This window comes from Lipophrys pholis (genome assembly GCF_963383615.2).
Source record: "Lipophrys pholis genome assembly, chromosome: 10".
In the NCBI taxonomy this organism is placed as follows: Eukaryota; Metazoa; Chordata; class Actinopteri; order Blenniiformes; family Blenniidae; genus Lipophrys; species Lipophrys pholis.
In genome coordinates this window covers 9,724,208-9,827,855 of record NC_137640.1, presented here as the reverse complement: position 1 = coordinate 9,827,855, position 103,648 = coordinate 9,724,208, and the positions used below count along the sequence as shown (strand labels likewise).

Below are 103,648 nucleotides of genomic sequence, written 5' to 3'. Positions count from 1 at the left end.
GATTTGTGGGTTTTACTGTACATGCAAATCAATAGGGAATCTTCCAACTGTTCAGCTGTGTTGTGTATGTGTTTTCAAATCGCTGTGTGCCCTCATCCAATAGGGAGAGTCCCTTACAGAGACATAGCATGATTTCAAAATATGCATATCGAAAAAAATGTGTATTTATGTATATCTGTGTACATTCATCTATTTATACGTGAAGATAAATAGATGGCTATGTGTGCGTGTGTTTGGACTCAAATCAGAATGAATACAAAATAAAGCGGTTCTATGAATTGTTGTCCATGGGGATGAAGTTTTGTATTTATTTTTTATTTTTTTTAATTTGTTGTGGAGTCAACAAAACCAGCACTGTAATAAGTATCTCAACTGAAAGGAAAATGAGACGTTTGTCATTGTGCTCAAAATCTTTCATGCGGTGGAGGCCTGAGGCTTCTTCGCCTGCTCTGGTGTCAAAAGTAGATTTCAAAATGTCAAAGAAAACTAAAATGAGACACTTAAAAAGAATCTTGAGTAGAGCTGGAAAATCCAATTAATTAGAATGTATGACATTATATAACAAAATCCAAGTGAGACATGTAGATGCAGTCATTTCTGATTTCATTCTTTCCTCTCCAGTTTCCCACTTTAGTTTTTTACAAAAATGAATTTTCAACTTTGTGCTGAAATAGAACCACCTATAAAGACTTTGTGGCTACAAGCAGAACAATCTCAACCATTGTGGAGGATTTGTCATGAAAATGACCTTATCTGGGGGCTTCATGGAAAAAAAAATAATAATGTCAAGTTTATCAAGAATATTTGCACATTTAGATAAAGATGTCAAATTCAGGGTTTTCTGAACCTGTACAACCTCTTAAAATTTAAACCGGAGACAGTAATTTGCATATTTGAGACAAAAAAAACAACATACACTTGTCAGAGGCAATTAATCCACTTCTAAACCTCATGAAGTAAATTTACTTACCCTCAAACATAACAAGTGTTGTTTCTCAAATCCAGCTCGTCGTGACGATTGTGTTGTCGGTTGCGCTGTGGTGCAGTGGGAACCACTGTCGCTTCACAGTCAGTATTCAACCTCAAACATGTTTTTGAACCGTGGGAAGAGACTGGATTAAACTCAGCAGTGGTTCTTATACTCATCACTGTGTAGTCATAGAAGCTGAAAAGGTCTTTTTCAGATATTTACGATCTGATTCTTTGGTACATGTCTATCTATCTAAAAAAAAAAAAAACATTTTGGGAGTCGCTCCTTCTTTTTTATGCATTCACTTGGATTGCAAACTTCCAAACTGCAGACAGTATTCTGCCTTTTGGTTATTCCCAAGGTCAGAACTTAACTTGAAAAGTTGAAGCGACAAATTCACAGAATAATTTAGTCATTTCAGGTTTAAAAAACTGTCATTTCTTCTCCTCAACTCTAGTCCCCCCACTGGTGGTATCTCAGGTTAAGTATTAAACCTGAATCGGATTTTTATGCTTGTTATGGCAAAAAGGGCATCTTGCATAAAAGCGAGCAGTCAACCATGGAAGTTGCAATGACCTGCTGTGGTGACCCCTGAAAAAAAAGGAGCAGATGAATGGACTATCGTCATCAAAAGACTTGTGACATCTCTGGTGTCCCATTCATCCACATGTAAGTGTTTATCTTTTGTCTCTATGGGAATGTTTTATGTAATAAAGTCTGAATGTTTGAGCCTTTTGTTTGACATTAAATGTCTGTCTGTTACTTGTGTGATCATTGTACTGTGCTTTTGCTTCTGTCATGGTTTGTGCCTCCTTTAAGATATCTGTGATGGTAATGGGATTTACCTGGGCTGCAAAGTGCAGTAATAGTAATAGTCAGCTCTCTCTCGCTTGCCTCATAGTGGGAATGTCCTCAGTTCACCAGTTTCGTCCCACACTACAAAAACAGTATTTAAATTGTAAAATCAAAAGAACACACCCAGGAATAACATGACAACTCCATAAGCCTTTTTTCACTCTGAGGTGGGATTGTTTATCACTACAACACCCGTGAAGGGCAACATGAATCATATTGAAGCTCAGTTAAATTATTTCTTAAAATACTGTGTCGTTTAATGGCATGGGTGGATGCACATGCTTTCCACTTGACAATGCAACTGCTTCTCGAGTATGAAGAAAGGTGGGGGGGAAAAACAGTATGGAGTTTCTTCCCTTCACTAAGTCATTGTGCAACAGTGCATATTTGAAAATATAACTCACTGGCATGTTACTCAATATATAAGCAGAGGAATCCACGTAGGGAGAACAAAGGGTGTAATAGCGCGTCGTGCTGTCTCTTCTGCGCGGCGATTGGTCAATATTTTCACCAAACGTTTCTGATTGGCTGATGTATCTGTCAATCATTCAGATTAGCGTCCCCATTGGACCAACCGGACGTTCCTTCACTCACATGCTTGTGGCCTGGTTGGGAGGAAGGCGGTGTCTGGAGAGCTGCCGGCGGTGGACGGGCTGCTTGTTTTCGTTTTTTCGGGGAAGCTACAAAAGTGTGAAAACTCTCGGCGACGATGGGGAATCGAGACGACGAATACGACTACTTGTTCAAAGGTACGCTCTCTCTCATCCGCGGGCGGTTGAACAACAGCGGCTCGGCTCTCTGTCACGGCTCGACGGCGGCAGGAGGAACCGATAAAGGAAGTCCCATGAAAGTGGGACGTTGGAGCTAAAGTTGGCTCAACTCACAGCAAAAGTGGCGAACCGGGTAACCGGAGAGCTGCTTTGGAACGAGCTGCCGGTCGTTGTTTATCCACTGTCCACTGCTTGTGTCGGCGTGTCCTCGGCTGTGGACACTTTATCCAGAGGTTGGCGGTAGAGCGTCGAGCGAGTCGCGTCGCTGCACAAGTAGCTGCATAAGTAGCTAGCTCGCTAATGGCTTAGCTTCTGTTTAGAGATAAACCCCAGAGACCACCTGACCCGTTTCTATACAAACTCGTAACTCACAGCTGGCCCTCTATCGATTCGTAATCGGGGTGACATATTCAAACGAAAAGTCAACCAGCAGCTGCGCTCGAGGAAACCAAATCCTGACGAGTTACCTGGAGTTAGCGTTAGCTGGCTAGGTAGCTTCATGACTCCAGAGCTTTGCTTTTTTAAAAAACATTTTACACCAAAAAATCAGGCGTGGAGCAAATATAGTCACTCTGTAGTGAAGTGTTGCTGGATTTCTCTCTCTGACTTATCAGTAAACAGCATGTGGCGTCTAAACGCTGTTTAGTCGTGCAATACGATTCCTCGTTGAATTAATATTGGATATAAATGTAAACACTGAGGTGGCATTAAAGAAGTATTAACTGTGTGTGAATGGAAATGTTGAAGATTGGCATAAATGTCATATGTTGCAACCTTATTCTTTCACATCACTCATCGTTTTTAAAGAAGACATGTTTTGTCAGCCACTGTATCAACAAACAAACAAAAAATCAACTTTCCTGCAGCACAGCTTACATCTAACACAACTGTAAATCTTTGCATTGATTTTTGGAAGCATGGTGCACCTTGTAACTGCAGGACTTTGGATGAAAACAGCATTGAGGTGCTTCATTGCTGTTATCACTATGCATTAATTTCTCTAAGCTGGTCATGTTGCACATGCAAAGAGAAACACACAAAGATTTTGTCACCTACGATTTGTAATTTCCTCCCGATTTTTGTGCCACTGGCAGCTTGAAAGAGGTTTACAAACACAATGATGTAGTTTGTAGGGAAATCCATAAAGGAAACTCTGCTCAAGTTTTTCTGAGTGAGAACATTTAGCTGGAGGGGCCAGGTACAGCTGATTCAGACATGAGATGGAGGATATGATGGACAAAAAACATTGAGGATGGAGCTGCAAGCCAGGAAGAGAAGAGGAAGATCCAGTGGTGGAGCTTATTTGGAAAAGACTGAGCATGGTGGCATGTGCTGACCAATGAAGAAAGCAGCCAAAAGACATAGAAGATGTATATGTAGTTTACAATAATGTTTATTGTCCTCAAATCTCACAGTCACTGAAAAATAGTGACAATAGCTTCAGCCTCAAACATCACTGCTTATTAATTTCAGCAGTGTGATCGAGTTTCTCCTTGTGTTTTTGTTTTTTCCCTGTAACTTCTAGTTGTTCTCATCGGAGACTCCGGAGTGGGGAAGAGTAACCTGCTGTCCCGCTTCACCAGAAATGAGTTCAACCTGGAGAGCAAGAGCACCATCGGCGTGGAGTTCGCCACCCGCAGCATCCAGGTGGACGGCAAGACGATAAAAGCTCAGATCTGGGACACGGCCGGACAGGAGCGCTACAGAGCAATCACCTCCGCGTGAGTCTGACGTGTTATGTGCAGTGTCTACTGTCATTATTATTATTATTATTATTATTATTATTATAGGGTTTACATTACAAGGTTTATCTGTGGCGGGCTGACCACCAGCTGTTTGGCATGCAAGTCTGAGACTCTCCGGCACACAAATTCTATCTTGAATGTAACTTTTTGGGTGAATACAATACAAACAAAAAGTGTACGTGGAAAGTATATTCTTTTGTTTGTAGTAGATGTTCAAGACCTGTCTGATGTTGTTGGCATTGCCACAATATTCATTGCGTCATTGTTAAAAACATTTTCATTGGTTTGTTGCGCTCAGGTATTACCGCGGCGCGGTCGGGGCTCTCCTAGTTTACGACATCGCCAAGCACCTGACGTACGAGAACGTGGAGCGCTGGCTGAAGGAGCTGAGGGACCACGCCGACAACAACATCGTCATCATGCTGGTGGGAAACAAGAGCGACCTCCGCCACCTCCGAGCCGTGCCCACCGACGAGGCCCGAGCGTTCGCAGGTGATTAGGAAAGAATGGCATGTTTAATGTCGTCATAAATATTCAGATTGAAGTTATTATTTGATTCATCTGTAGTCGATACTTTATTCATTCTAATCCTCCCGACTCTTAAACAATAAGGAAAAACAATGCTTTAATGACATAAAATGCTTTTATAGGTTGAAACACTGCAGGACAGGACTTAGAGGAGCTAAATTAAAATGTTTTAATTTATAAAACATGTTTGTGTCTCTCTTTTCTTTTTTCTTTTTTTTAAATACAACCTCAGAAAAAAACACTCTTTCGTTTATTGAAACTTCGGCCTTGGACTCCACGAATGTAGAAGAAGCATTCAAGAATATTCTCACAGGTAAGAAAAACAAAATGCAACTGCATAAAGCTCACTGGAAACGAGCCATGAGATCGGAATAAATTGTCATTTTCTCTATCTTAGAAATCTACCGCATCGTATCCCAGAAACAAATATCGGACCGATCCGGGCACGATGATTCTCCAGGCAACAACGTGGTGGACATCAGCGTCCCTCCCACCATGGACGGGCAGAAGGGCAACAAACTTCCATGCTGCCAAAGCCTGTGAAGCTGATGTGTTACTTTTCCCTGTGTGACTTCTTGTCGGTCTTCCTTCTTCTTACTCTACTTTACTCCTACTGTCAGCACGCTCCTTGTGGGTTCAGAAGTCCTTGACAACAAGACTCTTATATGTGACATTCCTCTCCGCTGCTTTTCCTCCTCTGATTTCAGACAAACTTGTCTAAGATACATTACAGCCTCGTGGCAGCTCGGGGACAAGAGTGAAGCCGGTCTTAAAACTGTAGTGAACTGCAATCTCTCTCATCCACTAGATGATCCCATTGACCCATTCCTTTTGAAGCAATGGTGAGGGATCAGTCAGCCTGCTTTTCGTCACTCCCAAGTTTTCTCTGCTCGGCTCTTCTTTTTTTTTTCCCCACAGCCTGTGTGGAGACTAATGATCCGCCACATTGGAGTCTCAGTTTCATGTGTAGTTGACCTGATTCTGCCTGTCTCTCGCAGTACGGGCGTCGAAAAGGAGATGAGTGGAAGCTACATTTGGAGTACGGATGTGTGGACTGTCTGGAGTTTCTGGCTCCTGCTTTCATTTTAATTATTTTTTTTTTTCTCTCTCTTTGAGCCCTGTGCCTACTGTGGCATGAAATTGGCATGAGCCAGGCACCACACTGGTTGTGATTGACTGATTCAATACGGGCAAATGTGAAACTAAATGATGCATTTTTATTTGTGTGTGTGAATCATGGTGCACAGACATACCAAAGGAAACAAATGCAATCAAAATCTTCTGTTTGAGGATTTCTGCTTAAGATTGCAGGCGATTGCTCTCAATGGCAAACCAGGCCAGGCTGTTAGCGGGAAGTGTGTAGTGCTCTATTGGAGAGATGTTCTTTGAAATTGTTTTGTGCGTTTAATTCTTGTGAAATCAGCCTCTTGTTTCTCTCTCGATGTGTCTCAGGTCACGACTCAAGCCGTTTCACAAGGACCACGTTTGCACTAATGTCCAGTGATTTCAATAAAATGTATCGCTTTCAAATTTAAAAGCAATACATCCTTTCCATGCGACACTTTGCTGTTTGTTGTGAAGGAAACGGTGTTGATAAAAACAAAAAAAAGCTGTTTTTCTTGTTCTGGACTGATGCACCTCCTGCTGGTGTTGGAAGGCGTTTCTTTATCTGAGAACATTTTGAATTCACTCCAGAAACCTTTAAGGTTGTTCACTGAAAAAAATGTATAGTAAAAAAAAATTTTAATGGATGAAATGCCTTCTCTCACCCGTCTGGTAGAAACGCTTTCATGAATGATTTATTCCGCTATATTACCTCTCTTGTGATATTTCAAATTACTCTGAATTGTTTGTGTTAATTCGGCAATTCCAAACTTGTTTTGCTACTTTTGCTTTACAGAATATATGTCAAAGCATAAATAAACTTGATCCACATGGTGGTAACAGCAGACTGAGTGATCCTTGGATGCCTCTTTATTCTGTTTATCCTGGCAAGAGTATTACTGCCACCTACTGGCCAAACTCTGAAACGCTTACTGTGTGTAAGAATGACTACTTTATAAACTATTCCAAAGATTAACGTTGATGTGCAGCATCTTTATTTGTAAAGCAAGTGTAACAAATGTGGAATAGTATCTATTCCTCTAATGTCTCAAGGTTTTAAACTTGTTCCAGCTTTGTAGTGATTTGCGTTTCAGAGGTTCCCTAAAACATGTCAGTGTTTAGGGATTTCTGTTTAGATGCGCTTGAAATTAAAGTAAAATTGAAAGTAATGCCTGCAAAGAGTATGTGTGAAACTCTCTGAACATGTTGTTTGAAGATAACTTTCCCTGGAGGCAAAAGGAAAATCCTTTGACTATTGACTTCCTGCTCCACCACTGGGAGGCGATGACTGTCACTGCTGAAGAACTTACTGCGACTACACTCAACCACATCAACCTATCACATGTAGGCCATATATATTTTATTTTAATAGTTATAAACTTTATGGAGCACTTTCCACGAACAGTTACTAAATGCTTTACGCTGTATAAACAAAAACAGCAGAAAATAATTCTCACGTTTGAAAATAAATGATTGGTTTTTTTTTTACATTTACCTTTTAGCATTCTTAGCACAACAAAGGTTTGTGGACAAATACTGAATTAAGATTTTAAAGAGTACCTAAAAATGCACTGTCAGATTTAATATTTAATAATTGAGTAATATCTGTTTTTGTACCTTCACTGCTCTCTATGATTAAAAGTAAAATAGATTGCATGATGTGTCATTTACTTAACTTCCTGTAAAATCACTAAAATACTCAGAGTATGCATAAAAGTGCACGTATCCCTAAATACTACTTAGAGAACTGTATTTATGTTTTTTGACTTCTAATCCTATGATTGAAAGTGACAAACGTACACGGTGTAAAATTTGCTGGAACCGCTTATTGAGAAAAACCTCAAATTAAATTGGTCAAAACTGGCGACAGTAACGTGAGTATTTGTAAATATTCGTTACAAATACAATCATTTATGAATTACTTCTCCCTGTGTCGATTGAGAGCAAAAACTACATGGTGTGAAAATAACTTTGAGTTTTAATAATTACATAATGGAAAACATATTTAATGTTTTAGTGCTTCATGAGGCTAATGTGAGTATCCGTTACCTCCTCTGCTATGTGACCGTTACAGTAATTAGTATCAGTTACAGCAACATGAGTATTTGTTACATCCTCTGATGTGACAGTTACAATAATGAGTATTCGTTACAGTAACGTCAGTCACCTGCTCTGGCGTGTGTAGCGAGTTAGCGTAAACAGTTTGAGTGCGCGCGCGCGCGTGCGGATATTTGTGGGTGCTCGCTCCTCCTCCTCCTCCTCCTCCTCTCGGTTCTCTTTTGTTTTTCCCAGTCACAGTCTAAACTGCCCCGGCTTGTGTTTTGCTTCCGTCCGGCCGCCCCGTCTCCCTCACAGCGGCGGCAGACGGCCGAGGATGAGCCTGCGGGTTGTGTTTGGAGCCCGGGGAGAGAGTCCAGAGGCCGGACCGCTGTGTGCTTTCAGCCGGGAGAGCTGAGGCGGCGCTGGGCTGCTCGGCATTAGCATTAGCATTAGCTGACACAGCTGGACGGGAGCTCTTTATTCACACGGACGAGAGGAGGGGGGGGGGGAGACATGGAGGCAGGAGGACTCGTCTTCGGGGTTCTGAGCCCCGCTGCTGGACACTGAAGAGGAGCACGGGAGGTGAGTGAATACTCTTTATCGTTCTTTCCTTCCAGACCGACAGCGGGCGGCTCGCCGCAGCTACAGACAGCTAACAACACAGCAGCCCGCAGCGTCTGTAGGACAATGGAACCAGACAGGAAACCAAACGACTCTAATGTGTCTGTGTCTGTCTGCGGGTTCACGTCTTCAAAATGCCTCAAAGCAGAAACATCCTCCCCCCCAAAAAAGGGCTAATTTACACCGTCAGGTTCATTGTGTTGGTCTGACACAACTCCAGACAGTTGTCTGGCTGCAACATCTGTGTGCAGCTGTAAACCCAAGTTCACTGGGAAAGTACCTGAGCAAATGTTCATTTAGTGTCACGTGGTTATATTTACTTGTACAGTCTTTACAATGAATATATTATGCAACGGCATGTAAAAAATATTGTGAAGTTTATTATTATGTCAGTTATACACAATTAATACAATGTTAAACGATTAAATCATTCAGAAAACACATTTTACTATAGCAACTGGTTCAAAAATATGTAATTTAACAATTTGACTTATTATATTGATGATTTTCATGACTTGAAAATATAGAATATAGAGCCTGGAGAGTTCTGCTAATGTGTAATAAATATATAATACATGGCATGTCCTCCATTAAATGTACAGTTTCTACTGTATTTTCATTTTATTAAGGGGGGGGGGGCTGTATAATGCAATGTGACATTCACCTCTTTGTCTTCAAAATTCTGCTCATTTATGCCTCTACAGACCACATGTGCAACACCATCCCTTTGTTTACGTGCACTCTTTGTTGAGAACACAGTAATGAGTGGATTTAGCTGTTGTCTTATTTGGGGGGGGGGGGCACTCTTTGTTTATCTGGGTCAGGGATTGTGCTTCTTAATCGAAGCCTGATGCTGTATCAGTGTGCAGTCATAACAACACGGGAGTACTTTGCCTCTAAGCTGAATGGGATGAGATCTCCTCTCAACTGGGAAACAAAGTTTATTTTACAGGCCTGACGGGACTTCATCAGATAAAGGATTCACCAAATTGAGGTGTGTGCGGTAGAGGAACGAAGAAATTACAAACATTCGCATTGCTGTAATTGCTTTTTTGCTATTTCTATGACTGTTTTTAAAACTTCAAGTTTCTAATTTAACCCATACTTGAGTACGTTTTGCACCATGTCGTCTACTTTGCTGATTTTAAAATCACAACTTGTTCACTGAGTACGTGCACACATTGAATCAATATTCAAACAAATTCGTCCGCATGTTTGGAGCCATTAACTTTATTATTCTTGAACAGGATAAAATATCACTTTAATGTAGCAGAGCGTCATTTGTATACACGTCATTGTGTGAGAAATGCGCGTTGAATGTCGAAACTTTTACTGCATTCATGAGTGACTGTAAAATGGAAAACGTCCCACTTCCCAGGACTGAATGTTGTGTAAATATGAACTTCCCACAGTGAGTTTCTTAGTGCTTCCAGAGTTCACAATAATGTGCTTGTGCTTCATGTGTCTGAAGAATTCGGTTCTAACAAACTTTTTATAACAAGCGTCAATTGAATCAATTGTCTGCTGTTGAAAATACTAGATAGCTGTAGTAGTTTCCCAGAAAAGTACTTTATACTTGAGTAGGTTTGGAACAGCAGTATCTTTGTTTGTATTTGAATACAATTTAAACAATCCATTAATAGTTGTACACAAGTACAAATCTTTAGTTTCTTTACATTCGGGACAGAGTTATATCAACATGCCACATCACAGATATCTGTATTGTTGAAATGGGCTTCAAAACGGCGTCTTTTATTCTGAAAAGCCCCAAAACCAGCTCCACTGCCTGGAGGAAAAAAAAAATCACTTAATTTGCCCCCGAGGGCAATTTCAAAGACACACAAGGCTCAGACCATTAAGGTAGGTAAGGCACTAAAAAACAGTGGCAGACTTTTTTACACCCTGGAAAAGAAACCTTAAAGAGAAACTTTTAAATATATGTTTTCCTTCTATTTATTGTGACGTTCTGTGCTCAAGACTTCACCCCAAATATATATTATCATGGTAAAGTGACTTGAGCTTTTGATTGTGTAGTGAGGGCTGTTACTTCTAAGTGCGAGGCTTCGCTGTTAATTAGATGTTTTTGAGAAACATGCTCTGTGCTTTCTCTTGAGTGTTTTTAACTAGAACTACATCTTTAACTACATTCACTTTGTATTGATTATTTTATTAGTAATTAAACTGTTTTGGAGGATGTGTGATGAGGATGTGTTTACAATGTAATGTGACAGAAGTCAGTTAAAAATATCAAACAGCCTTTCTTGATACAGTCAGTCCAACTTTATCACTGTAGAAGCTTTCATGCAGGTGAATACGGTTCAGTTATGCACAAATAAAACCCAAGATAAAACAAAAAGAAGTTTTTAAGCATTAAACAAAGGGAAATGAAGGCGAGAGTATTGGGATTGAATATAAAAAAAACTTTATTAATAATCCCGTCTGGCAAGCTCTATATAGGAAATGGTGAAATTAGAACTAAACAATAAATGTTGATAACTACAGAAAATTTAATTTGAAAATTGTTTTTAAATAGTTGTTTTCCTGGAAGTGATTGTTGTTTTTGCTGATGCAAAGATTCTGAAAACAACACCATATATACTTAATGACCAGATGCTCATAATGCCTTTTAACCTCTATATATGTACATAGACTGAATTCTAAAGTGAAAATCCTTGTCCTCTGCATGTTGAATGGCCTGTTTATAAACCACAGTGGTGAGTAAATGAGCTTATTCTGGTTTGGCTGTACTTCTGTGGTTTAGCAGTGAACAGGCAGACTTCATCCTTCTAACTCATGAACTACCCGTGACCAATGCACAAGAATGAGTGGCTTGTTAATTTATTAAAAGGATAATAGTAGCATCGTTGTTTTGCAATAGAATTTCCTTTACGTGGGGTGGAATTAATCGTCTCGGAGACAGGATACTGAACTTTGTCTCTTCGTTCTTCTCTGGTCATGGATGTCTTATCCAATGAAATGGCTCCATTCTGCTCAGAAGGGTCCATTCGTAATCGATGGACAGCTGCACGACAGCACCAATTTACCGACAGCAGGACCAATGTGCTACAGGCTGCGGCACATTTAGCCGAATGTCTCTTATCGTTGGTTTGGGGGGGGGGGGGGGTTATCTGAGGGGAGGCAGCTGTTTATCAGCCCGCTGCACATCACACTCTCTCTGTCGATGGATTAACAGCCGCTCTCTGCAAACTGGCCCTCCAGAACCACGGCTTCCTTGCAAATGACTGAAAGGCTTTCTAGATCATTTCACTTCGTCTCAAACCGCACAAATGAAGTGGCACAGGAAACAGACGAAGTGACTCACAACACCAGAATTATGAGCAAATGAGAGGCAGGATCTATTTCTTTATAACATTCTTTTTAAGGAAGCTTGTGTGTTTTTCATTCTTTGGTGAAGCAAAAAAAAAAGAAAAGACATTTGTTTTTACTGAAAGAAACTTTTGTATTTTGCATGGGGCCGTAAACGTCATCATAACCTTTAAAAACATTTGATATAGCTGATGAAGCCTAGTTACACTTTCTACACTTGAGTTTCACAATGTTTATTTGTTAAAGTTTTAATTCTAGGATTACTGTAAGTACGGCAAATTACTGACAGCCGTGTCAGTGGAGTGAAAGAAGCTCAATATGCTTAATATCCCTGAAAGGGAATTACACGTTTGTCCCGGCACGTCATAATTCTACTTACATTCAAGCCTCGATATCATAATGTGTTGGAAACATAAAAACACAACCGAATACGTGAACTGATAACAATTTATGTTGAGTTTTGCACCAATGCTGCAGGCATGTTGTCTGATCTTGCGGTGGATCTCTGGAGGAAGTTCTGTATGCATGTCACACCACACCTGCTCCAGATTCATACAACAATCTTCAGATAAAATTGCAAAATTTTTGTTCCAATGCACAAACAGTTGAGACAGTTGGGAGCTGTCACAGGCATACAGGGTCTGTCCTCAGTTCGGCCGCCATCTTTTTCACCAGAGACCAAACCCACTGGAGTTCCGGACCAGGCTGAAGGGTCGTTACTTGCACTTCTTTAATTCGAGGAAACTAAGTTGAAAGAAGTTCAAATTAGTTTGAGACACCCACAAGAACTATGAAACTATTTTGTGAAAAGAAAAGTTGCAACATATTGTAAAGTCAAGTCAAAATCCTGCAGCTCACACGAGATAAGGGATGTATTGATTCTCATGAAGTACATTTTCTGTCTCCAATCGTCTGTTCCTCCACAGAAACCTCATCGGCCTGTTGAAGGCAGAGCGTGTCTGCGGTTCCCTCCTCCGGTTGTCCCTCGCTTCGATCTGAAAGGCGTCCGTAGTGTGTAACCATGACAACAGGCGGGTGTTGCCACCTGCCTGGCTCTCTGTGTGACTGTGCCAGCACCCCCGGTCTGTGGAAGAGCGTGGAGGAAGGCGGCGGCGGCGGTGGCGAGGGGTGCCAGGCGCTCTACGTCACCCAGGTCACGGCCATAGACGGACGGCTGCTGTCGTCGGTGCTCAAACCCATGAGCGCCCAGAGGTGAGGCAGTGAGACCATGGCCTGTTTTGACCGTCACACTTTTGATCTGGGCTGAAGTTAGTTTACCAAGTGTCACTCAGAAGCGTGTTTGTCAAACGGTGGGTCGCGACCACATATTCATACATTTTCCCCCATTTGTTTGGATTTTTCTTGTAAAAATAAATAGCAGTTTCGCCATATTTAAGAACATAAAGACATACTGTACTTGCAGGTAACTTTTATCTCACCTGTTGCGTTTCCGATGTCTTTCCTTCACATTGTTGTTATTTTATTTGAAGCACACGTATGAACTTCTGGTTACTTCTCATGAAAACAGACATAATGACACTCGTGCTTAATGACTCACCCCTGCGTTTTGCATAAAGCTGTACTCTGGCTTTGTTCCTAAAATCTTTGATTTCTTCTCAGCGATGGACCGATCTGTCGTATTTGTCACGAAGGGGGGAGCAGCGAGGGCCTCCTCTCGCCTTGCGACTGCACAGGCACACTGGGCACGGTGCACCAGAGCTGCTTGGAGAAGTGGCTGTCGTCTTCCAACACCAGCTACTGCGAGCTCTGCCACACCGAGTTCAGCATCGAGCGTCGACCGAGACCCCTCACAGAGGTAACAAAGGTCAATGCTCGTCGCCTCGTCTGCATCAGTCGCTCTTCTCGTCCTCCTTTTGTGTGTGTGTGTGTGTGTGTGTGTGTGTGTGTGTGTGTGTGTGTGTGTGTGTGTGTGTGTGTGTGTGTGTGTGTGTGTGTGTGTGTGTGTGTGTGTGTGTGTGTGTGTGTGTGTGTGTGTGTGTGTGTGTGTGTGTGTGTGTGTGTGTGTGTGTTTTCTCTTCCTGCTTGCTTGCTCTCTTGTGTGGCGTCGCAGTGTCGTCGTCCGGCTTCACCTCCGCCTCTTTCCCACAGTGGCTGCGGGACCCCGGCCCCCGTAACGAGAAGAGGACGATCTTCTGTGACATGGTGTGCTTCTTGTTCATCACACCTCTGGCAGCCATCTCCGGCTGGCTGTGCCTGAGGGGCGCTCAGGATCACCTCCACCTGGGGAGCTGGCTGCAGTCCGTGGGCCTCATCGCCCTCACCATCGCCCTCTTCACCATCTACGTCCTGTGGACCCTGGTAAACGTCCACGTCAAACCTGATTGTGACGCCGCCGCGGCTGTGGTGGAGAAGTGTGACTTAAACCTCTCTCGTCCCCCCCTCAGGTGTCATTTCGCTACCACTGTCAGCTCTACTCCGAGTGGAGGAGAACCAATCAAAAGGTCCGTCTGCTCATTCCGCAAGCCAAGGAGTCTAACTCTTCCCAGCATTCCTTGCTCTCGACCAAACTATCGAAGAAGTCGGCCAATGAGAGTATAGTATGAGAGCACGTGGAGATGCTTGCTGGTGATGGCGTTGATGCCCGCTGCAGAGACTGAAAAGAAGCACTCCTGGGCTTTTTTCTTTGCTTTCTTGCATATTCTTTCATTACGTCGTCATTACAATTTTTTTGTGCCACCGTACATTTTTTTTTTTATCGTCAGACCGTCTGTGGGTGCAGAAACCAACATATTTGACTGGAGTCTGCATCTCCTGATGCCTCGTTCTCATAGAGGAACAGCAGAATGGATCAGCAGGGGGACACGTGCGGAAACGTCCACAGAGAGACGAATACAGGCTCATCGTCCGGTGACCTTGAACCAACACTGAGGGCGAAATACCAGATGGTCAACTTCATCAAGGGTTGTGAAATGTCAGGAGTGTAGCGATAAGAACTGCAGCCATGTAGCATGCGGACATACATTCATCTACTTCGGCCTTCCAGTTTCTGCGGGAAGCCGCCCATCAAGGAGCTCTTTAACTATCGTGTGATCACATATAAATCTGGCAAATAGACATTTGGCCAACGTGTGATGAAACTTTAAAGGTAATCCTGAGTTTCTCTTTATCTCCATGAGTTTGGACATTCAAGAACAGGTGGCTGCATAACAGTAATAAAGCCAGAGATTGTGCATTAAGCCACTGTGGAGGTGGAGCTCTTCGCCAACGCGCACAGTCGAGTGTGCAGGCAGCAGCGTTTTCTGGGATTCTTTTTATTTAGTTTTTACTCTTTTTAAACCACTCAGAGTAAGTCAGTCTTTTACTATTGACAGCAGCAGCAGTTATCAGCACTTATGAGTTGCTCATTATTTTTATATAGATGGATTAAAAAAAGCTATGTTTTTGTGACTCTGGCACATTACTGACGTTGCCTGTTGAAAGACTTTTTTTTTTTTTTTTTTTTTTCACATTTATTTGCACATTTTGTGTGAATTTCTGTCCATTAATCAGTTTAAGACAAGTCCAAGTGTTGCTGTCTGATAAAAGTCAGCGTCTCAGTCGGGGACCTTTTAATGCCGCAAGCGTGGACATTTTGATGTTACTGACCGTCGGGGTGTTTTTCCATCCGCTTGGTGCATCTTCTGGAACAAATCCTTTGCGGTCGGCGCCGCAGCAGCACGCACAAGCTGCAGAGGGGGTTCGGTCTCCAGACTTCCAGCTCAGAGCACCGGGTTTATTTCGTCAATCCACGTCATTTAGACTCGGGGCGGACGGTTACTTGCTCCTCACACGCACTGCGGGCGAAGTTGAAGATGAAAACAAATAACGTGCAGCATTGAGGAAAACCTGCAGGCCCTTTAATCTTTGGGGCCTGATGAAGATCATCAGCTTCACCGCAGTGGCTGTAAACAGTGCAAACGTCAATTCTCTGTGACAATTATCTGTTTGATAGACTTTTAATTTATTGTTGCTCTATTTTAAAACCAAATAAGTTTGTTTTGTTTTAGTTTTTTTTTTTTGACAATCAGTTTGACCCTGCTTTAGTTTTATGAATTGATTTTCATCCATTCATTTTTCAGTTTCCTGAGGACGTATGTATACGTTGCAGATGCATCTTAAAAAAAACATCTAATCCCAAAAGGTCATTTTGTTTTTCTCAATTTAATCAAAACTGTGAAACTTAATACAACTATGCTAAAGATTTAAAGCTTTTTTTTTGTTCAGTTTTTTTTTTTTTTTTGCTGCAATTTACAATATTTCAAAATATTAAATATAATATATGTATTTTTTGGGAAGGGAACCAAAGTCCATAATTATCACAATTAAAATATGAATTAAATGCTTCAAATCATAAGATACGAGTGGAGAAATGATGATCTATTTTTTTTGAGATGCACCTGTGTTGTTTATAGAAGTGAAAACAATGCAAGCTTCTCTGTTTGGTTTTCATTTATTATGACACGATTTTTTATTTATTTTACAACAAACTGTTGTTGTTGGGTTTTTTTACCGTCTGCCTTTGGGCAACTTTGACCAAATGATCGCAGCCACACAGCGCAGCAACACGCAACCTCCTCGCACAGGACAGGTGTGCCTCAAAAAAGTGGTTTTTCACCCTCATAATTTCTTATACACAAAGAAACATCTATATATTCTGGAGTTGTTACACACAAACTGAAACATTTAATTCCACTTTGTGTTTTATTCTTTATCATTTTAGCTTCTAGGTCATAAAAATCACAAACAGTATATCCAAAAAAAAAGATCATATTTATTCCTGCTTTATTCAGCCAGACGCCTCAATTAACACACGTCCTGAGTTTTTATAGAAAGTAAAGACATTTCTTTAGATGCACCTGTAAAGAGGGAATTGAAAACCGTGGAAAGGAAAGGACAATTAACTGGCTGACTTGTTTATTCGCTGTGACTAAATTAAATCCCAAATCAGTTCTTTTTATTAAACGTTTTACAATCAGTTCTATACGTTGACCTCGTTTCATTGTTATGAAGTGATTTTCATCAGTTTTCTCTTTGTAAATACCGACAGTACGTCTCTCATGCTGTCAAGTGGCCAGAACCTTCTATCGTGACCATCGCATGTTTTACCGACGCCTTTCTTTTAAACCGCGTCTTTACTTTAGAACAATCGGACCTGGGCAGTGATGTACCGGTACCTCAACCAGATTTCGAGGTCTCGAGACGCGAGTGTGTTTTTAATGAGGCGACTCGCTCTTCTCAGGACAGTTTGAAGACGAGTTCTCAAGAGTTTCTTTTTTTGTGTCTCCGCTGCAACTGTTTCTCTCTCGTGTTGGAGCTGCAGGGAGAAACGCTGACTCAGGACATTTGCTGGAAGACTTTGACAGCAGCGGCCTTACCGGGACCCCGCGGCCCCCGGAAGCCGTCGTCTGTCTCCGGCCTCCTGTTTACACACTGTGGTTCCTTTGGCTCGGGTCGGGCTGCCCTACATACTGCCCCAGTTCAACATTTGCTTGTTTTTAACCGATCGCAGAACAAAGGATTATATCCTGCGACGCTGCCTTGCAGCTGACGGGCTCATCTGCTTTACGGGCTTATGAGTCATTTGATCATCTGCGTGTTTACTGTTTGTCATACGTCAGCCTTTAACTCCGGGAAGTACTGAGATGTCGGAAACAAGTTGGGAGATTAATATTGGTGTCTTGGGAGTGTGTGCTTGGACTTCACATTAGTGCTACGAAACGTCAAAAAAACACAAACAGTCTCCCCAAAGAACCTCTCATTGAATCTTTTTTTTTTTAAAACATCCACTGGCAGAGATTTTAAATAATTGTTTTCTAACATTTATCCGCCTCTTATATTGTCGTTTTAACATGTTTGTGATCTTTGAATTCTTAACGTCTGTCGTCACAGGCCACATCGTGTGTCGATCTGTGTCGTTTGTACTTTATGTTGCGTTTTCACGCGTTTGGATGCGACGGTGTTTATGGCGTGCCGTGGAAAACAAAAGAAAAGATGTCCTCATCAGAAGTCCTGGTGCCTGCAATCAGCCAAGTATTGTTTGCAAAGCAAATAAAAGAATATAATCATGAGTTGTGAGAGTTGCTTTGTCTGGGATTCCCCTCTAACATGGAGGGGGGGGGGGGGGGGGGGGGGGGGGGGACTATTTGGGGGCCTAAAGGATCAAAGGTTGGAAGCCTCTGCTCTACGACAGTGGAGGACACCCTCTGTGTGTTTGATATGGCTGCTTACAGATCATCCTCTTAGTCCAAATGTTATTACTTTGAGCATGTTTTTGTTCATGAACTCACTAATCCCAATGAAAAACAAACCTTTATTTATTTTTTTCTAAGGTTTCTCCTGGACAGACTATCCTCATCTGGTCCTCTGAATTCTGCATAAGCAGCTTAGTTAGTGAAAAACACACACACACACACACAAGTTCAATATATTCCATATGCTGTCTCTGCAAATATCTAGTCTCCCAAGAAAGAAAACAAATGTAAACATGTTTCATTTAGTAATTCAGGGTGATTTAAATCTAAGCTGCTCCATAATCTTCAAGAATGATTACGTTGGAGTCTTTCTACATAAACTCAAAAGGTAGGATTGTACATTCAGCCGAATCAATGACAATAATAAAACAAGAAGCAGCTCATGTTTTCCCTCAAGCCAATGTACGAGAGGCATTCTTACCGAAGCGTATTGTATTTACGTGAAAAAATTTAAATCGACTCTGTTTTTCCTGAATTAATTACATAATTATCTCATAATTCTAAGATAAATATGTCAGAATTATAAGGAAGAAATTTTTTTTTTTTAACTTTTTATTAAAAAAAGGGCAAATAAAACTGGCTAAACTTGAGCGATGCCTGTTTCCTACAATGCTTGGAATAACACCCCACTGTCCCATGTTTTAACATAGCCAATTTTTTTTCTTCAGAAAACATCTCATAAATTCAGAAAAAACAGAACCAATTTTTTTTAATAATTCCTTTTTTCTCATAATTCAGAAAAACAGATTTTTTTATTTTTTCAGAAAACCGTTATCTCATAAATTCAGAAAAACAGCCCAAAAATGTTTTATAATTAATTGGTTCTTGTGGTGCACTTGTAGCTCACGTCAGGGTCACCAATGTGGAAGCCGTGAAAGAGGAGACGGACAGAGTTGTCGAGTCGTTTTTCTTTAGTGCTTCACACCGCAGGACAGTAGACCTGTCGAACATTTCACCCGTGACATCACCGCACTTCCTCCTTTAACACCTACCGCATCACCAACACACACCCCACACGTCACCGACACACCCCTTCCACTCTGAATGAGAGAACCTCCCTCAAGGTGCACCTCATTCTCATAATTACGAGATAATTATGTCATTAATTCAGAAAAACAAAGTACATTTTATTTTTTTCATGTGAATGCAATGTATGCTTTACGCAATACGTACATTCCTTTTAAACTTGCTTTGGATTGATCTTCTGAATTTCCCGAAAACCTCCCAACTCGAACTGGGAGAGAATTTAGAATTTGCAGGGAAGTTTTCTCCTTTTATGGTGCAGTGGTTCGCACCGTCGCCTCACATTTGCATGCTCTCGCTGAGCGTGGCTTTCCACAGCCCAAAATCCATCCATTTCAGGGTCCAACAAAGGATTTGTGTTATTAAAGCCTCTCTTGATGATTGTGGTCTCGGGCAGGTGGCCAGTCCATCACAGCACAACCACAGAGAGACAGTCACACCTACAGGCAATTTATAGTCGTTAAACTAAAAGTTTTAGGAATGGAGTGTCGAGACAAACTCGACACGTAGAGTCTCCCAAAATCACCCTGGGCTCGAACCGAGGAAATTATTGGTATGAGCGAAGCGTACAAACCACTGCACCACTGTGCCGCCTCAGCACTGAATCCTAGTCCATAAGATATTCCTGAAAAACAACAGATAAGCGCCGCGATGGAAAGAACACTGGCGCTACTGTTACATCACTTTAACTGCACGCTAAGAAAAGTCCTGTCGGTAAAAACAAAAACACTGGAGAAACCTGAGAAAACCCAGGGAGAAGGTACAAACCACACACAAGGTTCTAGAGCACCAGACTCAAACAAGGGGTGCTTCTTTTTTTTTATTTTTAACTGTGTTAAACTCCACAACAAAATAAAGTTATTGACAATGAAAACTGATCAAAGAGTCTAAATATGACATTAAACTATCTTCATACTCAGGAGCAACTTTTTAAAAAAGACAAAGTCCCTCAAAGGAAGCTTACCAGAAATATTACTTAGTTTCTACGTGGTTAATCTATTACTTCCCCCCCCCTGGCCAGCAGTACCATTTAGACAAAGTGAAGCATCCGACAATGGAGGTATGAACAACCTCAACAGTACTTGAGTCGATGTTTAATAAAGAAAATTTATCAAATTGCAAACTTAAAAAAAAAAGAAGAAAAAGTTAAGAGACGTGAAAACAGTCAACAAACCAGTTCAGTCAAGAGTTTTATTGTAAATTACAGTTCTTCAACTGAGAGTAAAACGATGACAAACCTAAGCCAAATCTTCAATAAATACATAATGAGGATATTCTTGGCATGATGTCTTAGCTGATGTAAGAGGGGAGCAAGAACCACACTGGCAAACTCATAATACTGCTTCACCTGCTCGGAGTGTCTGTCTGTGGTTTAGTTACACAGCACCATCTAGTGGTGGCTGCTGAAATGTGTCTCACAAGTTTTTAGAACAACTCTAGTGGGCAGGGTCCTTCACACCGACTCCACTGATCGAGCGACATAAAGGCTTCTGAAGGTTTTTTTTCTTTCGTGGCAGCGAGAGCAGAGTGACTTCAAATGTACGATATAAAACAGAAAGGTAGAAAAAAAAAAAGAAAAAAAAGGGGTGGGGGGGGGGGGGTACAGTGACGAGGGAGTTGGCCGTGAGCAGAGCTACAGAGGGGAAAGTGCACAGCTGATGTGGTTGGCGAAGTGAAGGTGGAGGAGAGGACGAGCGCCGTCACAGACTCTGGCAGCACTGGAGTTTGTTGCCCTTCTGCCCGTCGGTGGTTGGAGGGACGCTGATGTCCACCACGTTGTTGCCCGGAGACTCGTCGTGTGCAGATCTGTCCGCTATCTGCTTCTGTGAGACAATGCGGTAGATTTCTGAGGACAAACAGGAGAAAGAAGGAAAAAAAAGAGTGAAGACCTTCATACATCTAACGAGCACAGACTTGTTAAAGGCTTTTTCAATACTTTTTTTTTTGTTGTTTTTTTTTAGTTTTGTGACATTTTAAAGTTAAGATAAATAAACAACGAGATCCATTTACTCATATGATTTTGGAAACTGTGAAATGGGTCAAAGTGACAAAATATTGAGCATTTTATGGTTAAAAAAAAAAAAAATCCTAAAACCCCTAAATGTAATATTTGTCTCACCGGCTGTCACCATCCCGTCACGTCCTATAAACTATATGATGGAAGAGTTATTAGAACCATGAACATTAGTTTTATACATTTACTCTCAGTAACGATCTATTCCTCTCAATAAAATAAATAAAAATAAGAATAGCACAAAGGGTAAGTCATTTAGTGTTTGGTAGATTATTTATTGGATATCGTTCCACTGTTGACAAGCCTCTGTAACTTTGGAAGTGACATGCGTTTGTTGGACGAGCAGCAGAACGGTGTGAGTTTTCCAAATCTTCTCCGCTTAAACCGAATCTTTTCTCTGCTCTTGGCGCGTTGGGCCGCGCTGCAGTGTCGTGAACTTTCCCTCACAATGACAACGTCCCCGTTTCCGATCCAGGATTAGGATCCTTCCTGTGGAGGAGGTTTGCATGTTCTTCCTGTGCCTGCAGGGCTTTCTCTGTAAAAGGGGTGTGAATGAGACCGTCTGTCCCTCTGGGTTTGTGTCTGTGACTTTGTTTAGAAGATCGAGGGATTTATCTTTATCCTGCCTTATATTCAAACCAGATCGCTGGAGGGACCTCAGGTATAGTTTGAAAATCAAGGAGCGAATAAATGAACAAAAATAGGACCAATGGCCATGTCGCTCACTGGACCTTCCAAACGGACGAATCTACGGAAATCTTTTTTTTGGGGGGGGACGGGACGATAGCAGTGACACATATTATGCCTTTGGCAAATTAGAAAAAAAAAAAAAGTTAGACCATTTTTGAGGCATCACAATCAAACACAACCAAACAGGTTGTAAACCTCCTGACGTTGGACGGACGGTGCATTTTCCCACCTGATAAAATGTTCTTGAACGCCTCCTCAACGTTCGTGGAGTCCAGCGCTGAAGTTTCGATGAACGACAGCGTGTTTTTCTCTGACGTTGGGGGGGTGGAGAGGGACGAAAAAAGGATTCGACAACGTGAGTCAGTGTTCGGACACGTCGCGCGACTCGACTACAACACCCGAGCGCGGTTCACCTGCGAACGCTCGGGCCTCGTCGGTGGGCACGGCTCGGAGGTGGCGGAGGTCGCTCTTGTTTCCCACCAGCATGATGACGATGTTGTTGTCGGCGTGGTCCCTCAGCTCCTTCAGCCAGCGCTCCACGTTCTCGTACGTCAGGTGCTTGGCGATGTCGTAGACTAGGAGAGCCCCGACCGCGCCGCGGTAATACCTTGAGGGCAGAGAACAGGAACGTGTGAGGAATTTAAAACGTGCCATTAGAAAACCCGACGGGTTCTACGTACATAAACATCCCAGACAGAAAAGATGTGTGTGTTTAAAGCGTTATTGTGCAGCCGTGGTTCCTTATATAAGTTACAGAGCTGATAAAGAAAGGGGAAACAGTGTTCATGTGAAAAAACACTTTGGAAGCATTTCACATGATCCGCCATGCTCATTGCTCCTCCATTCACTCACACACGTGTACAAGTACTGCAGTTTTACAGCAGTGGTGGCCAATGCGGTGTCCACAAGCAGCTCCAGGGATGTGGGGGGGGGAAACAGCCACCATAGATGAAACCTAATGGAACCGTATTGTTCCGAACTGAGACGAAGAGACTTTAAAGTTTTTCAACAACTTCATACAGAGGTCTCAGAGGTCCAACAACTTTATGTATTCAAAGTGTATTTCCCTAAATGCAGCGCCGGTCCTGAATCTCAGAGTCTAAAAGTCCCTCTGGGGAGCTCTACGGAGAACCGGCTCTGCAACACAATCTGACCCAGGAGAGGCTCTGAAAGAGGTTCAGAGTCTGCGGCTGCAGCAGGACGATTCAGAATGGTTATTTAGAAATACTGCGTTTTTGATTTATGTTACTTCGTTTGGTCGGATGTGTTGCTGCAGTTTCAACAATTCAGCTAACGCTAGCTCCTGCTAACTGTGAGGTCACTGCTACGGTTTTTTCATGTTAGATTGAATTTATTCAGTAAATCAGTAAGTCTTCATCTCCCGGTGGTGAGGGTGAACGTGAGCATCCTCTACCAGAGGGAGTGGTTATTTCCCCGCATGAGGTCATAAAGGGAAAAATCTCAAAAATGAGCACATATTTGTTAAAAAGTGGAGGAGACGACAGACCGTCTTCACTTCTGGGGTCTCATCCACAGACTGTGTGGACATATATTACTGGTAGAAAACCATTTTTAAGTCAATGTTGCATAACGTGGGACCTTTAATGACGTTTACATTCATTAGTTTCTCACCTTGGTCAATCACTGCTGATCAAGGCCAGAACCGCTTCACACAAAGAAGCAACTTCACTTGGTACGTTTGAGACAAGTCGCTCTTCATTCTACTCATCATCACGCTTGATTTGAGAAAGAAGAGCCTCTCACCCAATAATACCTAGGTAAAAACATTTCAGATATAGAAATGACACTTTTCTATCAAACAGTTTGCTGATAGAGTTTTGAATTTACTCATTGAGATAAACTTTTGAAGCTTTAAGTGAATTTGACAGATTGTTTATTGGGAGAAATGCTTTTTATGAAGTTCTGCGTGGGGTTTGGGGGAGTCCCCCATAAATGAAACTACTAGTTTCCATATTCATGCTTGCTTTGTTTTGTAATACTCCTCCCTTGTATGACTGAAAGACGTAACCTGAGACGTTTGGAGTTTAGAGGGTTTCCTTGTGGGAGAATTGAATTGGAACATTTACAAACGAGTGTTCGTGTGTAAATCTCCCTACGACACGTCAGACTCACGCGGAGGTGATTGCTCTGTAGCGCTCCTGTCCGGCCGTGTCCCAGATCTGAGCTTTTATCGTCTTGCCGTCCACCTGGATGCTGCGGGTGGCGAACTCCACGCCGATGGTGCTCTTGCTCTCCAGGTTGAACTCATTTCTGGTGAAGCGGGACAGCAGGTTACTCTTCCCCACTCCGGAGTCTCCGATGAGAACAACTAGGGACAAAGCAGGAAGGTGACACTCGGGACGTCTACAAGACTGGAAACACTAGCTCTCGCATTCCAGCGGTTACCGTGTGACCAGGAGGCGCGTCACGCTCGACTGCGGGTTGACGTAAAGCAACGGGATGACCGTGAGCCGCCCACGTCAACGCTGCAGTCGCACACACTGGAGTCCTGGCTGCGCTCAGCCAAAGTGAAAGTGCTGACAAGCCGTTTCCGATCTGCACAAGCGGAATCCTGATCAGAGTTTGCCCTGGTGGGACTCGGGCAGGAAGAAGCTGCCAATACGCTGCTTTCTGGGAATCTGACTCAACAGTTTCTCAAGGCCTCCCGTTCCTGTGACGCTGGTGCGAATCCTCACTATCTCAATCTCTGGCAGCCACACTGGACCAGACCATGTTTTCATACGAGATAAAAAAAAAAAGATGTTTACTTTACAGTGAGATCTTCCAAGTGGTGCAAAAACAAATCTTTAAGGACGTGCAAAAGGAAAAAAAAAATTTAATAATGTGACCAATCCGTCTGATTTTTAAATTCCATTTTAAAGAGAGTAGATTTAAAGTCTGGGAATCGAAGATTGCATAACTATATTCAAGTTTTAATTTGGTGGTTTGAAAAGCTGAGGACCCTGAACTCCTGTCATGTGACCAGAGACTCAGCGATCACTCTCAGGTCAGACTGTTTGATGAAGAAACTCCAAACTAAAAGTCCTTCCACAGAGAGTTTCCTCTTTTTTCGGTCACCTGCACACAGTTTCCCCCCTCAGGTTTACTCAGCTCCACCACAAAGGGAACTCGTCGTATCAATCACATTTATCTGATTTCATAATGAAAAAAAACAGCCCCGGAGTGGCTATCAATACTTTATAAGTGACCACTTCTAATATTTCCCACTTTAGTCAGAACTCCATCTGTTCGACGAGCTGCTCGCGCTGGTCCATCCCCACACACAACGCCCTACTTTCTCAAACATCTGTGAACAAGACTAAAACTAATCTTGGACACGAGTCCAGCCGCAGCGCCGTGGAATCGCAGGTAAAGTGGGGGTTTATCACACAAGTTGAGTGAAATGAGGCGAACGCGGCAGCAGCTCCACACCAGCCCCCCCTTCCCTCCCCCGATAGCCGCAGCTAACCGCCGCCGCCGCCAGCTGATGTTACGCCGCAGCTAGCAGGCTAACTCCGGCGGAGGTAGACACTCCGCCCCGCTGCGCTCCGCCGCGCCGCGCCGCTCCTCCGCTCACCTTTGAACAAGAAGTCATACTCGTCGTCTCTGTTCCCCATGGCCTCGCCTCACACGGTCACCTCCTGCCCGGAGATCGCAGTGACGAGAGGAAATCGGTCCCTGCCCTGCGGACCAGGGTGGTGGTGAGCCAAGATGACAGGAGACAATGCGCACATTGCGCAGGAGGAGCGCGCGACCACGTGACTTTGTGCGTGCGCGTGCGCGCGTGCGTGTGCGTCCAAGACCACTTTGTCCTTTGGATTTCGCAACACATGTACTGATATATTACTGATTTTAACAAGTTTAACATTAATAGTGTCTTCAAATTTCAGTCAGTCTTGGGTATTATTTACTGCGGCCTTTTGTACACATTGGCAACATGTTGCCGCAAGTTGTTTCTAACCTGTACACACTGATCAATATCCATCCATCCATCCATCATCCGTCCATCCATCCATCCATCCATCCATCATCCATCCATCCATCCATCCATTCAGCCATCCAGTCATCCATCCATCCATCCATCCATCCAGCCATCCAGTCATCCAGTCATCCATCCATCCAGTCATCCAGCCATCCAGTGCAGGTCCACAGGGCACTGATTCAATCCCAGTTGACTGTGGTTGAGGGCAGGATGGACCATAGAGCAACACAGAGAGAAAACCACACAGAAGAATTATAAAACTATTCACATTAAACTTTATGACAGCTATAGTTGTTATGATAGAGAATTCACTATCCAAAGCCCTGCTCACAAATGTAATTTCACAAAGTAACACATTCACACACAGGTGAACAAAACAAAAAGAGGCCTTGCACCAGGAAGAAGTGAGCCAGGAGACTGTTTAATTAAAACAATACTTTTTTTTTTTAACCTTTTACTATCCTGAAATGGCTAAACATAAGATGACTGTGTCAAATTGTAAAGACAAAGCTACCAAACACAAAAAACCCAGAACAACAACAATGCAAATTTTACTGTTCAGATTTACGAATGGATCTGAAATAGTACAGTTTCCCAGCCTTTTTCAGGCTCTTATTTCTATTTACACAGTTTTGTACCCCCCCCACCCCATCCCCCACCACCACCACCACCACCCCCCAAACACATACACACGCAATTAGAGCTGTCCGTGGTGCTGAATCAAATCTAATGTCCGCAGAGACATAATTGGGTTGTTTTTGCCCTTTTTGATGACTATATTAAAGATATGTTCAAGCAGACAGAGACTGTCGTCAGTGGTGCCGGTGTGATGCAGTCCTAAGCATTCACTATTTCCACCTTTATACAACCGCTGCTACAATTGGAAAATGATAAAATCCTCTTTTATATAAAATTATTTTTTCTGAAGCAACTAGGTTAACTGACGTTTCTAATGTCTAATGTCACATTGCTTAAGTTGTGCTAAATTACAAGAATAAAAACAAGTCTCTGAACATACTGAAGAGAACGTATTGAAGTTGTTGTTTTTAAACTACACCCATTTATCGTCAATACCTGTAATTACATTTATTTACCTGTATCTATTTTTACAGGACGTTTCTCAGATCATTAGACCCACACCCAAACTCTCCAGCTGCACCTTTTGACTCACAATTTAGGTTGAATGGAGGATTCTCTCATGCTTTTTATGTTATAAGTCATAGTCATCACAGCTGTTGGGATCCATAGACATTGAAAAGGATTTAAAAAAATGAATGGTTGACTAAAAGAGATACTATAATAAATTACTTCTTCTCCAAATTTGAATGGAAAAAGATCCTGCTAATAAAAAGCCCTTTTCAAAGGAATCCAGACCTCAGATATTCATTAGCCTTTTCTGATTTTCAAAAGAAGTCAATTGAATATCATGGTGGAAATTACCTTTAAGTTTAATTGAAATTCCTTTAAAGTGCCATAGAAATGATCTGCCAAACAGCTCGGTCTGCTAATGAGTTACTTACATACTAACAGCAATGTGAGCACTAGTGACTACTGAATCAAAACTTGTGAACTTTTATCAACTGATCAGAGACTAAAACGGGTTTTACAACAACCACAGTGCAGCTATTGACCTATCTGATGTCATTATGTTGTGAATTATTGTAATCAATGCAATGAAAACGCTCAAAAAGCTCAACTGTAAAGTCATAATACGTCAGGAAAGGGGATAATTGTAGTGTTGTTTTTAAGAATCTTTCTCACAGTTTGAAGGAATGTTGTGTTAAACACGGCGGCGTACTGTGTAGTTTCAGATATGAGGCCCACATAACAGCAGAATGTATGTCAGACAAACAAACACATATAAGTGCAACATAAACAATGCGTTCAAACTCACATTGATATTTATCCTGCATATCTATGATAATTGCAGGCAGTGTGGAGTATCACAGGCTTGTTATGGGGCAAGAAAAAAAAGCCAATTAATTCCTTTGTATAGCCACCAGGTGGCACTGCCAGCTCTTGTCGCGTGCATTTCTACACCTGCTGCTCCATCTGAGGAGCCAGCTCCTGAAGTTTGTTAGGATGGTGGCGATGCAGATAGTTTAAACTTCTTTCGGTCAGGGGATTAAAGTCATTAAATGTGCCCATACCCTCAGGTGGCAGGATAGTACCGACCCACTGACGATCAGGCAGTTCCTGCTGCTCTAAAGAACTGATGAACTGATTCCACTGGCCACATACGAGGAAACATATTAACAGCAATAACGATCGTCCCATATAAGAGAAAGATTTTAAGGGTAAAAGGCAGAGAAGATATTTTGAGGAAACTTAAGGTTATTTTTTGGAACAAATATAAACAAAAATACAAAAATTTGACTGTACAAACTCACAGAATTTAAATAGAGCAATAAACCGTGTATTTTATAGATATATGTTTTGATAGATATTCTGTGACTATTTTTGTTATTTGTCGTTGTTGTTGTTGATGTTGTGTGCCTGTAAAGACGGCAGTGAGCCTTTCACTCTGAGGTGAATCTATTTGCTGCTCTTCAGCAAAACAATACCAAATAAAGTTTCAGAGCAGAAGGTTTCGGTGAATAATGATGAAATGGTGCATTAGTCATCAAAAATGAATCACCAAGAATTGTTTTTTATTTTACACACACACACACACACACACTGAACCCACAATAGTCTCTATAAATAGTGAGTGAATACGTCATCTGAGTAGCAAATTCACATGATCAATAAAACGTGCTTTATCAGTGAAGCCCATCCACCACTTACTGCTGCTGTCAGAGTGCAGAAAAGAGACAAACATGCTCATCATCGCATAAATCAACCGGAGAAGCTCATGAGATCCATTTCGTTACTTATGTTAGGAGATGTAAAAGAGATGACGACAACAACATAACCTACTTTCCGAAGGGCCGTGCCCTGTAGGTGGTTTCCAACCTGATATTTACGGAGAGCTCAGAAATCTTTCTGGGGATTGTTTTTGGTTAGCCCCGCCCCCTTCCCGCCTGGGCCAATCGGGAGCAGCACAGGTAAATGCTGTTGCTGGAAAACTCCGCTCAGTTACACCGAAACCTGTGTGAAACAGAGAGGAGCGTCTCCTGCACCCTGATGGCAAAACGTGTTGGGAAACAGAAGATCCAGCTGCCGGATTGTTATTATGAAGGATACCTGGAAAAGAGATCCTTCAAAGACAAGGTAGGCGTTCAGTGAAATATAGAAAGTCTGTCTCTTTTTTTATACAGTCCGTAAGTAACTATTTCTTTTGGTTAGCCGTATTTCCATGACAAACAATTCAGAAGGTCATTTTGAGCATTAAATGTTGTCAGTATTTATGTTTTTAGGATAAATTCAAGAGAAGAAATCTGTTTAAAATCGGGTAATTAAATCAGAAATCAGAAAACGTTACTGTCATTGCTATAAAACAACAAAACTTTGCCAGTGCAATCAGATTTCTTCTCAAATAAGCAGATTTGAATAAAAAAGCCATATAATTCCGTTTATAAAACTTTTTTTTCTCCACCAATAAATCAATTACTTGCTGAAAACCCGTTTCTACTGTTCGTGTGTGTGCTGCTCTCTGATGGAGCGTTACTGTGTTCTTATTGCACCTGGAACCTGCTGATTTACTGCTGCTGTCATCATGGACCTGCAGGCATTTGCATTTTTTAATCAAGTGATTTTTTTCCTTCTCTAGTGCTTAAACTCTCTCGTACTTGTTACTGTGAAACTACAGAGTAATTGTTCACTCACTGGCTCATTACCAACCAGTGAAAAGGCTGGGATTGAACAGTATATCATACCTTGACATGGACTAGTTCATTCTGAAGTATTTTCCATAGTGTAACCAGTCAGACTGCTTTTCTGATCTTTGAGCAGTAAAGGCAACTGCACAGAGCAATAAAAGGGTACAGACAAAACAAACAAAAAATAAGGAAAAAAACTGGCACAGCAACTTCTTTTGTCCGGCCCCCTGCTTTAGATAAGTCAAATCTAAAATCTATTTTGTTCCATATCTGTGTGGCCAAGCTTCTATGAGTGTTTCTTTTACCGTAAGATTAGTTACTTAGTTCCAGAGAGGCAGGCTAATTATCAGGAATGAGGAATAGAATGGTTAAGAAATACAGAGGAAGAGAGAGAGATTTTGATTTATGACTCAACCACAATTATCAAGTGTATCCACCACATCCTGACTCTCACGCATATAAACCAACTGTCCATTTCATGCCTGACATTTGATGTTATGTTTCCGAGATAAAGCAGGGACACTTTGACACTCGTCATCTGCAAACTAATCACAGCTTACATGCCTCACCCCAACCTTAATCATATCCTAACGTGCCCTCACCTTGAAGATTACTGATTTCCTTGGTGGGGACCTCGGTTTTGGTCGAGGAAGAAACCCTGACCTTAAACATCAAACCAGCACATAAGTCACAGAACTCTGGGGTGGTGTCAGACCTCACACGCTATGATTCAGCCACTGTCATGGTTGTGATTCATTAATAAGAGGGTGGTTTGTCGTGGTTATTTTTGTTTTTCACCAAACAGGAAGAGATCTGGTTAAAAAAAAAAAAAAAAAAAAAAGAATACATAATAAACCGTGCGTCTCCTCCCTGAGTCTGTTTTCAGACTGAATCCCTCATGTGACTGTAAACTGATAACAGGCGTCAGTGTGAGGACTCTTTTTGTCAAAGACCAGTGAGATGTACTCTCCTCTCTGTACCTTCTCGCTCACTTGTTAGGACTTTAGTTAAGGACAGGTACAGACGGTGGAAGGATCTGCTTTGCCTGAGAAATAGATGCTCTCAATTTGTCTTTTGAACGATGGTGATTTGCTGTGAACACTCCTTAACTTGGGAAGGTGCGCATCTTCACTGAGCGTGGCGGGTGAAGGAAGTTGAGCACACGATTGCGTGAGAGTGTGAGTTCCGTCCTCGGTAGCTTAAGTCTCGCGGGGAATGAGACTTAGCAGCTCTGAACATTTCGCAGCTCAGTTTTTTTTCCATACTGTTTACGAGCGGCAGTTACTTTTTATGAAACACACAAAGCTGGTGTTGGTTGGAACACGCAACAGACAATGGGCACACACGCTCACACCAAACTCCAGGGCCACAGATTTTCCAGGTCCGTCAGTTATTCTTGAACCAACTCTGACAAATCAATGTCAGGATTATCATAGCCTGGTATCTTCAGTGGAGACATTCAGTTGACTCAGCATGATATTTTTCTTTGTTTTTCTCTCCATTGCAGACGTCTCGTAAACTGTGGGCCTGTCTATCTGGAAACACGCTCTTCTTCTTCAATGAAAAGAAAGATGCCGACGTAAGTTATAGCTCAGATTCAGGTTAATATAAAGCAATAGTTTGGATACACCAGTTAACTCTGTGTGTGTGTGTGTGTGTGTGTGTGTGTGTGTGTGTGTGTGTGTGTGTGTGTGTGTGTGTGTGTGTGTGTGTGTGTGTGTGTGTGTGTGTGTGTGTGTGTGTGTGTGTGTGTGTGTTTCCTCAGTACATTGAGAAACTGGATCTCTGTGGATTGATCGCCATCACAGACGACTCCAGTCAAGACAAGAACTTGGACGCAGCCCGGTTCAACCTGCTGATGAAGGACGGAAATGTCAAAATCGCTGTGAGGGAACAAGGGCAACGTTTTCTAAATTGTGTTTTAGTTCGACCCTACGACAATTTGCATTTATCTTACCATTTAGTTTTCTTTGACGTTTCTATAGGCATCAAACGCAGAAGCCCGAGAGCTTTGGAAAGGCTTTATCCTCTCCGTGGCTGAGGTGTGTATTCTACATCGACCATTTAAAACTTGGCTCTTAATAGATTGTACTTATTTATTTATTCTGAAAATTCACAGATTCACCAAGTGTTTCCCAGGATTGAACAGAAACCATAAAATGCGTTCACTAATAAAAAAACATACATATGTAACGATAGAACCCAGCAGTGTTATTAAAACCCAGTCAGTTTATTACAAGTTGGAAGAAGGTGTCTCCTCAATGAACAAGTTGTTTACAATCTTGTTTTTTTTTCTCATTTATAGTTTTGACCGAAGCACAAGTCAGATATCAGATCTGTCCAAGTTGTTTACTATCGTGAAGGATTATACTGGTTTGTATTTTAATACTAGTGTACAAATTAAACTCCCCGTCTCCCCGCAGCTGTTTGTGCCATCCTCCCTCAACCTGCTGCCAGGGCAGATCCACATGCTGAGGGATGCTGTGGAAAAGGAGAAAGAAAGGATAAAAAATCTCCCTTCCTCTGCCACAGAGAAATTCAACCCTTACGTTAGCATCAGATTAGACACGCCAGCGTAAGTGTGAACTTTTATTCACATTTGAAATGCTTGGATTATGTTGATAATGCTGAGAAAACAGTGTTTATGTCTTTCATTGTTAGGACTTTACTTGATTTGTAGAGGAGGTGACATTTTCTTTTTCTGAGGCGTACATATCCTCTACAGTCTTTCTTTAAATATCTATGAATTGTATTGAATGGATTTTTGGACATTTCAAAATTAAAACATAACTTCCGACACGGATGTGTTTTATATCACAACCTAAGCGGCACTTCTGCTGTAAAGTAATAAATAGTCTTTTGTCGTTACGACACACTGTGAGCCTGTCTGGGAGGTTTTGATTTACTGCCACTTATACCAGGATATACTGGGTTGTCTAACAAGCGCCACCGTGTTCTTATCTCACGTTGTTTTGTTCTTCCTGCAGCTGTTTTCACAAAGTGACTCGCCTGGAGGCAGAGCTGCTGCTTGATAAAGAAGCCAAGAGAGGAAACCTGCTGCTGCGGCCGGGGAGTGACGGGAGCTTCGCCATCACCACCAGGCAGGACTTCGGAGGGTACGCACACAGTCTGAAGCTAGACACACACACACACACACACACACACACATATATTATATTATATTATATATATTACATTGTATTATACCTTCCTGGTTGTGTCTCTGCTCCTCTGCAGCTCTTTATTCAGGCATTACCGGGTGACTCGTAAACCCACCGGAGGCTACATCATTGATGTGGACAATCCTGTAAGTATTCAAACTCCGGCCATGTTCAGTGGATTTTAATATTTGCACCCGGCAGCATGGGGCTGTAGCAGCTGTCTCTCTCTCTCTCTCTCTCTGCTTTTTGTACGGAGTTTACATGTTCTCCCTATGTCGATTTGGTCACTTCAACTACGTGACCAATCACTGACTCTAAATTGTCACGTATGTGTGAATATGAGTTTATGATGGTCTCGGTGTTTTTCCTGTGATGAACTGTCCAGGCTGCACCCTTCCTTTGGCTCCCAAGACCCTAAGTTGGATAAAGCTGTACAGAGCATGGATTATCGCTAAAAATAATCTTTTCATGGCAATATTCAAATTATCTTAAGCAGACATGGACAATTGGCAGCCCGCAGGCTCCATTTTACTCCCTTTCCTATAATATTGGAGTTCAGAGGTAATTGTTGCTCATTCGAACCAAGAATCTGGTGAAATTACTCTAAATTACTGTATTAATGACTTTATTTTGCAGTAAAAGTTATTAAATACATGTATGTTGGTTAAAATCAGACATGCAATTAGTCCTTCTGCATAGAATGGTCTGCCATAATCCCCATAAGTCCCTTTGCCGTATGTTCATCCGACACATTACGGCCCTCTGGTAGGCAGGGTTAAACCTTTGCACCTCTCCCTATAATCAAAGTTGCCCATGCCTTCACTGCTCGTGAAGAGAAGTTACAGCACACTACACTACAGTCCGTCAGTTATGTTCAAACAACTTGGTAAATAGATCCTGCCGTCTTTACTGCTCTTTGACACCTGCCCTGCTCAGATAAGTTTAGATAAGAGCAGACGTTATTAATCCCACATCAGGAAATTTGGTAAATTCCACACAGGTGCAGCCCTCACACACACTTTCCAGTAACAGTAACAATACACAGACGCGCCTAAAGAGACTGACTCTGTTATTGTTTTTTTTTATAAGCACGAACAAATAAATCAACTTTAGATAATTGATCTCGGCGAAAAGGGGGAGGTGGTTGAGGGTAACCGCTGAGTCAGCAGTAAGAATCTCCGACATCCCGGTACGTCTTGTGAACAGTGTTATATAACTTTAATGTGGCTGCTGTTGTTGTGACTCACCTCTGATCTTTGTATTAAGTCACAGTCATTAACTATTGTTTTGCTTGTCTCACTTACATTGTCTAGTTTACGTTGTCCCTGCAACCACAGCAGTTTTATTCACAGTAATGACTAGGTAATGTAATAAAGGAACTGGTAATGTGTTAGATGCTAGTAATGTTCCTACATAATTGTGTAGTATCCGTTGCGTAATTCTTTACATTGTGTGAAGGTGGAGTGGTAATAAAGCACTCTCCTCTCACAATGCAAATATCCCCGATTTAAGTCTGTCCTCCATGTGTGTGAATTTCTCTCTGTCTCTCATTTAAAAAAAAATATATATATACATCAGATATATCAAACGTTGAAATTGATACCAGATGGCATCTAGTATCACGTTTGACTTACATTTTGTTGTTTGAGCGGAAAATGCTAATTGCTCAAGTCGAGTTTTCATGTTCTCCCTGTGCGAGCAAGTACATCAATTTCCTCCCAGAGGCTGAAAACATCCACAGTCAACACCAGCTGTTGACTCTAAACTTGTGTGATTGTGGGCTTGTGTGTTCGCCCGGGTGCCCAGTCCAGGTTGACCTCTGTGTCAGCGGGGAGTCAGCTCCGGCTCCCTGTGGGTGAAGTGGTTGTGGCCGGCCGAAGAATGTTTGTGAATAAGCGACTGCTCTGTGTGCAGGTGGAGTGTACCACGCTGCACAATGTCGTCACCTATTTGGTCGACAGAACGGATGGAGTTTTGATCCCCCTCATCCTCGAAGACCAGTACGCCAAGAATATCTGTAGGTGCAAAATCTGAAAATCCCAACCCTCTCTTTCCCTCTGAGTTTGTGTGATAACCGATCCACGCTTCACGGTTTCTGTTTTAACGTTTTTTGTTTACCCTGGACTCTTTTCACAGCTTTCATTCGATCGGACGATGAAAACGGAGAGATGAGCGTCCAGCAGGACATCCTAGTCTCCGTCCCACCAGGCGTCCCTCGAAGACCAGGTACAGTGTCCCTCAATGCAAACACACACATACACACACACACACACACACACACACACACACACACACACACACACACACACACACACACACACACACACACACACCTCATAAACTCTCTACACTGTTCGTCAGACGTCTTGTTGCTCTAGAGGCGACATGTCAGTGATTTCAAAAGTCTCTCCAGTACAATTGCATCAGCTAATCTTGTAATTACTCCAAACCGCAGAGACAAACTCATTCACTCTATGTTCTGGTTCCATAACGTGACATTTTTAACAATACGTGTAATAGTTCAACGTTGTCTCACAATCCTATTTAGACCAAGTAATACAGTTACTTCCTCAATGAGAAAACCATTTCAAGTGTTTTCATTATCCCAGGATGTCTGCATGAACCTCAAAATGACCGAAACTTTGGAAAGAACAATATGTTGATACCACACCGTGATATGAGACCATCTACCATTTCAAATATTGTGATAAAGGATTTCAATGTTGTTTTTATCTTCACGAAGCCGATTGACGCCAAAGAGGCTGTGTTTTCTGAACTTCCCAGACTCTAATATTTGTCTGTGGCCCTTTTACCTTTTAGCCACACCAGTGACGCTCATTTATCAAAAATGAAAAAGCGCAAACAGCCTTATCTACAGTGCAATATCAGTGCACGTCACCCGGTCCTGCCTATTATATTACCTTACGAACCAAAAGGCTCTCAAACCACTGCTTTCTTAAGGTGGAATGACTTCAGTCCACTGATCCACACCCGCTCAATCCCTCATGATCTGTCAAGGTCTGGTATTGCTCTGGACTTCATTCTGAATGACTCCATGACGACATGTTGATGCATGTAGTCACTAGTCACTGCTCTCAGTGCAACTCAAGACGGTTTAACTTTGAACTAAGGACATGCATCAATATATCTTTGCCAAATACAGATGTCAGGATGAAGCTGTGGTGCTTCACAGCAGGATGAGCTATGGTGCACATTATGATTATATTATGTATTCTTTTTTTTTTTTAAACTGGATCTCTTCCTGTGTGGTAAAAAAACGAAAAAAAACACCAAACCAGAAAATCATTATGTCCATTTTTTTCTTTTACAAAACTGTTTTTTTTTTTTTTTATTACTCCTCCCCATGTCCATTGTGTGTTCGTATCTGAATCTGGGTGATTGTCATGAGCATGCGAGCACAAAAACAACTATAATACTGAACCTATACATGTTAGATTCAAATTATCAAACTCTTGAGGAGGTACACTGTTTACACCTTTGTTGTCAGACAGGCACATGCAGCAGTGAAAAATTTCTTAAAATTTATAATTTTATATTATATTTTCCCAGAAATGCTAAAAGCTCCTGAGCCTGAAGAAACACCGGTGAATGAACTGGTTTGCAATCTGGATGGGACCTGTGAGTATCATTCACCTGCCAACGCTCCCCTCAGAGGGTTTTTACCGTCTATCACTCCTGACGTTTAGCCTCTTTCTTGGAAACGTAAACTGGTGTGACTTCATTTTTTCCACAGCCGTAGTTGTTAACCAATGTCTGTGTTCAAACAGTGAGGACAAAACATACAGAGAAACAAGACTCCTCTGCTATGCAGCCGTCAGGTAAGTCTGTCCCCCGTCCTGTCTTTCTAAGTCAGTGGCGCGTAGGACACTCCCTTTACCGACATCATTACTGAAGTCACTGCACTGTTTAAACCGGTGGGGTTATTTTTGTGTGTTGCGTGGATACAGATAAGAAACCAACAAAGAAGCCCATACTGCCTCCATCTCCGGCTCCTCGCAAGTCATCAAACGTGTCCATCTCCACCAACTTTGACCCCAGGGTGAAAATCAGCCCAGACTCCAAGAAACAAAGTAAGTCCACGTGTGCAGGTCTTCACCCTCTTTACACGATAATACCGATGATGAATCTCCGCAACATATTGAAGGTTTTGTCTGTCGCGTTGCAGTGACTGCAGCAGCCTTATCAGAACTAAAGCAGAAGCTGGAGCAGAAGGCAAAGTGTCAGGAGTGACCTCTACTGGTTGGAGCCTCTCAGAAGTCGGAGCTCGGTGTGAAAATGTGCCACTTCAGAAACCGGGTCATTTTCAGGTCCGTCCCTGCAAGACGCATCCACAGAGGGGAGAGGACAAGACGATTACACACAGTTAATGTCCGGCTCGGCTCCTCCACGCCGGTCAGCTGTCAGCAGTCTACTCCCTGTGGACATTTACACTTTATCGATTCGCCCGACTTGAATTCATAAATCAGCCGATTACAGAGCGGCGTGTGCACGCCACACTGTCTTCACAACTCCATCCATGAATGGTGGCGTGTTCTCTTGCTTGAACTGAATCAAATGTTGATTTATCAGTGTTGTTTCCTTGTTTGTCGTCATCGACTGCTGGTTTTAACGATGCACATTTAAATAGCTGAGCTTGACAGTCAGCTGTGCAGTGGTTAGCACCGTTGTCTCACAGTGGAAGAAAAACAGGTTAGACTCCACAATGGTCATTTTCCTCCTCGTGTCTGTGTGGGTTTTCTCAGGTATTCTGGCTTCCTCCCACAATACAAAGACATACCATACATGTTTGGTTAGCTTGGAACTAAGATCTGTGTGTGTGTGTGTGTCCGGTCAGCTGGAACTGACTACATCCCTCCACCCTGAAACCTTCAGGCTCTTTATATTTGAAGTAAACTTACAATGGAAGAAAACACAGGATATGAGATGGACTCCTGTATATTGAAGTATTGTAAATATATATATTTTTTCAGTTGACTAAAACTGTTGTCACTTTAAATCAAACACACGTGAACATTTTCTAGTACGTACCAACCAGTCAAAGCTGAATGTGATCGGTTTCATGAAGTTCGGATTGTCTATTATCAGTTTTACATCATGTTTACTGCTACTGCTTTTTTATTTCTTTGTTTATACTTGCTTGGACACTTTGTTTTAATACTCCTTGACACAGACATCCAGGAACAGATCGCTCTCAGTTGTTTATTACCTCAATGAATGATACGTTATAGTGGAAAAATGGACCTATTTACAATAATCTGTGACATTTTGTCAGCCTTTGAAATAAAGTGAACATAAATCTGAGTTGGACGGGTTTTGTTTTAAAGCATTGCAGGTTACAAGTCATTCAGGAAACACAGAGAGAGAGAGAGAAACGTGGCAAAGCAAGACGGTTACCATGTGTAACGTGGGACACGGATGCTACTCTGAGGTCAGGCAGTTCACACACAAGGATGTTAATAATATAAACTTACTACTTTATTACCATACTTCCTCAATTAAGTGCCTCTCAAAGCTGGCAAATGTTTGTAGGACAATTTGTTAGCTGGAGCTACTGCCTAGCTATTTATTATATTTGGACTGTGGGCAGTCCGCGAACTTATAAAATCTTTTCTTTGCTGGCCGATAAACACGTTATTAGATACAGACACAGAAAAGGAGCAGGGTGCAGTCAGGCAAAATGCGGAGTACAGAGAACGAGTCCTTTCCAAAATTCTGAAGGCCAAATCTGAGCACTTGATCTATTTTCACTACAGGGAGTTAAAATGGAGAAACCTCCAGCCGTCGTCGTGTGTTGACACTTCACCACCTTCAACACTGCCTTGATTTGAAACAAATTCTCAGCAGGAAGTTAAGAGGACACGCTTTCTTAAACATATCGGCCCAGACTATGAGGTGAAATCCAACCAACACTGTTAGGAGCGCACGCCGTGGCAAGAAATCAAATGCAACTCATATGCGGTGAACGTCCACTGGCCTGGATTCAGAACTGAAGTCAAGTCGGCCGTGCTGTCCAGAAGCACTTTGATTTTAGGTTAAATAGGTCAGTTGGTGGGAAGAGACGAGGTCATAGCCACAAAACCACATAAATATCAAGTTATACGGACATTGACGGGATACACGGTTGTAAATAGAAACAGGGAGCTATGTTCTCGCAGTGAACTATTAGTGTCTTGATAAAGACAACTCGATTTGGCCTGTCAGCTTGGAAAAGAAGCAGGAAGGCACAGGGAGAAGAGCAGGACGGGACAGATGTGGACCCTGAACCTGCCGCTGGCGGCGTGACCGTGACGGTGATGGAGATGAGGGGAGGACAGCGGCCAGCGCTAAGTCATTGCTCTAGCAGCAGTGGGATCGTGCTAAATGAGTGTGCGGAGAGAGGAAAACTAGAAAGACGACACTTAACGTGTCCCGAGCAAGCGCAACAGCCAAGAGTCACACACTTGAAGAGTTCTGTCACAGAGTAGATGAGTCACTGGTTCCCCGATGCTCTTTTTAAACCTCACGGGGCCGAGACGCCGCTTGTGGAACAGGTAAATCCATCGTACTCCGGTGATGTAACGCTTCTTTAGCACGGCTTGAACTGAAGTCAGTGCAGGCGGGGGGTGGGTGGGGTGGGGTGAGGGGGGGGCGCTGCAGCGGGTTTATGTGAGACTGGCGTTAGAGCTGCTGGTGCCGCTGTTCTTCCTCTGGCCGCTTTGCACCACACTGGGCACCTGCAGGCCTGTGACTACGGAGAAACTGCCGTTCCACACCTGCAGGGGGCAGCGCAGCGCAGATTAAAAACTCAAAGACAACACAAGAGCGGAGATTATCCGAGATGACAAATGTTCCTGGAAATAGGCTTTTCTCACCATAAAAGCTGGAATGACAGGCTGCTGGAACTTTGTTTTGAAACTGTGCATCAGCTGCTTGGTTTTGGCATTGTAAAAAGACAATGTACCTGGAGAGAACAAGGAAACAAATGTGAGGGAACTTGTGCATGTCACAATGCTTTATGGCAATGCATTGGACACAACTGGAAAACCTGTTTATTTATCTATTTATTTTTTTAATGTGGGACTGTCCATAAGAAACTTGCCAAATCTTTTATACCAATGAACAAATATTTTTTCTTTGCTGGTAACTGTTGAGATCGCGGAGATAGGGATATCAGAGAGCTCAACACCAGAAACTGTTTGCTGTTGGAGAGAAAAGATTTAGCAAATTTCTCATGGCCACGACAAAACTCACACAATCAGCTCTGCAGTTCATCCCCCAAAATGCATGTTCCTCACAAATGTGGAACCATTTTAATAAACAAGCCTTGAAATGGTAAAAGATTAATTGCAGGAAAAAAACCCAGTTAATCTACTAATCATACATTTATTTGATTCTTTTTGTGTAGTCTGTATACAATTATTTTAGCCTAAGTGTTTAATGTAAAAAGTTTATTTCAATGTGTGGACAAGTTCAGAAGGTTTAAAGGTTCTGATTTATAAGACTAAAGTTGAAATGATACTGAATCACTGCAGCTTATTGAGGCTTTCGCCGAGTTTTAAGTTCATTCAGCAGCGAAGCAAACAACTTCACAGACAAACGGCAATTATCTGGAATCCAAGGCTGCCGTTGGATCAGCTTACCTTCGTCGTAGTTGATGTAGACGCCTATACTGTTTGGGATGGGACAGTCGAGGGTACGAGCCTTGTTGTTGTGCTTGGCTGTGAGGCTCTGCTGCAGCCAGTTGTTCAGGTGGATGCACCAGGAGGCGCTGCTTTTACCCAGCTGGTCGAATCGGCCGAGGCTCCGCAGCGCCACGCCGACGGCGAAGGCCTTGCTCTCCTTATCGAAGCGCACCTCCCAGTACTGCTGACCGGCGTCGATCACGGTGTCGGCTGCGACGAGACATTTCAGTACACGTTTACAGTTCTGCTGTGGTTTGTTGAGAGTCGAGAGTACACGTTTCTGGAACCCTGAACTGGATTCTCAGGTTGGTGACAGTCGTGCGATTCATTTGTAAAACCAGTGGTGTTAAAAAAATTTAAAATAAAAAACCAACTCAATAGACAATGACATCAAATTTACAAGGGAAGACGTCGCCAACAATTGTTGCACCATGACGTACACATTGAGAAAGATGAGCCTCTACATGATGAGGCGTTCAGAAAACCCATACATACGGGCCAGTTGACCTCCGGGTGTGTCTGAGAAACATCACATCCCAGTGTCCTTCAAACCAACAGACACACTCAGACAGAAGGTGGACCATCCCAACAACCGCCCAGCACACGGTCACAGGTGTAAGCCGTAAAGTGCAGCCAACAGTAACATAACCTTTATTTAGGAGAAACTAAACACTGAACAAGTCGATGGACCGACAGAGAAGGGCGAAGTCTTCAAGCCCACAACGTCGAGGAACGGACATATTCGCTGGACGACGGCAACGTCCACAGTTTGGACAGAGAAGACCGACGGTTTGAGGAAGTGAAAGAAGTAATCTGTGTGAATAGATGATGAGGTTTACATCACAATCTCTCCCTCATTTTGGAATACCTGTTTTTTATCTCTATCTCTGTTGAAAAAATGAATCCTGGGCCCTCTGGCCAGTGAACACAGAGACCATAGGTCATTAGCAGTATTTATTTGTATGGCGCAGCCAAAGATATCCAAGCATGAACAGATGAAGCCACGTGGCTGAGGGGTGAAACTTCTATCAAGACATATGTCTGACCCTAACCCTAACCTTAACCCTAACCCTAAATGGCAATAAAAGATTACTGGATCTGAAATCCCCTGGTCATATAATCTCACCTAGTTTTAAACATATATGGTTTTGTTCTTATTTTGTTTGTGTGTTCTTACCCAGCACTGTGTAGGACTCTGCTGTGAACCTGTCTCTGCCAGGACGGGCTGTTGGCGCTCTCTTTGGAGACATTAGCGCTGACCTGATGACACGGGGGGGGGGGGGCAGAGAGAAAAGAGAATCCATATGATTGAAATCAATCAAAATTATAGTAAGAGTAAGACCAGAAGCACTAAGGAGGTGTCTTAAGACTCCAGTTAATGGGGAAAAGAATTTAACACAATGTACATTTGTGCAAACCTGGCTGGGGAGTGCATTGGGGAGTTGGTTCGGTTCTTATCTTTGCGGATGTCCTGTATCTTTCCTCCACAGCTGTCCCACTCCACACTCAGGTCCTCTATCTTCAGGTTTTGGTGGGCTGAGCCAGAGTCCAGCTTGAAGGTGAAAGCTGAGAATTTTTTTTTTTTTATCAATCCAGTCAGAACGGACACAAAAACCCAATATTTGCATTTTAGTGAAGGAAAACAAATTCAGTGTTTGAGATTCTCACCGTGGGTTTCAAGTGTAACTGGGTCAGAAAAGTCCCCAGCCACAGCCTTGTTGCATGCCTTCACTCTGAAGGTCATGTAGCGGGTGTCAAAGCGCAGACCTGAGAATTAAAAAAAAAAGAGAGCGATCTCTCTTTGATCAGACTTCTATCACCAACTCCAAACATCTGTTGACAGTTTTCCTCCCACCAGTGAGCGTGTGCTCCATCTCCTTTATCCCCTCCACCACCATCCAGGGGTAGTCCTCCCTGATGCGTGGCGCCCCGTCGTGATTGGTGCGTCGATGTTCAAGTATGTAGTGGTCTATCTTGGTGTCCGGCTCGGCTAAGGTCCAAACTATGGCCACCGTGTTGTCACATACCTGGCACTCCGACACCTGGATCTCTGGAGTGGCAGGAACTGGAAGCACAAAGACCACTCATTACAGATATCAACGAGAATCCACTTTCTGGACTGTTACAGTCTCTTTCTACTGCAGAAACATGTCATTTAAGTCAGTAAAGACACTGGAGAAATTGACTTAAACTCTTACTATAAACAATTTACAAGCTTGGAAGTGATAAAAAATTAAGTTGTACTTTTAGGTACTTGTCAGTATGTAATTTTACTCATACAATTTAAAACCATTTTGCTAACCGTAGTAAGTAACCATCATTTCATTAAAGCAGTCTCGAAGATGGACGAACTGTCGTACAAATGTTAAAGTTGCATTCATAGATTCCCACCACTGGGGGGCAAAATCCCCCAGAAATAAAACCCCAAATCCAAATACTAACTGGAATGTAAAGTGGACTGCAACACTGCTTATTGTACACCGAGACAACAAAGACAAACGTCACTATTTGTATTGAATCACGTTAATTTCGCCAGCGTTGAACGGGTGGCGTGCGGCGGCTTCGTGTGAACTATTGAGCTCAGAAAAGCAGTTTCGGAGGAGGCTGAGCCCTACACCAAAGGCGGAGGCTGTAAAACCACACAGTGAAGACAAGAAGTGAGGAGGACAGTAGCACAGACACACATTGACAAGTATCTGTGGTTTCACCTTGCATTTGAGTTATTAATATGTACAGTAAATAGCAGGAAGTGGAACAATTCAAGGCGACCAAAGCGAGTCTGACACAGAGATTCAGATCTCATGTGATTAAACTCGACCTAAATGGTGAAGAACAAAACTGACTTTTCGTGAAGTCTAGTGCCTTTGTGTGTTTACGTGTATGTTTTTCTCTCTTTTCTTTTAAAGTTTCGCTTCAGAAGCAACAACACAGTCAGGAGGAGACTCCTCCATATAGGTGAATCTTTACCCCATGCATGGTTTGTTTTGTTTTTAGGTATGAATGTGAACACTGATTTACTAACTATTCCATTGTATTTCTCTTTGTCAATTGAGTAAAAATGCAATTTTTTTTTTACTATCCAATGTGAAGTACTCAGTGGCAGATTCATTTTATGACTGAGAAAAAGTTTTTATATGGGAAAAAAAAAAAATCCTCTTCACTCAGTGTCCCTTCCTTTTTCAACTGGGATGGAATTATTAGTTAATAAAGTCAAAACTCGTTACAAATATGTGCATCACTGGCCTTAACGAGTTTTTGCAAAACAGACACATTATCAGATTTAAGTTGCAACAATGTCTGCATGTTAAAAAGGTCAAATATTCAAAATACAAAACTTTTAAATTTGTAAAAAAACACTCCTGGAAAGTTGAGCACAAATAAAACCTACAGAGTTTCTCAGGAAAGTCTGAGTAACAGCCGAGTGGTCTCGCAGGTGCAAAACGGTTTCTGTTGTGGGTGAGTTTAGCGTGTCCTCTGACCATATATATCTTCATCTTCACAGATGTTTTTCAACCTTCACCTTAATCTATAGACATAAGCCGTGAACTCAACCCACTTTTTTGTTGCACCACTAGCGAGGATAATCTGACACCAAAATAAGCACCTCAGCCTTCACATGGCTATAAGCGAGACACGTAAAACTATTCAAATAGCTAAACTAAAATACACCAACCCAATCCACACTAATCACAATATCGTTTATTTTTGTATTTTTTTCCCGCAAAGTTCCCATAAATGACAATTTGAATGGTTTTATCGTTGGGTTTTCATTGTCTGATTATATTTTCCATTTTGATGAGAAACCCGACATCCAGCATTTTATGAGAACCACATTAGGACACGACTCTAAAATAAAGCCTATTCAGCCACTCCGTTTCCATAGAGGAAGTCATTACAACTGACGCTGCAGTCGTGGAGAGTTTTTATGCCAAATGTCCTTCCTATTGCAACCATGAGTCAACAAGGAGTATCCGCCAGTCCAGGTCAATAGTTAACCTGAGTCACCGCCTTCAGATTACAGTACACAAAGTTAAACATATGACTTGTAGCATATGTTTAATTTAGTTTTTGCAGAAGACCAGACTTCGTCATGACACTGTATCTGCAGGTCTGTTGTAATTTTGTGAGCAGTTGTTCGCCGAGTGTCTTTGTAAGAAAATGGAGCAGACCTGGAAGAAACTTGAGAGCCTGCAACATCTCCCTCTCCTGGCTGAAATCCACCATCAAGTGACTCATGTTGTCACTCGCGTTAGCCTTCAGGGAGAGGCGAAAGGCCGGCGCCATAGTCACGCTGCGGACAAAGAGACACAAAAAGAAAGAAGCACACCAACACATGGGCTCGTAACAAACGTGGTCCATTATTCAAGTGAACCAGAGAAAGAGGGCGGGAAAGAAGCACACGGAGGACTGCAGTACACCTCACTAAGGGAGCAAGCTACCGGCTACATCTCTGTAGGGACCACTGATCTCATCGCCCCGATCAACAATAAGAATCCAGAGCTGGGGAGGGCGCAGCATTCATCGACAGGAGGGGCTCACACAGGATGGGACAGACTCAAAAACACAGCAGAGAGGAGAGGTTTCCATAGTGCTCATTGTCTATAGAATGGGCGTGGAGGCTACATGTCTGAATGCATGCATGCTACAGTAGGAGATGGCTCTCTGGTTACAGGAGGCTATGGCGAAGGGGAAAGCAATGGATGGCTGAGTACTATACCTATCCTTAATGTCTTTGGCCGCCTGGAGAGGAGAAGCAGAGAGCGACAGCAACAAGGAGAGAGAGGAGATACGGAGCGAAGAAAAATCTGAGTTCAAGCTCATCATGTTGTCATTGTACACAAAACAATGCTGCCGATGGTTGTGATCGAACAAGTGCTAGTACGACACCACAAGGAGGAGAGATTAACTCAGAATCATTACTGTGGTAAAGTTTCAGGCAGGTGTACTTCATTGCCCCCGTCCATCGCGAAATACCAGCAGGAAGGCATTGGATTGGCTGCAGAACAAATGTGTTCATCGGCAGGAAATAACAACCTCAAAGTTACAGTCAGTGTTTGGAACTGCTAAAGAAATGGTGTGGCTCCCCACAGAGCTCTGATTTGAACACAATTAAATCTGTCTACATAATCTGAAGCAGAGTTCATCCATAGACGATCTGTGCTTATTTCTCGGAGGAGTTTTAAAACAACTTGCCTGTGACTTTCTTCAAAAATGCCAAATCGATCTTGCTTTGAAGTAAAAATGGCGGTAGCACCAAATACTCATTTCTCTAATGCCGACTCAATTTCCATTAGGTGTAGTAAATAATCCAACAATGCATCATTTTTTTTAATAAAACACTCTTCCTTTTGCCCTCTACACGCCAGCCTAAAACTTTTGCACAGTACTGCATATGCACAGAGAAATTCACCATTAGTCCTTAACAGCTGTTAACAGTGAGTAGGAGGAACAGTGTGGCAGCAGTGCAGCAAAGCTGGGAGCTCCTTCAGATACCTGGGTGAAGCTGTCCATCTCGGAGGAGCAGAGTGTCTGGTTGGCCAGCTCCAGCAGCTCCTCGGAACTCTCCAGGGCTTTGGAGCAGGAGCTCAGCTGACTCTGAGAGAGAAACAGCAACACACCAGTGAAACTGAATACATCTGCAAACTCTCACACGTTCGTCCCGAGCATAATGGCACCGTTGTGCTCCCTGCAGAAGCTACGGAGTGAGCTGCATCATTTGAGAGTCATGGCAGGGTCCTGAGGCTGCGCGCGGCATGGCTGTTGACCTGAGATTAATTCCACAGCAGAACATGTTATGTAAGTGTACCTAGGTTAGAACCAATGCAAGAAAAAATAAAGGTTTACTTGATGATGAGATGTTTAACGACACAAATCAGAAAATTGGAACTAAAAAATAGAAAGGAGATAAAGTGAGAGATGATGCCATTAAATACCGTACCAGCTTTCAAGATTCATGTTACGTCTTACAGACAGTGTGCTATGATATCTCACGTTCAAAAACACTCATTGACTGAACTATGGTTACCTTATTTTGTGTGGTAAGTTTGTAAATGAATCATATTTTATACACTTTCTTATCCTGTGTTAATCAGTGTGAGTCAGCGGTTTTAACCGCTTCTATTTATGAATCATTTATCCACAACGTCTAGAAGCGCAGCAATAAAATAACAAGTTAATCACACAAAACCAAATCCTACAATCGCTAGCGATCGCTTGTTTTAATGTGAAAATAAAAACAAAATGAAATCGCACTTGCCTCTTAAAGCCTGTGTAAATAAAAGCATATACATGTAGAGTCACACTGATTCTGTAGAGCCATTCCAATTGACTTGATATTCTTGTCTTGTTAATCTACTAAGCGGTCCACTGTTGAGTACATGACAAGCCGTAATAACTCTGGTGATATTAACTAGGAGCTACAATGACACAACAATAATATCTGAGACATAATGTTGTGATTTTTTATTTTTTTTTCTTAATCTCTAATTAAAGTTTATTCTTTATAAACTGTAAATAGGAGCACAAGCTTGGTTCGGATGTGTTGCTGCCATAAAACGAAAAATGAGCTGATCATTTTGATGAAAGAGTCACAACGTTTTCATTTTCAACATCTGAGATTTTTTCGTTTGATTGTGTATAAAATACAGAGTCGTGACATTTAAGTTTTTACTTGTGCTTTACACACCATCCAAACTTTTAGCGACGGGATTGTACTGTTCGACATTTTGCATTCATCAAGACACGGCGGACGCCTTTACCTGCAGCTCATATGTGCGACTGGCTCTCTCCTGTTTGATACGCGTCACCATGTTGTCCTTCATCTCACTCAGAATGGAGTGGAACGAGCAGAACTCGGACTCCAGGTCCTCCTGGACTCGGTTGGAGTTTGCCTGGAGTCAAAAACACACAGACACAAAGACAAAACTGGTAAAGTCTGTGAAGTCTGGCTCAAACTAAAGCGCGCTGTGTGAATTCATACCTCTAAGTTCTCCAGGCTCTGTTTGAGGGTGCAGATGAAGTTAGAGATCTCCTCATTTTTGGTGGCCAGTGTATGGGTGATTTTACGCAGAGACTCCTGACGGAAGAAAAACAGCACGCATGACACAAAGATACTGCTGTTAAGAGATTTTCCTTGAAAACCTTTGGTGCTTTACGCCTCAAACCTTTCTGCCACTGAGAGACGCCCGAGACTAAAAACCATTGTGTTTGTTTCCCCAGACATCCACCTCATTAACAGCACTCTCTGTCTCGCCTGCACATGACAAATCCACAGGCAGCAAACTGCAGAGGGCTACCAGAACCGCAGTGAAGGTCACCCGTTGGCCTCTGCTCCTTCTCAGAAAACACTGCCAGCTCCTGTTGCCCGAGCAAGGCCCCCAAAAATCTCAACCCATCCCTCCCATCCTGGACAGCAGCTGCCCCAACCTGATGCCTTTTCAGCGAGCACTTCAAGTCATTCTGATGGAGGACCAGCAGAGTTCCCAACAGCTTTGGATTTGTCGGCTATTGCAAACCTGAAATTGGAGCAATTATCAATCCAAAAGCACTGAAATACACGCCAACTGTGAATACAATAAGTTATTGTTCCCACTGTCAATAGCAACTGTAGCATATTCATTTGTTTCACCTGCAAGTTTGGAGGAAATACATTCAACATGCATGAACCAATCGGGAGTAACGATCATGTTTTCGTCAGGTAACCTATGCAGGACACGATACATGAATTCTTAACCAGGTCTTCATTTTGAACACGAGTTAACACAAATTTCAAAAAACTAAAATCAAGCAGGCCTGCTTCATACACACTCCTCATTATGGAACCCATACCGATGTGTAAGGTTCCTCAACGGAGGGGCTACGAACAATGGGAATATTATGGGGCCATGTGGGGCCCAGAGCTGCATCCCAGTTGCAGTAGGTCGCTGTAAAAACTCGACAAGTTTACATTTAATGTTGCAATAACTTGCTGTGGAGAAATACTTGTTAAGAGAAATATTAGGACAGACACTTTCATTATCTATTATTGCTGTGTTGTTGTTTTTTTGTAAAAGCATTTTGTCACCATTTTTTAACTATTTAAAATGTTCAAATACTATGAACTGGACAATTTCAACACGTGGACGATGGTAAAAGGTTGCTTCAAAACTTTTTCTTTTTTTTTTTTTTAATGTGTGAAACATTTTTCGGCATTTACATATAAAAAAAAAAAAAAAAAAAACAGTTGGAAAGTATAAACCAACAGTCAAACATAATTCATCCCAGTGAAAGTCTTTAAAAAGGTCCTGCGAAATATTGTGGCTTTTCCAAGAAAGGGACTCTACAAATGACTTTTTAGACACATTGGGAAGCAGATTTAAACAAAGATGTGCTGTCACTGTGGATAGTTTCATGTGCACTAATGACATTAGCAAACATGATTACATTTACTGTCGCTAGGCTGCAGGGTGTTGCAGTGGTTCGTGTTCTTTCCTAACAGAGAGAATATTGAATGACTGGGTTTTCGGGCATTTCTGTGTCGACTTTCAATGTTCTTCTTGTGAATGCGTGAATTTTCTCCAAATAGAGGTCACTGTAATCATATGTCTTTTCATGGCCTTCCCCAGGTGTAAACTACCCCGCCTTCACCGATAGACAGGTTCGACTCCATCCGGATAAATGATGACAGATGGAGGGAAGTTAGGATAGGAACAACTAATGAAAGTCATTAGTAATTATTTGACCTTAAATCATAGAAAAATCTTTGGTAATTTAATTTATCCAACTAGTTAACTAGTCAAGTACTAGTCGTAGGAAACTATTACGACTGGTTGTCCCAACCGTAATGAAAGTTAAAGACATATGTTGGAAGTAAGGACCTAACCCAGCAGGATTTTTGTCAATAAGTCTAAAGCAGAACAGTTATATAAATTGTCATATTGTACACAAATTTCAGAGATCCTACACTAACAGAAAAAACCCTAAATGTTTAGAATTCCTATTAAATCATGTATTCTCTGCTTGCCATGATTCAGCATGTCTCATTCGTGGAACATGCTGATGGAGCCAATATGCTCAATCCTGATGAAAGTGTTAGAAATGCTATACAAATTCTAATTAATTACAACAGAAGCAACTCCCTATGAGTTTTTGTTTTTTTTCCTCTGGTAAAAGGTTGGGTTTTTTTCCCCACAGCTTCATATGCTTGCTCAAGTGTGATTAATTTTCTCTGTATAAATGATCCTCCTGAACACAATGTGAATTGAAAGAAGCCCTATGAAGTGCCTCCTCCTGGGCTGAAGTTGGGAACCTTCAAGCCTCAGATGTGTCACCGATCTGAGAGGAACACAGAGGACACTCCACGGGCGGAAGGATGCGCATGTATTAATCTAATAATGCAGCAGCGCATTCATTAAGCAGGCGACTTCAAAAGGACTGGACACACACTATTATCCTGCCCGGACCTCGGGTGGGTCCCCGTCGCTCTCCACTGCTCTCATGAGGACCCACAATGAAAAAGCCCCATTCATACTGAGAGGCTGTGTAATGTTTGTTGATGCGAGAGGAGCTGCGCCAGGGCCCGCTGTCCCTGACTGTTACACAGAACCGCCGTCCGTGAAGCGGAGTCGTCGACCAACCTCACGTTCGACCGGACAGAAACTTAATAATTGCAACAACACGAGCGAGGTGGACACAAGCACCAACCGCATGCACAAACTCCCTGATTACACAGCCGTCCCCCCCTCCTTCCTTTGTACGCTACGCCCTGAAACGGCTTCCCCCATCAGAAACACCTGTTCCCCGGCTCCGGCTCATACCTTCTGGTCTCCCATCGTATCGCACCGACGAGCCTGCGACGCTCCAGCCGTGAACCGCTGCGTCTCCTCCGTCCCCCCGGGTGCTTTCTGGAAAGTTTACTAGAAGGGCAGAGCTGGTGCTGATGCTGCCGGGGTGCAACGCATCTTCGGACGGACACCAACCACCAACGCCTCTGGGCCGGAGAGCGGAGAGCGCATGCGCTCGAGGAGGATTCTGGGAAAGGAAGTCCGTGTAATCTAAAGCAGCTCATGGTGCATTCACTGCGGTCGGAGAAAAGATAACTCTGCTGCAACAAGGCAGATTCTGAATTCTTACATTCAGCTATTCAGCTTTTCTTCTTCTTCTTGTTCTTCTTTAGCCATTTTAATTTACAGAAATCAAGAGAACAACAGAGCACAGCAGAGAGAGCTCAGACTACAAGAGAGAGGCACGTGAAAAACCATAGAGCTGAGCCCAATCACAAAGGTCTCCCAGGAGTTTAACTCTATGGCAGATTAACTAGGAAGGTTGTCTACGGTGGCCTGAGCCAGCAGTAACTATAAGCTTTACCATTTGGGAAGATTTTAAGTCTTATCAAAATAGTTGAGACTGTGTAGTTTCCCTCAACTGAAACTGGGAGCTGGTTCCACATATTAATTGCCTGCTTGCGGTTATAATTCTGCCCCCATTTCTACTGTCATAAGCTCAATAAACCTCCAGTAAGCAATATGAATTGATGCAGGGAACAAAGTGTTCTGATGGAAAACATGGGACTATAGCCCTTCAAAATATGATGGCGCATAGTTCTTAAGAGCTTTGTGTGTTAAGAGATGACATTTAAATTTTACTTCTAATGTTTTTACAGGAAACCTGTGAAGAGAATCTTTGTGTGGAAGAATTTAAACGTCTCCTGCTCATTCCTGTCAGCACTCTCATTGCAGCATTTTCAATCAACTTTTTAAAGAGTTATTCAGACACCCTGGTAATAGATAATTAAATAGTCTAGTCGAGTGGTAACAAATGCAAGGATACATTTTTTCCAGGTCACTCTTAGCCGACATGTTTATGATCTTAGTACTCTTACTTAATAAAGGATTCATTATTAACAGTCTCAATATAGATATATTTTGAATCTACATGTTCTGGTTTGGTTCAAAGTGGTTGATAGCTTTTATGAGGAGAAACAACATTAACATGGTGGAACATTTTGAACGTCTACTTCAGCAATGACTTTTCTCAGTCTGCACTCCTCTCTGTCACCACACAAATGCTTTTAAGTGCATCTGTCTGTCCTTTAAGACGGGGCCTACTTTCAGTCTGTGTGAAGGTGCCTGAAAGCTTCAGATGTTTCTTCTTGGGGTCTTTTGTTTCTTCACCGTCATAGAAAATACATAGACACTTGTTATGCCACTTTTCTAGACTCAAAGACACATTTCTGTTTAAGATTAAATCAATGCACCATTGATTTCAGATCTAAAATGACCGAGACGAGATGTCACTGATTCAGTTTGGTCTTTTTGTAGATTTTCTATCTGTCACTTGCGTTGAATCAAATTAAATATGTAAAATCAAAGTAGTAATTGATTTATCATCTTTGCTGTCTCTCCTGGAGCTTTTCAATGAATTGTGGTTGGAGACTGATTTAGAGAGTTCATAAGTCTTAGTTGTGTTTGTCACAGGAAGTTGAATGTTCCTCTTCTGGTATAAGTGTGAGGATGAACTGAAATACATGTTAGCACCCTTCACCCAAACCCACAGGGGTTTCACATTACCCGCGTATCAGCCTTGTGTTTTATTAAGTCTGCATTTACACTTCTATCTGACTGAAACATTCGCTCCGTCTGCAGGAAATGTACAGTATATTTAGCACCAGAGTTTCCGAAGCACTAACAGCGACAGCAGCAGCAGGCCACTTTTTCTTGTGTAAAAGTTTGTGAAACACAACTGAGTTCGCTTTTGATCAACAATCTCCTCCTTTTTCTTGACTTTTTTGGGGACCCCCTAACATTATTTTCCATTTTCAGCTCGTGTTTATGCAACCACTACAGGTTGTTGCCTCAGTGGAAGCCACATATTCTCACAGTGTAGTAACTGAGAAGCACTCCTTCCTCCCACCAAACCCACCCACACGCAACATTTTGTGTGCGACCTACGTCGGATGTGCAGACGAGGAGGCAGCAGAGACAGGATGAGACTCAGAAGGAGACCACCGCTTACGTTATAAAACAGAAATGTGGCTGAAAATGTTGACTCTGATGTTCCTGACAGGTAAGACTCCTGACTTGATATTTAACAGACGACACATTGACAACAGTGAAACAGAACTGTAGGTTAGAATTGTCAAAAGAACAGAGGAACGAACAAATTGAACTAAACTCAAAGCTGAGTTGCAGGAGAGTTACACAGATCTGTTGATGTTTTTTTTATCGCTAATTAACAGATTCACTAATTTGTGACTGTTGTGTTTTTTTTTATTTTGCTCTAGGAACCGTGACTCTAGCAAGTGTGAGGCGGCCAGATCACATTGAAGTATTTCTGGGTCCCCAACAGAACAACTCATTGCAAGTTTCCTACGGAGCCACTCTGACTTTGTACTGCTGCTTGAACGTAACAAAAACAGACAAATATTATATAACATGGCTTTTCAACATGACTACAAACATAAATGTCTCCAACAAGACACTTGGCCAGGATCTGAAGGAATGTCCAAACAAGGAGAGAGCATTCAATCTGACAAATGTAAAGGAATCACACAGCGGATGGTACTTTTGTAAAGTCACAGTAGACATTCCGACAGTAATAGAAACGCCGAGCCGTCAAACACAAATCATTGTATGTAAGTATCGATTGCAACTAACAAAGCTGATAACATTTCAAGTACGTGAGTTTCTTTGCCTAAATGACTTGTTCTCACGTAATTTTGTTTTCCTCCACAACAGCAGAGAACTTAAGGGAAAGTACAACATATCCATCACTAGTAACAAGCCGACAAGGTGTGTTTGAACGTATGAGTGTGTGTGTGTGTGTGTGTGTGTGTGTGTGTGTGTGTGTGTGTGTGTGTGTGTGTGTGTGTGTGTGTGTGTGTGTGTGTGTGTGTGTGTGTGTGCGTGTGTGCGTGCACGATAATGCGGAAAAGCCATAACTGCATTGGATTTCTAATTATGTTTGCTCTGTGTTTGATGTAATCTGAATACCCACAGAAGCCAAGAGACTTTTGGGGGGAAAGTCAGAACCATTCCAAAGTGTTCTCATGTCGCTCGTCGAGTCTAAACTCCTCAGCCGACCCGAAACTCACAAATCGAACTAGAACATCTTGGAATGGATGCTTAAAATCAGTACATAATGAACCACAATATTCATTTCATGCAAGCTGCTTGCAGGAACCCGGGGGAAACTGTTTGTATACAGTCTCCCTAATAGACATGTGCATGTACTGAGAATTATGTAGTGCAAAGTGTTATGTGCTTGTTATGCTCACTTTATCAGAGAACGTTTTCCTCTCACAGCTCCTCCTGACTCCGGCTGGTTTGTCCCCTGGTGGATATGGATCATCGTGGGGGTGTCGTCCGTCATTCTGCTCACCCTTCTGGTCACATGTCTATTAAAGAGAAGAAAATGCTCCAGAAAAAGAGGTAAATTCCTTCTTTTCTCATTTCAAAGGTCAGATAGTCATCAAGACCCCATCACACAACTGTGAATATCTTTTGAAGAATGAACACTGCGTCATCTTAAAACAGGGGAAACTACAGCACTGTGCTGAAAGTAGGGAAATGAAGGTGGAGGTCTGACACAAAGCTTTACAAACCCTTTATTATGCTGGCGGTAGTTGTGATTCATTCCCATTTGCATTTGAAAGGAGATATTAGGAGAGCAAAGGCTGTTTCAGTGCCTGTTTCTTGTCACGAAGTGCAGCAGATGGAGGAAGCAGACCTTCCAAGAAAGTGGCTGCCTCGTGTCCACTGGCTGCAAAGTGAGCGAGCGATGGTTTCTTTGGTTTAACAGATCAACATCAGACAAACTTCGATGTCGTTGCAGAACAAACCCAGCCGAACGTTTTCTCTGCAGTCAAAGCGGACGGGAAGTAGAAGTCAACTCTGGGATGTGATTAGAAACTGAAGTGATTAGAATCACATTTTTATAGGGTTAGAGGTACAAGTTAGTTTTAGAGTAACATCAAGGTGAGGAATAAGTGTGTGCCTGAGACTTTGTTAGGGAGTTTAGAACTCTGACCTCATTGACAAATCACTCAACACACATACGACACCGAGGAGTATCATCAGCTGCCAGCAAGCTGAACCGCGAAATAACAGAAATACAAGATAGAATATCCACAATTAGCCCAGAGAAACCCAGAAATCCTTGTGCTATCCCACCTGACACGCGCGCACACACACACACACACACACACACACACACACACACACTAAAACATCAGTGGATTTTAAAACTAGACGGGATTTCAATAAGACAGACCTACATACAATCAAATATTCAAACTGAATTTGTCCTTTTAAAAAGAGTTTTGATGGTTCTCATCTACAATTTTAGATGTTTTATATATTTCTAGGGTAGAACAACAATTGCGTACGGCCTATCTCGCTAAACAATCGCTATGAAGACCAGAGAAATACACGATGCTCAATTACCAGGCTAATTTACTAAGTGACTTTCTTGAACTGCTCATACACATTTAAGATAATTACTTCTGTTTTCTTCTTTGTTTTAGTAATTATTTCACCCTCTTACATGTGGACCCCTGGAACAGTAAGACGAAATGTGTGTGAGCAACGTGCAGTGGTTTGACCACAGGAGATGAAGCTGAAGCAGAAGTAGGGCTCGCACTACCGAGATGTACAAAATGACTGTGGTGTGTGTGTGCGTGTGTGTGTGTGTGTGTGTGCGTGTGTGTGCGTGTATGTGTGGGGGTTTCGGTTACTGGGGAGTTGGTTCCTAGTGAACATAAAATTCATGCTCAGATGCTGTGTAAAAAAAAAAAAAAAAGCATTTGTGATATTGAAGATAGTCTTTGCATTTTGTGTGTCTCGGTAGGAACTGACAGGATGAGTCAGTCCCTTTGATGTTTCGTTATGAGTTTGTCAAACTTTGATGGGGTTGATTGACTTTGCTGAGAGACTGTGAAAGTTCCAAGACGATTTATCTGAGTGTAAATCTTTGTCAGTAATGATAAGCCGTGGCCGTGTTTACCCTGATGTGTTTAGAGTGAACTGACACTGCCAGTCTCTCAGGACCCAGTTTGAACAGGCGTGAAAGTGGGATATTTTGTCGACTTTGTAATCAATTTAAAGAGGAAAAGAATTGGTAAATAAGCACAGAACGTGAGTCACAAGACATGTCTTTACAAACACACAGAGACAGACAACCACACGCACTCACATTCACACTGAGGGGTGATTTGGGGTCACCAATTGACCTCACATGTGATGTTTTGGACCGTGGAAGGAAACTAGAGTACCAAAAAGGAAAAGTACGTACACATGGGGAGGACATGCAAACTCCACACAGAAAAACCCGGCCAGTATTTGAAACCCAGGACCTTCTCACTGTGAGACAAGAGTGCTAACCACTGTAGTTTAAGTTATTTGATGGTTGGGGGGTCATTTGTATACAGTTGGTTTTCACCAACGCAGCAACTCAAAACCTGTAAACAAATTTCACTGAATACAGAGGAGCAAAACGCCCGTGCTATGGTGGTGGATTAAGTAACTGCTGAGGTGCAACCAGCTGGCTCTCACCCTGCTTTATTCTTATTTCTAATGCAGCAGTAGATCCAATCTATGCAAACACCCACAACTGCCAGCCTTCACCACAGCCCAGGAAGCCTGCGGACAGCCTGAAAACAGCCTCCACGTACCAAAACCTCCGGACCCCGAGATCTGCGAGGAAGACCAACGCAGACAAACGGGGTCACAAATAACGAGGACATCTCTGACCTCATAAATCAAAACATCAAGTGCCATCGTGCCACAGCTTTTACTGTGCTTTTATTCTAACGTTTAGTTCTTTATGATGTAGACATATAACAAAATGTATATTTCTGGGATTTTGCTTGAGCTCTACATTGAACAGCCAACACTTCCTCAATATGTAGCAATTATTGGCCACTAGATGGCGTTTTGCGGCTGCACTGAGAAGATACATAAAAAAGTTTTGTTTGCCTTTATTTTGTAGTTTTCAGCTCTTGATTCGAGATATGAAGACAACGACCTTTGCAAAACAAGTATTAAGTCTTTTATTGTGTCATTTACCGACTGATATTTTTCTCATTTGTATTGAAAGCATGTCAAGTTTTAGAGCAATAATTCACTGTATGACGTATGAATGTATGAATGATGTGTTATGTGTATGTGAAATATACAGTTTTTGCTGTACAATTTGGAGGCCTCTTATGATAATATTTCTCAATGTAATTTAGCACATTAAAGATAGTTTGACAAACAAGATTAGAAATTATGATCAGTCAAAGGGAAGATCGAAGAACAATTTAAGGGAGAATTGTACATTTACATTTTATGTGTTCTCATATTTCTCTGTTGCTTGCAAAGTAAGTGAGTGCTTTTTAAGGACGTGTACGATTTATTTTCTTGATCTGCAAAAATAAAATGTATATTTTTGGCGTTTTCAGGTAATTCAGCAATTGTGGGCTACTATAGGTTGCTGAAGTTGTATGCAGTCCATGGATAAATCCTGTGTTAATTATGTATTATCTTTTCTTTATTTTGTGATTTTTAAGACCTGCTGGTAATGAACGAAGATGTTGTCAACGCTTGTGTGACTTATATGCAAACTTCTGCTTATTATGTATCTTTTAGGAAAATTTTTTTTTAATGATATGGTAAATTCTGTTCAATTTCCTGATGTCAGAATCTACTTTTTTTTTTTTTCCGCTGAACACTTGATGGCCTCTTTTGATAGTACTTCATAATTTACTTTAGCACAGTAAACATTATGACCAATAAAAACCATAAAAAAGTGAAAGGGTCAACTTAAGGCAATGTTTAAAAGTATGTTGCTTGTCTTTTTTTGTCACCACTGATTGGATCCAAAGTAGTTGGTTTATTATTATTTTTTTTTTTTTAAGGTAAGACCAAAAGTCACACCATTACTTCTATAGGCTGCATGCGTCCATGTTCATCCTTTGTGTCCAGTCTATATAATCTAATGGCCTTTTACTCCAGTAATGTTAGAAAACAGGAGCCACTAGATGGCAGCTCGGTGTTAGTGGATACATCTAGAATGTTTTGTCTTTGAATTGCTGCATTTTAGCCCTTCCACAAAAAGACATCAACAACAGTAAATGAGAAATATGACAACACATATTTGGATTGTTTTTGTTAACCAGGCTGTAGTAGTTTAGTGACCTTTTATGATCACAATACCTAATGATGTATCAGCATTAAAATAAGATTGACTCATTAAAACAAGAGAAAAGAAAAGTCCAACTTTACCGTTTAGACGACTTTATTTATCCGTCATAGAAAATTATATATATATATATATATATATATATATATATATATATATATATATATATATATATATATATATATATGTGTGTGTGTGTGTGTGTGTGTGTGTATATATATATATATATATATATATATATATATATATATATATATATATATATATATATATATATATTGATTATACAGAAAAAACAACAATCCCTGCAGCTAAAATGTTGAATGTTGGACAATACATTCCAAGTATGTAAGTTTTATTATGAGGAATATTCACAAGACATGATTAATCAGTCGGTTTGCTTTTGTTTTTGCCTGTCTGCTTTACATTGGTGACTTACGTTTTTTTTCCTGCCACATCTGATTGGCTGCAAAGTAGGTGAGTGTTTTTTAAAGAAAGGTAGGACCACGGGTCACGTGACCAGGCTGCCTGCCGCTGAGAGCCGCTGGATTATCGCTCCCTGCAGGAATTAGATGTGGAGCCTCGCAGGTGAAGCGCGGATCCTGGACCGGAGAGACCCGCTGCAGCCCGGGAGCTTTCTCACGTGTGTACCGGTAAGTGTGCTGCTGTCATCGGCCCTTTGTGTGACTTACTTTGACTACTTGTTTGGGTCCGGTATTTATTTTTCTTCTTCTTCTTCTTCTGGAGATTGTTGTGTTTTGTTTTTGTTGTTTTTGACGCCCCGCGCTCGCTCGTGCTGCGTCGTGGGAATTGGATTGGCAACCTGTGGAGACGCAAGCGACAGCGCACTGTGATTTCACTGACTTATCTAAAGATTATAGGATATCCTAATCTAATAATAGCAGCTGGGAGCTACACTAAGCAGTAGTGTACAAACACTTGCACAGCAGCGGGTTGTGTTTCACTGAGAGACGCGTAAAGTTGGGAGGGTCGCTGGTTCAATGACGCGCAGGAGCCAATGTGTTGCTGGATGAAGACGGGGGAAAACACTCGTAAACACGTGCCAATACTGATGTTTTCATTATCACATAGATTTTTATTTTTATTTTTCCACCCATAAAAAAACCCCAAGAAGTTTAGATTAGATTCTAGATTAGACTGACATGAAGGTGATGGTTTCTGTTGTTGGCGTGTGGCTGAGGAGTCACAGCACACGATAAGTTCATATGTGTGATGCCTGGCTGAGCGTGCAGACATGTACTAAGTGCTGTCAGTGCACCCACTCAGGGGATTGCCCAATGTTGGCTGTCAGTCTGCAGCTCAGTGGAGGCAGGCTGCACACACCAACAGAAAATACACTTACGCTTGGTGGTCTTAAGATTTGAGCAAGTTAATTCTCCAAATAACCTAACTTGGGACATATGCTTTTGATTTATTATTGCAGATAAACTAAGATATCTCTGTTTAAAAATTGCAGCTTATAAGTCATGGAAAACATACAGTTCCCAAAAATATTAGAATATTTGATACGACCAGATGGGTTTTTGTATGTGCATATTTATCACATTTAAAATATGCTTTAAACTTTTCAATTTGGGTGTGGACATAATTGAATAAACGTGTTTCTTTTAGTGTGCAAAGTAACGCTCTGAGATGAGTTGACTCATGAAAACCACAGCAGGAAGAAAAACCCAGTGTCATGGTTTTGTCTGTAACATGATAGGCTGGTCAGATTGTAAGTGCAGCTGTTTAAAATCACACTTCAGGAATTTAGAATGTGTGTTTTACTCAGATAGATTTATTTTGAGGTAGAGCCATCCTTTATACCACCTTATCAAATGTATTGTCACGGGGAGTTGATCTAATCTGTGTGAACTGTGAGGGCAGGGTTACATTCTGCACAGGGCCCACAGAGACACACACATTCACACTTAACAGAAACTGAGAGTCGCCATTTAGAATGAAATGCATGTTGTTGTTTTTTTGGAGTGTGGGAGGAAACCAAAGTACTCAGAGAAAATCATGCACACTACATATGACATATGAACCGATCACAGGAAAACGAATCTCCTTTTCGAAATGAGTCAATGAAAAGTACACTAGTCCCGAGGAGTACAGAGAAATGGCTTCAGGCAACACGACAGTAGACGTATGTCAATGGACTGACTCCCGGGAGGATACGATTATTGATCGAGAATATCTTATCGCATTCCGTCTGACATCCATTAATGGAGGCAGACTGTCTGCCACCTTCTTCATTATTGTGCCACATTTCTTCAAAAACACCTGCCGTTTTTCCTGCTGAAGTCATTATTTGATTGATGTTTGCGGTCTAATTTTTCCAGCCAAAAGTGTATTTTGCGTCGCTGCTTTTCCAGTATGAGAATGTATTGTTCTTCTCAGTTTTCATCATTATAAAAGTGCAGTGAAGTTTCTTTGTGCTTTTCCTGCTTCGCTCCCCTGAAGAGAAAGAACGACTGTGAATGATAAAAACACGATCAATAAGGTGATCATTAAGGCTGGCTGCTGGAGTTTCTTTTTTTTTGTCGTCTCACTTTTGGATAAAAATAGAAAAGAGAACAAGAGTCTGACTGCGAGTGGGTCTGTACTTTGAAAGCTGTCTTTTGTTGCGTGTTCTGAAGATATTTAATGTTCATCATGGAATGAAGTTATGCCTCAGTGTTGATTCAGAGGATCCCTTTTCAACAAAAACCTTTAGATATGTTGTTACAGCCCTCTTTGTAACCTTTGTTCCTTTTGTGTAGGGTTAATTATTGTTTGTGTCTTTTGTTGTGGATCATAGATTTCTTTGACTTCATTGGCTGATTGTATCTTTTGTTGTAACAGGAATTGGTATTATAACTGCTGTGTGTTGTAAATGTAATGTCAGATCATTTGGTGGTCATTCTGGGGTTGTTATTTTTTGTTGTTGTTGTTGTTTTTTTAATATTGGAAAGCATAATTTTGACTTATGGAAAAATGGGAATTTTGTCTTCTTTACCATCTTCCTTCTTCAAAAGACCAATTCTGGATTCTCCAAGTTCTTCTTAATTTTTTAGAATAACCTTTTTATTCTTGTCTTAGCATTTTATTTTTTTTATCATCATCTTCCTCACACCAGTCCTTCATGTCCTCCTTCACTGGATCCATGAACCTTCTTCCTCGTCTCCTCTTGCCTGGCAGCTCCGCCTGCAGCGTCCTTTCCCCCCCGACATGGGCGTTATTTCTCCTGCGTACATGACCAAACCATCTCAGCTTCATCACGCTCTCACTGTCCCGCCAAACTGTCCAACAGGAGCTGTCCCTCTGAATAAACCTACTGAAGCTTCAGCAGGAAGTGTGAGGATAAAGTTCAGGTCTGATTTCACTTTGAGGATAGTTCTCTTTGTTTTTTTGTTGTTTAAAAAAAATAAATAAATGAAACGATGCCATTATAAATGTTACAAAACTGACCTTACCGCATAGTGGTGGTAGTTTTTCTTGTACTGTGCCTTTTTTAAAGCTGAGCTGCTCAATGTGTTCTTGTACTCTTACACGTTGCCTGAAGAAGCAGATGAAAAACAACGGAACACGTCCAACCTGATATCAATGCTCATGGTGGAAAGTGAAGAAGTCACGTGCACCTTCTTTACAATGAGAATAAGCGTATCCATCAAAAGCACGGCGGTGGGAAAAAAAAAATGCTACTGAACAACTAAAAAGTTTATTTCTACTTACCTAAATATAGCGACGTCAAAGTTTGGGTTTTTATAAAAAAACTGTGATCTGTAAAACTGTCTTCAGTGCTTCTGCCCTTTTTATCTCTGATAATCTTTATATTGATAGTTTTCTCAATGCTCCCTTCTTCTTTTTGACAGTACTGAGAAGCCCATGTGACAAATATGTTCTGGGGGTTCACATAATAAGATATATGGACATGAAGCCCTATTTCTTTACTTTCTAGTAAAAGCTAATTTTTTTAAAGATATCCCAAATGGTTTATAAGTTACGGTTTTGAGACGTACACACTAATCCTGTGAATGGTGACAAGGGGTAGTTTATGATTGTTTACCTCTCGGTACCCCCCCGGTGTCCACCCCCCTAAAAGTTCCCTGGATCCGCCCCCTGCTCTGACTCTGTAAACAAACATTCTTTTTCTTTTTACTTTTCAATATCTTCCAACATTTTCTTCTCTGGGATGTTCCCATCTGTCATGAACTTGTCACACAACACAGGTAGAGTGCGGAGCACAGATGTGAGGGTGTTGATATTTTCTTTCTGTGCCCCGGGTCTTGCAGAGACTTGCCTGGGTGTGCCTGTGAGTTTCTTTGTGTGTACACGCACATCGAAGAGTGCAACTACACTTCAGCAGAGTTGTCCCATTGACGATGTGCAATTTTGTCCGTGCAGAGGATTTTACTCAATAGGCAGTCACGCTTTCGCGTCGTTCCGTGCTCGTTGTTGATGTTGGTTGTCTGATGACTAATGGTGCATGTTTTAGCAGGCTGGAAGCTGATATAGGCGGCGTCTTGCTTGAGATTTTGTTCATCATTTTAATTCACCTGCACATCAAAAAAAAAGTGGCAAGCTGCTCTCATCACCCCTGATTTTAATGTTTGAGTCATTTACAGCTTGCAGAACATATCACCCAGTGCTGAACTGGGGTGGTTTTTTTTTTGTTGGTTTTTTTTTTCCAGTCAGATGTTTCAAAACAGAGTGTGTGACACGCTGGGTGTCAAAGGTGAACACCCTCGCACAACCGGTTTCCTGTTTAGGCTGCTGTGATGGAAGAGTGTATCACCGCCAGCTCACCAGCTGGCTTGCCAGTCGATGGCTCAGCTTACGTGACACTGGCAGGCCGGACGGACAAAGAGCCGAGCAGAGAAGCAGGCAGGCAGTAAACCGGCCAGCCTGGGACTGAAAAACAGGCCCATCAAACCTGTAGGGCGGTTAGTCATCCACACAGGTAAATCAGTTACAGCCGGAGGACGCCTCGCCCATTCGGCACAAGGTAGTTCCCTAACAAAATGGAGCACTATGCCTGCATTGCTCGTGCTCACTCCAATTGTGTGACTCTTTGGCCAGTTTTTTTTTTTTTTTTTTTTTTTTGGGAGGTGTTATGACTCACGGGGACGACAACAGCATGCGTGTCTCTGCACGTTTCAGAAACAGCTTTGGAGCTACACACTCAGAACCTCTGGCATTGTAGCGCAGATACGGTGGATGCTCCCAAACAGTCTATAAATATTCTCATGTTTCAAGTGGTTGGAGTGTCTGGAGATACTGCTGCAGGGCTTCTTCGGCATATTTAACCAGTTCATGTGCAGATCTTGAACCCCCAGTCGTTCATGTCACACGGTTTGATGAGTGAAAACCCACCAACAGTCACAGGGTTCAAACCTTCAAAGGATTTAGTTTGGTACAGGAGAGAGGCACTTACCTATATTTTCTATAATATATAGTCACACTCGGGTTTTTGGAGAAAGTGCATCTTCTTCGCACAGACTTTATGGATGCTGTTTTCACTGAGGAAATGCTTCAAATGTCAGGCTGACTTTGAACACAAGCAGCAAAAAGAAGAGTGTTTGAACGTTTCAGAAATGTATGTAAATGCATGCAGAGTTTTTATGTCTGCATAAACAATGGCGATCATTAATACTTACAAAAAAAGTGCTTGGGGATGGCAGTCAATGCAAGAATAGCGTATCGGTTATGAATTAGAAAACACAGTTGTGCTTTTAATGACAAGGCCAGGAGCAGGTTCTACTGGCTGTTCTGGAATCACCATCAAACCCCTATGAGCACAAGACAACTGACGTCCACACCAGCCTGTCAAAACATTTGCAATACGTGCGGCGTGATGCTCGCGTGTGTTCAAACTTGAAACCCGCCGCTTTAGTCCAGCTTTTATGTAGTGCTTTGTGATATATAATCTTATAGTCCATAAGTGTGAAACTCATGTGCAACACAATTTGATCTCCAATGAACAGGACCAATAAAACGATTGAATAATTGGAATTATGCAAACTCCAAATGCACATTATTTTATTTAATATATTTTTTGCATAACCTTAACAAGTGTAGATTTTTCAATGAAAATTAATCCAATTTTAGTATTGTGTTGTTTTACAATGCAAAATGCATCAACGTTTCTAGAAACTCTTGTCATCTGTGTACCGCTCACATTTTTACCTTTAACTTTGGTAACTTTCGCTCAAAATAAAACAAGGTAAAAAGAGGGACAACTGCCGCAGGCTTATTTATTATCGTAGCCCATACCTGCATGTCTTCACTTCTTGGAACTATCTATCAGGGGTTGTGAAAAACAACCGGCAGGCAGTCACTCCATTTTGCTGTAGTGTGTCCCCCCCCCCCCCCCCCCCCCCCCCCCCACCCCAAACAGCCGGAGGAGAAAAGGTATGCGAGGCATAGCCATTCTGACAACAGAAGCGCAGTCGCATACACGCAGCAGCTCGTCCCACTGTGTCAAGTAACAACAAGGTGGGAGCGTGGCAGTTAGCTGCAAAACGCACATTCAAAAGCCGGGTTGTTCAGATGCACAGGGGAGTGAGAGCCCTGCTGTCTCTTGAGGAAAATTTAGATGTTGTCATTTTGGTTTCTGTAACCAGGCAGGGACCCGATGGTGTGTTTCAAAGGATGCGTCCCTCTGAAATCGGCTGTATTTTCTATTCCTCGCCGAGCTCAAATCTTAAACAACGGTTGCAAAGCAGCTGTGTGGTGCTGCTGCTTTTGTGCACTGTGCATAAAAAAAGAAAAGAACAATTTTTTATTTTTTTTTTTTAACCTTGTGAGCACACTCTCAAGTATGTTTTGTGTGTTATTCTGAGATAAAAAGGCCTTGATGAATTTTGAATGAAGCTGCGTCGCTCAGTTAGTCAAAACAGAAAGAAATACGTCCCAAAAAAAAAAAAAAAGTGGCAAGTCTCAATTCTGCATGAATCCCAGGGTAGGGATTTGAGCACGAAGGCAATGTATTCTAGCGATCTGCATGCGTGCCCAAACCTGAACTGATACCCCTCTGCTGCTTGAACCCCACTGAGCCCAGAGGAAGCAGGTTCTTATCAGGGAGGAGGACAGGAAGATACAGAGGAGGAAGAGAGAGTGGGGGCTGGTGGGAAGCCTGGCAGATTTTCACTTCACATCGGTTTCCTTTGTCAACTGTGTTGTTATGACTTGCCATGGCCAAAGCAGTAAGTCGTACTTACACGAATCTCAGTTGCACAAACTTCTCCGCTATTCTCCTCAACTCGGCGAGCAGAACAGTTTAATTAGTGGCACTGTCCATTTCTCAGACTCAGACCACTGTCAGAGCCTCTGCTTCTTCAGCTTTGGTTATTCTGGTTTTAATGTGTTAAAGGTTGTTGGTGCCCCCAATGAATAAAAGTACAAAAACAGAATTACGGCAGTTCCCTTTGGAGACACATTTTTCCTCTCATTGCATCAAACCCCCTCCCTTAAAATCACATATATTTGAAAAGACTCTCATTTAAAGTTTTTGTCACACTTTATTACCATAGTTTTCAAAGCGTGGGGCAGACCTCTCGGGACGCCAGAAATCTTAAGGAGGCGTCCAGGAGCAGGTGAAATGTAGGGTTTAGGGGGGAGAGGATTTAACAGCTGAACTTTGTTTTCCTTTTAATTTCTGTAAAGTAAAAAAAAATGAGTACAAATACACATTTCAACCTGAATCCAAAAACATGGGTCTGGGGTGTGACCTGCGTTCACCCACTAATGGCTGCGATCGCTCCAGATATATCCAGAGATATTATTTGCAATAATATCTCACAGTATAAGGCATTTTAGCTGGTATTAATATGTAGTTTATGGACAGACTTTACACACTTTTAACCTCCTGCTTTATAACCATTAACAATGAGTCAGATTCCAAAACTTGTTAACTTATCTTCAAATTGGTATTTATTTATTTTGTACAGTTATCATGACAAAGTTCAAAATGTTCCTTTTTTAAGTTGTCAGTTTCTCTTAGTCTTGCGGGCTTTTACTTCGGTAGGTTCATCTTTGGAGGTTCCCAGAAAGGCAGTAGATATATAATCATATGAGGTTATTACAAAGTGAGAGAAGCAGTTGGTAGCAGTGCTTAACACCTTCACATCCACATCTTCCTTATTAAAAAGCAGTTAGCCTCGCTGCGTGCAGTCCCGCATCACAATTATAGAGGAAGTCTCAAGCACACCACAGAAAAGGTGGAAATAAATGAGGGGGAAGGAGGCATCTATAGCCGCCCTTTCCACTTTTCAAAGGGATGTTTTCAAATTTAGATTTTCACATTTTTCATATTCTCAGCAACAAAGTAAGTCTTTCTATTTCACGGATGTCTTTGATTATCTCATCGATGCTTTCATTTTCTTTCCAGGGGTTTTCTCCCGTGAAAATGATCTTCTCCAGCGCTCCTCGGCACTAGGCGGGCAGTATGGCTCCTGTTCCTCCTTCCAGAGAGGAGACCGGCAGCTCATTAGCTCTGCGCTGGAGGCTCACGCCGACATAGATATCCAACACGCGGGACACCGACTTCAAACTGCGCCCAGGCAAGCCGAGCTGAACTCCACAGTCGACGTCAAACACCTGAATGAGTCTCCCAAAATAGTCCCGACTCGTGCCGGAGTGGCACATGTTCAGGACAGTGAACTCACCGCGGTGTACCAACATCTGGACGGAGGCCTCGGACCATGTTCTGTCTCTGATTGGGTGCTTTGGTGGCAGAGCTGGACTGCGCAGCTCTTCCACACTTGTACAAACTCGGACTCAGAGCCATGTCTCTTTTCCCAGCCCTGAGCATCGTCTATGGATTGATGCTTTATGTTTGCTTGAGCAAGGTCGATACTCACTATTGTGTCCCACGAAACACCGTCCCCTACCAGAGTAAGTCGCCACTCCTCCCCACTCATACTTTCCAGTGCTGCATTTTTACTTATCTATGCACTTAAATATTTCAGCAACGGTATATGACTTAGTGGTGCAACTTTACCAACTTGTTTAAGTTTCAATGAATTTGCATTTGGCTTTTTTTTTTTTTTTGCTGTGGCAGCATGTTCTAACTTTCAAGTATTTGAAGCAGCTAAAATGTAGAAGGAAAATAAAGCAAAGCACAGTTTTTAAAATGCAGATTAATTTTTTTTTCTGTGCAGACGAACTAAAGTTGTTCAGAGAAGAAGGGATCTTCAACTACTCCACTATGCTGATGAGAGATGAAATGGGGGTGTTGCTGCTTGGAGCAAGAGAGGCCATCTATGCTCTGGACATCAACAACATCTCTGTTAGAAAAGCTGCAGTAAGACGATGAAAATATGTCTTTGGAATATAATCTATACAAATTGCGCAGGTCGGACACTTCTTCAGTTTGATGCTCTTACCACACAGCAGTCTGGAGAGACGTGAGCGTTTACAAAACAACATACAAAATACATAAACTAGTGTCACTTTCATTATGTTCAAACAATATTTGTTAACTTTTAATGATAAAATAAATAGGTCTCATCCGAGCAGTGAAATATTCCTGTATTGTGCAGGAAAACACTGAATGGAAAAACACAATCATGTGCATAAAGAAGTCAATGTCTTTAAGTCTCTCATTTTAATTCATTAATAAACACTCAGGTTTATCTGCTCACAAGCAGAGAACAACTGGTGGTTGTGATACTTGTTTATATTGGATATGTTACTATATGATTATGTTGGTGAACGTTTAATTCATAAAGTCAAGAACAATTATAGCAAATGATACAATATCTAGGTTATAATAAAACATAACATAAGTCCAAAGAAACAATATATAATATTGTTTTTTTTTAGCTTGATTCTAAAAAAAATTAAATACACAGTCTAACAAAACTGGTTTTTAATTTTGCGATTTCAGTGTAATTTTTCTTTCCAATTTTTTTTTTCTGCTTAATTGTATAATATCAATTTTGAACAGAACAACCATTTAAGCCTGGGAAACTGAGTCACATTGCAAACTGGTGTTGCCTCTTCCTGTACACCTGCTTGAGTCGAGGCTCTGCATCTCTTCCGTCTGGCAGCTGGCCCAACATCACACTGCAGTATGGACACTACTTTCCTTCACATCATCTGCCCGTTCAGCAGTTCTCTCCACTCCACACTCGTGCGCATTTGCATGTAGAATTTGAATGAATAATGGTTCTCTTCTACTCGGCGGTCAGTCAGTGGCGTCTCGCTCACAGTTGTTGTCGCACATCTAACAGTCATAAGTGAGGACATGACCTGGATAAGAGATGCCGCCTTTTCTAAATGCGCCATCCCACGTAAACGATAAAGCGTGGGAGAGCAAACGTGCCACCGCTGTGAGATTGCGACACCATTTCTGCATGCTTTGACAAGACACTTTCCTCCTGTTGCTGCAGGTGTATTGGCGAGTCACCGAGGAGAAGCAGAGGGAGTGCACGTACAAGGGAAAACACTCTGAGGTTTGTTTATTGTCTCTCAAAACCGCCTGTGCATGTGCTCACCTCTACTTGTGGGGCATGGATGCAGCCTAAAAGGATGACCGCTGATTGAAAGCGGTTTATTCCCTCCCTCTGTCCACTTTATCTCTCACGTTTGTAAATCATTTATATGGAAGTGTGTTTCTTCTTTTCAAGTCTTTACAAAGGGTTCCCTTTGAAGCGCTCTGCGCTGAACTATATATCCAAATAAAGGCATGAGCAGAAAGTGTTTGTACACGGCCGTGACCTTTTGGCCATCAGCTCCACTCTGGGCAGCCGGTGCAGCCGCCGTATGTATGTGGCATGTTTGTGTTTTTGCGGCTGAACTAACACAGCTCTGACCTTGGCGCTCTCCCTCTCTGCTGGGTCCTGTTACAGGTGGAATGCCGCAACTACATCCGAACCCTGCACAGAGTGAATGACACGACAATGTATGTGTGCGGCACAAATGCTTTCAGCCCGACCTGCGACTATATGGTGAGGAAATGTTTCATTTCTCCAATCACTTGAGTCGTGTGACGTTGTGTCCTAATTCATCTAATGAAAGGAAAAGGGACTGATGTTGTCTTGTGACGGTGTTACTGTCGACAAACCACATGAAAAGACTAAACATTAAAGATTGCGTCAGTTCATCCCTTAAAACCTTCCAACTCCCTTCGTCTTCTTCAGCCCCTTAACCCCAAGACCTTTGGTTTCTGCTGAAAACATCAATCTTTTATAGCCGTCAGAGACGAGTTACACTTTGTGATTTACTGATAAAGCTCGTACTGCGCTTTGTTGCTCATTTCACAAGAGCTACAAGTACATGAATTGTTGGACTGCAGCGCACGTCATTGTGGTTTTCATGTTGTACTTAAGACTTTAGAACATCAGAGTTCTTCCTCAATGGATAAGCTGCAGGCATATTTTGACATTCTTAAAAATAAGAAGCAATGGATGGAATCCTCGTCGATCACATGGACAGGACCACTCTCTCCAGCAAACAAAAGCAGGAGCCTTAAAAATAAAGTCAAAGTGTAATTTAGCAGGTTTGCTCAAGATTGTAGAAATAGTCTATTTATGCTTTCCATTATCAGTCAGCAACACCTCGACACCCCGGTGATTTCTAGCGTCCCACCCAAGAGGGTTCTGGACCTCAGGTTGGGAATTACTCTACAAGGGTTTTATCTTTCAGCGGGCTAAATATAATTTTCCTCACTGGCGTCCTTTTTCTTGTACTACAAAGAAGATATTTCCTCCACAAGCATCTCATTAGTAACATTTTCTTAATCAAAAAGTTTTAAACCATCACCTCATAAAGAACCTGACAATGTGTAGAAACACACTTTTGCTCAAACAGCAGTGATGCTTTGCTTCTGCAGCGGTTCGATCTCCAGCAGCTCATCTATTGGATCAGACCAACCCGCTCAAATCCTCACATGTGACCCTTTTTTTTCTTGGAGTGGACAAAATGTTCACTCGCTTGTTCATGTGTCCCATCCTGGTGCCACGATACAGAGATAATCAGTGGTACTCACGTCACCTAGTCAGTTAGTAGTCATAATGTTATGGCTCAGCGATGTATATAAAACTGCAGAACAACAAAGCAACTATACAACATAAATATATGACGGTAATGTTCACATTAAAGGATTTAATTCACGTGCGATACGAGCTTCTGAGAGATAGTTTGGCTTTACATATAAACACCCTGGTTTACTCCAACAGTTGAAAAGTCAGTGAATTATTAATCAAATGTAGATTTTGGTTCAACAAAGTGTGATATCTAAATAAATAAAAAAAAGTTTCCTTTTCCTTCCCCTTCTTAACCAGTTCTTCTTTCCACCGTCGCTCTTTTTGTTTCCGACAGACATTTTCTAACGGACAGCTGAGGCTGCAGGGAAAGCCAGAGGAGGGAAAAGGGAAGTGTCCTTTTGATCCCTTTCAGAGATACTCCTCCCTCATGGTTGGTGAGTGTTTCACTTTTTCACCGCCGAAGGGCACGGACGGCAAAATGCTGTTCTATGTTCAGAGTGAGCGGATATAAAGAAACCCCCCCGATAACCGTCTGCTGAGCTGACGTACCATAAGATCCAAATAATAAATACCTCGCAAGTGTCAGCTGATATTGTTGGTAATGCCGCCTGAGCACTAATGAGGCAATACGCCAGTGACTTTTATTTCATTAGGAGGCTCATTAACGCCATGTTGTTCCAACTCCCTGTGAATAATGGATTTCCAGGAATTTATTTTTATTTGGCGTTCCTGTCCAACAGGAAATGACCTGTATTCTGCAACATCCATCAACTTCTTGGGCTCGGAGCCCGTGGTTCTGCGCAGCTCAAACTTGGCTCTCCGCACGGAGTTCAAAAGCTCCTGGCTCAGTGGTGAGTTTCCCTCCTGCCAAAACCACACTTTTGAAGATCCACATTATGTAATGCCCAGTGCAACGATTAATACATGACGCTTTTGTAGATACGTTTCAAACTTCTTCTTCTTCTTTTTTTTTTCCTCCCCCTGTGCTTATTTCCATCATGATTTCAGAGCCCAATTTCGTCTACATGGACTTTGTGGGTGAGAGTTTTGACAGTCCGGATGGCGACGATGATAAGGTGTACTTGTTCTTCAGTGAAAATGCCATGGAGTACGACTTCTACAGCAAAGTTGCTGTATCACGAGTGGCCCGTGTCTGCAAGGTATGTCTGTCTAATAAAGACCAAAAAAAACAAACAGGTTGACAGAGGCGTTTATCCTGTGTTGCATTGGCAATCACTTCTGCTGGTTTTAAAGGAAAATGTGCACATCACACTGTCTCTCTGTGTTTAGGGCGATATGGGCGGGCAGCGGACACTGCAGAGGAAGTGGACGTCGTTCCTGAAAGCACGTTTGGATTGTCCACTCCCTGAACCCAGCCTGCCCCCCATTGTCCAGGATGTCTTCCTGCTGAAGCACAAGGACTGGAGGAAGAGCGTCTTCTACGCCGTCTTCACTCCGCAGTCGTAAGTGTTTACTACCAATTCCTGTGGCGTGTTGGCTCGTGGTTTGGGAGTGACTCTGGAAAATGCGGCCCGAATCCTGAGTATTCAGCTTTGACAAATAACCGAAGAATCTAAATATCCCTCAAACCACCACGTTTGTGCATTATAAGTATATTGAACAAAAAATGCATTTTTCTATAAATGTTTGATTAAAAAAAAAAAAAAAGTAGAATAAACAATTTCCAGTCATCTTGTATTCCATATCGTTTCACTTATGAATTATTGTAGACTTATCCCATCCTTTAAACAAAGTAATCAAGCAATGGAGTGATTGATGCAGTGTGTTTTTTTTGTTTTTTTTCCAGGAGCTTGTCCCAGGTGTCTGCAGTGTGTGCTTACAGAGTGTCTGCCATTAGAGATATTTTCAACGAGGGAAAGTTTAAAACGCCAGTCGCCGTGGAAACGTCCCATGTAAAGTGGGTGATGTACACTGGTGAGGTGCCAGTCCCCAGACCAGGAGCGGTGAGTTCAAAGAGTCAAAGTGAACCTGATGAATATAATTAACTTATACAATGGCAAACAGAAAAGAAGCATTTTAAATTAACCTTTTTTTTTTTCTTCAATATTTTGCAAGGTTTGGTAAGCATTAACAGACATCTTGTAAATCACAATCACAAATTTCAGCCTCTTCCTATAGAGCCATTTTCGACGTATAAATGTTCCATGACTGCATTAATTTAAAAAAAAAAAGAACCATTACATATATGCGTAATATACCTGCTTGTGTGACTTCAGCACAGCAGTGTGTACTAGTGACTTACATGAATGCATAAATTGCTGTGTACTTTCAGTGCATCAATAATGTGGCACGTAAAATGGGGATGAATCGTTCGTTGGACCTCCCAGACAAAACCCTCCAGTTCATCAGGGACCGCCCCCTGATGGACGAGGCTGTTCGTCCGCTGACCGAGGGGCCGCTGCTGGTGAAGAAAGGAGCCTTGCTGACTCGGATTGTTGTGGACAGCGTATTGGCTCTGGATGGACAGAAATATAGTGTCATGTTTATTGGCACGGGTAAGTCTTACGATTAATACAACAACTTTGAACCAAACAAATGTTTGGTCTCATAAAACTTGAACCTTGAAAGTTCCCAAAGCTTAATTTTTTTGAGGGGGGTTGTATTCCCTCCTGCCATTTTTTATGTTTTTGGAAAGCGTATCATGTAAAGTAAAATTAAACAATGTCTTAACCCGTTTGGTAGAAATACTCACTTAATTTCAGGTACCACTCTTTCACATTCCACTGCAAAAACAGAAGAAGAACCAGATTGTGACACTTTTTAAAACAAAAATTTAAATATGGAAAGTTTGTCAACTGACACTTATGAACAGTGACTCATTGCTGCCACCCAGAGCAGAACTGAGGATGGCTTAAACCCTGCATACTGCACCTTTAAAGCAGCAGCAGACAAAAATGAAAATACATTTTATATGAGTGATGGCAGGTTTATCCAAGCATATAAACTGATATATGTTTTGTCTATTTTTTTTAATCTCCATAACAGAAAATGGCTTTATTCAGAAAGCTGTTAACTACGACGGGCAGATGTTCATCATTGAGGAGCTTCAGGTTTTCGAAAACCCGGAGGCAGTCAGCATCCTACGCCTCTCTACCAGCAAGGTCAGTCATAAAGACAAGCTCATTGTAGGACTGGATGGCTCATTATCATCTCAGATGAAGGAAAGATTTTTTTTGTTGTTGTCATTGATTGTACTTTTCTGTACATTGATATTTGGTTTGACAACTTTCCTTGGCACAGCAGCATATGGATAAAAACAGCCGCATTGAAAATGTGAAATAAAAAAGACAACATACTAATATAGTTCATTATTCTTAAATGATGATTCTTAAAAATGATGTATAATCGAGGGACGGTGTGTTCAGTTATATTTCTTGACTGGCTTCCTGTTTTTCCACAATAATGTATATTATTGCTAAGTGTCATTTAAAACTTAGTTAAGTAGAGACTCCTGGAGATTTTCTGAGTTGACAATGTTAGAATTTGTGGAGAATAAAACGCACTGCAGGAAGCATATTGGATTGAAATGTCAGGTCTTATTAGTGAACCGTGCGGCATGCGTAGATTTACACTGGAGTTTGTTTGATCATTGTAATTTTCCTCATTGCTTTTAAATTGTATAAAATTTTAGATGCATGTTTTCATGTGATAACTTTTTCCTTTAAATACCATATATATATATATATATATATATATGTATGTATATATATATATATAATTTCCTTTGAAAAAATGACAAACTCCTCTGCTCTCACCATAAATACGAATCACACCAGTGTGTAATTTTATTCCATTGAGTGTTTCATTGAAGGAGACTTTAGTGATGAAGGTTTTCGTTCCTCGTGCCATCACAGGGTCAACTGTATGCCGGTTCGGAGTTTGGTGCGGTCCAAATGGCGGTCGCTAACTGCAGCCGCCACGAGACTTGTGTGGACTGCGTCCTGGCCAGGGATCCGTACTGTGCCTGGGACTTGTCCAGTGAGCTGTGCTCAACCGTCAGCAGCTTGTCTTCCTCTCCGAACAAGGCAATACAGAGCCTGAAGGAGGGGGATGTGGCGCAGTGTCCTTCTCCAGGTGTGTTGATTTGCACTCTGCCCAATACATTACAAGGAGACTTAAATATTACAAATTAAGTCGGTTTAATAAGCATGCGGTTGGATTAACTATGTATTTCTTTGTCTTTTTAGCCCCAGTAGCAGCTGTCGACTTCACACTGGTCCCGAAAAACAATATCCACTTGCTTTGCCAACCTCACTCCAACTTGGCACAAGTCTACTGGCGCTTCTCCGACCAGACGCTGCACTCCAACGACAAATACTACATCTACAGCGGAGGCCTCCTCATCATGGGGGCCTCTGAATCAGATGTGGGCCTCTATGTGTGTGTCTCCGTGGAGCAGATAAACGGCAGAGCGTATAACAGGACTGTGGCAGCCTATCATTTACAGCTCTACTCCGGAGGCAGCCCCACTCCCGGCACCAAGGTGACAAATTCCCCCGACTCTGTTCACAATCTGAATACAGCCGCACCAGGGCCGGAGATTCCGGACCCGCCGCCCCCTGAGAATCAAAGCGACGCTGGCAAGGTAGCGCGCCTGGAGGTGGCTGTGGCTCTGCTGTCGCTCCTCTGCCTGGCTCTGATGGGGGTGGTTTTCTGGATCTTGTATCGAGGGCGTTTGGAGTGTTTCAAGTTTGCGCAGAGCTCCGGCTCAAGCGAGTCGAAGAGGCAGTCAGCCGAGTACACTCACATCCCAAACAGAACTTCAGAGATCAAGCTCCTGGGGCCCGAGTCGGGGAGACCTTGCAGTGCCAATAATAATCACACTGCTGTTGACTTCAAAGGGAACGGGGAGCACCACTTCACACCGATGGCCAACATTTCAAGTCTGGACGGTCTGGGATACATAAATGATGAGTCGGAGATTTGACTCTTGCTGAGGTATACAATTTAATCCAAGGTCAATGTCAGTGCACTCATTATCCTCCTGTAGGTGTACTTCTGCTGGGATTTTGCTCAAAAACTGTTTTCACATTTAAAATGGTTTGATTGGGGTCTTATTTCTCCTCGCCAATTTTCTACACAGTCTATAATTTCCATACACTTACCTGGCAGCTGATGTTCTCAAGGAAACTGTTAGATCTCGTTTTTGTAGAAATATATATTTTTTTGTATGAATTGTGAATATGATTAGTGTAAAATATTATGTACAGCCAGTATGTTTTGGGTTTTTTTCTATTTATTTTTTCACCTAATATTCATGATGTGTTGTAACAAGTGTAAATAATATCACCAATAATGAACGAGGAGTATTTTGAGTTCTGATTTCCAAGCACATTTCATTTGAATTCAACAGTCACCCTTCAGAGTATCCCTCCAGTATTTAGTTAGTGATTCATTAATAAATTGTATTGCTCCTTTACGTTATGGAGGGTGTGGAATAAATAAACTACATACAGGCGTCAAATTATTATTTTTTTTATATATTGTTTGGTCAGATGTTTCTAGTCATGACCTGTATCCTAAAAGGAATGAAGCATTGTTAAACTTAAATCGTGATGCTTTTTGGTTTGGAAATAAAACAATCTTTATTTTCATGATTGATGTAAGTTAATGTAAATAAATCTAACATGTTTTTTCTCCATTTCAAATTAAATTATGGGAAATAAGTATATTTTTTGGATTGTATTCAGTCTTTTTAGTAATGCACGTGTACACATCAATCCCACTCACAATAGGTGGTATTAGTCATTAACAAAGACAAACGTGATCATGTGATCTAGTAATCGGTGCAATTTCTCAGTGTGCAGCTCAAATTGCTGCTGTTTTTCTAAGACGGAAATATCAGGGAACTGTCGGGGTGTGGCTTTACCTATCCGGCAGTAAACCGGCTCGGAGAACGATTTTGCTGTCAATCTTTAGAGAATGCGTCTCTGTTATGATCGTGAAGGAAAAACTCTGGGAGTTTTTCTGTTGGGAGGAAGTAAATTGAGGTGCATGGAGCTGTCGGCCGTGACGAGCTGCTCTTTCTCGCACGTCACCGGGAAACACGTCTGAGAGCGATGCTGGTGACTTTGTTCTCCACAGATACACTTGTGGTTTATGTGTAGTGATAACGAGACTCTCCGGCTTTACAGGTATTTCAGACCAGTTTATTAGAGTTGAATAAAATTGTATGAAGTTCTTTTCTTTTCTATACAAGTGCTTAGAGAAGTGTCATGTTTCATCTCAAAATTGTGTTGAAACGAAAGGGTCGAAGCAGGTCTGCTCAATTATTCACCAGTGCAGGGTAAAAAAAACAAAACAAAAAAAAACAGATGTCAGGAACTGTATTTAATTTATACATTTGCCTGGTCTTGCTTTAATACCACGTGCTGACTGTTTAACTTTTCTAAAAATACACAGGAGGCATTCGAGCTGCTTGTAACTTTGAGAAATCGTTGTCTTAGATTCTGTAGCAGCCCTCTCTCTTGTTAGTCAGCACGGTTTTTCCTCCCAGGATTTAATGAGGCTTCTACTCTTAGTATTGTCTGTCTTGAGAGTTATGCCTCCTGCTCACAGGCTTGTCTTTTTTTTTTTTTTCTTCTTCTTCTTTTTCTGTCCGACAAAGTTTCTTCAAACATTTCTGAATAAATCAATATGACAGCAGCACCTCTTTGCTTATCCTTTTCAGCGTGGTATATTTCAATACCACGCTGAAAAGGAGGCAGGGAAAAAGGCCTTTTTCTCTTACAAGGCAGAAAACAAAAAAAGAGGCAGCTGGACCACACGTAGGCTGAATGGTGGACAGGTCTCCAAGTGGTTGTTAGGGCAACTTTAAATGTTGAAACGTGTTTGAAAAGCTGATGGATCAAAGTATTGTATGAAGCAGGGGTCTTCTGAAGTGTGGGAGGATGTGCCCCCTCTCACAGAGCTGCAACCACACTGTGCCCCTCAACTCTCCTGCGGCTATCACATGCCAGGTTGTAATTATTACATAACACCTGTCCTGACACGATTTCTTCTCGAAAAATTAAAGCACAACAGCCTCCCATCCTCTAACAGCAGTAGCATATGGAACTCTTGACATTTACCCATGTTCTGATAGAGCTGCTGTGCTGACGTAATTGATTCCTAGGAAATAGCCGCCAGTCCATTGTTCTGGCTCATATATATGATGGATTGTAAAATTTCTGAACAAAAGAATTGGACAGTCGTGTGAAGAAGGATATTTATTGAAATGTTGCAATTTGACTTTTAACGTATCCATTTCTTTCTATTCAGTCAAATAGCAGAAGGAATATATTTGGCAGTTAGCCATGAAGGACACTTTAATAAGGAGAAAAGAAAGAAAACTCAATCCAGGCAGGCAACTTCTTTTTTTTCTTTTCTTAGCAGAGGCTTTCACTTCACTTTGAAAGGATCACAACATCTACTACATTACTACCTGCATAAAAAGTCACTCAACCCGCTTTTAAATAAGACTGCTTGGAGCAAGTTTGCTGGAATGACAGGAAATCAGTAATATCTTATATCGATTGGATTTAAACGCTCCTTTGGCACGTCGATGTGCGGGGTATGAACTAGAGCCTGCGTCCGCCCGTCACGTTAGGCGAGCTTGAGTGAAACAAGAGAACCTCATTAAGTGCCACTTCAACAATAGAGTGCATGCATTAGGCAAAAGGGTTAGTTAGTAAATTCATTATATCTGGAGGAACATAAACGCCACTGTAGCATGGACGTCGCAGGCAGACAAGGTGTTTTCACGGCGAGGCGTTGAAGACTGTTTGCAAACAGTGTAACTTAAGAGCAACAGAAACTGAGAAATACTGAAAGAAAAGTACAACATAATGTCAGCTTTGGTGTGACTTCACCGTTATCGAAATAATGGAAATAAGCTAAGTGTTTTGGCACTTTAGTGCTTTGTGAGGATCCACACAGCAAAGTTGCTTCACTGAAGCATTAGTCCAGTTTTACCAAGAAAAAAAAAAAAAAAATGCAGCATTTGTTAAGGCAAACGTCAAGCAAGACACTCCTCATGCAATATCTGCACACTGCAGTAAGGCGCATTTCCAGGGAATCACAAACGAGCGTGAAGCTAGCGAGCATAAAGTATATATATATATATATATATTTTAAAAAAAACCTATCTTAAGTCCTTCCAGTACACGTAAAACACACAGAAAGAATTGAACCAGCTACAAAAACGTGCAGGTAGTGTACTCTCTTGTTGCATAAGAACAAAAATGAAAAACCCGGTTTGTTTGGTGGTTTTCAGCATAGTACAACTCATTTCATGCAGCTCTGGCAACACACATTATAAAGGGTCCATAAGGCACACATCCTTCACTCTGAGCTTCTACATTGGTTCTCACTCTGTTTGTTTACAAACTGACCTTCAGTAAGAAAAGAATCATGTCGGAGCATAAACAGTTTTGTAGCTTTAACTTTAACCATAGATATGTAAACAACTGTTATATGGAATGGCAAATGTATTCGTAGGATGACCTTCCACCAGAAGTGAAGGACATTATTGAGCTTTGGTGATAAAACTATTTAATAAAAATGTTTGTTGTTTTTAAATCACTATTTTCTCCTCTTCTCAAAAAAGAAAAAAATGCACACCAACTCAATGTAAAGGTGATCTGATGTGAACTGGTGTTTCTCAAGTGCTTTCTCATGCCAGTCACCTGTCGCCCTCTACAGGCGAGTCCTAGCCGATCACCACTGACTGTTGTCCGGGTAGCTTGGCACCGCCGCGGGGTACTGGGGCAAACTCGGGCCTTGGGCTGTCTGGGAAACGGCGTTGAACCCGGCGTCCCTCACCGGCGCACTCTTCCACAACCCGGTGCTCCACTCCTCCTGGGCACGCTGCATGCTGCCCCCACCGCCTCGGTACAGTCGGTGCACCTGGCGACAAGGAAGCGGACGTGAAGCATTGGCGCGCTTGTCAGGGTGTTGGTGAAAATGTAAAGTTAAAAATTTTTTTTTTTAAATAAATCGTTAGTGCCGTGTTTTCGGCTGGAGTGTTCACTCACCCGAAGGAGAACCACCGCCATTAAGGTAGTCACCAGAGTGAAGAGCAGAGTGGTGATAAGCATCACTATAGCGGAGCCCAAATTTGTGGAGAAAAACGTCACTGTGGCAATCCAGCCGCTTGCATGTGTTGGTGAGGGTGAGATGGGAGTAGTACGGGTTAGTGGATCAGACAAGATGCAGGTGGATTCAGGATTGATGCAACCCGAATTTACCAGTGAGCCATTTAGCAGTGAGAAATCAAATGCAGTGGGAAAACAAGCAAAACTTGATTCATTATCGTCACACATTGTACAACGTTTATGGAATACGATTAAAAACAGATTGCAAGGATCATTTAAAACCTGGGATTCATTTGAAAATCACACAAATACACAGTACCTGTTGAAACTTAAAGATTTTAATTGTGGATTTAATCTCATTTGAAAAAAGGTGGGATGGGAGTAATGTAATTATTGAGCTGTAAAAGTTCCTCATTCCAAATGCTCTTTGGTTACTGATGAGACTTACATTTGTAGTTTTGACAGAGAGGCCTTATTCCATTCTCACTTGCACTTTTTCAGCAGTCGCTCTCTGGTGAATGTGTGTGTTTTTTCCTGTGTTTTCTAAAATGCACACCGAGATGGTGTTTAATACCGAGTCACAGGTCTGTCCTGCTGCCAAATAATGTTCCGAGCATTAGTTAAGCAATTATAAAAAAAAAATTAAATAAAATTCTGTCTTTTAAGTCAATAATGTAATATGTTGCTTGTATGAAATTTTAAAATTACCAAGCTTCAACATGTAAGATGAATCCCAGAATTTGGGTGATGATTCTAAATGGCTTGACTTAAACAGTCATATTATCATAAGTGTATTTTTGATAACTGAATGTTAGGTACACTCCTCTTGAAATTTAATATACATAAATAAAAACCATAAAAACCCTAAAGAAAATGCAATTTGACCGGGTGCGATACATGCCTCATGTTGCACCGGGAAAAAAAAAACACCAGTAATTTTACGCAACCGTTTTAGAAACCTCCCTTCAGAAACAATGTCGTGTGAGTTATAGTAAGAATGTGATGCACAGTGTGAAGATGGCGTTAGCTCTGAGTTCACATGATTAAAACCTGCAGCTTTTTGCGCTGCTTGAACAAAACCATGATAATGTCGAATGAAAATGAGTGTGATCTGTTGGACATACAACCTTCAGCACCAAACAAGCTGCAGCTCAGCAACAGACAAGTGACCATGAATGCATAAAATGGAACACTTCCATCTACTCAGTGGTTTTATGTTACTATAGCATCTATCTCCTGTTCATCAGTTGATCATTTAAATGAAAGTGTCTGGTAGAAAGAATCTTTTATTTTTTATTTTTTTTTGCTGACATGATCAGATCATTTGACTTGAGACCTTTTCATAACCAGTTTGGGATCAAAGTGGAAAAAGCACTCAAATCTGTTTTTTCATTTAACTTACCATGTTCCCCAACCACTGATGCCCAAAGCTTGGATAAAGCACAAGACACACTGGACGAAGAAAATGAAGAAGAAAGCCATGAAGTTGAATGAGCTGTCAGCCCTACGAAGGAGAAAAAAAAAAACAAGCAGGGAAAAAGAAACAAAACACAAAGAGTCTTAGAGTTGAAAAGAAAAACAAGCCTGGTGTTGTTCTATTTTTGTTCTACGTCTTATCATCCTCCTCATAGTCAACATCCGAATGAAACGTGATGCACTCCTCTAAGCTAAAAATATTCTCAGCAAACATTACAGGGACAAGTTAAAATAAAGAGAGAGACACAGTAATCATTTCTGTGCTAATGAAATTAAATCCTATTAAAGTCCAATTAAAATGACAACTATTACATGTAACGACCAATATTAACTTTAAATAAGCAGTTATACAATGCAGGGGAAAAGCTTACATGGAGATACAGCCGCCTGCTTCACTACATGAAGATAGACCACAAATCAGTGCTTATTTTCTTTATGAATATTAATGACTGCACAATTTCTGAGACTTATCACTATGACTCTGGCTATATGATTGCAAAGCCTTGTGACAGACCGGCAACCTGTGCTGGGTGTATTTAATGTACGCTGGAATAAAACATAGACGTAAGAATTAAAACTGGGAAGTTTCATTCACACGGAAATGTCAAAATAGTTTGCATTTTGTTTATAGTTCAGACTCAGGAATCCTCTGTTCACGGTTTTCAGACAAGCATCAACCAGAGGGTTCGTTTCTTCTACCCAGGTGAACATGAGACAACTGTACGATCCAGAACACCGCCGACGGTATCGTATAACACCTGTACTGATTTCTTTGTGGAGCTCACAATACTATTGAGGTTAGGCCTTAAAATCCGCCTTCTGACTCATATAACCTTCAATAAATTATTACATTGGATCCCTGCTAGTAAGAATGCATATTGCAAAACAACCCCTTTCATTCTCATATTAAATTCATTGGCAGCTTTTTAGTCATTCCCATATTTGTTTGTAGCATCTGTTTTAAAACTCTTCCAAAGCCACAGCAGGAGAAAGGCTTTCTGCTCCATCGCTCACAACTTCACTGGTATGACAAATCTTTAACTTGGAGGACTTTTCCCAACTCGAAAATGCATTGTTGTGTAAACAGTTCGGCATGAAAGTATGCATCTCTGCATGTTTTCGCGTGTTGAATTGTTGTGCGTCACATGTAAAAATGACCCCAACAGAGGGTTTGTGGATGGTTTTGCACATTCTAAATCATCAGACGTCATTAATAAATGACAGGGTTCATGAGATACATGAAATGCAACACAAACCTGAAAGCTTTGTAGAGCGGCCGGAACCAGCAGGTGTAACTGGCAGGCGTGAAGAGGATAAGCCACAGCAAGGAGAAGCCAAAGTTTATGGCATTACCGCCCCCAGCCCACCAAGCGATACATGAGATGACATTGGCCAACAGTGTTCCTGCATACACTGCAGATTGGGGGAAGGGGGGGGGGGGGGGGTAAGACAGGAAGTGAGTGATTTTCTCTGGCAGTGAGTGATCTGTGTTCCGCTTCCTCAAGAAAAGTGAAATAAACAAGTGGGAAAAAAGCCTGAAAGTTCAGAATCTGATCCTGAAGGCGCTTACTCATCCAAAGGGTGTAAATTCTGCGCATCAACTGCTGATGAGGTGCAGGAATCTCTTCTTCAATGTTCTGGTAGAAGCAGGGCTTTATTTTCAGAAACTGGGGCAGGGGAGGGAAGTTGTTGACACGCTCTGACACAGAAAACAAAAAGTCACCATCAGTCTACTTTTTAAGATCACACACTGGAGGGAGAGGGAGAGGGAGAGGGAGAGGGAGAGGGAGAGGGAGAGAGAGAGAGAGAGAGAGAGAGAGGAATATTTGTTTTGGGTGACAAACCTGCCATCTTGAAGCCACAGCTCTTTCCTGGCAAAATGAGAAAAACACTGTTATTTTCACATTAGTTTTTTTTTTTTTTAAACATTCCTCGTCCTCAATTACTTCGCAGGCTAAAGTAAACCAGTAATGTTAGTTACAGCTGAAGCAGCAGTACTCCACAGACATTCCACTACTCATTAATTCGCACGCCTGTTATGAAGACAATCCCGTTTTTCTAAGTAACTCGTAAACACAATGTCTCCACTTTCCCTCGCTCGGTGTGGCTCCGTGGAGTTGTGGAGTGTCACACCGATAGCGGCTAAAGCGTGTTGTGGAGCAGTTTTAGTAGTCATGCGGGAGCGGAGTGAATCTTTCTGTCTCACGCCTGCAGCTTCATTTCATTTAACCCGCAGACACGCGACCATCGGAGCTAACGAGTCGCCGTTGGACCGTAAAGCGAGGACGAATCCGTTACCGGGATAATGTTTATCTCCTCACGTTGCCGTCGACAAACCAGGGGGCCAACAGTCATTCGGGATGCGCCTTATCGCCCCTCATCGTGCGCTTACTGCGGCTGCGCAGAGCCGTGAGGGCGGTGTAGTTCAAACCCGCTCCCGCTGCAAAGCGTCCTGCCGCGTGCAGGACTACAAGACCCAGAGCTCATTTGGGCGGCAAACGGAAAACGCGTGACCTCCAACACGACGCTCGTTTTCATGGATCCCACCCAATCTCCCACATATAAACAGTTTGGAAAAAAAGATGGTTTTAATAAAGAATACAACAGAAAACCGGTTACATAATTATATGTATTATATATAATATGTATTATAAAATTATATACATTTTAGTAATTCATTTAATTTTCAGTAGTAATATAGTTGTAGTATTGGAACCAACACAGGGTCCTTATGTTTCTTCTTATGTTCAAACAATACTACAGCTATTACTACTGTAGTTGAAATTAATTACTTAAAAACATGGTAGGCAACGGAGGTGAAAACATAAATATATTTACCAATATCTTTAGATTAAAAATATATTTGTCACTCATATCTACCAACAACGGAATCATAAGATTGAAATAGCACTCAATATGTTGTTTTAGTTAGGGAGGCCAACACTGTGTCAACTTTCAAGGTTTGACTTAAAAGTTTTCCCTTTGGCTTACAGTAAGGGCTGGATCAGGCCACTGGAAGAGCTTTACTACCCTGAGCTTCTTTCCTTTGTCACTCTCCATGTTTCACGATTACATGTCACTTACATTTGTCTCTCTCCTGGAGTCTGTGCATTCTCTCCCCTGTAACCTGTGCTCTCTCTCTCTCTCTCTCTCTCTCTCTCTCTCTCTCTCTCTCTCTCTCTCTCTCTCTCTCTCTCTCAAACTTGTTGCTGGGTTTTTCTCTGTGAAGGTGCCTTGGAATTACTGCATTGTCTTTGGCACTATAAAACTATAATTGAATTGAATGACATTTTGTAAAATTCAAGTCCCAAAGCAAGTAAGTCCCTGGTTTGAGTCCGGGTTGGGCTTTCTGGCTTGTCTGCACATTTGCATGTTCTTTCTGTGCATGTGTATGTTTTCCCCAGGTAATCTAGTTTCCTGACAAAGTCCAAAAACTTACAACTAAAGCTAAATTACCACTCAGAGTGAATGTGTGCATATGTAATTCCCTGTCTGTTTGTGTTTGCCCTGTAATTGATCGGCCACCTGTCCAGTCTGTGCCTGGCCTTCACCCATAGTCAGCTGGGATCGGCTTCAGGGCCCAACAATCCTAAGCTGGATAAAGTAGTGCAGAAAATGGATATTGCAGTTACAAGAAAGTAAGAAAGTAAGTTAAATACAAAAAGTCCCATTTCTATCATCCAAAACCAATTCGCCAAAGCTCCAGTGGCAAATATTACCTGACCAACACAGACGAAAAGGGAAAAGATGATGGTTCCACACTAACAACACTGGGCCAGGAGTACCAGGCATAAACATCAACTAGGAATATTTCTGAATAAATTAATAAATAAATACACTATTATTAAGATATTAAAAACAGAAAAATTCAATCAAGTCCCCAGAGGTTTACCACCCCCACACCTTCCCTGTCTTCCAATCTTATAGTTCTATGGTCTTAAATTCATATTAAAAGATGTGTCCCCAATTGTAGAACCTAATTTATCAGGTCTTAAGGTCAAATTTGGATCGTTTTTAAATAACTCGTAGTACAAGTGTGAAATATATGAATTAATAATTTATACCAGTGCCTCCCTCCACCTCCCCACCCCAATTAAATATTCAGTAGAAGCCCATTCCAGTCCTATACATATCGAATGAAGCAGTACATGTATACTGGTTATATTTATTTACGTTTCTTTATGTAAGTGTTACTACCTCCTTCCTGTAAAAACACTTCGGTAAATCTGACTTTTATAAGTCAAACCCCGCGGCCAATCAAAGAGCCGGAAACAGGAGCCACGGGGGGCGAGCGATACATTTGTTTTTCTACCATTCGCAGTGAGCAGTGTCCCTTACAGTGGCGGTGACTGTTTTAAGGGATGACTATTACATGTTTAAAATCGTTCTGCTCGGTGACTAAAGATCGCAGACCATCAGTTTACCAAGATACGTCTTAAAAACACACAGCATCTTCCATTAAATACTGATGTATATCACTTTTACGTCAGCGAGACCTTAAACGCGCGGCACGCTATGAGAAAACAAACGTACCCCGGGCAGCCGGCTTCCTGGCTGTGGCCAATCAGAGACGGACGATGGAGGAAATAAGAGACTCCCGCCAATTCCGACCGAGGAGCGCGAGGCAGGCAGCGGGGTGAAAGTAGGGGGGCAAGTCGGAGCCACTGGAGGACGTGTCTGCGCTATGGTGGCGTGAATGAAGCCTTCAGTTCATGCAGTTTGGACAGCAGTACAGTAGCCGCTCGTTACAGGAGGATATTGTTCACCGTGCGGTTGAACTTCAGCAGGAATACGTCGCAGTTTGCGGGGTTGGCTATTATGTCTGCGGTCGACAGCGAAGCGATTGACGGGACCTTGGCAGCGTCGACTCCCCGCAGAAAAGGTGAGGACAACGGCTTGTGTAGCGCGCTATATCTGGGTTATTCTTAAGTCAACCTGATAAAAGCCACCCCGAAAACTAGATTTTTGTGTTTGAAATTACCTGAGTAACATCACAGGTTAATCAAGTATCTTGTTACAAATCACTTGTAAACACCAGTTTTTTTTTTTTGTTTGTTTTGTTTTTTAATAAATCTGTATTTGTCAACATGTTACTGCCACTATTTAGACGCAGACCCATGCTACCGGCTCGGCCTGCTGCTGACTTACAATATCAAAGTCCGATATATTTAGTTAACTTGCTTCCTTCACGTGAAGCCGACGCCAGGAAATAAACAACTCCCGTCAAAGTTTTACGTCTTACATCGCTGACAGCCATAAAGATTAACGAAAAGATGCCGCGACGTTAAAAAAAAAAAAAGAATTTGCTCTGATTTTGCAACTTTATTGTGTAAAAGAAGTTTCCTCGTACTTAGCCACCGGTCTGGGGCTAGCAGCTAGTGCTGCTGGATTAGCGCTCGTGCTAGTGGCGTTAGCCTCACAGTCAGTACTAAATAATAAAGCTGTCTCCACCGCTGATCCGTTAGTCAGGATTATTCATACGTGCGCAGGTGCCGCCGCTGTTGTACAACCGCTAAACCAGCCCTGTGCAGTCGTTTAAAAGTTTCTGAGTTGATGGGTCATGGGCGACATTTGAAATGACACCCCCCTGTAAAAGGTGTCTGCACCGCGGACTCCACCGGGCCTGCAGCCCACACTGACCGACCCAGGCACCGGGTTGGCGGGAGAGCAAACTCTTAACACGACCATCAGAAGCGGTGCGACTTTCACTGCAGCACATTTTGACCAGCTCTTCGGTCGGTTTCAAGGACCTGACAGTCTGTGTCTCTGTGTCTGTGTGTGTTGGCTGTCCACTGGCATGAGGTTGTTTAAAGTAGTGGACAGATGTTGAGCTCCTGCATGCGGACTACGAACAATAAAAAGAGGCCGAGTGGCTTTAACGTTTCCACCATCACTGCACTGAAGTGAAGTATTTTAACCTTGTGATCATCATTATGTATTTCTTCACATCATTGACAAACTCCACAGCTGCCGAACCTGTCATTGTATAATATTCAGAGGAGCCAGCTAATTGTTGATGCACTGAGGTTTTCGTTGATAAATCTTTGGCCTACATGGTTGATTTGAAATAATTTTTACACTTTCTCCCCCCCCAGGAATGGCCTGCAAATCAAGCAAAAATGCCAGCAAGAAATTTGTTCAAGGTGAAAACAACAATACAATTGTCAACTATCAAACATGGTTTGCAGTAGAACGGCCTCTTGTGATCCCTTTTTTTTTTTTCTTTCCTCTTCAGCTCGACTCCCATTCAAGCGCCTAAATCCTGAACCTAAAGGCAACCAGCTTGCTAAGCGGCCCTGTGCTCACGCTTGCCCTGAACTTGAAGTTACAGACCTGGACAGCGAGACCTCGCCTTCTACTGTCCGCAGTGGACCCCCGTTGATTAATGGTCGTGGACCCCTTGATAACTTCCTGAGCTGTAGGCAACCTGCATCCTCAAATAAAAGCATTATTATTGATCTTACTGGTGATAACACTTCATCTCCTGTAAAGAGCGCTGTTGCTGTCTCCCCCTGCCTTCCAACAAAAGACAAGCATCCCCACAAGGACAAAAGAGCCAAATCCAGCAGCGTTGATAGCACTCCTGAGACGTCCACTTTAGATTCTTTAGGCAGCGACGTAATTGATGACGAAGTAGAAAAGGTGGATGAAAAAGATTCCACAGCATCTGTCTCGGAGCTCAACACAACACAGGATTTGGCGAGCGAGCCGGAGGAGCAAAGCAAACCCCAAAACGCCTCTAGCCTGAAAACCTTGTCCATGCTGTCAGATACATCACCCCGCTCCATATCTAAACGCTCCCCCAAGATTGATGACCTTTCATGCCCTTCTACACCTGCAGTATGTACATTAGTAATTACCAAGTAATTAAGCCAACCCAGTGCTGTGCATTAACTACCATACAGTAACAGAGCTTACCTGATCGATTTGAGTCAGTAGCCAATTGGAGATTGTGATGCATATATAGTATAACTTAATTTTAACACAAGGTTCTGGATTATAATGATTTAGGTTTTTTTTGATTCAGAAGGATTTACTGGTAACACTGTTTTAGAAATGATAACAAGCACAAATCTTTATCCTTGTGAATTTAAAATATGATTGAAAACATTCTAGTTTGTCATGTTGTGTTTATCGTACACTTTTAAAGGGACACGGGGAGAGGCTCCAGTTGCAGCCGGAGAAGGAACGTCGGGAGGGAAATTCCAAATCTGCAAGCAAGAAAAATAAAGAAGAGGAAATAAAAGAGAACAAGATTGACGATTCTGCCACGTCTACTCCTACAGTATGTACAGCAGCCATTACTAACATTTTCTCTCTTTTTTTTTTTTTTTTTTTAACTTATCCAGGGCTGCACAATATCTGTCCTTTTCTAAGGGATACCTAATTCATTTCACATCGGTCACCAGCTGTGGATTGTGGAATATTTTAAATGATTAATTTCTTCATTCATAAGCTGCATTTTGACTGCTGTGATATCAAATAAACATTTTCTAATTTCACTCATGTCATTGTTGATTTTAACCACTCCCTCATAATAGTTATTGGGTTTTGTCCTTGTTGAATGTTCTGAAATTTTGGAGGCGGGGTCTGCAATTCTAAATCTACGTGAGCAGGAATTTCACCTGCCATATTTTATACACAAAAAGCCACTTTGCAGTGTTGCATCATTTGCGGACTGTCGTCTTAATCTCTTGTCATCGTGGCGGACCTGAGCATTTCTGGCACTATGGAGCCATTTTGCTTTGAGGGCTCATTTATTTTTCAGTGTCGTCTCACTAAAACGGTTTTACATTGGACCTTTTTTTTAAATTACATATCACATATTTATTCCTTCAGCAGTTTTAATGCGCTTTACACTGTTGCATACATTCATCCTAATGGCATCTACGGCCATTGACGCTGACCTTGCATCCTCAACTTTCTGAGCATTTCAGGGTTTACTGTCTTCATGTGGTGGATCAAACCTACAACCCTGTCCTTGGAAGATAAACTGAGCCATAGCATTGCAATGAGGAACACTAGTTGAACTTCCATGTCTAGTTATTGCTGTAGTTGCAACATTGATGTGTGACTTTGGTCTTTGCCGTCGTCTCTGGATTGAAATACGTTTACATTCATTTCTTATCTGGACAAAAACACAAGACCACAGTGGAAACATAGGCAGCAATAGGCACAGGAACCTAAATAAAGATCCCAGGTACCTCTGGTTGAAATTATTATTTGAAACCCCTATTGGCATGGAGTTGTTTTATGGTATTGTAAATATAATTACAATCAGACTGTCTAAATATTATAAGGCTGATGTCATCATTTTTCTTTTGTTCTTTCTTTCACAGGAACCAAGGACTACCCCCAAGAGGCCATCAGATCAAAAAATTAAAAGAAACTTGGTAAAGGTGAGAATTTCCAGCAAACAGTGCGAGTTTAAAAGTTACTGAAACAAAATCTAGATTGCCATGTGTCGTATTTCTCATCCAAATCTGAAAATTAACTCTTTTTTTTTTTTAATGTTGAATTTAAAGGAACAGGAAAGGCTTCAGCTGCAGCAGGAGAAAGAACGGCAGAGGGAAGAGGCCAAGGCTGTAAAAGAGAAAAAGAAAGAAGAGGCGCGCAAACTGAAGGAGGATCGAGAAAAGGAAAAGCGTGACAAAAAAGAAAAAGATGAGCTTGAGAAGAGAGAGAAAAAAGAGAAGGAGGAGAAAGAAAAAGCTGAGAGGTTAAAGGCAAAAGAAGAGCTGCGGAAATCCAAGATAGAGTGAGTAATCTGAGATCGTAACCTGTGCTGTGAGTCGGTGGTGGTTGAGGTTGTGTCTTAATATTTTAACTTTGATTATACTCAGGGCCAAGCTGGAGGAAAAACGCAAGAAGGAGGAAGAGAAGCGCATGAAGGAAGAGGAGAAACGTTTGAAAGAAGAGAAGGATGTAAGTTCACCTCAGTATCTTCGTATAGATCACATACATATTGCTATACACTTGGAAATACACAATTTTATAGAGTAATCTGTTCACTAACATCGATTCTGTTCACAGCGCCTCAAAGCAGAGAAAGCAGAAATTACAAGATTTCTAAAGAAACCCAAAACACAACAGGTTCCAAAGGTTTGTAGAGATTAAACTTTATAACATTTTCTTTTTGGTTAAATTCAATCCCTGTGTTTTTTTTAACTAAATGCTGGATTTAATTTCTGGTCTTGATGAGCAAGAAGCAAAATACAGTTTTAGAATTGATATCATCACTTCAACTTATTTAATGCCTTCGTTTCAGAAACTCGCAGCTGCCTGTGGGAAGTTTGCTCCATTTGAGATAAAGGAAAACATGTCGCTGGCTCCTTTAACTCGGGTTCAGTGTGAGGAATCTGTTCTTGAGGAACTGGACCAATTTTTGTTGGAACCTGCTGATCATCTAGACGGCCTGAAAGAATGGATCGGCAAAAAACCCAGGCGGTCGGGTCCGACCAAACCCAGGCAGACAGAGTCACGCAGGTGAGGCACCTGTTTCTCTTTACGGTTGCTCCATGTTATCGTAGACTTTCACTAAAGTTCAAGTTATTGAAACTAATTTATGACCATTCTGATTAAATTTATAACACCAATAACCAGGAAGGTTGGAGCATTTTGTAAAAAGTACATCCGCTAAATTCAAAGATGTGTACAACCTTTATTTTCTTAAGTCAATGTTTGTTGCGAGGGAGAAATGTTGCCGCATTTGATGTCAGCAGTAACTTTTACAGATGAAGTCAAGATGATGATGATGTGTTTATAACTCAAACGTGGCAGCAAGTCGCTAAGAACAATCTCTGAAGAGAATGGGGAGGGCTTGAGTTTAATAATCCATAGTTGGCTGGGATTGGCAACAGAGGCAGCCTCTGACCCTGCACAGTAGGGATGCACCAATACCAGTACCGGCTATCGGGTCCGATGCACGGAAAAAGATCCCCAATACAACCAGTCGAGTGCTACATGACATGCGTCAACACCGTTGAGAGCAAGAGCAAGGTCCGCGGTTTGGAGTTCTGTAATATTAAGAACAATGACAAACGTAAGACTGTAAATTTTATTCTGCCAAAACATCAACAGGACACTGTTTGTACAACACTAGCAACGTAATTGCCAGTGACATTTGGACCTGCAGAGTTGATCTGATGTCGCTCATTAATTGTCCTACTTGGCATGTAACTCTGAGCCGTGCTACATGCTGAAGACTTTCGGGGCTCACACTCCAGCAATGCAGCATGTTACCCGTGATTAAAGTGTGACTGACACACTCATTAACAGCAAGGAGCGTCATTGTGTGTGTGAATATTGTCAAAGTTCTGTTGTAGGAGCAATAAGTTGAATAAATAACGATAACATTTTATTTTTATTTGCTGTTATTCATAAAATATTAAATTATTTAAAAAAATAATAAATTGTCAATGTAGGACAATATCTGGTATTTTCTTGTATTGTCTTGCCACAAAACACGACTCGCAAAAAGTTATATTTGGGTAAAAATGATGGAAAATGTGAAGGGTTCATGCTACGGTGATGATATATCGTGAAAATGGGCTTTTAAGTAGAAGCATGCAATAGTGATTTCCTCATCTCAAACAATTTATTGAACTCAAAGCCAAAACAGTGATGGGTATATCACAACAAGAAAATCCCATCGTCTCAATCACTTGAATAACCCCTAATGATGCCTCCTCAATGAACTGGAGCATTGTTGGCTTTAAAGATCAAATTAGGCCTGTTGTTCATGCAGAGATGTGACTTTTTGACATTGATTCTTTCTCTTCACTTTCCATTGTTTTTGTAGCGATTGCATAGCCATGGAAGGCCCAAAACCAGATGGTGCACCAGACCGTGAACGCCACGGACCAATGAAGCTGCTTCAATTCCATAAGAACCACCGCCCAGCGTACTGGGGCACGTGTAGTAAAAAGAGCGCCCACATCTCACCTCGCTGCCCCTTCAGGCAGGACAAGGTACAACAGTTTTATAAGGGTGAACGTCTTCACCCAAATATATCTAAACGGGAAAATATCCCAATTCTACACAGTTGTTTGATATGGTATACTAATGTTTATGTCTTTAATTTTTTTTTTCACTTAAACGTTTATGCATTAATTCAATATGATCTCGTCATTCAACACAATAGGATGTTTGGCTTTGACACTTGTCGCTTTTGGGTTTTTCTTGCCACCACAGGACTTGCTTGACTATGAGGTCGATAGTGATGATGAATGGGAGGAGGAGGAACCAGGAGAGTCCCTGTCTCACAGTGAAGGGGTGAGTTTCACGCAGAGATGACAATGAAATGTTTTGCAGTTTTGTTTATGGGCCTGAAGACGCACGGTCACTGTGTTCAGCTTAAAGCGCTGCACTCTTATGAAGAGAATGAAAGGGAAAATTATGAATAAAAGCAGAGTGGCATGTATGGGCCAGTTTGGGAGTATACGTCTCAGTGAAAGTTTCACTCTTGTACTTTTTCAACATCACATTTGCTGCCTTCCCTCCACATCAAATTACAGATGAGTCGGCATGAAAAGCAGTGAAAACCCGTCCACACTGAATCCAACCTTGTTTTCCCTCTAAGATTCTTCGTTTGTTTGATCCATGGTTTTCTGGAAATGTGGTTGTGACATTTTCGATTGTTATATTTAACGTTGCATAACATTCTTTTAAGTGGTGGATTTCACAACTCGATTTTCAAAATACAGTCCCATATAGTGCGATTCAGCTTGTTCTCAGTCTTGGACCTTAAACCTGGTGGTGGGGTGGGGAAGTTTACGTGCACACACAAGAGTGAACAGGAAGTAAAACTGTACTCGCTTCATCATTTGTAATGGCGCAGCATCTTAAATTTGGAGGTCGAACTATAATGACATGAAAAGTATTGAGACAACATGAAGTCCTCAAGGAGAATCTTGAACTTGGAGGAGCAACAGTGTGAAGACAGTCGGGCTCAGCCACACAGCAAAAAGTAAACGAGGAAGATAAATGAGCGGGAAAAAAACCTGTTTTGCTTTCAGGAAGATGAAGAGGAAGGAGGCGAAGATGATGACGATGACGATGGCTTCTTTGTTCCTCATGGCTACCTCTCAGAAGATGAGGGAGCGCCTGAGGAAGAGGTATGTAGACGGTTCCATTACTGCCTGTCCTCTGTAGGGTGCCAACATGCGGTTCAGTGTGTTAAAGTGTTTACAACCTGCTAGGAGGGCGGCGACCTGGAAAAGCAGAAACTGCGACAGACGCTGAAAGCGAGGGAGTGGGACGAGCTGATGTCCAACAAGAAGAAGATGAAGGTGCTGGAGCCGGTGGTGAGGGGCTGCATTTGGGAGGGTGACGGGTCGAGTTTGGAACCGTTTCAGCCCTATGCTATGTGCCTGGTAGAGCCTTTACCCAAGGCCGACACCAGTCCAAGCCCAGAGGAGCTGTCCGAAAAGACTCAGAAAGAAACCCAGTGTAAGTGTGAATACGTCTCCTGAAAATACTTCTTCTTCATGTTGAGCATTTAAACTGTATTGTATAGCGTTGTCTTACTAAAGTACAGTACGACAAGAACTTGCAAGTAACAATTGAAGCCAATTAATACACAATTTAGTACAACTCAAAGAAGAGTTTTCCAAATATTGTTCATTATAACTTTGTATTTACATGGATAATTTGATTATACTGAATTTTCATGTGCTCATGTTAACAAATGTGTTCCATTTATTACCACACAGTTTTGTCATATTTTATCTCTTTATTAAAAACAGACATATTTCAAAGTGCTGCTGAAATATTGGGCCTCAAATTGAGTGATTAAACATCAACCAATCTCCTCTTATAGCTGTCCATCAAATCTGCACAAAATCTAGAGAAATTTAATTATTTCTATTTTATAAACTGCTTCAACTCCCCCATCTTGTTAATGTGTCTACTGGGTGGATATCTTTCTTGAGGATGGCATCAAATTGGAATAACGCCCTGTTATTATGTAGTTTATGTTTCTTTATGCGATGTAGTGCTGCGTGCTCTTCCTGAACAATTAGCCTTTTTGTTCAGTAGCATGAAAAAATGGTGGAAAATGAAGGTCATTTTGGTGAATGACCTGTCTGCCATGGTTTATGGAGCTTCCACTACGGTATTGTGGTATCACGATCAACATTACACTGGCTAATAAAGTAATTTCTTCGATCACTTTATTCATCTTAATATCTGCATTCTGTGTTAGACTTTTGAAGTCAGCAGACTAACTAAATTACTATTGTCATAATCAAACAGCAAAATCAGCAAATGCTTCATGAGTGTTTTCTTTGTGGTAAAGTATCTCTACATTTCACTTCTTTCTTTTTACCTTAAATCTCCCACAAAAACTTTCCAGCAGCCCTCTGAAATATTGTTCTGTGGTTTTTGGTTAAAGGAATTGCGGTGCAAACATTTTGGTTCCACAGTTGGAATGAATTACTTGAAATGTGTATGACCAGTACTAAAACGAAGCTCTGGATTTGTTTGTTTGTTTGTTTGTTTATTTTACAGTACTTGGTCAGCTGCTGCCCCTCCTGCATGGTAACATCAACAGCTGTAAATTGATCATCAGTGAGTTTCAGGAGTTTTGCCGCCAGCAGGCCTGCTCCTCGCCGCCACCCTCGGATCTGTCCAGCCCTCCGAGCTCAGCAGAAAACGTTCCCACCAGGTGAAGAAACAAATTTATGTTCAACTTTTAACACCAGTCGAAACATTTTCAAGATGGTAATCATTACCCGTCTTTCCTTGATCAGAATCCTGATCAGACGTCTGATCAAGGACAACGCCGTATACGAGAAGCGCTCCTCCTACAGACGCTGCTGCTGGTACGTGCACGCCGAGGTCCTGGCCCGTTTCGGCCACGAGGCTCTCCCCGTGCCCTGCCAGTGGAGCTACCGCCTCACGGGGGCCCGAGAGGAGTCCCGCGAGGAGCCGCAGGCAGCCACCGGCTCTCAGGGAAACTCCCCCACGACACCACAGACGTCCTCCACCACGCCCTCGTCCACCAGCAAGAGGAAAAGCACCGGCTGCATGTCCATCAAAAAGTTTATGAAGAGGTGTTCTGACACAGAGGAGGTAATCTCAGACTTTCTTTGCACATGGTGTGGAGATGCACAGTTCTTCAACTGACGTTTGACCCCGTCTTGTCAGAAGGTAGGATTGGAGGCCGAGGGTTTTCAAGCCGATACCGAGGAAGACGATGAGGAAGACTGCGTCATTATCTCCGCACAAACTGGTGAGTTATCAAGGGAGGAGAAACACAGTGCTTTATCTTAACTGGTAATGGTTGCATAACTTCCTTCATAAGAATTTAGAAGAGGGACACAACCACAGACAAAATCTGCAAATATTTATTTGATTTGGCATTTCTAACCATTTTAACAGAAATTGTCACAAAGGAATAAAAAAACTGGTTCTGAGTGCAGCACGTGGAAAAGAAATTAGGTGATTATAAGACTTTCAAAACAATCCAGAATATCAAATAAAATATGTAAACACAACCGGATTTAGGAAGCAGATTCCTTTTCATGTACAAATTTAGATTGATGGGATTTTCTGTAGGACTGGACGAAGTTAACAACATGTTAACGTTTGTCTAAAAACAGGTTTAATATTAATTTGACTGCACGTTAAACAGTTTGGGATCAACGTCACGCTGCAGCTTGATGAATGTGAGTGTTTGGGTTCAGGCGGAGGCTGCTGCAGAGCCGAGGCAGCAAATCTGAGTACGATTCTGGACTCTCGTACTGTATTGGCCCAAATATATTACTTGGTAATGTTTTAGAAAATGTAAATCTCGTCTTTCTAAAAATATGATTTGAGCTGAAAACCTTTCTAAGACTAGGGATGGCCTCTCGGTAGAGCGCAAACCTTCGCCAACGCCACGTTTGTTTGCTGAACCGAGTTAGCATCACTAGCATGTTAGCCATTAGCTCATATCAATACCAACTGGCCTGTTAAGATGGCGACGTCACTGTGAAACACTGAGCGGGTACACTTAACACTTAACAATGTGGTGAAAAATTATCGACCTCAAAGTTTTTGTAATTCTGAAAGCAGTCGAGAGGCATGTGTGCAGCAGCTGAAATCCATCAGGGCCATTGTTTACTGACTTTGAGATTTTCAAAGCTCTTGATTGATTGAAGAACCTCGGATCTTCACTTTACTCACGAGTCTGTATGTGTTCCAGGTCCTCCCAGTAATGAAGACCGTCTAATGGAAGTCACCCCCTCCATCTCAGCTGCTCTGCCTTTAGCCAGCTCTGCTACGACTCTTGCCACCGAGTAATCGAACTACACCATCTGTAGTTGCTCTTTCCTGGTTCTGGTTTCCAAACAGCACCTCCATTAGTGCTGGCGTCTTACAGCAGGTAGCTTCTGTACAGTATTAAAAATCAACATTACTACGACCCCAATTCCTTTTTCTTTTTTCTCCCTTGACAAGAGTCGGCAAACAAAGCTCGTTTTTATTGACATCCAAGGAATCATCATTCCATTATTTACATATTTTGAATGCTTGAAATTGAAAGTCTTCTATTTCACATGTATATATTAACAGTTATTGGAGGAGAGATCTGAGAGGCTGAAAGTCTCTGTACATTCACCTGATGGGTCTGTGGGTACTTTTATTCAGCAGGTTCTAATTCTGACAACTCTTTGGACTAGTGGCTAGATCTGTTCTTGTACAGTTAGTCAGCGTCATGGTGGTTTATAAATATGTATTTTCTGTATTTTTTAACAATACTTGAACAGAATTCATTAAACATGAATAGAAGCACTGCACTTATATATTGTGCTCATTGTTCCAACTGCCTTCGGACACTCACTGGTATTTCTCATCAGGAAACTAATGCTGAAGTTCACGGCGCATGCTGCTGACCACGATGGAAACACACTGATAAAAGCCTGCAGCTCAACAGCATTATATCCCCAAATCACCATAAGGCTGAAATCATTCATGTAGGTCTTGATTTGCTTTTGAATTGCTGGTATTTGAAGCCAATTATACCAATAAATTCCTCCCTTTGTCATCGACACTAAAGTAAAATTGTCAGTTTTAGGACAACCTGACACACAGAGCAGCCAAAACATTAATCATACTTTATTAATCTCTTTGGGGGAATTCCTTTTTTCTGCATTAGACCTATTGGTGCTCCGATGCAGCCAAATTCCAGAGGTTAAGGTATGTATAGTAGTGACCTGTTCGCTTGTGTGGCTTGAACCAGCGTGATCTGGAATTCCCACTATCAATGTCTGCTTCTTTAACCACCAGAACGCCTCTGGAATATTGAGAATGTCTCCCCACCCAACTCTGGACGGTCAGGAAAGGACTTGTGAAAGAGATCCTAAACCAATATGAATTGAAACTGGAGGGTCAAGCAGTTCTTTGTGTCGCTGTTGAAGAATGCTAGTGAGTCTTGGATTATTAAGTGAAGTGACAAACATCTAATGACTGCATGATTCTAGTCTAGGTTTAAGAAAAGTGAAGAAAAAAAAACCCACATTTGAAAGTACAGACATATACTTTAGTGTTTATTTACCACGTCACATCGCGATCGCAGTACTCGACATTATCGCATGTTTAACTAATTTCATGCAGCCCGACACACATCCTGCTTATTAACGTCAAAGTTGAGAGACAGTGCAAGCCATTTTTTTTTGTTTGTTTTTCATTACAGGACAAGTTAAAAAGCAACAAAACATTTGGACTGATCACAACTGCTCACTAATCTGTAAAGTTACCAACCTGATGAAAGCCACATGCTTCCACTCCCTGGCCTCACAGGTTCTGGAGACATCACGTTACTTGATAACACCTGGGTACTTTTAGTTTGTGTTTTTCATGTGCAAAGAAAAACATGAACGTTAGTATGTGACACCAACACAACATCTACAATTTGTGTTCAACTCTTCTCGGATGAAATAGAATAAATGAGAGGTAGGTTGTTGTCCTAACCAAACAAAAAAGCAAGAAAATAAAACCATTGGCTTTTACCAATTCACCTGGTTGAGATTCGTATGCAGAACAAACAAAAAAAAACCTTTCAATGGCGTGTTCTGGTGACTAAATGTTTTAATGACTTGAATCACTTTATCCAGACAATATTGAGGGGGAGGTTTTTATCTTCTGGTGTGGCTGAAACGGAAAACGCTTTGACAAACTTGTGAATAAATAAATAAGCCGGCATCAACAAGACAAGCTTCTGGTTTCAACAACAGAAACCCAACTTGTGATCATCTGCAGGCCGGAGCAAGTTGAGAAAAAAATTTCACTGTGAATTAAGCTTCACGCTGAAATTCTTTTGATTGGAGAAGTATGGCCCAGACCATGCTGAATAACTTCATACGTCAGGGCACTCGGTGGCTGAATGATTTTTGTATTAGTTACATTTAAGGTGATCCTTCAAAGTGCTTGAAACCAATACAGGAAACTAGATTTTGGTATTAGACATCAGGTTGTTAACGCTTGTCAAAATCCTTTTACATTTTAAAGTGTCACGGCAGACAGATTAATGTCTTTTGATTATTGAATCAGGCTTGTGCTCATGTGGTAGCAAACACCGAGGAGCGCTGCGGAGCAGACGACACGGACACTCAAAACACAAGCTTATGCATGTTTATAGTAGTGGAGTCAAGTCAGAGCAGACTCTCCCGTCAGTCAGACGACACGCGCCGTTTACCTTTTAACACTGAAACCAGACAGAAAGCACAAAAAGTCTGGTGAAACGCTCAGGAGCTACAGTCGGTGCTGAGATACTCTGGTTTAAAAACAAGTTGTTTTTTGTTTTTTTTACTACCTAGTTTTTTTTTTTCCCAAAGGAAAGAGGAACGTGGCGACACAGTTAAACGAGGTCTTAACGTGCCGTGAAAAGTTTACCTGACTGGTTTAACGATTGGCTCGAGCACGGAGTTCTGCTGCCGCAGAGTTCGGGGCTCGACACAAACAAACAGGCGTAAACTGCGTTGTTATTCCTTCTTGTAAGTAGTGCTTCTTGCACTGCGACTTCCTGCCGAGGCGCGGCGGCATCGCCTCCCACAAAGGGGGGAGACATATGCTCGGCAAAAACAAACGCATCAAGGTGAAGTCGCCCCAGGGCTCTTGAACCTCTGCTACTGGTTAGAATTTGTAAAAAAATTAATCTATCACTAGTTGGGGGGAGCGATTTCACCCCACGCAGTGCAAGGGAGAGAGGGAGGCAGCGGAGGAGCGTTCAGGGACCGAGTCTGTGTGCTCAGCTCAAGGTTTTAATCTTTTCCAGCAGCTCCGGTTTCAGGAGGTTCGGGCTCTTTCCTCCTGCGGCGGCGATGTCGGCCTGCACTGCTGCATCCCAGGAAAACGTGAGCAGAGCTGCAGGGACCTGAAATGACGACACAGCCTCATATTAACAGTAGAATAATACAAAACACAAACAACATGGACGCTTTAACATTGCGACAGAGTGACGCTAAAGTTCTATTCTATTACTCCCTTTCACAAAGGTCATTGCAACTTTAGATTTAGCTTCTTACTGCTGCAATCGGGATTCAAACCCATTTCACCAACACTCAAAGTATGCGTCTTTTAAAGGCGTCTGGCGATCGAGCTCAGGGACTTCATCCATGTTATTGGTAATAAATTCCTTGCGTAAGCAATAATAAAATGTCATCCACTATCTCCTGTGAAACAATGTCCATGGTGTTGGTATTATATAATGCACTATCAATCTTCAGTGTTCTAAAACATCCAGACCTCACAGGTCGACTGGATCAAACACATACAGAAGCTGCTTTTAGTTTTTACAACAAATTCCAAGAAGGCTGCAGGATGGCTTCAGCACTGGGCCTGGTCAAAGCAGAACTGCAGAGCTTTCCATTAAAGAATTTACTAATTTTATGCTCTTATTCTTTTTTTTAAATTGATAAAATATTGCAAAACTAACGCAGCAACAACGACCATGGTTAAAAATTCTGATGCCTTCAGTGACCGATCAGAAGGTTTTTGGTTAAAGCTCACCAAGTTGCACTCGGCGAGAGCGACCTCCTCGGACTCTTGGAGTTTTTGACCCCCTGGAGCGATGAGGTCAAACGGCTGCCAGCCGTCGACCAACGACTCTCGCATGAACCCGAACAGCACCGGCAGCCGGTCCCAGGCATAGAAGGTCCCTGGAGGACAAGAGGATGAGCAAAACCGAGCTTTCACATAAAGTACGAGGACGATTTTATTCCAAAAGAGAGAAACTGACCCTGCAGCAGGTTTCCATCAGGCAGTCGCACCCTCAGCAGGGTGTAGTTGTATTTCCTCCTCTCCCTCTGCTCCTCTCGCTCCCTCATGGCTTTAGTACGCAGCATGGCGTTCTTCTCCACCAAATCAATCCTGAGAAACACAAAAGGACAAAATCCTGTTCGGACCACTCACTCATGGACAAACGTTGACATTTATGCCGCATATCCAAGCAGCACAAACACCAGGGGGAATCAACAAACATGTTTACAAACATGTTCTCTATCATTAGTGGGTTCACTTTAAAATTTATAATGAAAATACCATTTTACATTAGATATTGCAGAATAACAATGTATGATTGTATCTTTCCTCAAGCAGCACTACTATGAGAAGTAATGAATCAACACCAACATACCGCCCACTGCAGCCTCCTCTACCTCCAACAGATGGTCCCTGTTTCTCTCCAGACTTTACTGAGTAACACAGACAGTTACTACCAATACTTATCCAGGATTAGCTGAATTATTACAATTTGGAATTGATTTTAAATGTGTTTAACGGGTTATAGGTCTCTTTACTTATCAGCACATTCATATACAGCACTGTGTGTTGTATAAGAGCCACTTCAACATCAAGTAATGCAACCAGGAATCCTCGAAGTTATTCAATAGCAGACGACACAAACCCCAAACATGCAGCCGGCGTCATCGTGAACTCTGTTTACTGTAAAGAAGAACGGTGAGTCGTTTTGCCCACAGATATCTCAAAAAGGTTTAATCTGTCTGGAGTTACAGGAAGAGACTGAGGGATTTCTTAAAGCTGAAAAAAAGACCACCGATTCTTTTTCTCAGGTTTTTGAAACAGCGTCCCTGCAGAGCTCTTTAAAAAACCTCTGATGAGAAGGAGAAGATTCCTATATGTTGTTTGAAATACAAAAGTTCACCAGATACTGACGTTCCTTGTTCACTTTGCAATTCTTCTTTGGAAAAGAATAAGATCATTTGCTGAGGTAACGTGAAGCCAAAGGCATTAAACCTATAACAAACAAATGATTTGTGTCACATGATCCCCTGAAGGGGAGCAGTCAAAACAAGCTCCCTCGTGTGTTTTACTCTCTGATGACAGGTTATATAAATGAAGGTATTATTACTGTATTTCAGTAAAGGGCGTACAAATACAAACTGTTGATGATAGTAACCATAAACTAACTATTCCATCACTAATTGTATGATAAGAAAAAGTTTTTTCTGTGCAATCTAATCATAAATCACTCTCATCTGAACTAAAATCTCAGCAAAATTAGGCTTTTATTCCAGTTTTGAGACGGCATACCTCCACCAAATTATGAACCTGTTTTTACTCGGACTTCAGTCGATCCGGTTTGTATACACTTACAGCTTCTACAACTTAGATCACCAATTAAATTGCAATCGTACTTCTGTTGTTGCTCCTTCTTGAGCTCCTCCGCTGTCAAGTTGTAGAACTCAGGCGGCAGCTCGAAGCGTTGGGCGTTGGAAGAGGGTCTGAAAGCTTGAGGTTGCCTGTCCAGCTCAGCTCTGACCGGCTCTGCTCCCTGAAGACGATCCCTCCTCTCCTTCATCAGCTCCAAGGCGTCAGGACTTTGCTCTGGCAGCACCAAGAACTCCTCTTCCTCCTCTGATCTCCATGAAACGTGAGCATAAATGTACAATTGTGAAGAGTTATACATGGAGAAAACAAAAAGCCTGAGTTACAGAAGACCTGTTCAGAGAAATCAGGATTAATTTACCTTGGCCGTCTACAGGAAGCATAACGCTGATGAAGCCCAGAGCCTGCAGGAACTCTCTGCTGCCCTCCACACAATGCACTTTCTCCTGAAACGGACAAGGTTTGAAATGTATCGGTAAATGTCATAAAGTTGTCCTCAAGAAGATAATTTTCTTTACAGAACGTACGGTTGTACCTGGAACACCTTGTTGCTGAGTTTAATCCTTCTGTATTTCTCCTCTGAGGGGTTCTTGCATATATTTTCAACATACCTGTTGACAAAAACAAACATGACAAGAGTTAAATGAAATGCTAATTTAAAACTACTAACCGGAGTAAATAATAGAGAAACCGTTTAGTAGACCAGGAACAGGCCGTTGCCATATAAGCTCTTAAGGAGTGACTTACTTGCTTATGATGTCAACAGCAGCCTTCACTTTGTCCTTGTCTTTGTTAAACGTGTGAACCATCATTACTGACGCCTCCACCGCGTCCTCCTCAAACCGCTATGGGTGAAAAAATTATGTATTAGCAACAACAGTCACACTCAAATCACATTATTGTTGTTGAACGGCACACAAACTGAGGCTCAAGCAGAACTAGAAAAAAAAAATGTCTTTAGACAAACCATAAAAATGGCCTCCTTGATGTGTACGTCCCTCTCACTCTTTGTTAAATTCGCTCCGGTTAACGGACAGATGAAATACACCCCAGACACAGACAGGCAGGAGAGATCTCTCACTGGTACGGAAGAACCCTGGACATAATTTTTTTTATAATTTATCAGTTTTTTCAGAATGAACAAACTGGAAAGCAAACAATGTTAAAAAAGTACCCTTGTGCACCCATACCTCTGCTGAACCTGCCTTTTCTTTTTCAGCCAGTGTCGCGGCCTCTGCCTCCAGCTCTCGTTTGACTTTGGAAAAAGAAACCCATGCAATTTACTCACGAGAGATAGCGCCTCTGCCTCATACATTTCGGCAGATCATAGATGAAAACAATCACTTACAGTAGTAGTCTAAAATACAGAAACCGCTAATGTAATCCCCAAAAAAATCAAGGAAAGACACATGTGGTCCAACAACACATATAGATAGATAGATTGATAGATAGATAGAAAAATCAGTCAAGTCAAAACAACACATTAAGGAAACGAGGCTTGCACTGGTTATATCAATATAATACAATTTGGGACGCAAACCCTAAAAAAAGACATACAAATGGACATAATCAGACCCGGGATCAGCAGAGATGCAAAAACGACTCAAACCAAAAAGAAAGATGACCAACATTATAAAGCAGATGGATACAAAATGTTAGACAAGTATTTGGTAGTGTGTGATATCCTGGTCCACTGGAGGAGGAGGAGGAGGAGGAGGAGGAGGAGGAGGAGGAGGAGGATGGGCTGTCGGGTGGTCTCACCTTGGTTCCTGATAATATCCTGGGAGGTGTACACCTTGGGCCGCGGCTGCTGTTCAATCCTGGCCAGGGCTGCAGCTCCAGCCCTCTGGGCTCCTTCACTGGGAGCATGGCGGTCCTGCTTGGCACCGGAGCTGCTCTGCACCACCGCGGCGTTACTGTTTATTATCAGGAGAGAAACGCGGAGTGATGACACCTCTGTGTTGCAGCCACACACCAAACACCCCCCACGTTTGGGAGCGCAATAAAAACACGTCGGTGAGCCAATAACAGCTCCAGTGTCTGACTTAAACTATTAGCGAAATAAGATTGTTGAGGGATTAGTGAGAGGTGAGTTTACATCGGAGGGACGCCTCCCACAGTTTCCGCTGTTATATAACGCTGTGAAAAAAAAAATGCAGCACTTTGCCCGGTTAGGACAGGGATGAAATGACAAATTTATTCCGATCAGCACCGAGACGAGTTGAAAGCCAATAATCCTTCTCGTCGCTGAGCAGTCGTAACCGTTTACCAGGCAGTTAGCATCGCGGCTAGCTGGACTTCGCGCTGCAGCGGCGAGGGAAACTTTACCTGGATTCCTGGGTCAGTTTCTTCCCAGGGCCCGCGGATTTGAATTTAATGTCCTTTTTGATGTCTTCGAAAAACTTCTTCATGGTCTTTAGCCGTGTTGGTGGAAGCCTGGAACCAGAAAACAGGCGAGGAGGACCAGCTCACTGGTCGGAGTGGAGAGGAGGAGGACCAAAACAAGCTGTCACACCAAGCGACTTCCGCCCTGACGCGTGTACGGGCGCCCTCTGCGGCCGATAGCAGAACTGCACTGTTAAAAACAAAAAGACAAAGCAACACCTTTTTTTTTTAAGAATCGGTTAGAGATTGTAGGAGAAATAGTGCGGCATGGAGGAATTCAGAATAATAATCATAAAGATTTGGATCACTAATGTCAACATTCACACAATAATAAATAGACCAATTACAGAAATGATTAGATTTGCATGGTGTCTCGAAAGGCACAGTGCCTCACATCCTCTATATGCCATCGGACTAGCTTCAACTTCA

The 103,648-nt window shown here is 42.0% G+C and overlaps 9 protein-coding genes and 1 long non-coding RNA gene across 17 annotated transcripts; 6 read left to right on the top strand and 4 right to left on the bottom strand.

The window, feature by feature from the left end:
* Positions 1 to 2,375: 2,375 nt before the first annotated feature.
* LOC308115458 (ras-related protein Rab-11B-like) lies at positions 2,376 to 6,806 on the top strand. The gene is made up of 5 exons (XM_080472994.1): positions 2,376 to 2,574; positions 4,121 to 4,316; positions 4,639 to 4,832; positions 5,101 to 5,181; positions 5,266 to 6,806. The coding sequence occupies exons 1-5, from the start codon at positions 2,535 to 2,537 to the stop codon at positions 5,409 to 5,411; spliced, it is 657 nt and encodes a 218-aa protein (XP_080329120.1). The 5' UTR covers positions 2,376 to 2,534; the 3' UTR covers positions 5,412 to 6,806.
* A 1,434-nt stretch (positions 6,807 to 8,240) lies between these two features.
* On the top strand, positions 8,241 to 18,021 carry marchf2 (membrane-associated ring finger (C3HC4) 2). Of its 3 annotated transcripts, none has more exons than XM_080474070.1 (5): positions 8,241 to 8,594; positions 12,887 to 13,172; positions 13,581 to 13,776; positions 14,070 to 14,279; positions 14,366 to 18,021. In XM_080474070.1, exons 2-5 carry the CDS (start codon positions 12,982 to 12,984, stop codon positions 14,522 to 14,524), a joined length of 756 nt encoding a protein of 251 aa, XP_080330196.1. In that variant the 5' UTR covers positions 8,241 to 8,594; positions 12,887 to 12,981; the 3' UTR covers positions 14,525 to 18,021. The 3 variants fall into 3 exon arrangements, with proteins under 3 accessions (XP_080330196.1, XP_080330194.1, XP_080330195.1); XM_080474068.1 differs by having other exon boundaries at positions 8,318 to 8,594; positions 13,581 to 13,785; positions 14,366 to 15,377; XM_080474069.1 differs by lacking the exon at positions 8,241 to 8,594 and adding an exon at positions 12,625 to 12,672 and having other exon boundaries at positions 13,581 to 13,785; positions 14,366 to 15,377.
* A 2,386-nt stretch (positions 18,022 to 20,407) lies between these two features.
* LOC308115284 (ras-related protein Rab-11B-like) lies at positions 20,408 to 25,710 on the bottom strand. The gene is made up of 5 exons (XM_080472715.1): positions 25,516 to 25,710; positions 24,072 to 24,267; positions 22,352 to 22,545; positions 22,168 to 22,248; positions 20,408 to 21,080 (listed from the first exon to the last, which is right to left on the bottom strand). Exons 1-5 carry the CDS (start codon positions 25,553 to 25,555, stop codon positions 20,935 to 20,937), a joined length of 657 nt encoding a protein of 218 aa, XP_080328841.1. The 5' UTR covers positions 25,556 to 25,710; the 3' UTR covers positions 20,408 to 20,934.
* Positions 25,711 to 29,002: 3,292 nt separating this feature from the next.
* On the top strand, positions 29,003 to 38,188 carry LOC308116001 (signal-transducing adaptor protein 1-like). Its single transcript, XM_080473943.1, has 13 exons — positions 29,003 to 29,133; positions 31,189 to 31,260; positions 31,447 to 31,566; positions 31,667 to 31,723; positions 32,105 to 32,256; positions 32,669 to 32,797; positions 32,919 to 32,988; positions 34,757 to 34,859; positions 34,979 to 35,068; positions 36,413 to 36,481; positions 36,631 to 36,681; positions 36,811 to 36,933; positions 37,029 to 38,188. The coding sequence occupies exons 1-13, from the start codon at positions 29,047 to 29,049 to the stop codon at positions 37,091 to 37,093; spliced, it is 1,188 nt and encodes a 395-aa protein (XP_080330069.1). The 5' UTR covers positions 29,003 to 29,046; the 3' UTR covers positions 37,094 to 38,188.
* On the bottom strand, positions 38,050 to 50,505 carry fsd1 (fibronectin type III and SPRY domain containing 1). Of its 2 annotated transcripts, none has more exons than XM_080473942.1 (13): positions 50,319 to 50,505; positions 47,504 to 47,599; positions 47,283 to 47,414; positions 46,018 to 46,119; positions 45,242 to 45,264; positions 44,694 to 44,815; positions 42,380 to 42,589; positions 42,193 to 42,291; positions 41,943 to 42,090; positions 41,702 to 41,784; positions 40,483 to 40,734; positions 39,715 to 39,803; positions 38,050 to 39,615 (listed from the first exon to the last, which is right to left on the bottom strand). In XM_080473942.1, the coding sequence occupies exons 1-13, from the start codon at positions 50,331 to 50,333 to the stop codon at positions 39,505 to 39,507; spliced, it is 1,482 nt and encodes a 493-aa protein (XP_080330068.1). In that variant the 5' UTR covers positions 50,334 to 50,505; the 3' UTR covers positions 38,050 to 39,504. The 2 variants fall into 2 exon arrangements, with proteins under 2 accessions (XP_080330068.1, XP_080330067.1); XM_080473941.1 differs by having other exon boundaries at positions 41,931 to 42,090; positions 50,319 to 50,498.
* Positions 50,506 to 52,152: 1,647 nt separating this feature from the next.
* LOC308116151 lies at positions 52,153 to 57,133 on the top strand. Its single transcript, XR_013935753.1, has 5 exons — positions 52,153 to 52,566; positions 52,784 to 53,134; positions 53,238 to 53,291; positions 53,805 to 53,930; positions 56,079 to 57,133. It is a non-coding gene; the product is annotated as an uncharacterized lncRNA (long non-coding RNA).
* A 1,054-nt stretch (positions 57,134 to 58,187) lies between these two features.
* LOC308115705 (semaphorin-4E) lies at positions 58,188 to 79,028 on the top strand. 2 transcript variants are annotated; one of them, XM_080473380.1, is made up of 15 exons: positions 58,188 to 58,334; positions 66,056 to 66,561; positions 66,828 to 66,970; positions 68,061 to 68,123; positions 68,520 to 68,618; positions 69,991 to 70,090; positions 70,397 to 70,507; positions 70,665 to 70,816; positions 70,947 to 71,119; positions 71,464 to 71,620; positions 71,950 to 72,172; positions 72,663 to 72,778; positions 73,532 to 73,751; positions 73,865 to 74,615; positions 78,360 to 79,028. In XM_080473380.1, exons 2-14 carry the CDS (start codon positions 66,453 to 66,455, stop codon positions 74,602 to 74,604), a joined length of 2,406 nt encoding a protein of 801 aa, XP_080329506.1. In that variant the 5' UTR covers positions 58,188 to 58,334; positions 66,056 to 66,452; the 3' UTR covers positions 74,605 to 74,615; positions 78,360 to 79,028. The 2 variants fall into 2 exon arrangements, with proteins under 2 accessions (XP_080329506.1, XP_080329505.1); XM_080473379.1 differs by lacking the exon at positions 78,360 to 79,028 and having other exon boundaries at positions 73,865 to 75,959.
* scamp4 (secretory carrier membrane protein 4) lies at positions 78,375 to 82,630 on the bottom strand (the record flags this gene model as incomplete). 3 transcript variants are annotated; one of them, XM_080473383.1, is made up of 7 exons in its annotated part: positions 82,526 to 82,630; positions 82,072 to 82,098; positions 81,798 to 81,926; positions 81,484 to 81,640; positions 80,154 to 80,255; positions 78,692 to 78,809; positions 78,375 to 78,563 (listed from the first exon to the last, which is right to left on the bottom strand). In XM_080473383.1, exons 2-7 carry the CDS (start codon positions 82,076 to 82,078, stop codon positions 78,375 to 78,377), a joined length of 702 nt encoding a protein of 233 aa, XP_080329509.1. In that variant the 5' UTR covers positions 82,079 to 82,098; positions 82,526 to 82,630. The 3 variants fall into 3 exon arrangements, with proteins under 3 accessions (XP_080329509.1, XP_080329507.1, XP_080329508.1); XM_080473381.1 differs by having other exon boundaries at positions 82,072 to 82,093; positions 82,526 to 82,610; XM_080473382.1 differs by having other exon boundaries at positions 82,549 to 82,603.
* A 2,215-nt stretch (positions 82,631 to 84,845) lies between these two features.
* Positions 84,846 to 96,008, top strand: chaf1a (chromatin assembly factor 1, subunit A (p150)). Of its 2 annotated transcripts, none has more exons than XM_080474295.1 (17): positions 84,846 to 85,109; positions 86,323 to 86,370; positions 86,463 to 87,067; positions 87,378 to 87,512; positions 88,567 to 88,626; positions 88,753 to 88,985; positions 89,071 to 89,152; positions 89,261 to 89,329; positions 89,496 to 89,713; positions 91,029 to 91,197; positions 91,421 to 91,501; positions 92,245 to 92,343; positions 92,428 to 92,677; positions 93,737 to 93,893; positions 93,979 to 94,300; positions 94,379 to 94,460; positions 95,415 to 96,005. In XM_080474295.1, the coding sequence occupies exons 1-17, from the start codon at positions 85,046 to 85,048 to the stop codon at positions 95,510 to 95,512; spliced, it is 2,772 nt and encodes a 923-aa protein (XP_080330421.1). In that variant the 5' UTR covers positions 84,846 to 85,045; the 3' UTR covers positions 95,513 to 96,005. The 2 variants fall into 2 exon arrangements, with proteins under 2 accessions (XP_080330421.1, XP_080330422.1); XM_080474296.1 differs by having other exon boundaries at positions 84,884 to 85,109; positions 94,376 to 94,460; positions 95,415 to 96,008.
* Positions 96,009 to 96,743: 735 nt separating this feature from the next.
* Positions 96,744 to 103,409, bottom strand: ubxn6 (UBX domain protein 6). The gene is made up of 11 exons (XM_080474299.1): positions 103,163 to 103,409; positions 102,596 to 102,750; positions 102,025 to 102,089; positions 101,802 to 101,930; positions 101,582 to 101,679; positions 101,370 to 101,445; positions 101,196 to 101,280; positions 100,864 to 101,083; positions 99,447 to 99,577; positions 99,218 to 99,366; positions 96,744 to 98,582 (listed from the first exon to the last, which is right to left on the bottom strand). Exons 1-11 carry the CDS (start codon positions 103,243 to 103,245, stop codon positions 98,457 to 98,459), a joined length of 1,317 nt encoding a protein of 438 aa, XP_080330425.1. The 5' UTR covers positions 103,246 to 103,409; the 3' UTR covers positions 96,744 to 98,456.
* Between the last annotated feature and the right edge of the window lie 239 nt (positions 103,410 to 103,648).

What these genes read in the sequence shown, in the direction of transcription:
- fsd1 (XM_080473941.1), bottom strand. An exon ending in GTCGCACATATGAGCTGCAG is followed by an intron (nt 46,120 to 47,282) that starts GTAAAGGCGTCC and finishes TTTCTCTCTCAG; the next exon opens with AGTCAGCTGAGCTCCTGCTC. An exon ending in CCAGCCAGGTTTGCACAAAT is followed by an intron (nt 41,785 to 41,930) that starts GTACATTGTGTT and finishes CCGTGTCATCAG; the next exon opens with GTCAGCGCTAATGTCTCCAA.
- LOC308115705 (XM_080473380.1), top strand. Translation starts at nt 66,453, where the DNA reads ATGTCTCTTTTCCCAGCCCTGAGCATCGTCTATGGATTGATGCTTTAT. An exon ending in CAAAAGCTCCTGGCTCAGTG is followed by an intron (nt 70,508 to 70,664) that starts GTGAGTTTCCCT and finishes TCATGATTTCAG; the next exon opens with AGCCCAATTTCGTCTACATG. An exon ending in CAGTCCCCAGACCAGGAGCG is followed by an intron (nt 71,621 to 71,949) that starts GTGAGTTCAAAG and finishes GTGTACTTTCAG; the next exon opens with TGCATCAATAATGTGGCACG.
- ubxn6 (XM_080474299.1), bottom strand. Translation starts at nt 103,245, where the DNA reads ATGAAGAAGTTTTTCGAAGACATCAAAAAGGACATTAAATTCAAATCC. An exon ending in AAACTGACCCAGGAATCCAG is followed by an intron (nt 102,751 to 103,162) that starts GTAAAGTTTCCC and finishes GATAATAAACAG; the next exon opens with TAACGCCGCGGTGGTGCAGA. An exon ending in TCAAGGAGGCCATTTTTATG is followed by an intron (nt 101,680 to 101,801) that starts GTTTGTCTAAAG and finishes TTTCACCCATAG; the next exon opens with CGGTTTGAGGAGGACGCGGT.
- marchf2 (XM_080474068.1), top strand. Translation starts at nt 12,982, where the DNA reads ATGACAACAGGCGGGTGTTGCCACCTGCCTGGCTCTCTGTGTGACTGT. An exon ending in CCCTCACAGAGGTAACAAAG is followed by an intron (nt 13,786 to 14,069) that starts GTCAATGCTCGT and finishes TCTTTCCCACAG; the next exon opens with TGGCTGCGGGACCCCGGCCC. An exon ending in TCTACGTCCTGTGGACCCTG is followed by an intron (nt 14,280 to 14,365) that starts GTAAACGTCCAC and finishes TCCCCCCCTCAG; the next exon opens with GTGTCATTTCGCTACCACTG.
- LOC308115458 (XM_080472994.1), top strand. Translation starts at nt 2,535, where the DNA reads ATGGGGAATCGAGACGACGAATACGACTACTTGTTCAAAG. An exon ending in TACAGAGCAATCACCTCCGC is followed by an intron (nt 4,317 to 4,638) that starts GTGAGTCTGACG and finishes TGTTGCGCTCAG; the next exon opens with GTATTACCGCGGCGCGGTCG. An exon ending in CGAGGCCCGAGCGTTCGCAG is followed by an intron (nt 4,833 to 5,100) that starts GTGATTAGGAAA and finishes ATACAACCTCAG; the next exon opens with AAAAAAACACTCTTTCGTTT.
- LOC308116001 (XM_080473943.1), top strand. Translation starts at nt 29,047, where the DNA reads ATGGCAAAACGTGTTGGGAAACAGAAGATCCAGCTGCCGGATTGTTAT. An exon ending in TTATCCTCTCCGTGGCTGAG is followed by an intron (nt 31,724 to 32,104) that starts GTGTGTATTCTA and finishes GTCTCCCCGCAG; the next exon opens with CTGTTTGTGCCATCCTCCCT. An exon ending in TCATTGATGTGGACAATCCT is followed by an intron (nt 32,989 to 34,756) that starts GTAAGTATTCAA and finishes CTCTGTGTGCAG; the next exon opens with GTGGAGTGTACCACGCTGCA.
- chaf1a (XM_080474296.1), top strand. Translation starts at nt 85,046, where the DNA reads ATGTCTGCGGTCGACAGCGAAGCGATTGACGGGACCTTGGCAGCGTCG. An exon ending in CTGCGGAAATCCAAGATAGA is followed by an intron (nt 88,986 to 89,070) that starts GTGAGTAATCTG and finishes GATTATACTCAG; the next exon opens with GGCCAAGCTGGAGGAAAAAC. An exon ending in CCCTGTCTCACAGTGAAGGG is followed by an intron (nt 91,502 to 92,244) that starts GTGAGTTTCACG and finishes TTTTGCTTTCAG; the next exon opens with GAAGATGAAGAGGAAGGAGG.
- LOC308115284 (XM_080472715.1), bottom strand. Translation starts at nt 25,555, where the DNA reads ATGGGGAACAGAGACGACGAGTATGACTTCTTGTTCAAAG. An exon ending in TACAGAGCAATCACCTCCGC is followed by an intron (nt 22,546 to 24,071) that starts GTGAGTCTGACG and finishes TCTGCCCTCAAG; the next exon opens with GTATTACCGCGGCGCGGTCG. An exon ending in GTTCAAGAACATTTTATCAG is followed by an intron (nt 21,081 to 22,167) that starts GTGGGAAAATGC and finishes GTTTGTCCTCAG; the next exon opens with AAATCTACCGCATTGTCTCA.